Source organism: Mustelus asterias, chromosome 14 (genome assembly GCF_964213995.1).
Source record: "Mustelus asterias chromosome 14, sMusAst1.hap1.1, whole genome shotgun sequence".
NCBI lineage: Eukaryota > Metazoa > Chordata > Chondrichthyes > Carcharhiniformes > Triakidae > Mustelus > Mustelus asterias.
In genome coordinates this window covers 56,180,332-56,324,510 of record NC_135814.1, presented here as the reverse complement: position 1 = coordinate 56,324,510, position 144,179 = coordinate 56,180,332, and the positions used below count along the sequence as shown (strand labels likewise).

Sequence of the window (144,179 nt, the reverse complement as noted above, 5' to 3'; positions counted from 1 at the left end):
AAATACCTTGGTGGGTATGCAGCAGCTGTTTGAGGTTTTGTAATGCGATACGTGGAGTAATCTGTCTGTAATTCTTCCTGGATGCGTAGTTAAAAATATTCTAGCAATTGAAAATATACAACTATTAGAGAACTGTTACAGAAGCAGGGTTTACGCACGTGTGTTCGTTACTATAACTTCAATAGTTACATTGAAAACATATGCGATATTATCATATTAAAAGAAACGTATTATTATTAAGACATTTTAAATCTGGTACCTCTGTGTGGTCTGCGCGTATTTAAAATGTGAATATTGTTTAATGTAAGATTAAGTTTATATGGATGAATTTGACAGGGTTTAGGGTTAAATGTAATCAATGGCAAGTTAAAATAAATAGCATTAGAATGCGAAATAGGTGAACGATAGAATAACGTGTACTTGCTTTAAATAAATCTTATAAATATTAGAAAAGCCAATGTTTGGAGAAGTAATTTCCGAGACGTTCCTTCCAATTCCCGTTGGAAGTCCCACTGGCACTAAGTAAATAGTCCCTTGTACAATTTCTTTGGGGGTTCGGCTGATCTTCCGTTAAAGTTAGGGGAGACTGGGGGCATCAGTTATGGAAGGCTCAATTTGAATCTCAGCTACTAAATTACTGCAGTCAAATATGATAATCCTGGGGGATTCTGAGCAGTAGAATGTGATGGAGATTCATGATTCTCCAAGTGTGGGTTAGCTATTGGGGCAAATCCAGAATGAAGCCCCCCCAAGTGCAGTTTCCAGAGAAGGGGAGAAATTGAGAGATATCAGTGCGAAGTTTAAGATCAAGTCAACAAAGAATGGTGCCCCTTTTAAGTAAATTGAAAAAGGAATAAATAAGGTGCCGTAAAAGAGAACGTGGAGGAAGAAAATGGTGCAAATAGTAATCATTTACCATTTTAAGGGACCGCATTTTTACAAAAGATATTGTTAGGGCTGAAGCAAAGCTACAAAGATTCAATGATAGTAGATCGCTTGCAAAACATGTTTTTGACTCGTCTTTTCTCAGGGCTGGTGCTAGCTTCTGAACATGAGACTCGACTGGTGGCTCAGTTATTTCAAAACTATAACCAGGTGATTCGTCCAGTGGAGAGCCACGATCAATCGGTTAATATTACAGTGGGACTGCAGCTTATTCAACTCATCAATGTGGTATGAACAAAGCAAATTTCTCTATTTAAAGAAGAGTGATTCTCCATATATACCAGTTTCCCACCACCTCTGCAAAAAAAAACAATCCCCTTGCTGCAGCATTTAATTATATTACCAGTTTTATGCTAAAGTAAGCCACAAAGATAGTATTATGGATCTTAAATTAAATTACAATGATATCATGTTATATTGGATTTCAAAACTATATTTTACAAGCCATATGATTTGTTATAAGCTGTCAGCAGTTGGAATTTATGAGGCACTCAAAGGCCTTGAAATTCATTGGGAGGTTCCTGATCTTCTAGCATATCTTTATTGGAAAATGTGTGGAACTTCCAGAGAAACAGTCGAATATTTGTATAATAAAGGGTTTAAATCCCCAGGGAAATAAAAATCCCTCCTACACTTTGGCTGCGTGTCTCTCTTTGAGACTTCGGTGTTGGAAGTGCAGAATCATTGTTAGGATTCTTCTACCTTTTTAACGGTTGTTCTGTTTTCCTGGAAGCAGAGGAAGAGGCAGACAATAAGGAGAGCAGGAGAGACATAACTTCCTCCTCCAGACTATAGGATGATTGATGATCCAAGAGAGGTCAAATCACACATCAATTCCCTGGACATTCCTACCTCGTGCTGCTCTATCACAATTGATTTCAACACTTGCTTTTTAAATCTTGCCCTCCAGCTCATTCAGGGGGAACTAAATAATGCAAGGAAAGATGAGGTACTGGGAGATTTGCAGAGCATGACAGAGCTGAAGGAATAGGGAATTGAGGAGGATTTGCCACCTTCCCAGTAGAAACTGAATACAAGGCTGTCCATTGCTTCAGAACTATGGGGTCCCATAGCACAATAGTAGCCCAAACTGAAGGATATTTGAGGAATCATCACACATACATGCAGGCTCTAAGGTCAGTTACAAAGAGGTGTGACACCAAACAAGTTAATTTATATTCTACATCCTTCACTTGTGGCGATACAGGGAAAGGTTTCCTTCATTTCAGGTATCAATGGAGCATATGGCAACTTCACTCAAATCTGCAGTGCTCGAAGCAATGGTATTCTGATATTTTCCTCCATATACTTCCACTTACAAAGCAAATGGGATCCACCTCCTGAAGATTGTCCATATCCAGGGATTTTTACATGATTATCTTGTGCAGACCATAGCATGGTATAACTGTATGGGAAGCAAGAGCTATAGCACATTGCAGAGTCCCACACAGCCTTTAAGATTGGAATGTCCATCGCTTGTGTACTGTGGTAGAAACATGAGTTTCATCGCAACTCTATTCTCCTGCAATTTGTGCAACTCTTGGTGGGATCATTATTAATTGGATTGGGGATAGGCTTTGACACCCACTGGCCATCATTGATTTGATATTCCTCTTGAAGAACTTAGGGAAAACTGAATTCTGATGAACGAATGCATTGCAAAAATCTCCAGTAAATCTCATGTTGATGTACACAATCTTTTGTTTGCTGTCACACAGAATCTCTATGTTAAGGGTGTGGAAGATGTTCCAGTTGAGGTACTTGAAGCTGTTAATTGGAGAAGATCAAAAAAGCAACATGGGTGCCATCTATTATCCCCACACCACATAAAAATAAATGGCCCTAACTTGTTGCTTTGCTTTAATTGTTTTTGGGGCAGAAAATCACAATTTTCTGGCCAGTCAAGTGAATTGCATCAGTTGTAGTCCCAGAAATACAGAATGTTGTGTATGTATCTTAAATTTTACATAAAGGTTTCATCACATTCTGCAACTTGTTTACAATGATTGAGAAAATGGTGGACCATTAGAATCATAGAATCTCTACAGTGCAGAAAGACACCATTGGGCCCATTAAGCCTGCACAACAATCCCACCCAAGCCCTATCTTCGTATATTTACCCTATTAATTTCCCTGATACTTAAGGGGCAATTTAGCATGGCCAATTGATCTAACTCCCACATCTTTGGACTGTGGGAGGAAACCGGAGCACCTGGAGGAAACACACAGACACAGGGAGAACATAAAACTCCACACAGACAGTCACCCGAAGCTGGAATTGAACCCCGGTCCCTGGCACTGTGAGGCAGCAGTGCTAGCCACTGTGTAGGAATTACTTGTATCATTTTTTTAATGTTGGTGGTTATAGAATGGTACATGTATATAAAATTGACTTTAATCAATTCAATCCTTAACTTTCTGTGGGATTACTATTTAGAAGAGCACTAATTCATGAGTCTTTGCTAAAGTTTTACTATTGTTTTATTAGGATGAAGTAAATCAAATTGTGGAAACAAACGTGCGTCTGAAACAGGTAACAAGGAAAAACAATTATTTTAATTTGCTCAGGTCTGTGTTTTAGTACAAGTGAAACATTTCTCTTAAATGTTTAATTACATTTGTACTGTCTCTAAAATGTCATACTTTGTTAACCAGCTACATTTAAAGGTGATAGGGATTATTAGATTAACATTTGTGAAATGTTTCTTCTTTAGCAATGGATTGATGTGAGGCTTCGCTGGAAACCGTCTGATTATGGTGGAATTAAAAAGATCAGGGTGCCTTCTTCTGACATTTGGCTCCCAGATATTGTTCTGTACAATAAGTAAGTAAACACTTAGATTAGAGACATTGGCATCTTCTTCAAAATTTTACTTATCTTGATGACCTATTACTGGCATTCTTTTCACATTGTGACCAATTTTAACTTTATTTCCAACAGAGACAGAGTCCAAGATCCACCCAGTACAGAGGATTAATTGTCATTCCATTTGGCAAAGGTTGAGGGAAAGGAGATCACACAGCACAGGGAGGGCAGTGAGGGAATCTGAACTGTGAACTAAATGGGAGTGAGAGAGCTATTGGACTGCAATGGACATGGGGTTGAGAGAAATGACACTAAGACATACACAAGACTGTAAGGGAAGTGGGCTGAAACTGGCATAGGGTTAAAAGGAATGCAGGACTATGTGAGAGACGCAGGATTGTGAGGAACCAGGGAGCTGAGAGGAAGAGGGGACAATAAATGACTAAATGAAGGGCAACAATATAATTGCAGAATGGAAACAAGTCAACACTTCATTGGAGACGGACCCGACTAACAGTGAAGCCAGAAAGAGTTTAGCTGAAGTTAACACAAGTGGAAATGAAAGTTCCATTGTGAAATGTATGTGTCCAGTAAGAACATGGTGGATTCACCTCAGAATAAATGTAGGAATTAAAGAATTCAAAAACACAGGAACTATTGAACATAAAGAGGAATCAGCAAAAATAATTAAAGCTCCAGACAAGACATTGTAACAAGATGAAATGACTGACAGCAAACTTCAAAAAGTTGCAAAAATGTACAAAATAAAGTTAAGGAGAATTCAATGTGACAATGGAGAATAAGCTAAACTCCATGAAAAACAACCAACAAATAAGAACAAGTCCAGTGAAGAATTGAATCAGAGAATAAGAGCTTGACAATGAGAAATTAGCTGAAGAGGTAAAAACATTGAAATTGACAGCAGAATCAATCATTCAGACAGAGAAAGAAACTATGATTATGTGTCAGAACAAGATTGCTGAAATGGTCATGGGAATGGAAAAGCAGCAAGCCTGTATGGAAGAGTTCCATGCAAGACTATATTTGAAACTGTATATAGTTAAAACCTACCTATAAAAGTTTACATTTGGACACTCAAGCCTCAAGACCTCATCAATGAGTTGTCAATAATTAAATACCCATATTAAGTACGACATATGACATGATGTCATGACATGAAATTTTGGTAGCAGATCAAGTTAGACCCTTGGAATTATTGTCTCTGTGACCAGACTCCTGTTGTACTCAGTAGACATGGAGGGACGAATTGTATGTAAACTTGTGGATTGCTTGATGAGTAGAAAGATGCTCTAACAGTCAGTGTTTCCGTCAAGAAATGTTTTCGAACCTGTAAGCACCAAAGTACCTGATCGACCTGTTATAGACATTACTGATGTCTCTGTGGAAGCAAGGAGTGGAGTACCAGAAGAGGTACCCATTATTGCAGTTGTTGTTAATGTCGATCTGCTGGAACCATCTCAAACTACAGAATTACACAGTTCTATAAAAAAGAGAAAAATCCCTCAAAGGCCCGATTTATAATTGTCCAACACATGTGTAATGTTTAGTTAGAGTTTAGGACTGAGTAATTTAGTTATTGAAGATTATTTAAAGGGGGATTGTGGTGATTGTCCCTTTAAGGGCAACAAGGCAGAAGAGGATCACCTGGCTTGAGGGACCAATTGGGACTGAGTGGGTGATCACTCCAGAGGGTAGAGTCCACTCTTAGGCAGAAGGCATGTAGAGACTGGGACAACTGATGGATGTTCCAGGGCAGCTGGGGAACTGCCAGCCTCTGTACGCTTTTTACTAATTAATAAACACCTGTGTTCCTGATGAAGTCTGTGAACATGCATTATTACACTCCACACTCATCTGATCACATGCCAAAGATTTGGCTGCAGAGGGTTCTGCTGTCAAAGGCTAGCTTTTGTGATTTCTTCTTGTGTCTTGTATCATGGAGGTAGAGTAACACCAGGACCATCACAAGAAACAGAGACATCAGAGCCAGCACTGCCACACCTTACAAATGTACCGTCTACCTGCTCAAATACATTCTTAGAAAGTGTGGCACTGGGTGAACAGAATGCATTAATAAGCAAGAGGAGGGAAGTGAAGCAGAGACAGTTGTGGGCAGTCCCCCTCGGAGGATGGAGGACTGCTGCCATGTTCAGCTGGACACGCTGCAGAGCCTTAGAAGTCACAGTTGAACATCAGAATTAGGGGCTGGAGTCGGCCACTCAACACCTCGAGCCTGCTCCACCAATCAGTAAAATCATGGATGATCCGATTGTACCCTCAACCGCACATTCTTGCCTACCCCGGATAATCTTTCACTCCATTGCTAATCCAGAATCTATTTAGTTCTGCCTTAAAAACATTCAAAGATTTTGCAAGGATTCTGCAGGGAAACAGCTGGTGCTCCCCTCCAGTGATCCAGAAGGTGCCATACTTGGACTGAGGCAGTCACTGAGGAGGATGAGGGAGCTTCCACTAACATCATTTGCCTCCTTGCACCCCACTGGCACCACCACAAGGTTAGCCACTGCTACGTGCATCTCCGCTACAAGCAGACTGTCTCCACCTCATCCAAAGCAAGGGGGGCATCATGTAGAAGTGGCCAAGTGGAGACCAATATTTGGGCAGAGCACTGAATGGGTCATTTGTAAATGTGGACTTTGTAACTTTTTGACAACACTGTAAACATTGACACCAGACTCCATTCGAGAGCTTTCATTCTTTAGGGTGAAATTCAGAACCCGGGTGGTGAAGTGGTGAAAGGAAACAAAGATTTTTAAAGAATCAAATGGACTCGCCACATAAACGCAGTGGCTACAAGAGCAGGTCAGAGGCTAGGAATACTGCGGCGAGTAACTCAACTCCTGATTCTCCATAGTCTGTCCACTATCAAGAAGGCACAAGTCAGGAGTGTGATGGAATACTCCCCACTTGCCTGGATGGGTACAGCTCCAACAACACTCGGGAAGCTTGACACCATCCAGGACAAAGCAGCCCCCTTGATTGGCATCACATCCACTCCCTCCACCACCGACGCCCAGTAGTAGCAGTGTGTACTATCTGCAAGATGCACTGCAGCAATTCACCAAGATCCCTTAGACAGCACCTTCCAAACCCACAACCATTTCCATCTAGAAGAACAAAGGTAGCAGAAACATGGGAACACCGTCAGCTGCAAGTTCCCTTCCAAGCCACTCACCATCCTGACTTGGAAATATATCACAGTTCCTTTACAGTTACTGGGTCAAAATCCTGGAATTCCCTACCTAACGGCATTGTGGGTCAACCCACAGCACATGGACTGCAGTGATTCAAGAAGGCAGCTCACCACCACTTTCTCAAGGGCAACTAGGGATGGGCAATAAATGCTGGCCAGACAGCAATGCCCATGTCTCACGAATGAATACAAAAATGTACAATCAGTATGCTGACTACCCTTGCTAATTTTCACACCTGTCCACTTCCACACCTACCTTCATTGGGACATAAAAATCCTGCCCTACTTATCACCTTTGGCTTATATTTGGAACCTTCCAAATTCAAAGTCAACATGCAGTGTAGATTATGTTCTTTGTATCTATTTTTGAATAATTATAGGACTGTGATAACATGGAAATTTGCAAAAAGCTGAATCTTCTTTCCAGATTTCTAAAGCTCTCTAATGGGGCTGTTTTCATGACAGTGACGTTAACCTAAATATTGCTATTTGCCCGAAAAATGACAGTTGTTAATAATAATTGTTTTTTGTCTTACTGCAGTGCTGATGGTGATTTTGCCATTGTTCATATGACGAAGGTGCTTTTGGAATACACAGGAAAAATAATCTGGACACCTCCAGCAATTTATAAAAGCTATTGTGAAATTATTGTGACACATTTCCCATTTGACCAACAAAATTGCAGCATTAAGCTGGGAATCTGGACATATGATGGTACAAGAGTTGCCATATTCCCGGTATGTTTAAATCTTCACCTAAAATTTTAACTTTTACTGTAATATTTTGGAAAAATAAGATACCCACTTTGCACATTAAATTTAGTTCCTCTTCTGAAGGTACCAAATTACATTGAGATACAGACAAGTTGTCACTGGCAGCCCACCAAGACCTTGTCCAAGTGAATATTCTGTAAGCATCAGCCTAGTTTGAATTTCTCAAATTTGGACAATGCAAGCCTATCTGCACCCTATATCCAGAAAGATGCCCAGCGGGGGTCATTGGCGAATTGACTGGGTGCAATGAATATGGGGGAAGTCCATGTCTGCTGCAGAACCTGCCTAATTTTCTGTCCATGGATGTAAAAATCCAGCAGTTTCTATTTGGGGAATGCATTGCTCCCTGTCAGATTTTCTTGTAATTGTTGCACCTAAGTAACCTAATAGCTTCAGGCATAGGAATAGGAAAACCTACCACAATATATTTCACATAGTCACAGATTTTTCAACAGAGGAAATAGCCTCTGGGAGTATGAAAAGAGAGTTTAGGTTTAAGTACTCTACACAGGGGATAGTGAATAGATGTAATTGATTGCCAAGGGAAACATGAGAGATGATTATATCAGCAAATTCAGGAGAGAGTTGGATAAATACCTGGATAAAGTTTTGATAGAGTGTGAGCAGTATCATGAGTTCTTGTAATCCCCAGACACTAGATTGGCCATATTGATGGCGCTGATTTGTCCCAGCCCTTGCATTCATAACTTCTTATGTACTTAATCAACCTTGAGAGTCAGTGAAGGATAATCATGTTGCAGTTTATCTCAGCTACTTACATGTTTTAAACAATACTTTAAGTCACAACTAGAGGATCACATCTGGGGTTCAAAAATGTAACATTTATAATTAATCAGGGCCAATTTTCTTATATGCACTTGGGGGCTTCTCGAATCCCAAGCACAAAGGGAAGGTCTGTGATCCCTAATCTTTGATTTATTTATACTACCTATGGATTTCTGGGATATGGCTTGAAGTTGGAGGGGAAGTCATATCTGGCTCATCAGCTTATCTTCCTCGTTCAATGCCAGAAGTTTACAGATTTTAAGGGATACCCCCCAAAGTAAATGGGAAATGGAGTTTAAGCCTGGCACTCATCCCTATTCCAGGAAGACAGGAAGTACCCACAAGTCCAAAAATTGAAATCTTGCCTTTTTTTATGGGGAAAATAAAACCGGAATCACAGGTAGTGGCAGCATCATGGCTGTGGTTTTGGATTCAACCAGAAAGTTTCAAGGACAGTGACCAATACAACAGGTGTCATAAGCCTGCAAGAGTAGAGCATACTCGATGGACCGAATTGGCCTCCTCCTGCACTGTAGGGACCATATGAGGAATTCTATGATTTTTACTTTGTTTACAGGTGTAAGATAATTGGGTTTAATACTGTGGGTCAGAATGAATAAACCTGAATGCAAAAATGGACATTTTTCCAGATATTTTTAACGCTGCAATGAAGTTACTGTGAAAATCCCCTAGTTGCCACACTTGCCTGTTCAGGTACACTGAGGGAGAATTTGGCATGACCAATGCACCTAACCAGCATGTTTTTCAGACTGTGGGAGGAAACTTGAGCACCTGGAGTAAACCCATGCAGACATGGGGAGAATGCACAGACAGTGACCCAAGCCGGGAATTGAACCCGAGTCCCTGGCGCTGTGTGGCAGCAGGGCTAACATGAAAGGTTTCAATAAAAATAATTGACAGGGAAAATTGTACAATTCCAATTACATTGCACAACTTCAAGTAATGGTAAATATTGTGTTCTGGTTAAGAGGCTTGCTGATTGATATTGCCATAACGGTGACAGGGCCTCACACTAATTTTCACGATTATAGTTTCCTTCTGTCCATTGGAGGAAGCCAATTTCCATTTGTGCAGGATAGATGTCAATATATGAAACAAGGAACAAATTCTCCACTGGTCTCAGTTCTGGGATGTGACCTATTGAAGACCAGTGGAATATATTTATCTAAATCTGTGAAAACTGTCGGTGAAACCTGCTTTCTGGCACTAGAATTTATAAAGCTCATGGTGGACCTCTAGTGGCAATTGTTATTATAAAATATTACAAACTGGAAGCTGCATTTTTGCCCCACTGCCACCCTTGCCCTAGTTTTTTTCCCCAAGATTCCCTTTTAGAAATTAATTAAAGGGAAAAAGGCATGTTGTTTTGACAATACCAATAGACAATTAACTTTTCCATTACAGGACAGGCTCTGGCCTCTGCCCTTGCCCATTTAGACTCACCTTTGACTTCCCGTCTGATCTCCCCTCCCTTAAGCACTCTAACACTGGGGTTTCTGACAAGAGGGTGATATGCTTGCACATCCCTAATGGCCAGGGTCTACTTGATGGCGACGTCTGCCTTGGGGGCTAATGGATCCTGGTTGACAGAAGTTGGGGCCTGGTATATAGCAAGACTTGCGCCTCTTGATCCTGTGTAACTAAAAGCTAGGCCCTGAACCCTGAGTACTCATCCTATTTTTTGACTTTGAGACTCATAGAAACCCTACAGTGCAGAAAGAGGCCATTTGGCCCATTGAGTCTGCACCGACCACAATCCCACCCAGGCCCTACTCCCATATCCCTACACATTTACCCACTAACTACGCATCTCAGGACACTAAGTGGCAATTTTAGCATGGCCAATCAACCTAACCCACACATCTTTGGACTGGGAGGAAACCGGAGCACCCGGAGGAAACCCACGCAGACGCGAGGAGAATGTGCAAACTCCACACAGACAGTGACCCAAGCCGGGAATCGAACCCAGGTCCCTGGAGCTGTGAAGCAGCAGTGCTAACCACTGTGCTACCGTGCCGACTGTGGGCAGCTAACATTGTTAAGGGTTGCCTCTTGATGACCAATTAGTTTGACAAGCTTAAGTCTCAGGAATGTTACATGGCACAATTGCTTTATGCTTCATAGAATCATAGAATCCCTACAGTGCAGAAGGAGGCCATTCAGCCCACCGAGTCTGCACCAACCACAATCCCACCTAGGCCCTATATCTGTAACCCCACATTTACCCTTTAATCCCCCAGAGGCTAGGGTCAATTTAGCATGGTTAATCAACCCAGCCTGCACATCTTTGGGATAGGCAAAGCTAATAGGTATCTTTCTTACTGAAGCAGCATAATTCCAAAAGCTCATTGCTGTCATGCCTCAACGCTTAAGTCTCCTGGACAGCTACTCCAGAGTTTGTTTGTGCCCCCCACCCACCCTCCTCCTGCCCAAACACCACTCTCCCTTCCCGACTGGGCACCATGTTACCTTCTCTCTTTCGGAGTCTCATCCACCCAGCCCATTAGGCCCAGCTTCCTCATTCTCATCACACACCACCCCGCCATGTGCAGTGCAGACGGAGCTACCCCATGCCACAGAGAACAGGCTAACACCATCCTAAGGACACTTTTAAACAACAGACAGTGGACTTCAGGATCACCCATTCCAACTGCCACCCCTCATCCCAGAAATCCCCAACACTGACCCCCCCCCCCCCCCCAATATACCCTACAGTACCCCCCCCCCACCCTCTCTAGAGCTGAGCATTGGGATCTGACCACTTGGACTCCTTGGTGCTCAATGGAGACCTCCTTCCTCCCCGTCGGAGGTCATGGCACCCGGTTCCCGTTTTTATAAAGCAGTAGTGATTCATGCCAGCATGGCATCATGCCTGGTGATTAGCCCTGTTTTCCAGTGTTTCTGCTCCACAGCGACATGGCCCGAATTTGCATATAATCTTGTACCATCCCCAAACTTTCAGACCATTCCCTACATTATTTGAGAAGATAGATTCAAGGTTCTTGGTTCAAGTACCACTCAATGGCTTTGAGGACAAAAATCAAGGTTGACACTCCAGTGCAATATTGAGGGAGTGCTATTTTTCAGACTAGATACTCAACTGAGACCCCACTTGCCCTCTGGAGTGAATGTAAAAGATCCCTTGGTCCCTGATAACCCAAATAGACAATATGTACTGTGATGCCCTCATTCACTAACAGAGTAACTTCTTTTACTGGCAAATTAGTAAAACATACCTCATTTTCCAGAAGCTGTGCTGAGTGTCTCTTATGATTCCTTCTCTATCCAGGTGTAAGATTTTAGGGTTTCAAGGTATAAAACATTTCTATGTTGAAATTTTTTTATTTCTAACATTAAGGTCCTCAGTTGTGTATAAAGAACATCTCTTATGATCCTACAAGCACCTTACCTACAACTGACATCAGACTAATAGATTTAAATCTCCTTGGATCTGATTTTTCAACCTTTTTGAAAACTGGAACTTCAAAAACAAAGGAATAATGAGTTGTTAAAAATATGGACTTTAAAAGAAAGTACATGTCTCATCAGAGATAAAATTCAATTGTCGATTTAACATATATAATTACAATGCTATGGTTCCTATTCAGGAAAGTGACCGGCCAGATTTGAGTACCTTCATGGAGAGTGGAGAGTGGGTAATGAAAGATTATCGTGGATGGAAACACTGGGTGTATTATACCTGCTGTCCAGAAACTCCTTACCTGGATATCACCTATCACTTTGTCATGCAGCGCCTACCTCTTTATTTTGTTGTGAATGTCATCATCCCTTGTCTGCTCTTTTCATTTTTAACCGGATTGGTATTTTACTTACCAACTGATTCAGGTATGAAAATAATATTTGAATATATTTTGCAATTTGTCATTGCAGAAAAAAGTTCCTTCAGTTTTATGAAATATGAATGCAAAATTAAAGTATTGTTCCAACTGTACTATTTTATAGCAAAGTGCATTTCTAGTTAGTCATATTATTTCCCTTTGCATTCTATATTTTCTCTGCTCCTCAGTCAGGTTTGTTTCTCAGATGTTCAAATCTGTCTCTTAAACGCTTCCTCCATCAGTTTATGACACATTAGATTCTCTCCAGAACAGCCCCAAACCCTTGACATATACAAATACATATAATATTAGTTTACTTGGTATTCATTCGCAAACTCCCTATCAAACACCCTACTTATAGTCTCTGGTTTATTCACTCATACTTTTTTGTTCAAATATCATAATTACTCGATCTTCTTCATTTATGTTACCATTACTTCCTTTCTTGGTCTCATATGTACTTTGGATTCACCTCACATATATTCCATCTTTATCCACCTTACATTCACTTATATATGCTCTCTATCTATCTACCATATACTTATTCCCTCAGTGCACATTGTATTCATTTGTGAAACTTGACTATCCTATGCTATTCCTTGGTATTTTGCTGTGACAGAATACAATCATACTATCATATCAGCAATCAACTGTTGGCAACTTACCATGTTTTCAAATCATTAAATACTAAACATTAAAAGCAAGAACAAACTACAAATGCTAAAAATCTTAAAACTGAAAAATAAATGACCTTTTTCCAGATTCTTCTAATGTTCTGGAACACAACCAGTGTTGTCCACAATTGCTAATAAGCTACTACTCAATATTTCAGATGTGATTTTATTTTGTCCACCATCACAATTCATTTTCTCAGATTCCCCTTGATTTTTAACTTGTCAGCCATCTATTCTTCATGTGAGAAAAGGGTGCCAACAATAGAACATCATCTCTCATTCCAAGCGTAAATAATTCTTGATGATAAAACTAGTTCCTGGTTCATATAATGTTTACAGCATTAACTTCTGATTTCCTTGCAGGCGAGAAGATGACTTTGAGTATTTCGGTTTTACTGTCTCTGACTGTGTTCCTTCTGGTTATTGTTGAGCTGATCCCTTCAACTTCCAGTGCTGTGCCTTTAATTGGCAAATACATGCTCTTCACAATGATTTTTGTCATCAGTTCCATCATTATTACCGTTGTTGTAATTAATACCCATCATCGCTCTCCAAGTACACATACGATGCCACAATGGGTGCGAAAGGTGAGATATGCATCATTTGTTTCATTCTTTTTGAAAAATAATCAAAGTCAAAAGTAATGTTTAAGGTAAACAGAAAACCGGGTCAAATTGCTGATCGTACGTAGAATTTCTCAACAAGAAGCATGGATGTCCCAAACTGGAACATCACTAACTATAAAGCAAACAGATAAACAGCAGATGCAGCAAGAGTTTGCACCAGCTTTAAAAGTTATGACAGAGTTAAGGTCCATCTGGTTTCAAACATCACATTTCAATATTGTGGCTCCACTTCTGTGATCCTGCAAAATCAGTACTGTGAGCATTGTTTGGCTTCTGAGGCAACGAGACTAACCTCATTGTTTCTTGAAAGATTAACCCCAAGCTTATAATGTAATAAGGTCTCTACGTGTGTCCACCACAGGTCAGGAGAAAGGAACTTTCATATTGATCAAATATTTGTATTTGCTAAGACTGGAGAAAATGGGGGCCAGATTCCTTTCTTTTGATGATGCTTCAGGAATCCTGCTGTAGAAGGTTTCCTGCTGTAGGGGGTGCAGAGAGGGAGGCTGGCCAATCTTTGAACTGGAGGGTGATATTCTGTAAAAGTATAAGTGTGGTTGGAGTCTTCTGTGAGAATAAGTGCAGTATATATGGACAATGAATATGACCCAATGAACCTGGGAGGTGCATGCACAAGAGGCTTTCAAGTATCAAGAAGAGTGTCAAGTGTATAGACATTCGGATAGATTGTTCCTACAGGTGCATAGCTTACAAGGAATAAACAGAACTTTTAAGTTGGTGTTGTCTGGGCTGGAGGGGGTCTATCGATTTGAAGCCCCTCTAATATCTAAGAAGATCACACTGGCAACACTTGATATGAATTTGTGGGAGGAGTAAAAAAAATCCTTGGATTTGTCTTGTGCCTTTCACAATCTCAAGATATCATAAAACGCTATACAACCAATGAAACATAACAGCCAATTTGTGCACAGCAAGCTCCCACAAACAGCAACATCATAATGACTGCTTTTTGTGAATTTGATTGAGGGGTAAATATTGACTATAGATACCAGGGATAATTCCGACATTCATTTTCAAAATAGTGCCAAGGGATCTTTTATATTCATCTGAAAGGGATGGTGAGACCTTGGTTTCACTGGGCCGCACTTTCGGAATAAAAATTTGCTCGCGCCACACCAAATTTTTTATTGATAAGAAATACATTCAAAAACAAAAAAAAACAACTCCTGGCAGTGCTTGATTCATAACATAGAACACAACTACTTTATAATATGATCATGGGACATCCAGAAAGTATAAAACAATGCTTGTTTAAACCATGTTTAAATGTTTCTTTGATTGTCCTTGAATCTTCCCGCCACACTTGCCATCCCCTCTCGCCGCACCAGTGTGGCGCGCCACACCCTTTGGGAACCACTGGTTTAACATATCATCCAAATGACATTGCAGCACTCTCTCAGTATTGCAGTGCAGCTCTGCTTGGATTCCTGTGCTCAAAGTGTGGGATTTGGACTCTTCTCATGCAGAAATGTGCTACCAAATAAGCCATTGCTAAAACTTAGTAGGGGAGAAAACCTTTGGTGGTGAAATACCCTTTCTGTGTCACAATTTCTGAGTTATAGTCCATTAAAAGCTGCTGCCTGATTGGATTTTATACTCCCCAGCTAAATATAGGAGGTTTTCCTCTCTTCAAATCTGATCGCAAAATACTGCGCAATCATCCTCAGTAATGATCTATTTTGCCAGGATTGCTAAATTAGAGCTAATATGCCTGGAAGTTGTAAATGGTTAAAAACGTGTTTACATGCAGTTGAGAAAATCCTTGGGACTTCAAATGAAATTCACTTAATGAGAAAAATGTTTTGTTTTGAGGTGTGAGCAAGCTTCTCGTACCAGGTATTCCTGTGGTGCAGCCTAATCTTGGAATCTAGGCATCATTGTTACTGTGCCTAGAGTTCATGATTTATTTCACTTAAACTCAATAAAAGCTTGAAAAGGGCTAAGAAACTAAAATAATTTGTTGGGCGGATGTCAGGAGATTGTTTAGTGTACCAGTGAAAGTCAGGTACTGTACTGTTATTTTAATGGGTGGTGTCAACTTGGCTGTGTGTATATGATTTATAGTTTAGCATAAAATATATGTTTTGTCAGTGTGGTGTTTTTCTGACTATTGGAGAAATTAGGAATATATGGTACTAATCCCTAATTTGGGCTGTATTTTCAGGGCCCTTAAAAACAGGAATAGAGATGGGGAGCTCCAAATATATCAGTACCAGATGGGATGTCAATTTCAAGGCACTAATCCCAGCTTACTCCATCTGACGAAGGAGCAGCGCTCCGAAAGCTAATGGTATTTGCTACCAAATAAACCTGTTGGACTTTAACCTGGTGTTGTTAAAACTCTTACAATATTCACCTAGGCATGGAGGGCTCAGGACAACAATCCCGCTCTCCTCCCAATTAAAGTAAAGTTGATTTATTAGTCACAAGTAGGTTTACATTCACACTGCAGTGAAGTTACTGTGAAAATCCCCTAGTCACCACACTCCGGCACCTGTTTGGGTACACGGAGGGGCAATTTAGCATGGCCAATTCACCTAGCACATCTTTGGACTGTGGGAGGAAACCGGAGCACCCGGAGGAGACTCGCGCAGACACAGGGAGAATGTGCAAATTCCACACAGTGACCCAAGTCGGAAATCAAACCCAGGTCCCTGACACTGAGACGCAGCAGTGCTAACCACTGTACCGCCCTCTGGTTAATCTGGTTAAAATTAATCTGGTTAAAAAGCTCATTTAGAGCTTGTTGAAGGGTAGGCACAAGGTTTTAGAAATTGTCAGTTTCAGAACAACTAAGGGGAGATGGGTATACAGTAGGAATCGAGCAAGTGCTGCCCCAATCCCATAAGAGGGTCAGGAGGGCAAATGGGGACTTGGCATTTGGTAAGTAGGTGTCCTTGGCACTATGCATGTGGCAGGGAGAGTCTGCACTTGGGCATTGAGGGCATTCAACCCCTGGGTTGAATGGCAGGGGCAGAAGAGCATGGGGAGAGCATGCCAATCACAATAGAACAGTCACCTGTCTAAATGGAAGGTGACAGCTGGCAATGTGGGCACAACTGTCAGATGTTAGGTGCAGTGGTAATGAGGGGTAACGTTCCCTGCTGGAAAGGCGGAACACTGGCCGTCAGGAAGGCACAAGAGAGGAACGACAAAGAGGGAGAGGAAGGCACAGAGGTTATACCCTCAACACAAAATCTACTGCCAAAGTCGGAGCTATCTGGAGATGACTGAGACCCTGTGTCCTACAAAACTGCCACTCTCCAGGTCACTGACATCTGTACCTTTGTTGCTGATTACCTTGTTGCAGTGGTTGCCATGCCTTGCATGGTTGTCAAATTCATTGTGGTCTTGAATCTCAATGCTTCCGGCTCCTTCTGAGAGTCAGCTGTGGTGGCATCTTGCAAACAGCTGCATGTACTCTGTCATTAAATTTTGGTCCGGTAAGAAGTCTCACAACACCAGGTTAAAGTCCAACAGGTTTATTTGGTAGCAAATACCATAAGCTTTCGGAGCGCTGCCCCTTCGTCAGATGGAGTGGTTATCTGTTCTCAAACAGTGCAAACAGACACAGAAATCAAATTACAGAATACTGATTAGAATGCAAATCTCTACAGCCAATGCTATACACTAGATACATCGATGACATTTTCTTCCTTTGGAGTCATGGTGAGCAATCACTGAAACAACTATATGATGACATCAGCAAGCTCCATCCCACCATCAGACTCACCATGGACTACTCTCTGGAATCGGTTGCATTCTTGGACACACGCATCTCCATTAAGGACGGTCACCTCAGCACCTCACTGTACCGCAAGCCCACGGATAACCTCATGATGCTCCACTTCTCCAGCTTCCACCCTAAACACGTAAAAGAAGCCATCCCCTACGGACAAGCCCTCCGAATACACAGGATCTGCTCGGATGAGGAGGATCGCAACAGACACCTCCAGACGCTGAAAGATGCCCTCATAAGAACAGGATATGGCGCTCGACTCATCGATCAACAGTTCCGACGCGCCACAGCGAAAAACCGCACCGACCTCCTCAGAAGACAAACACGGGACACGGTGGACAGAGTACCCTTCGTCGTCCAGTACTTCCCCGGAGCGGAGAAGCTACGGCATCTCCTCCGGAGCCTTCAACATGTCATTGATGAAGACGAATATCTCGCCAAGGCCATCCCCACACCCCCACTTCTTGCCTTCAAACAACCACGCAACCTCAAACAGACCATTGTCCGCAGCAAACTACCCAGCCTTCAGGAGAATAGTGACCACGACACCACACAACCCTGCCACAGCAACCTCTGCAAGACATGCCGGATCATCGACACGGATGCCATCATCTCACGTGAGAACACCATCTACCAGGTACACGGTACCTACTCTTGCAACTCTGCCAACGTTGTCTACCTGATACGCTGCAAGAAAGGATGTCCTGAGGCATGGTACATTGGGGAAACCATGCAGACACTACGACAACGGATGAATGAACACTGCTCGACAATCACCAGGCAAGACTGTTCTCTTCCTGTGGGGGAGCACTTCAGCAGTCACGGGCATTCAGCCTTGGATCTTCAGGTAAGCGTTCTCCAAGGCGGCCTTCACGACACACGACAGCGCAGAGTCGCTGAGCAGAAACTGATAGCCAAGTTCCGCACACATGAGGACGGCCTAAACCGGGATGTTGGATTTATGTCACATTATCAGTAACCCCCACAGCTTGCCTCCTTGGCTTGCAGAATTTCACTGGCTGTTCTGTCTGGAGACAATACACATCTCTTTAACCTGTGTTGAATTCTCCCTCCAGCCACATTGTCTGTACATTTAAGACCTGGCTGGCTGTAGAGATTTGCATTCTAATCAGTATTCTGTAATTTGATTTCTGTGTCTGTTTGCACTGTTTGAGAACAGATAACCACTCCATCTGACGAAGGGGCAGCGCTCCGAAAGCTTATGGTATTTGCTACCAAATAAACCTGTTGGACTTTAACCTGGTGTTGTGAGACTTCTTACTGTGCTTACCCCAGTCCAACGCCGGCATTTCCACATCATTAAATTTTGGTCCCGTGCATTCAGCTATCTTAGCTGCTGTCCTCCATTTTCAGCTTCTTTATGAAGCTAAATCTCCCTCCAGACTCCCTGCTCGGTTCTGTAGCTTCTCTCCTACCTCTCCTCATTCACACTCTGACACTAATCTTGTCCGTGAATCCTACCCAATGCTCCCTTGATGATATTTTCACAGAACTGCTTGCCCAATATTCAATTTTGAACGAGTCTCAATGTTCTTCAGTTAAATATTGGAAGATTAAAGCCATCAACTTTGTTCCCCCACTACAAATTCTAAACACTTGCCACCAGGTTACTCCCCCTGTGATACCCCTCCCAGTTGGGCTTGTTGAATACGAGCTCCCTAGGGATTGGTGATTAGCCAACCAGGTGGCGCTCGTATACCAAGCCCTGTATAAAGCAAGACCCTGAGAGGGACATTAACCTTTTAGTCCCGGTTGGGACCTGTTGTGTTCACCACAGGCTTGTGGTTATTGTTTATTTTCATTTTGTGTAATAAAAGCAAAGTTCCTTCACAACCGACTCCTGGAGTTATTATGCTCCCTTCTTAGGCACTAATTTAACTTGAATCGGACTGTTTACAATCTCCGTTTCGTGTGTCCTATTCACATTGAACTTATAGTTCCAGATACTCTCCATCACAATAACCATCCACATGCACCTCCATTCCACTGCCTTGGTTTTATTAAGGTAAAGCTGTATAAATGCAAGTTATCATTGTCCTTGCTGCTTTACATTTGTTGTCGGTCCTCCAAATTTAAAATTCTCATCATTACCTTTAAATCCCCTTCCTTTGTAATCACCACCTGTCTACACCTTCCCTCAAAATTATCATTGCTCTGATGCTGATGTATGTGTATCTCTTTGTTTCACCCTACTGTTGGCAGCCATTCTTTCAGTCACTTGGGCCCAGACGTTGAAATTCTATCTCTAAGCTTCCAATCTCTACAAATTCCTCTCTTCCTTTGAGAATCTTCTTAAAACCTACTTTTTCAGTTAACCTTTTGGTCACTTCTCCTAATATATATTTTGTTGTTTGCTGTCACATTTCTTTAATCATACATCCAACAGTCCTTCAAAGATTTATTTTTTACAATTAATGGGTTATTTAATCTGAGTTGTGGTAGTAAAATTAGTTGTAACATAAACTTTCAAAGGGTGGTTACAAAAATTACATTATGTATTTTCTAGTATGTCATTTTGTTTTACAGGTTTTTATTGATACTATACCCAGCGTCATGTTTTTCTCAACGATGAAACGAATCACCAAAGAGAAGCCAGAGAAAAGGATATTTGCTGAGGACATTGATATCTCTGAGATTTCTGGAAAACAAACATCAGGAAACGTTGTTTTCCAAACTCCTCTAACGAAAAACCCAGATGTCAAAAGTGCTATTGAGGGAATCAAGTATATTGCAGAACACATGAAGTCTGATCAGGAATCAAGCAATGTAGGCATTTTACATTCTTTATTTCTACTTTAATTTATATTTATAGCTGAATAACCTTTATCCACTTCCAAAATTTTGCAATATGCTGAGAATGGTTCTGAACTTTTACTTTATTTTGCAAAGTATGTGAACTAATCAGATCCACTCCCCCCCCCCTCCCCCCACCCCCTGCCGCAGCATTGAAATGGCCCCAAAGAAGGTCACAAGTTAAATCCTATGTGAGTACAGTGAACTAGTCCTCATCCTTCTTGATCTGTCTGCAACCAATGACATGGTTGACTTCACCATCCTCCTCCTATGCTTCTCTTCCATTGTCCAGCTGAATGGACTGCCATTGCCTAATTTCATTTTTATCTTCCAGTCATAGCCATAGGGCAAGATCTCAAGCCCACTCTCGCTGTCCAGGAATGGCAGCAAAGGCTCAATCCGATGAAACCCAGAAATCGTGCATCTCGCTGGCGAGGTCACGATTTCTGATTTTTGTGGCCTTTCGCTGGTGAAGTAATCGGATGTGAACCTCAATTGAACACATTTTAACATATTTTAATATGATTAAGCACTCCCCTGCCAGATACTGACCCCTCACTGTAATTTCAAAGCTTGTCAGCGAAGATTACAACAGGTTCACCCAGACGTGAACTTGACATGGAGATCCCCCCAGTGACTATATCCCCCCGAGGGGAGAGACATGGCCAGGCAGTGCCCTGGCACAGTTTGGCATTGCCAGGTTGACCTGGCAGTGCCAACCTACATGCCAGAGAGCAGTGACAGGGGCGGACCTTTGCGGGAGCCTCATGAGAAAGGGAGGAAGGCTCATTTATTTGTGGTAATGGGGGGAGTGGACATGAGAGCTAGGAATACCGGTGATGGTTGTTTGGGTGGAAAGTTGGGGGGAAGATGTCTGATGCTGGCAATGTTCGAGGGCAAGGGGGTGTGGTATGCCAATATTAACAGTTTGGTGGGGGGAGAGGGGGTATGGAGCCCCTGAGACCCCTGTGGTGTGGTTGGGGGAGGTTTCTTTTAGTTTTAAAGGTCAGGGTGCCCTTTAGACACTGTGTCCCGATTTCAGTGCAGCCAAGCTTTGCCAACATGTTGAGGCCCCACTCCCAAACATGATAACATGAAACACAGTTTTTTTGTGTCAGAAACATGGAAAATAGGTGCAGGAGTAGGTCATTCGGCCCTTTGAGCCTGCATCATTTAATATGAATATGGCGGATCATGCACTTTCAGTATCCCACTCCCGCTTTCTCTCCATACTCCTTGATCTCTTTAGCCACAAGGGCCACGTATAGCTCCCTCTTGAACATATTTAATGAACTGGCCCCAACAGCTTTCTGTGGTAGAGAATTCCACAGGTTCACAACTCGGAGTGAAAAAGTTTTTCCTCATCTCAGTCCTGAATGGCTTACCCCTTATTCATGGACTTTGACCCCCTCTCATTCTGGACTTCCCCAACATTGGGAGCATTCTTCCCACATCTAGCCTGTCTAGTCCCATCAGGATTATATATGTTTCTGAGATCCCCACTCGTTCTTCTAAATTCCAGTGATCCAATCTCTCTTCATATGACAGTCCTGCCATTCCAGGAATTCGTCTGGTGAACCTTCACTGGACTCCCTCAATAGCAAGAATGTCCTTCCTCAGACTAGGAGACCAAAACTGCACACAATATTCAAGGTGTGGCCTTACCAAGCCCTGTATAACTGCAGCAATACATCTTTACTCCTATATTCAAATGCTCTTGCTATGAAGGTCAGATGCCATTAGCTTTCCTCACCGCCTGCTGTACCTGCATGCTAACCTTCAGCGACTGTTCCACCATGACATCCAGGTCACGTTGCACTTCCCCCTTTTCCTAAACTGCCACCATTCAGATAATAATCTTCCTTCCTGTTTTTGCCACCAAAGTGGATAAGCTCATATTTATCCACATTATATTGTATTTGCCCATTCCGTCGGCCCGCCCAAGTCACCCTGCGGCCTCTTAGCATCCTCCTCACAGCGCACACTGCCACCCAGCTTAGTGTCATCTGCAAATTTATTGTATTCAATTCCTTCATCCAAATCATTAATGTACATTGTGATTAGCTGGGGTCCCAGCACTGAACTCTGTGGTACCCCATTAGTCACTGCCTGCTACTCTGAAAAGGACCCGTTTATTCCCACTCACTGCTTTCTGCTTCCAGAAGATCTGGAGAGAAATCTGACCTGTTTCTCTGGAGAGAAACACTCAATTTTTCAAGTGCCAGAACTGACACTTTGCCAAATTCCGGGAAGATTGCCCCCATGGAATCTCCACTGATGGCTTCTCTTTTTGTTCCCAAACTTTACTTTTGGACTTTCCCAGGGATCTATGCTTAGACTTGTCCTATTTCTCATTTATATGCCACCCCTTGGCGACAGCATCGAAAACACCATGTCAATTTCCACGTGTACTCTAACAACACACAGCTCTACCTCACCATCATTTTTCTTAACCCCTCCAATACCTCTGTGCCGTCAGGCTGCGTATCCAATCCATACATTCCTATTCTATCCCCCTCTCTGACCATTGTCTTCAGCTGAACCAAAATGTTCACAACCTCAAAATCGCTTTGAAACTAAGCTAAGTTTCATCCCACATACCTTCATAACTAAAACCATCTACCTCACTCTGTAACATTGTCTTTCCCTTCCCCTGCCTCAGCCATCTACTGCTGACACCTTCATCCATGCTTTTGTTATCTCCAGGCTCAATCATTCCAATAGTCTCCTGGCCAGCCTCCTATCTTCACCCTCAAATTCTATTTCCTATATCCTAACTCACACAAAGTCCTACTCATCCATTATATGCATGTTTATAGCTTTCATTGACTGCCAGCCCCCAAGTACTTGCACTGAAAATTCTCATCCCTCTGTGACATTGCCTCTTCCTTTCTCTGTAATCTCTTCCAGTCCTACAGCACTGCGAGAAATCTGTGCTCCCAATTCTGGTTTCTTGTGCATCCTGACTTTCTTCGCCAAACTAGCCAAGCTCGAGACCTGCATAGACCCTAAGCTCTGGAATTCTCTCCCTAAACCTTTTCTAACATCTCCTCCCTTAGATCAGCGTCATTTAATTTGTTTGAATATACTTCTGCGAAAGGCCTTGGCATGTTTGATTATGTTAAGGGTGCTAAATAAATGTAAGTCATTGTTGTTTATGTCTTGTGCCTTTTTCAGCAGTGATCCCCAAGAAATAAAATGTAGCTTCATATTTTTCTTTTGTTCAATGGAGTTCAAAATTTCCAATTGCATTAAAAATGATAAACTGTGGAAAATAAATCAGCTCTTGAAATTCTCAATGTAGCTGCTGCTTGATAATAACATTTATTTACTTTTCATTTCAATACCAGGCTGCAGACGAATGGAAGTATGTTGCAATGGTGATTGATCACATTCTGTTGGGTGTCTTCATGCTGGTTTGTATTATTGGCACCCTTAGTGTCTTTGCTGGCCGTCTCATTGAACTCAATCAACAGGGCTGAATCATTTTAATGAACAGACAATACGTTACTGGAAATGGGCATTGCTCCACAGAAAAGATGAACAGCCTTACTGTTGTAATTGTAGTCTGTTGTACAAAATACATAATCTTATTGTATTACATGTAGGAATTAGAATATTTTTTAAAAATTAAATCATATTAGTAAACAGTATTGATGCAAAAGCACTGAAGCATGAAAATGGTAGACCATAATATAAGTCAAAACATTGTGAAGAATTACATTTGAAGTAATTTAATAGAGAAACATAATTATGTAGAAAATAAACAGTATAGTAAGATCTCATCCATGGTTTTATATCTAAGGCTGTATTACTATATATTTAGAAACATTGTTTTACAGTATACTTTTATGTTTAACAGTTTGTTAATAAATAGATAAATGGTGCTGGATTAAACAACATTTTGTATTTATTATTCAGTTTAATGCAGCTGAACTATTTGAAGATCAATTTCATTTAATCAAAGAACAGAGTGATTGCAAAAAGGAATTGAAAATAGATTTTTGATAGGTCATTGAGCATATGAACCTACCACAGCATTATCTTAAGATTTCCCTAGAAATCTTCACAACAGCATAACTCTTGTTTATTAAAATTTCCATTGATGTTGGGTCAGCTGTCATATAAACCAGAACAGTTGGTCAAATATATAAGTAAAGGGGTAAAGTATTGTGTTTAAAAAATGTTAAGTGAAGCCTTTATTGGTAGTACAAAATTTTAATATTGCTGAAAAGAGAGACATGTTTCCAAATCAGAGTCAACTTGCCAACCAATCAGTACCTTTTTCTCCTGTATTATAAATTATTGTGATCCTTTGAAATTTGGCATTCTAGTATTTGTCCTGTAAAATACAAGATGAAAAGTTTTGGCAACATGTCTCCCTTTTCAGCAATATTGAAGTAAAGCATTATTGTTGGCTGTTCCTTTTACATTAACCACAAAAATTTGGTAAAGCTGATTATTTTTAATGCAAGCTAACAGGATCAGATCCTACTACCAGTTTAATGACCCACCAATTTATTTGCCATTTGAATTAACGGGCAGCCTGATTCTGGGTGGAATAGGTAACAATAACTCCCTGGTCTTAAATTGAACTGGGTTGATTGCACCTACTGGATTTTAAAATACAGTAATATTATTATATCATAACTTTGACATCCAATAGTTGTTTAGCGCTTTCAAAAATAATTAAAGGTTAATTTAATTGTGAAGTCCAAGCTTCACTGTTGAAAGAGATGTGGGGATGAATTTTAACCTACCAGGGTGAGCAGGTATTGGTGTATTCAGGAGGCAAAAGAAGCAAAACATGCTGAAATGTCTGGAATCTGGCACGAACGCACACAAATTCCACATTTAACATGTATATGCTTGTTATTACACAAGAAACTCCTTTGAGACAGATAAGTCTGTGATTAATATATGTTAAATGATAATTAACTGCAGCTTTAATCTCTAGCTTTCACTGTCAGTGCTCTGTCTTCCCAAGCTGTCTGAAACTCTTTGGGTTGAACGTGACATGAGAACGGTGGGGGTTGATGGGGCTGAAAAATTGACAGGCTGGAAAGCCTTTAAATACAGAGATATGACAGCTCCTCCCTTGCCCAAATGAAAGGTTTTTGTCCACAATACATGTTCTGAGAGCATACTTTCATTGCTTTGGAACTGAGTTTTTAGATTTTTGGAGGTCGTAAGACAGTTTCCTTGGACTTCCTTGACTTTGGTCTCCACTTCCACTGCTGTTCCTGTCTCCAGCTCCTGCTCACTTGTGTCACATGCTTCACCATGTGACAGCCCACTACCTGACTTAGAAGCCCCACTGTGGCATCTACGTCTGAGCTGGTGGAAAGTATACAAATCATGTGACAGTGCTTCCTTGGAATGTGTGACCTGTACTGATGAATCTACATCCACCCCTGGAAGCAACTCCTGAGTGACCTTGAAAGACCTATAAGAGATAAAAGATATTAATTAGAACTGGCAAATTGAAAGAATTCAAAGCCAACATACTGCTGATCATCATATTTTAGTGACTGCTTACATCAAATCAACATGAGTGAGTGTTCTATGTGCTGGCTGTGTGATACCTAAGTCTACCATGAGGTATCTGGGAAACCACCATCTCTCCACCACCAAGATCATGTACTCCAAGATTTTGCTTGATTACAGTGTCTTCTCCTCTGCAATAGTCAGGGTGGCTACAACTGCAGGACTACCCTGGTTCTATCTGACTCTACTTCGAGTTCTACACTCTTTTTGACTGCAATGAGAGATAGAAGAAAGTTATGAGTGTGAGAAGTGGACTGTGTTGAGAGGATGGAATGGCAACATTTGTGGAAAGTGATTGTGAGGGGTGTGTGTGAGATGGCAATAAGATGAGGGTGATTGTCAGTGGTGGATGTTCAGATGGGAATGGAAGGATGTACCAAGAGAAAGGGATGGGTGGACTTGCAAACTGTGTTGGTCTGACAAGTGCTGTATAGGAGAAAGATGGGGAAGTCAGAGTGAAAGGGCTAACGCTGAATGTGCCATGTCGCTCACCTTCCCTGCCTTCACGACATAATTGAATCTCTTGCACCACTGTATCCATGAGCAAGCTACCACACTTGTGCTGCTCACTCCTTCATCGACTTCTAGCCTTGTCCCCTTGGTTTCAGAGACACCTTTCTTTCACCTATCTGTAGGAAACAAAATTTTTCTGTAGGCCCTGATAGCCTGTAGCATGATCTCCAAGGATGCCTCAAAGAATCAGAGGATAGACTCCATCAATCCAGTTGCTGTATCTCAGTTAGCAGTTGTGGACTCCTTCCATTTTGTCCCTTGCTGGGGTCCCTTTAAACATTGAGGCTTTAAGTCAAGTACAGATCAAGATCCTGCCAACCTGCCCCACTTGGTCAGGAAACCTGGAGGCAGGATGCTAATACCATAGTTCAGTTAAAGAGCCTCAAATAAACCGGCTCCATGAATTTTCTAATACCAACCTCACCCCCACATCCACCTCTCCATGCTGTGAGCAGATCCAAAAGTTAAAATCAGCCGCTAGACTGTGACTCGCAACTGTCTGTAATCATGTTTTGGGTCACTAGCATATTCATACACATGTCAGCCAGAAAGGGCACATTAGTGTTCCAGCCCAAATCTGCTGGCTGGAAGACAAATAATTCAGCTCCTCCAATAGAAGGCATAATTTTAGTAAGGCAACTGTTCCATTTCAGACTGATTGGCTGGAATTTTACCATCTCACCTGCCACAGGAATCAGAGCGGGCAAGGGGCGGACAATGGCAAGGTCCGTTGACATCAGGTGGGATTTTATGGTTTCAGGACAAGTGAGGCTGTAAAATCCCACCCATCTTTATTTGGACAACATCTGGGCCCTTTCTAGGTTATAAATAGATTCACAGCAGACTTCAGTTGGTATGAATTCTGTTGAGGTCTTTTACGGGCATAATGGGTGAACTTCCTCTGATGGGTTAGGAAAGTAGGAATGCGGGCAGAAATATCTGCCCATTTCCCACTCACTGCAATTGAAAAAAAACTCGACTTAAAAATTTGGGCAAAATTCAGGCATATTCTAGTTCTATCCTGTTTTCTAGCGTCTTGTACAAGGATTCATCGTATTTGTACCTTGATCAGAATTAAAAACTTTGGGCACTTAATCTACCCAAAGTTTACCAGGCAATAATTCTTCCTAAATGAAGCCACAAGAATATATTACAATGAAATTAAAGTCTATTGTCCTTGAAATTAATGACAATGATGACTTAAAAGGTTGTGTCACAGCTCTACAATTTATTTCAAACATTTGCGCTCAGTATTTGAGTCTTTTAAAACTACACAACTGAGACAATGTGAATATACTGATTTTTAAAAAAGAAATAAATATAAATTCAACACTGCAGGAATATGAATGAAACATAAAAATCCATTTGACTTTGCTCTTTTTTATGTTTAACTTACCACTATTTTGTTTAAGAACTGATATTGATGCCGTGACTGAGCTGAAAGGAATAACTGAACTTAACTATGAAGGAGCTTAAATAACAATACTAGAAATCAGTCATACGTTCAGGGATAATTCCACTTCAACTGGGTGTGATAATTCAATACTCTTACATTGTTGGGGATTAGTGATTCTTGTATCTCCAAATCCTCCAGTCCTGTTGTTTACAAGTTGAAATATTCAGAAGAAAAAATTCAGTTACCAATTTCGCACTTCTCTCGAGTCCTCCGTCTGCCTTCAAAACAACAGTGAACACAAGAAATAGAAGCAGGAGTAGGCCACCAGGCCCTTCAAGCCTGCTTCGCCATTCAATACAATCATGGCTGATCTATGGCGGCTCAGGACTTTTTCTGTGCCATTTCCCCATAGCCTTCTGTTCCTTGATCTATCAAATATTTATCCACCTCCACTTTAAATACTTCCAATGATCCAACCTCCATTACCCTTTGAGGCAGAGAATTCCAGAGATTCACCTGTGAGAAGAAATTTCTGTGCATCTCAGTTTTAAATGACCAACCCTGTAGCTATGTCTCCTGTTCGAGACTCTCCCATTAGTGAAAATATCTCACCATCTGCCCTGTCAAGCCCCCTTAGGATCTTGTATTTTTGAATCAGGTCTCCCCTCACTCTTCTAAATTCCAAGGAACATAGACCCAGACTATTTAGTTTCTTTTGATAGGACAAACTTTTCATCCCAGGAATTAGCCTGAAGAATCCCCCTTGGGACTGCCTCCAACATTACTATATCCTTTCTAAGGTAAGGGGACCAAAACTGTACACAGGCCTCACCAACACCCTGTACAATTGCAACAAAACCTCCCTATTTTTTAAATTCCAACTCCTTTGCCATAAAGGCCAAAATGCAGTTTGCTCTCTTAACTACATGTTGGACCTGCTTGCTAGCTTGTTGTGATTCATGCGCCAGATACCTAGGTCCCTCTGCACTTCACTCTCCTGCAGTCTCTCTCCATTTAGATAATAATCATCTGCCTTTTGATTCCTCCTACCAAACTGCATGACCTCACACTTTCCCACATTAAACTCCATTTGCCAGGTTTTCACCCAGTCACTCAATCTATCTATGTCCCATTGCAGAATCACAGTATCCTCATCACAACCTCCCCTTCCACCTATCTTTGTATCATTGGCAAATTTGGAAACCTTACATTCTGTTCCTTCCTCCAGGTCACTAATGTAAATAGTTAACAATTGAAGGCCAAGAACTGATACTTGTGGTACTCCATTAGTTACATCTTTCCACTCAGAAAAGGACCAATTTCTTCCAACTCTTTGTTTTCTATCTGACATGATGTGGAGATGCCGGCGTTGGACTGGGGTAAACACAGTAAGAAGTTTAACAACACCAGGTTAAAGTCCAACAGGTTTATTTGGTAGCAAAAGCCACACAAGCTTTCGAGGCTCTGAGCCCCTTCTTCAGGTGAGTCACCTGAAGAAGGGGCTCAGAGCCTCGAAAGCTTGTGTGGCTTTTGCTACCAAATAAACCTGTTGGACTTTAACCTGGTGTTGTTAAACTTCTTATTCTATCTGACAGCCAGTTTTCAATCCAAGCTAACACATTTTCTTTACTTTTACTTTATGCACCAGCCTCTTATGTGGCACTTTGTCAAATGCCTTTTGGAAATCTAAATACATTGCATCCACAGGTTCCCCTCTATCTATTCTCCCTATTATTTGTCCTCAAAGAATTCGAGGAAATTTGTCAAACGTGATTTACCTTTCATAAAACCATGTTGACTAAGTTTGATTATATCCAGCTTTCCGAAATGATTAGCTATTTCCTCTCTGATTATTGACTCCAACATCTTACCAATAGTAGATGTTAAACTAACTGGCCTGTAGTTGCCTGCCTTCTGCTTTTCTTGCTTTTTGAAGAGCCTCACATTGGCTGTTTTCCAATCTTCTGGTACCCTCCTGGAATTTAGTGAGTTACGATAAATTTCAACCACTGCAGCCACTTCTAGGAAAACTCTAGCATGAAGTTTATCGGGCCCTGGTGACTTATTTGTTTTTAGCCCGAGTTTTTCCAATACTCTTTCCTTTGTGATTGGGATTATTGTAAGTTTTATCATGTTATTTGAAATCAGCCCATCTGATAACTTAGGGATAGTTGCAATGTCTTCCATGGCGAAGACTGATGCAAAAAAATTATTTAGCGTAGCTACCATTCCTTTGTTTGCTATTATCAATTTACCCACTTCATTCAGTAGAGGTCACGCATTTACCTTAGCTGCATGCTTCCTATATATGTATCCATAGAAACTCTTACTGTTTGTTTTAATGCTGCATGCAAGTTTTCTCTCAAAATTAATTTTCTCTCTTCTTATAAGTGTTTTACTCTTTTGCTGCTGGATTCTAAAAACTTTCTAGTTCTCTGGTCTACCACTATCACTTGCTGCTTTGTGTTATCCTGCTTTTCAATTTAACATTATCCTTGCCCTCCTGTGTTAACCATGGATTTTGCCTCTTTCTCATGGGATCCCTCTTTTTGATTGGGATAAATTCCTCATAACTAGTTTCCCATCCCTTGCACAGCCTAGTGAATATATTCTGTACATTTGCTATAGCTTAAATGGTCTTCCTATAATGGGGCACTAAGAACGCCATAACGTACTCTGACTCAGGCCCTGTCTTCTCATGTCTTGTAGCAATGGTTTAGCATTTTTCAAAATGTTTTCTGACTGAGACTTCACTGTATTTTTCTATATCTCTTTCATACCATCAGAAACTATATTAAAATAATGTGCTTTATGTGTGGAAAGGATTTGATGGTTTCAAACTTTAATTTTCATAACATCAGTAATAAAGCGGGTCTTACAGAAAGAAGATTGAAAGAGTGTTTCTTTGTAAGTTGCTGTAATTAAGTTTGACTTAGAAACTGGTGTAATTTTGGAATTGTATCCTTTTTAGGAAATTCCATGTTAACCATTCACTTAACTACCCTCACCTGTTATTCCTTGTGCAAGTGTTACAAAAGAACTACGGTGCGTCAGGGATACATTCCAGCATCCGTCCACCCGTAACCCGTACATTTGCACAAATGTAAATCAGTCCCATTTTAAAATCATGTAATTTATCCTTATTTTAATTAGCAATTTCGTGATCCACATTTAGAATGTCATTTTGTCACGGTGTAATGAAACCATCCAGTCAGCAGCGGCGTCGAATAGCTCCGCTCGAAGGGAAAACATGAGCAGGGCAAATTTTAGCAAAACTGATAAAAGTAAGGCATGGGAATTTATATTAGAAAAGATTAACAGGAAGCAATGCATGATGTTAATCAGTGCCCACTGTAGTTCCTCAAGTTGCCGCCGTCACTAATGTTGGGTAAAGGCAGACAGTGCTGGTGCTCTGGAAATGTTAGTCTAAGATGAATGCTGCAGGTTGTGTGGACTGGGTGATCTTGTTGTGAGGGGATTTTTGTTGTTGTTCTCAGTGCTTGGCCCTTGCCTGTATTTGCCAGCTGCAGAGAGCAGACTTGTCCTCGCGCCCAGCATTCCTGTGGTGGCGACAGACTCGCGCCCCCACAGCACACGCTCCCTTCACCAGAGAGAAATAAAACATTACCCCCGCCCGCCGGTTTGCAAAATAAAAAGCTGCCCCGCTGGGGAAAGTGGCTGCGCGGTCACACTTTTAATCTCTTTATTTTTTTTTTGTTTTGCTCACAGTTTGAAGTTTTGGTGTTCCGAATTAGCCAGCTGCAAACATTACATCACTGACAGAGAGCCCAGGGACCCGGATCCACTCCCTTAAACTTTTCAGCAATGGGCTTGGCTCAAGTTTTAACAGGAAATGTCTGACCCTTCAGCTAGCCGGAAAGTGCGGAGCCACTGCCCGTGAGCAGTGACCGGGCTGGCGGGAGGCTGCTGCCGCTGACAGGACTCTGACTCTCCCCGCTTACACTCCGCCGCAGTCAGCCAACAACTTTCAGCCTCTGGTCAGACCCGTTCTAGGTGTGGCTTCTCAAAGAACGTCTGCGGAAGTCTTCCTCTTTCCAGATGTAGGCACGGCTCGGTGAATTTTCAACAGTTTATTTTCTCTGGCTGCGGGAAGGTGGAAAGATTTGTGAGTATTTGTGTTTGGGTGGGGGTTGGGGGGGTCGTATAATGGACTGGGGGGTGGGTGGGGGGAGGCACGGTTGTTCTCTGAGGCGTTAATTATATGACATGATATGTAGATTGCATCATTTAGTTACACTGATGCTGCTGTTGTCAAATTCAGCAAATGTGTGTTAGTTCAGTTTTTGAAGGGATCTCATTTTAGTTTTTCTTCATTGTTGTTTCGTTCAGCTCCGTTTGTCAGCAGAGATAAATATTTATTTTCATTTGAACGTTGCAGTTTGTAAATTTTGACTTTCAAATACAGGAGTGGGCGGTCCCTTTACCGGACTGCTGGAGAACTTTGGTACTTACCACTTGGGTACAACGTTTCTTGTTTTACCTTTCACACTAGGCTGTCCTGTCACCCTTCCCAGGGCTATCATTACCTTTAGGCTATAACCCAGTTCTCTATTACCAACCTCCTCCCCGCAAAATAACAAGTTTTAAATCCCTGCTTTTACTCACACGCCTCAGGTTCAACAGGAACCTTTGCCAGGTTACTTCTGCACAAACACATCTCATCCCATGCATATATGTGCACTGCTTAAAACTTTACAAAAGGTAAAAGTAATGTTGTTCTGCAAGTTGAAACGTTTTTGCCCTCTGCGTGACACTGCTTAAAGAGACACTTGGGATCTAATCCAAATTTTTGTTTCATTAGATATGAAATAGCTTAATCTTGAGACAGCTTACAGATTCATCAAATTTGCAGTCTTCCTGACGAGGCATTTCATTTACCTTCTGGCACTACGACACTAACACAACCTAACATTAGAGTAACAAGGTTAAACAAATTTGAGGAGTAGCCTTATTTACATTTTTTTTAAAACAAATTTTAAGTAAAACATTTTACTTGCCCAAATCTCCCCTCTTTTCCAGTGTAATCTAGTTTTGCTTCTGCTTAATTTGCCTCTATTTTGTAACTTAAAATACTTTACTATTGATGGTATCAGCTGTCTCACTCAGTTTTCAAGATGGGAGTCGCACATAAAGCTATCCTTCAGTTGATTGGGAGTTTTTTGTTGCCAAAGAAGGACGAGTCATTGAAGGAACATGTTTTTTGGTGTGATTTCCTGGCATCAACTATCTTATTCATTCAGCCACTTGTTAGACTGTGACCTGTCAAGGTAGCTTTTACATTTTGGGATTTGGTACTCCCACATATTATATTAGATGCACAATAAACTCCTTTTACTCTGTCTAATAATGCATCTTAGTGGCCTTGGGTTCAGTATTACAAGTAAGTTATCATTACCGTTTCTGACAGACTGGACTCTTAATACTGATCTAATAGACAGTTTTGTGCACTCAGTCTTTACTACCCTAGGATGGATTAAGATTGCACCAATTCAAGTTCTCTTGGGTCAATATTCTAGACTGGATTTGAACTCGTGGAAAAGGCCATCACTGAACCATTGAATTCTTCAATTCCATTAATAAATTGTGAATAGGTTTTTAGGCCCCTAATATAACGATATTTCCCAAAGTAACTATGTTCAATTGGAGCCCATTAAGTCCTTGTTGCCAGAAAAAAAGGAAGATTTTACTTAATTTAGTTTCTGGGTGCTGCTTGCAAGCTGGTTCACTTTCAAAACAAGTACTGACTTAAGTTGATCTACAGTTGTTTAAGAAGTGAACTATGGATTATATTTACAACCATGAGGTAAAATTGTGCCATTTTCTGTATCCTTGTCCTCTCTCCACACATCAGGATCACAATAATTTTGTCACCATTAAAAGTTTGTTGATGTGTATATGACAAAATTGGCAGATTCATGTTTGTCTTTTGCTAAGCCTGTTTTCAATGTTACTTTAATGTTCTCCCTGAACCTTTTTGCTGCAAACACGGTTCAAACACTATCTCCTTGGGATTCACAAATGTCATCTATCTTTCAATCTCATTCTGGTCCCGGAATCTTCTCAAACATAGCCACAGCTCCACAGAATCCTGGGATTATTAGGCAGATGATAACTAGAAACAAAAAGATTAAATCCCAAAAGACAAAGCAACAATGATCCATGACCCTCTTAGAGTTTTTCCTCCTCCCTGTTTATTTTCACAAAATGTGAAGATAAAGAGCCAGCAATCCAATTAATAATGAAATAAGGCCTTTAGTACTACCAGAGACTTAAAAACTTGGAAGTTTTACATGTGCCTCAATTATTGTGTGCATCAACATAAAAGGTAAGCATTTCATATTAATGTATAGAGATGAGACCAAGATTTCTCTTGTTTGTTGAAGTATGCTGGATGTCAACATAAATAGGTTCAAGATAACTGGATAAGGCTGTACAATTATTTAATATATCTAAAAGTGGTATCCAGAGAACTGCCTGTTGTACTGTTGTGTGAAAGAAGCCATACACTCAGACATGTCTCCAAAGGCAGTGTTCCACTCTAAATTCTAGCCTTCTAACCTATAAAAAAACATGTAGCTGCACCTTTTATCCTCCATGGTAATCATATTTATGCTCTTAAAAATCATTCTGTAACAACCATGGATTTTGTGACATACTTGTGTGTTATTTGAAAGGTTACATGAAATTAAAATGTGAAAGACTTACAGAGCTGATATTGTTTTCAGAAGTGGGGGCAGAAGCTGGCAGAATGAGAACTAATCTGAAACAACCTTACAAGCATACAAAAATGACAGACAGAAAAAGAACATGTCTAATAGTCTGACTCCTTCACTCAAGTTGCAAATAAGCCATGTGGCCCTCCATTCTCCTGACCTACTAGAAGCCATGTAATATCCTGGGACCACCAAAAACATTTTAAAAATAAAAATCTAGGTCAATTTAGGGCCAAAATAATCCTAAGAGTTTTGGAAGGAAGAATGAGGAGTTGTGATGTAAACCATTCCTAGGGGGAGATGATGGCATAGTGGTAACATCACTGGACTAGTAATCCAGAGGCCCAGGTTAATGCTCTGGGGACACGGATTCCCACTATGGCAACTGATGGAATTTGAATTCAATTTTTTTTTAAATCTGGAATTGAAAACTGGTCTCAACAATGGTACCTATAAAACTATCATCGCTTGTTGTTTAAAAACCCATCTAGTTCATTAATGTCATTTAGGGAAGGTATCTACTCTCCTTATTTGGTCTCATCTACATGCGACTCCAGATAATGTGGTTGACTCTTAAATATCCTCTGAAATGGTCCAGCAAGTCAATTAATTCAAGAGCAATTAGCGATGGGTAACGAATGCTGCCCTTACCAGTGATGCCCTCTTCCCATGAAAGAATAAAAAAAGTGGTAGAATTTTAAAGGGGTGTATAATAAAAGACCTTGATGCTTACATATACAAATCCTATGAAGGTGACAGGGTAAGTTGTAAGGCTCCTTCCTTTTTATAAAAGAAGAAGCATCACTAAGGAAATTGGACAAAATCCTTAAATGGATAGAATGGCAGATGAAAGTTAACTTTAATGTAAATTAATGGACAACATGTATACCTCAATGAATACTGTATAAGTAGCTAAAGTTGATGTTGGAAACACTTGTATTCGACTCTGAACTTAACATTTCTAGTTGGTGCAGAACAATGTTAATTAAAGCATACAGAATGCTGAATAATATTGCTAAATCAGTGAAATAAAAATTGGTGGATATAATGCTGAAAATGTATACTGCTCTGATGAAACTGCATCTTGTACGGTTTATCCAGTTATAGTCACCCAAGCGTGCACAAATTCTCTGTAGGGATGCAAATAAGTCAATTGAGATAGAACCTGAGCGGACCCTTTTTGGATCAGATTGGACCTGAATAAAATTTATATGGTAATAAATGTTAAAGCAAAACCTTGAGCCAGAGCACTATATGATAGTAGGACAATGGGACCTAGGTTCACACAAACGAAAGGCAAATTTAAGTCATGTGAGAATTTCTTCATAGAACAGGCATTTAATGCTTAGAGTGGACTTTAGGGTAATGTTATAGAAGTGAAAACCTTAGTTTTTCAGAAGGCATATATCAATGATTAGGACTTAAATTTGGGAGACATTATTAAGAAGTTTCCAGTACAAAAAATGTTTGTGTGGTTAATTGTGAGGAAGAAAGCTGCAGACTTCAGAAAGCTATCAATGGACTGGTAAAGTGGGCAGAAAAGTGGCAAATGCAATTCTGTCTGGAGAAGTGTAAGCTAAGGCATTTGGGGAGGGAAAACAAGGCAATGGAATACACCATAAATGATTGGATACTGAAATGTTGAAGGACAATGCATGTCAACAGATCCCTGAAGGTAACAGGACAATTTGATAAGGTTTATCTACCTGAACATATGGCTTGGGGTATATTTTGCCTTTCTTAACAGAAGCATTGAATGTTATCTGGTAACTATATACAAACACTAGTTAGGCCACAGCTAGAGTACTGTATTGAGGTCTGATCCCCACAATACAGGAAATATGTGATCACACCCAAGAAGGTATAGAGGCGATTTACAAAAATGTTGCCAGGACTGAAAATTTGAAAGCCAGATTTTAAATAATTAGCAGAAGGATTAGAGGAGAAATATTTTCACCTCAAGGGTGGTGGGGATATGGAACTTGCTGCTTGAAAAGGTAAAAACCCTCATTCCATTCTCTGTATTTAGGAAATACATAGATATACACTTGAAGTCCTGCAACTTACAAGACCAAAATCTGGAAAATTTGATTAGGCTGGATAGCTCCTCTTCATCCTGCTCAAATATGATATGAATGGCCTTCTGTGCTGTAAATATCTGATTCTATTTCTATCCGAGAAAGTTAGTGCTGGGCTGAAGTTTCTTTCTATGGATTGATGAGCTAAATAAATATTTTGATTTGTGTTTATCTTACACTGTCTTTATTGCTTTGCTACTTGGATTTTCTGTACTCATTATTTCCTCAAATAATCTCTACAACAGGCTAAATACCTTTGGTCAAGAACGAAGTCTACGTTGCTCTTAAATTGGGCATATAAATGACATGGTAATCATTAGTTCTCCCCTTTGCACTTGAGCTCTGGAAATCCCTGTATGTGAAAAATTAAAATCAGCAACAATGAGTAGAAACTGTTGTCAGTTTGGCAAAGTTCTTCGCATTCTGTTTTCTGAATTAGATCATGATTCAAGTCCCACTTGAGGACTTAAGCACGTGATGTAAGTTTATATTCTCGTGCAGTGCTAATAAGAATAAAGCATTGTAAATAGTACTTGTTACAATTTTTGGCTTCCATATATTTCTCATTCTAAACACAAAAGGCCACTCTAATAAATAATCCTTCGCTGCCAATGAATTTGGCCTTGCACCCACAATATCTGATAAATTAGCATTGAACCAAACACCCTTGTTGCTGCTTTTCTTTACTACTCTTTAGTTTTGTCTTTAAAATCATACTGCTCGAAATGATTTGTGAATTATATTTAATAAAGTAATAAATTACATCCTTATTGGCTCAAGCCAAGGTGTGCACGTAAAATAATGCTTTATTAAATCAATCTTTAATAACATGGATGCAGTGAATATCCTCTGATTCCAATATCTCCAGAATACCAACTAAATAAAATACCAACTAAACAAAATACCAAATAAACCAAAGTGGAGATTCTGAAGTTGGATTTTGTGGTCCAACCATGTGCAACCATACCTACTGCCCCAGGATTGATCAATACCATATAATTAGCTATATCAAGCGAATTCGTTTTTGGCTTTTAATGATTTCCACTTAGGAGCTTTTATTAAAATAATTTTGAATAACCAGGGCAAATTATAAAACATTCATTTGGTAAAATCTGTATTAAATGCTTTTCTATAATTTTGGACATGAGATAAGAAAGAAAACTAATATTGGACTGTTTACATGTACCTGTTGTTTTCTGTTTCATAAGCTAAAGAAAGTGGGTTGAGTTGTGAGCGTGTGAAGACCCTTGTCCTTTTGGGGGGGTGGGGGGGAACCTGTATTTTGTTCTGGGAAGGTCCCTATAATTCCAAAGTGAAAAGGATGTAATTGGGTTACCTAACAAACATTATTATTTCCAAAAAAATCCAATGTGACCTGAGGTTGCTCTGAAGGTGAAAGCTAAAAGGCAGAGGGTAAATAGAAAACTAATCCCATATATTACAACGGGTCTGAGCAGACACAGTTCAGAACACATCCTGGTGAAAAAGCAAGAAGAAGACTGAGAATAGAGCAGGGACTGTGTTACTGTGCGAGTGTACAGTTGGAAAGGACAGCAAGCAGAAGACAGGGAAAGCAGAGATTGTGGATTGGACAAGAAAGACCCCTACCGTTTATTTGCCAGAGCCATCCAGATCATTTAAAGGGATCACTGGGAATTCTGTGCCATCAAGACTGTTGTGAGACTAGCTGGAGAGCTGAAAGTGATTCAAGGGCCAAATCCATAAAGTAAGAAGTAATGTATTGGAGGATGGGTTAGAAAAGCTGAGATTACATGTGGTGCCACATTTATTTGGGAAGTGATGTGAATGTTTGTAACTACATTATGTATGTCTTTGTATCAATTATTTAAAGTCAGATTTAACTTTTTACTTCAAGTATCAGTTAGTTGCATGTTAATGTTTGAATTATGTTGTTTTTAGTTGATACAGTAAAATCTTTTAATAGGAAAATTTTGTCCATTGATTTTTATTTTCTTTCTGTTGGGGTCATGAGGATTCTTTTCTTTTAGGAAGTTATCTGACTCTACAGGAATCATAACAGAGAAAGAAAGAAAAGCATCTTTCTTCATGTTAGTTTGATCAAAGTTACAAGAGTCTCAAGCCAGCCAATTATTTAACCTGTTTTGTAAACGGAAAATGTAATAGAGAGAATACAGACCCAATCTCCTCAACCTTTCCTTATTGGACAATCCTGCCATCCTTGGGATTAGTCCAATGAACCTTCATTGCATAGTCTCTATGGCCAGTGTATCCTTCCTTAGGTAGGGAATCAAAACTGTGCACATTGTTCACATTTTTCCACATTATATTCCAACTGCCATGTTCTTGCCCACTCGCATAGTCTGTCTAAATCTCCTTGAAGCCTTTTTCCATCTTCCTTACAACTCACATTTTCAGCAAGTTTTGTGTCATCACAAAACTTGTAAATATTACATTTGGTGCCCACATTCAAACCATTGATATGGACTGTGAATGGCTGGGACCTAAGCACTGATCTTTGTGGTACCCCACTAATCACAACCTGTCAACCTGAGAATGATTCTTTTATCCTTACCCTCTGTTTTCTGTTCATTAACCAATCCTCAAACCATGTCAGTATATTCCCCCAATCCCACAAGCTCTAATTTTGCTTATTAACTTCCAGTGTTGGACCTTATCAAAAACATCTGAAAATCCAAATACACCACATCCACTAGCTCTCCCACTAGTCCTCCCTTATCTATTTTGCTAGTAACATAATCAAAAGACAGGTTTGTCAAACATGATATCCCTTCATAAATCCATGTTGACGCTGCCTAATCTTGTCACTATTTTCTAAATGCATAGTTGTCACATCCTTTCGAATAGAATCTAGCATTTTCCCTACTATTGATGTCAGGTGGTCTGGAGCTTTTTCTTCTCTCTCCCTTCCTTAAATAGTGGAGTCACATTTGCTATCTACCGACACCATTCCAGAATCTGTAACATTTTGAAATATGACCATCAACTTGATGGCCAACTCTACAGCCACCTTTTAACATTGAGATGTAGATCATCAGAGATTTGTCAACTTTCAGCACCATTAATTTCTCCAGCACTACCTTTTTACTAATACTAATTTATTTCACATCCTTAATCTCACTAGGCTTTTGACGCCAACATTTCAGGGAGGTTTTTTTGTATCTTCTGCTGTGAAGGCAAACACGAAGTATATGTTTAGTTTCTCTGCCATATCCTTATTACCCATTATCCATTCTCCATTCTCTGTCTGTAATGGGCCCACAGTTGTCTTTACTAACCTTTTCCTTATTACATAACTATAGAAATTTTTGCAGTCTGTTTTTATGTTCCTCACTAGTTTAATTCAATATTCTATTTTATATTTATCAATTTCTTGGTTCTCTTTTTTTGGTAACATTATATGACTTTTCCTTTGATCTGATAAAGTCTTGAATTGGTGGCATGGTGGCACAGAGGTTATCTCAGCACCAGAGACCCAGGTTCGTTTCCCAGCTTGGATCGCTGTGCGGAGTCTGCTCGGTCTCCCCACGTTTGCATGGGTTTCCTCCGGGTGCTCCGGTTTCCTTCCACAGTCCAACAGACATGCTGGTTAGGTGCATTGGCCATGCTAAATTCTCCCTCTGTGTACCTGAACAGGCGCCAGAGTGTGGTGATTTTCACAGTAACTTCATTGCAGTGTTAATGTAAGCCTACTTGTGACACTAATAAATAAGCTTAAACTCCTCTTGTTAGTCATGGTTGGGTCACTTTTCCTACTGTCTTTTGTACCTTAAAGGAATATAAGTTTGTTGCAAGCCATATATTGATTCTTTAAATATTAGCCATTTGCCCGTATACCATCATACCTTTCAATATAGTTTCCCAATCTACCTCAGCCAACTTGTCCCTCGTACCTTCATAGTTCTCTCTGTTTAGATTAACGACCCTAGTTTTGGGTTGAACTACATCATTTTCAAACTTCATGTAAAATTCCATGATATATGGTCACTCTTCCATAAAGGTTCCTGTACAATGAGATTAATTAGCCCTTTCTTATTGCACAATACTAGGTCTAAAATAGCCTGTTCTCTAGTCAGTTCTACAGCATACTGTTCTAGAAAACCATTGTGTTTCTATACACTGCCTGGACAATATGTCGCCACCGGCCACAAAAGTACCATTGACCACCTAACTTTGCATTGAATGCTCACTTCATCATGCTGGTGCCTTAATGGCCTCAAAATATTGGGATGATACAAATCAGGGTTCAACTTCAATCGTTTCATTTAATTGGGATATAATCATGATGTATGTTGCCAAAGTGCACCACAAAGTGAAGCTCCAATTTGGCACCTTTCACTCGTGGCCACTCCTAGAGTGATTCCCTCTGCGATTGAAGCAGAAGTGGAGGCTGGCTGCTCTTTTCTGTTTACATCTACTGGAGATGCCACTGGGGCACCTGTATTTGTCACAGTGTTAGTGGGGCACCATCACAGGCTAATCTATATGTGATGATGCAGGAGTAGACTCAGTCATGGGGGCCTGCTATATAGATGGTGCCTCAATCAAAGGAGACAAGGGAAGAGACCCCTTAAAATCATCCTGCCTACCCCAGGCCCTTTATAGCATGCATTCACCTCCGAGTGAACCAGCATCCGCAGGGGCTTCTAGTAACCAGTCCACACTGATTTGTGCAATCAGTGCCACTGACTGGTCAATGTTACAGAATGTGGCATGCATTCTGAGCATGGTGATGTGATGTTCCCATATCCACTCATCAGGATATTGTGCATGGGCTGTCAACATTGGCAATTCTTTCAGTGGATGAGCTCATGCATTCATATGCCTAAGACATTGTGGAATGAATAGACTCCTCCATTCTCTGCCCAGAACTTTGCACTGCCATAAAGAACTCCAACATTTGCGCACACATCCATTGCTGCTCCAAAGGTACCTGCTTGGTGAGTAATTCCCAAGGCTCTGCATCTCTGTCCAGCTGAGCATGACTGGAGCTCCATCCTCCCAAGTGTGGGCTGGTGGAAGCTACCTCTACATCCTCATCACCTCCTGTTCACATGTGAAGTGTTGGTCACCTTGTACTAGCTGTTTTAAATTTTGCATAAAACCCTACCGAGGTGAGTATTTCTGTGCACTGTCAGGATATATTTAACTAATGTGGCATTTCAGGCTCAGATACATTCCCCCCCCCCGCCCCCCCCCCCCCCCCCCAAACTTGCTGGTATGTCACAATGGTATTCCAAGACCCTCCCTCCATAACTGGTCTGGCAGGAGAGCTAAGTCTTAGGTCAGAAAATCTCTCCTCTGTTGATAGCTGCTTTTGCAGAGCTGCAGCAGCCCAGATCAGCTTGGGCATTGACAAGGTCTTAGCAAATAAGAATGGAGCTCCATCCTCATCACATGGAAATGTGATGACGTGCTGTCATCTTTTCACACACGGACACCCATTTCATCCGCACGACTTCCTGCAAAGCTGCCATCATAGCAATTTCAAATCACCTTCCATGGATGTTAACATGGCAAGAAGTACCATTCCACTAGCGGACTGACCCCTTCCCCTCACATTGTACGCTCTTTTCATCCTGCAAGGTCAAGAGTGAGAGAGTTAAGATCATGTTGATCTCCCTCATCACATCCCTGTGGTTCACTCACATGTGATGTCCGTGGCTTGATAGTCACCCCGTCCAAGAGTTCATATGGGCTTACGTATCCACACTGTTCCTGAGCACACTGTGCCTTCAGGCTACTCTATGCATTGTTGTACTGGTGACTCCAGAACTAGTGACCTGTCTAGGTGTAACATTGCACTCACTTTGCCACGCTGCAGAAGAACTTTGAAGCACTTCCTGCATTGTCCACACATATCGCTGACCACCATGCAGCTGCTCACCTCTGGATCCACTATCCCTGCTGGGTCTGATTGGCTGCCTGCCTCCTGCCACTGTCTGGAAGTAGAACACTCTGGGCTGACACTGTCTCTAAAGCACCTACAAGGAAGTATTAGTAAATCATGGGGCTGCCCTTCCAAGGGTGATACCATACTCCTGCTCTGCTGTGTTCTGGCCAAAGCCATCCACAGAATGCCAGCATCCACTATCAATGGCTGCTGGGTGCTCTTTAAATTGGACTCTCCACATCTACATCACACATCCTCAAGGTGTTCACCACCCTTAATTGAACAGTGAACCCAACATTGGTCTGCCACTAAATGGCCATCTCCTTCAGAATGTGTGCATGCATAGAGATGGAAGCCGGAAGCCTGGATACTGATTACAGTGATTTATGGGGGAGGAGAGCAGTGTGACTTTGGTGTGGGGAAGGAGGGTTGCAAGGAAAATAAGAATGAGTTTGAGTGTGTGAAGTGTTACAAGTTGTATTGAGGGGAAAGAATGCCATATGAACGGGGTAATTGACGGTGGATTGGGTACAGTATTTTTGTGAACTAGGCCAAGGGGGTTGTTGGAGCATGAAAGTGATGGTTGAGATAAGTTTTGAGGAAATAATGGTCCAGTTGGCCAGCTGAAAATTCAAAGCAAGATTAAATTACTTGGATTTTAAGTATAGAAGTGCAGAATACATCACTTTAAAGATAATTTCCTGTGGAACACACCCAGCAATCTCGATAGAAAGGCACCAACAATTTTATCTCCAAAAACTTTGATTTCCTCCTTTGCTTTAGTGTACTTGTGTTTTTTTTAGCCACCAGTATAAGTTAATTAATATTTGGAAAACCAGCTTCTCTTACAAAATGTGCATAAGTGCTAGTTTCCACAGGCTTCTAATCAAGTAATTTTGTAGTTGTTGGTCAGCATTTGCTGGTTTTCCAGACTGGCATGCATGAATATATTATTTTACCCACATATTTGCAGTATTGAGGAAGGGAAAAATAATGCAGTTCAACAGAACTGAGTGTGACCCTAAAGTTTAGTAACACATGATTCTGAGATCTGTTTGTACAAGAGAATTTGGAGTTTAGATAGAGCTAGTGGTGGAGATTGTGGAATGTGGGGTTTGAATTACTCTTTATTTCTGGCTTCTGTCAACAGTGAAGGGGAAAGAGAGTAAATGTCTGATAGCACTGGAGGGGGAACCTGGGTGCTGTAGCACTAATTTCTCAGTAGAAAATAGAGCTGGAAAAAACAGATGCCTGGCCAATTGTTCAAATTGCTTTTGTTGATATAGTTGCCAGATGACCTTTTTTGTGAATGCTTGGCTGAGCACCAAGAATAGACTCAGCTCTGTAGGTAATGTTTACATAGCTCATGGCAGAGTGATAGCTTTGTTTGATATTTTTATTACCTTGTAAAAACGTGATCTTTCTTTGAGTTTCTTCAATGCCTATGTGTTTATTTGCACAAGGTTAAGAGGGTGAAGTAAATTAAAGCTTTTTGTCATTGATACTTTAGCTGTGTGTGATTGACACTCATGAGCTTGTAAAATGAGCAGTTTTTTTCCTCAAAGGGGATCTTCAAAACATGTTTGCTTATGTTGTCACTTTCACAGGACATCGAATTTCAGAAGAGGGGAGGCCATTTGGCCCTTTAAGCCTGCTCCACCATATAGTATCATGGCTGATCTGATTGTAGTCTCAACCCCACTTTCCTATTTTCCCTCCATAACCCTCAACTCTCTTGTCTATCAAAAATCTATCAAACTCTGTCTTGAAAAAGTTCAATGACATGGTCTCCACTGATTTCTGGGGAAATAGTTTCACAGAATAATGACCCTCAGGAGGAAAAGTTTCTTCTCATCTCCATTTTTAAAAAGGAGACTTTTAATTCTTAAACTCTGTCCCTAGTTCTAGTCTCCCCCACATGTGGAAACATCCCCCTGGCAGCTACCCTTTCAAGTTCCATTAGGGTTTTGTATATTTTAATAACATCTCTTCTCATTTTTCTAAATGGCTATAGGCCAAACCTGTTGTAACCTTTTTCAAAAGACAAGCCCCTCATTTCAAAATTGAATTGAGTGAACCTCCTCTGAACTGCTAATGCATTCCAGTTAATTAGAGTTTAATTTAAGGTTTCAGGAACATTTCAAAGATTTGCCAAACTTGATAACCTATTGGTTCTCTGCATAGTGAATACAGAAAGAGTGCGTATGTAGGATGCAGAGGGCATGGGGGTAATGGAAAGGGTATGGAGAAAGAATGGGGAAGGTGGGTGAGGGCTGGAGAGCCTAACATTCACGAGTACAACTGGGCCAACGTCCAGTAAATGGTGACAGGTCTGCTAGCCTTGTTATCCATCTGCCTTCATTGCCATCTTGGGCCTGCTGTCTCAGAAATCAAGCCTATCTCCACCCCTGACAGGTGGGCTCATAGAATCCCTACGGTACAGAAGGAGGCCATTCGGCCCATCGAGTCTGTACCAACCCAGGCCCTATGCCCATAACCCCACATATCTATTTTGTTACTCCCCCTGAAGCCAATTTAGCATGGTCAATCAACACAACCCACATCTTTCGCTCCTCCAAGATGGAGACGGGATGCGGTGTTGGAAAAATTCCTGACTCCTGGTACCCATCTCCTTAACAAAAATCCAGCCCAGCAATACTGCCTACCTCTGGGCAATTGACAACAGTCTTCTGAGAAGTGACGCTATATGAACAAATTTCTCCCAAAAGGTATTTAACCCATGAATTAAATCAGATTGTGCAAAACTCTGATTTAAAAAAATATACCATATGTTTGCTTGTTGAGTAACTAACTATTGTTCATGTCAGAGAAGCATTTGTTGCATTATATTTTTGCAATTGTTACTATTTTGGTTGCATTTTAGTGCTAAGACTTGGCAGTAAACTCTTAATAAGTTGCATAAGTGTGTGGATGACTTTACTTCTGTAGAAGTTCAGATTAAATTAATAAATGTACCCAAATCAGATTGAGATCATCTTTACTGGCTTTGTGTCAGTGGTTAGCACTGCAGCTTCAGAGCACCAGGGACCCAGGTTAGATTCCCAGCTTGAGTCGCTGTCTGTGTGAAATCTGCTGGTTCTCCCCACGTCTGCGTGGGTTTCCTCCCACAGTCCGAAAGACATGCTGGTTAGATGCATTGGCCATGCTAAATTTTCCCTCAGTGTACCCGAATAGGTGCTGGAATGTGGCAACTAGGGGATTTTCACAGTAACTTCATTGCAATGTTAATGTAAGCCTACTTGTGACACCAATAAAATAAAACTCAGAAGAAATCTGGGCACAACTTTCCATGCAGCATGGAAAAGAGTGGAACCGTGCTTTTTCTAAATGTAGAAAACTACTGCCACGAATGAGCATTAAATTAGAATCACTACTGCCAACTTATTTACATGCAAAGCTTTAATTAAGTGAACAGCATTTAAGTCTTGATTGAAGCTTGCAGTACCCATCTGGTAGATTGTTGAGCAAACATAGTCAATAATCAGGGACAGAAGGTCTATTTAAAACATGCAGAATTTACATTCTTCTGTTAACTGTATACCCAATGCATGATTGCAACACTGCAGATCAAGCCTTTAACTGTAGTTGCAACCTGAAAACTGACTGGGGTGATAGGAATGGAAGAAAAATGATGTAAATCAGAGAGAGCCTGTAATATCTGAGTGATTGGCGACCACTCGATTTGAGCAACAACAATAACTATTCATTAGAAGAACTATATACAGAGTGCAAGGATGTGCTACTGCTTTCTACAGCTCTAGGATCGGTTCTGCCCAGGAATGTCTCCACTCAGCCCTGGGATTCGCGCTCTTTGGCCTGAATGGCCAATCGGGTCACATGACTTGCTACTACCGTGCCTAATCATCTAAATGCTCAGCAGTTTACTGTGTAGCAATGCGTTATGGCACAAGAGGGAAAGTTACATATATTTAAAATTGTATCTTCTATGTAGGTAAATAACATCATTACCAGTATGTTTTAGTCTATATTTTGCCACAGAAACCTGTAGCACTTGCAGTAAAAGAAACAGATAAATATTTGGAATACATGAGGCCATAAATTTATAAAGCACCTTTAACATAGAAACAAATTTCCCAATATGCTTCACAAAGGCATACTCAGACCAAAATCAGCACTGAGCCAAAGGAAATATTAGGCAGGATGACAATATTCTTATTCAGACTGGGTAATAGGGAGTGGAGAGAGATGGAGCAGTTTAAGGAAGGAATTCTAGAGTTTAATGTCTGGAAAACTGAAGATGTGGCTGTAAGTGATGGGGCAAATGGGTTAGAGAGGGCCCAAAAGACAACATCTGGGATAAAACTGATCTCCTCCTGGAGCAGGGTTTCACAAACCATTGGAGCCATGAAATCCCTCGTGACTTCCCAAGAACATCCGGGAAACACAAGCATTCTCATAATGTCAATGCCCTTTTTTAACCAAGAAATAGGTGCAAACACAGAAATCAAATGTAAACAAGTCATTTCTAGCTATATCTATGCATTTATTTGGAATTAGGAAGAGGCTCACAGTAACAAATACATTTGGCAGCTGCATGGCCCCTCACAACATCAGGCCAAGCCACCTTCCCATAGCTCCTTAACATTAACCACGAGAAGTTTGTCATTTTTAATGGGGGGAATGATGCTGAAAAGCTGATTCTCATATTGGGGACACACACACACATCTGTGTCTCTCGCATGCACATAGACACACTCTTGCCCCTCCCCCTCTTGCCCACGGTCGCCCTCCCCTTCAAGTCATACAGAGTTGAAATGTTAACTCTGTTTCGCCCTCCATAGATGCCTCCAGACCTGCTGAGTTGGGTGGCATGGTAACACAGTGGTTAGCACTGCTGCTTCACAGCTCCAGGGACCTGGGTTCGATTCCCAGCTTGGGTCACTGTGTGTGTGGAATTTGCACATTCTCCTCGTGTCTGTGTAGGTTTCCTCCAGGGACTCCAGTTTCCTCCCACAGCCCAAAGATGTGCGGGTTAGGTCGATTGGCCATGCTAAAATTGCCCCTTAGTGTCCTGAGATGCGTAGGTTAGAGGGATTAGCGGGTAAATATGTAGGGATATGGGGGTAGGGCCTGGGTGGGATTGTGGTTAGTGCAGACTCGATGGGCCCAATGGCCTCTTTCTGCACTGTAGGGTTTCTATGATTCTGAGTCTTTTCAGCATTTTCAGATTTCCAGCATCCACAGTATTTTGCTTTTATTTCAGATATTATAATGTGCTGTTTGAATGCTTGCAGGATTGACCTATATTTGACCCTGATTCCTTAATTCTTGGAAAGATAGTTACCAGACTTAAGATGGATCAAAATCAGTGGCATAAGTTGTGTTCAATGTACCTTTTCGATTTCATTATTGTTTTGAGAGGAGCTTAGAATGGAGGCTAAAATATTGCGGGCAGTCCCAGAACATTGATATGCCAAGGAACTAAACCACAGTACCACCTCAGGGTAGTTTTAATATTCTAAATATGATAGAAATAGAAATACAAGTGACCAGTTTCTCGCTAGTGCTTTAGAAACAACAGTTTCAGAACTTTAGGATACGGAACCGGGGCAGATGGATGGAATAAAACTACAAATTAACAATGACCTGATTGAAGGGCAAACAGACTCTAGGCTGAGTGGCCAATTCTTGTTCCCATGTTCGTAGACCAGCAAAACTGAGCAATTTTAGCTTAGAAAGAAGGCAGGTAAAACAATGCCATAATAGAAGATACTAAATGACATTTTTTAAAAAATCTACAGCTGTCCTTCAAGGTCATCGATAATAGTAGGGAGTAGGCACAGGTTCAAATTGGTGAACTTGGAGGTAAGTTAATGGAAAAAACCTTAGGAATTGAACAGCCAGTTATATACTCAACAGCGAAGTTTGGGGGAAAGGTGGAATTGTGGTTTTGCTTTCTGGACTGATGAACGAAGATGGGTAGAATTGCTTTCCTTATCAGTATTTATCTTGTGATCAGTGTGATGACATACAAAACAGGAAGAAGTGGCTGACAAGAAACTTAAAATGGTAGGATGAGAGGAACATAAGGCGTCCTAGTCACCACAAGAACTCGACTTCCATATCCTGCAAGAACACTAGAAATGGCTCAAGCTGAATTTCTATATTTGTTTATGTACGCGGTTCATGTTGCTTCACATCTGATGGCCCTTAATTCCATTTCAGAATTTTTATTGAAGTATTTGCAGATTCACAGCTGCATGTCAAAGAAAGATAAAATGTGAATAATCTATGAAGATCAACAAGGTACTTCAAATGGAAATTAGATTGTCCCTATTAACTTGCATTTAATATATTCTATCCATAGCCAAACTTAGTTTAATGATTCACCAAATCCTGCTTCTCGAATGAAATATTTTCACATGTCCTATTTTTGGATGTATTACTGAATTGTCTGCATTTCTGTCACACTGCCTGGAACAGTTATCTGCCATTCAGCACTACATTGAAACTTAATCGGTCTTCTCAACCCTTGATTGCATAATTCATTGACCTTTCCCTTCTGTGATTGGGAAGCACTAGTGCATGATCCCAATGCAATATGTATCCTGTCTTGTCAGAAAACAGTCTGGTAGATCTTTTACAACTCTTTCATTGCATATGTGAACAAAGAAAATTACAGCACAGGAACAGGCCCTTCAGCCCTCCAAGCCTGCACCAACCATGCTGCCTGACTTAACTAAAACCCCCTACCAAAGAACAAAGAAAATTAAAAATACTGTGGTGCAGTTTTGGTAAAACTTTTACTTTTTTAATTGGCCTCATAGCCCAACTGTTTAAACTGAGGCCATTTTTTATATCTAAATAAATTAATATTCAAATGGGCTACTGTTGCTGAATGAAGGAAAAGTTAGCTCAAATTTGCCATTGAAGACCTTGATATCGTATAGTTAATCTCATGACTCAATTGACTGCACAGAATCATACAATACTAAAGCACAAAAGGAGTCCGTTCAGCTCAATGAACCCACACTGGCGCTTTTGGGAGTGATCCAGTTAGTTCCACTTCAATGCCCTTTCCCCATTATGCTATTCTTTTCAAGAATTTATCCAATTCCCTTATGTAGACTACTGTTGAATCTATTTTCACCATCCTATTAGACAGTGCCTTCCAAATTCTAAGCACTTGATGCAAAAAAAATCTATCAATTTATTTTTTCTGACAGTAGGGAACTTGTGTAGCAAACTCTGGCCCAAAACACTGGACATTCATTAATTTCTTTAAAAGTAATCTCTCAGTTTTATACAAATTGATAACTAGCTGCTGTTGATCTTTTGCAGGCCTCTTGGAAGAGGCACAGCCATTAAAACATTGAGTGAAAAATGTTAGTGATGCAGAGTTTGCAAACTAAGAGCAACGCTGAAGCTCTTAAGTTCCAGATGCAGCTGTTTTTCCACCCCTGATTGTGACCAAAATATTTCATGGAATTAGAATGATGCAGCACAGAAGAAAGCCATTTGGCCTGTTGTGCCTGTGTCAGCTCTTTGAAAGAGCAATCCAAATAATCTCATTGTCCTGCTCTTTCCCCCATAGCCATCCAGACTTTACTTCTTTAAAAACTGTAATTATCCAATACCCTTTTTGTAAGTCATTATGGACTCTGCTGCCACTGCCCTTTCATTCCAGGTCATTGTAACTTGCTATGTAAAGAAATTTATATTAATTTTGCCTCAGGTTGTTTTAAGGTAATTTTGCTTATTACCTTAAATCTCTATCTGCTAGTTACTGATCATTCTGCCAATGGAAACAGTTTCTTCTTGTTTGCCCCATCAAAATCATTCATCCTTTTGAACTTCTCTTTTAAATCTTTCCTTAGCCTTCTGTGCTCTAAGAAGGAAACGTCAACTTCTTTAGTTTCTGTATTTAACTGAAGTTCCACACTCCTGATACATTTCCACTAAATCTCCTCTACACCATTTTTAAGACCTTGACATCCTTCTTAAAGTATAGGATGATTGGAATTGAAAAGATCAAGCATAGTTTGCAAATCTTGCGCAGAATGGGCAATGACACTGCAGTCATCCACAAACTGCAGATGTCCATAATGATCAGTTTAGTTTTGGTGCAGAGATAATTGAGGTTAAAGTGTTGTCCATCTAGGTGATATTTAATTCTCGCACCAGAGGGCAGTTAATTTTTGATGAAGTGAATAGCTGCTGTTCAGTTGATTGTAAATAGTATGGCTATCACACAGCCTTGCTTGACTACTCTCATGATTTTGAAGGCATCCATTTTAGATCTCTCACTCAAGATGGTTTCGGTCATATCATCATGAAACAGTTGCAGGATTATGAAGAGGATTTTTGGACATCAAAATATCTGAAGCACAATCCACAGAGCCTCGCAATATACTCTGTCAAATGCTTTTGTCAGGTTAATTGATGAATTGAAGAATTACTCTTGATGTTTTTAACGTTTTTCTTGGATTTTTCTGGCAATAAAGACCATGTGAGTCGTTCCGCTGGAAGGCCACACTCTATCTGGGAAGGTTTCCTCAGCGACAGGAAATACGTGATTCAAGAGAACGCAAGCCAGGATTTTCCCAGCTATTGACAATTTAGGGAATAGCTTGATAATTTCCACAGTATGATTTATCTCCCTTCTTGAAGATAGTTATGATTACTACATTCCTGAAATTGGGGGCTGGTGTTCTTTATCCTTCCAAATCCATAGGATGTATGCATGGAGTCTTGTGGTGAGCAAAAGTCCATCAGCTCGGAAGACCTTGGCTAAAATACCATTGGGTCACAAGCCCAATTGTTTTTCATCCATCTGATTGGTTTTTGAAGCTCTCTCATCCATGGTGGTTCACCCATTGATTCTACCACAAGAAATTGAGGGATAGTGTGGGGTATAGCCTGGAGAGTATCAGCTACCACTGTGGATTTTTCAGTAGAGCCATTGTTGGAAATACTCTTTCCAGCATGGCATTATCATCATTAAGAAGAGAGATACTGTCCGGAGAATGAAGGGGAGTTTGTCCATTTGACTTTGGTTTATAGGTGGCCCTACTGTTTTCAAAAAAATGTTGCATGTCAAGCCAGTCAACATATTGTTGGATTTGTCAGGTTTTCTCTTCCTACTACTTATCCTTTATCTTCTGAATTTGTCTTCGAGTGTCAGGCTTGAGCTATTGGAATGTTGCCGCCTTGACTTGTGATCTTGAATTGTTCTGCCAGGCAATGAAGGCTGCTCGACTTTGTTCTAGGAGGTTAGTTATTTCTACAGCATATTAGTTGATTCAGTTCCACTGACAATGCTCAAACCCAATGGTCTGACACCGGGTCTAGTACTTTGTTTAATCCCATTATTGTCCAAAATTGAGTTGGATGTCTGAAGATTTTACAGATTGGTTATGAGTTGCACTTGAAATTCTTTTCTTTGGCTGGTCTGCTTTAGGCAGAGACATTAATCTTCTTTGTCTTAAGCATTTATTTCTTGTGATGTCTTGGTGCTAGGTGGATCTTCATCATTGATCAAACAAGTGGATGATCTGCCCAGCAGGCATCAGTCCTATTGAATTCTGCAGACAAGAAATTCAGCCTTTCCTTGAATGTTGCCAGAACAAAACTCGTATGTTAACACAGACCTGGTCGGTCAAATATTCTTCTCCCATATATGTTGAAGGAAAGATTTGGGAATATGTTGAAGACTCCCAACCATCTCTCTTGAAATGAAGAGATCCAACAAAGAGTGAGCTGTGCCAACTCGGCCTTCTGCAAACTATGACAGAGTGTTTGACAACAAAGACCTCTGCAAGTCAACAAAATTCCTAGTGTACAGAGCAGTGTCATCACCATGTTCCCATATTGCAGTGAGACTGGACTGTATATCAGTGAGTGTAACAGAGCATATTACACCAGCAATGCCTCCACTGCCTCCTCCGGATTTAATGGAAAGACTGCCAAACAAATCACGGTGTCCTTCTTGAGCCAGTTCCACAAGCATTCAGGCAAAACTTCTTCTAAATCAACTTCAGTGGACTGAACACTGTGTCCGGATGGCCAAAAAGCATCTCCCCTGCCAGGTCCTGTTTTCTCAACTCTTGAATGGCCAGTGTCCCAGCTGAGACAAAAAAACAAACATCAAAGACACTCTGAAGTTCTCCTTGAAACATGGCAGCATTGACATTAACAACTGGGAGGGACTTATTACAAATTGTTCAAAACAACAACTTATCTATCAGTCTGCATCATGAGTCCAAATACAGAGTGGCAGAAGGGAAGGAAAGAAAAGGAAGCAAATCCTACATTCCGGTTTCCAATAGCATGTGGGACATTCCTGCCCCATATGGCCAAATTACCTTGGTTCAAGAAATGGCCAGTTGTTTCATTTGATGACACATTAGCTCAGAATCGAGTAAACATCCTTGAATCAAGGGCTGGCCAACAATGATGATGCTGAGTGCCCAGAATTGGGCAGAATACAATCTGGCTGTATATTGTGGAAAACCAACATGGTCACTAAATCTTTTGGAACAGTTGCACAAACTCTCTCCACCTTTCCATAGTAGGGATAGATCTTTGTGTAAAATCATCTGAAACTCTTGGACCTTCCAATTGTATGTCAAAGTTTTTTTTATAAATAGCTGGGTATTTTGAACTGAACTATTTTCATTATGCATTTTTCTAGATTTTGTTTTGACTTGATTTAACTTAATTTGATATTTTATGTTGAAAACCAGTCATAAGTTATATCTGGTTTTATTTTTCACTTTGCATTGTGGTTGTGAAGCACTTGTTGAAACAAAGTTACATTCATAGCAATGCAATATAATGTGCAAGCTTTTGGTCATCCCGCTAGTTTAAATGAATACTTTTTGGCAAGATGCCGTCATTATAATTATTCTACAACTCAGCAGTTTATGAGCAACATCTACAAGTGAAATTAGTGAAAAGAAATCTCTCAAAACTCTAGAAAACAAGTGGACTTTGAGTTTTCTGAAAGGTAGCTGGATTCACAAATGTTTAGAGACCATTGTCAACAAGCTAACAGAGGAATTTCAATTGTGCACATTTCGCTGACTGTGATGTGCCCAAATACAGGTTGTTTCTTCACGCTGCCCAGTTATTTGTTGAATTTTCCTGTAGTGCACACATCATTTATTTATGGATTTCTTCTACGCCTGCAAGATGAGTCAAGAAATCATTTATTTACTATATTTCTGTTCCAAGAAACAAATTTCTGCTAGAGATCAGCTGCAGAGTATAAAGCTATTATATATTGATACTAGTTTGGAAAGACTCTGCACTGCCAGTGATCATGTTGAAGTATAGCTGGGATATATAAACACATGCATCCAAATCGTGCTTCATGGCAAAGGAAATTGACCAGAATCAATATCATTGTACTATGCTAATTTCATTTGTTGGGTATAAGACTGAATTTCACATTCTTCAGGTGAGCTCTGCCTTTCTTCCCTGCCTGGTACTCATTGTACCCATAAATGAATGGGGGTGTGCCTAGTCCACCGGCTTGCTGAATTTGGATAATATAATCAAGTTTCTCTAGCAGAGGTTCACATCACCATTTTTAATGAAGCAATTATAAGTATTAAATTGCATTTTATCCCCTACATTGGTTTTTATTCATGTGAAGGGCACCATTTCTGCATGAGAATGTTTTCTTCACTAAGCTTTCCTCCATTATTATTTATTGGATTTCAACTTGAAACTGTGGCAAAGTGCTGGGGATGGAATTTTCTTTTGGAATTCCCAACTGTGCTCCAAAATTGAGATGAGGAAATTGGCCTGAGGGGCACCAAATTCAAGTGCACTACCTGATATTTTGTCCATGCTTGATAGCAGCCCAGGACACGGATGTTGCTAATCACATACAAGTATTCAAATATGTTTAAAAAGAAAGTTGTAACTAGTTGGTGGAACTATAGTCTAATTAGCTTGTCAGCGATAGTAAAGTTAATGCAGAAAATATAATAAAGTCAGCATGGGTTTGAAAACACAAGTTATGCTCGACCAACTTTTAAAAATTATTTGAGGAAGTAACTAAGGGTAATGCCATAAACTTCATATATTTGGATTTTTGGAAGGCTGGCCAAATCATAGCAGATTCATGATTGGGGTGAGAATGCGGAGTCAATTGCAAGTGGCAGAATGGCTTAAAACCTGGCGTCAAGCAGAGAACAGAGTAGTGACTAAAGGTAGGTACTTGGACTGGCAAATGGCCCACAGTATTGGTGCTGGGACCATTGATGTTCATTATTTACACAAACAATTTAGATTCGGAAATTGGGAGTACAGCTTAAATTTGCAAAACCCAACTTGGGGCAGTGCAATTAAAGTAGAGGACTGCAATGAAAAATTGAAGACATTAATAAACATCAGAATGCACGAATAATTGGCAAATAAACTTCAATATGGATAAATGTGTGTGGTGCATTTTGGTAGGAAGAGTAAAAAGGCTACATGCACCTTAGAAAGCAAATGCCTAAATGGGATTTTAAAAAAGCAGAGGGATCTTGGGAACAGATACACAGATTGCTGAAAGTGGCTATCTGGGTTGATAAGGTAATTAAAAAAGCAAAGCACGTCATAGAAATCATAGAAACCCTACAGTGCAGAAAGAGTCCATTCAGCCCATCGAGTCTGCACCGACCACAATCCCACCCAGGCCCTACCCCTTTATCCCTACGTATGTTCATTTTTAGAGGAATGGGTTGAGAGTTGGCGAGGCGAGATTAAACTTGTGTTGAACCTTGGACCACAGTTGTGTTCTATTACAATCAAGTGAGGAGGGGTTGAATGATTCCCTCTCTTCCCATTCCTTGTTTGACTACAACATTCTTTTAAGAAGTGTGCTTGCCAATTCAATGAATGTTTAACTGTTTATATTCTGTAACTATAAAAGGCACAAATGGACAGGTTTTCTAGAATGTTTTTTAAAAAAAGGAATCATATTTATTGTACTTGATCCATTCCAAATAAAATGATAATGCTCTAGCTTTCACACACAACCAAATTACAGAGTGGGAGACTACATTAAGCAATTTAAAGTTTGGTAGATTTAAAGGGTATACAACTCTTGAAGTTTGGTTGAGGCTTGAACAATAGATTGTGTAGAGATACTGGGTGGAATTTTACCACCCCAACCGCTACGGGAATCGTAGTGGGCGGAACACGGACCATGCAAAGCTCCAGTGACCTCATGCAGGATTTTCTGCTTTTAGGGTGAGCGTGGCTGGAAAATCCCACCCACTGTAGTGCAGTTTCAGAATCAACCTGATATGAAGGCAAGAAGCACTGAATGATGATTATCCACCTCATAGAGCCTTTCCAGACTGCAGGCATGCTGCCATGAGTGCTCTTAGGATTGCAATGCTGCTCCTGCCTCTTGAAGGCTGCTGCAGGAATGTTGGCAAGATGCTTGAAGAAACTATACCATCTCAACTCTGCTTACAAAACATATTGTTGTGGTTATTATTCCATAACAAGCAACATACTCCCGAGGCTGCCTCACGTTCCAAGAATGAGGGCATTGTGATGTAACCACTCATTCAGATTGATGCGCTTCATTGAAATGATGCGGGTCTCCATGATGGTGTTAAGGTGGACCCAGCATGGAGGGCACTGGTGAAAGAGGCTCTTATGAGTTCATTTTTAATTCTTCTGGAACCTTGTGGCTGTGAATATCTCGTGTGCACACCTGCCCTTTGGCTTCTTCCTGTTGAGCCTCTGATTCCTTGTGCTTATTGGGCTCAGCCCTCTTGATGTCCTCATCATTGGAGGAGATGTGCAGCTCCTCTATCTCTTGTTCTGCCAAGTCTTTCCCCCACTTTGGAGCACCAGGTTGTGTAGAGTGCAGCAAGTCACAATGAGGCAGGAGACTCGAGGGAGAGTACTGGTGAGCATCGCCTGATCTGTCCGTCATTGAAAACACATATTCAAGATGTCAATGGTCTGCTCAATCATTGAGCATCTTGTAGAATGAGCAGTTTTATACTTCTCTGAGGCACTTTTGCGGCTGCTGAAGTGGGGGCATCAGCCGCATCTATTGCTGGCCGCCATTGTCACCAAGGAGCCAATCCTGGGTGTGCTGAGGGCCCTCAATAATCTGTGGCACCTTTTGAGTGATTTGTGATTTCCAAGTCGTGGGAGCTTCCAGGCTATCTCACTCATACCTGCATTATCTGCCACTGGTGGTTGCAGACCAGCTGCATATTGAGTGGAGACTTTTCCTGTTGATGAATTGTAGTGGCTGCTACCAGGAAGCTCTTAAAGCCACATGAGTTGAGTCGATGGCACCCTGCACCTGTGAGAATCCGAGGATCATTGCAAATTCCACTGCTGTGGAAACCTAACTGGCTTCATCTGGATGTGATTGTGCACCTCGATTTAAATAGGGTGTCCTCAAGCTCTCAAATGCACTTGTTCTTGAGAAATTCCACTGAGGTCCCCAGTGATGCGCTGGAATGAGCCACTTGTGAAGAAGTTCAGAGTGGCCGTCACTTTTGGAGCCACTGGCCTCCCTGTCCCAATGGCATCAACTCCTCCCAGAGAATGTGGCAGATGTGAACCACTTTGTAGCTCATCTGGAGGTATGAGAAATATCTGTTCACTTGTCCTTGACAGATGCCTCCAGTCAGTGGCTCTGTCATCCTCAGCTTCTAGGTCTTGAGAGTGCCTGGTTGGCGCTTGTTCATTTAGGGTGAGGCTCTTCCCTTAGCCACCTGACAATGACCGTCTCCGTCTCCGTCGACTGATTGCCAGGTTGAATGCAACACTGCATGCTCCACCCATGAGGCACTCACTCATTTCTGTGGAAACATTGAACAGAAGGATGAATGAACAGAAGCCTATGATGATCACCTTCCATTTGTGAACCTGGAAGTCAGTGTGAAGTCCATGGGCTGTGTTAATTCCAACCATTACATCCAGTACTGCTTTCTGAATCAATGGTAGGATACCTACTGCTACCACCGCACCCCCTTGCCTCAGTCCTAAAAGGTTCACCCCTTATCCTCAAACTATGACTCCTAATTCTGGACTTCCCCCATCATCGGAAACATTCTTTTTGAATCTACCCTGTCTAATCCTGTTAAAATTTTATAAGTTTTTGTGAGATCCCCTCTCACTCTTCTAAACTCCAATGTATATAATCCTAACCAACTTGATTCCTTTTCATATGACTGACCTGCCATCCCAGGAATCAGCCTGGTAAACCTTCGCTGTACTCCCTCTATAGCAAGGACGTCCTTCCGCAGATAAGGACATGAAAACTGCACACAATACTCCAGGTGCGGCCTCACCAATTTCCTATACAATTGCAGTAAAACATCTCTATTCCTATAATACTCAAATCCTCTCCCTATGAAGGCCAACATACCATTTGCCACCTTTACTGCCTGCTCTGTGCTTACTTTCAGCTGGAGCCCCAGTGAAAATTAGCCATGAGGAGTGGTTGGAGAAACTTGGTTTGTTCTCACTGGAACGACTGAGGTTGAGGGGTGATCTGATAGAAGTCTACAAGATTATGAGGGGCATGGACAGAGTGGATAGTCAGAAGCTTTTTCCCAGGATGGAAGAGTCAATTACTAGGAGGCATAGATTTAAGGTGCGAGGGGCAAGGTTTAAAGGAGAGGTACAAGGCAAGTTTTTTTTTACAGAGGATGGTGGGTGCCTGGAACTTGCTGCCGGGGGAGGTAGTGGAAGCAGATACAATAGTGACTTTTAAGGGGCATCTGGACAAATACACGAATAGGATGGGAATGGAGGGATATGGTCCCTGGAAGAGTAGGGGGGTTTAGTTCAGTCGGGCAGCATGGTCGGTGCAGACTTGGTGGGCTGAAGGGCCTGCTTCTGTGCTATAATTTTCTTTGTTCTTTGTTGGAGCCTCAGTTTTTAAATTCTGATTCTTGTTTACAAATCCCTTCATGGTGTCAACCCTCCTTCTCTGTGTAATCTCCTCCAACTCCAGCCCCACAACTCTCCATAGAACATAGAACAGTACAGCACAGAACAGGCCCTTCGGCCCACGATGTTGTGCCGACCTTCATCTGAAACCAAGATCAAGCTATCCCACTCCCTACCATCCTGGTGTGCTCCATGTGCCTATCCAATAACCGCTTAAATGATCCTAAAGTGTCTGACTCCACTATCACTGCAGGCAGTCCATTCCACACCCCAACCACTCTCTGCGTGAAGAACCTACCTCTGATATCCTTCCTATATCTCCCACCATGAACCCTTTAGTTACGCCCCCTTGTAATAGCTCCATCCACCCGAGGAAATAGTCTTTGAACGTTCACTCGATCTATCCCCTTCATCATTTTATAAACCTCTATTAAGTCTCCCCTCAATCTCCTCCGCTCCAGAGAGAACAGCCCCAGCTCCCTCAACCTTTCCTCATAAGACCGACACTCCAAACCAGGCAGCATCCTGGTAAATCTCCTCTGCACTCTTTCCAGCGCTTCCACATCCTTCTTATAGTGAGGTGACCAGAACTGCACGCAATATTCCAAATGCGGTCTCACCAAGGTCCTGTACAGTTGCAGCAGAACCCCACGGCTCTTAAACTCCAACCCCCTGTTAATAAAAGCTAACACACTACATGCCTTCTTCACGGCTCTATCCACTTGAGTGGCAACCTTTAGAGATCTGTGGATATGGACCCCAAGATCTCTCTGTTCCTCCACAGTCTTCAGAACCCTACCTTTGACCCTGTAATCCACATTTAAATTTGTCCTACCAAAATGAATCACCTCACATTTATCAGGGTTAAACTCCATTTGCCATTTTTCAGCCCAGCTTTGCATCCTATCTATGTCTCTTTGCAGCCTACAACAGCCCTCCACCTCATCCACTACTCCACCAATCTTGGTGTCATCAGCAAATTTACTGATCCACCCTTCAGCCCCCTCCTCTAAGTCATTAATAAAAATCACAAAGAGCAGAGGACCAAGCACCGATCCCTGCGGCACTCCGCTAGCAACCTGCCTCCAGTCCGAAAATTTTCCATCCACCACCACCCTCTGTCTTCGATCAGATAGCCAGTTACCTATCCAATCGGCCAACTTTCCCTCTATCCCACACCTCCTTACTTTCATCATAAGCCGACCATGGGGGACCTTATCAAACGCCTTACTAAAATCCATGTATATGACATCAACCGCCCTACCTTCATCAACACACCTAGTTACCTCCTCAAAAAATTCTATCAAATTTGTGAGGCACGATTTGCCCTTCACAAATCCGTGCTGACTATCCCGGATTAATCCGCATCTTTCTAAATGGTCGTAAATCCCATCCCTAAGGACCTTTTCCATCAATTTACCAACCACCGAAGTCAGACTAACCGGTCTATAATTACCAGGGTCATTTCTATTCCCTTTCTTAAACAGAGGAACAACATTTGCCACTCTCCAGTCCTCTGGCACCATCCCCGTGGACAGTGAGGACCCAAAGATCAAAGCCAAAGGCTCTGCAATCTCATCCCTCGCCTCCCAAAGAATCCTAGGATACATTTCATCAGGCCCAGGGGACTTATCGACCTTCAGTTTATTCAAAACTGCCAGTACATCCTCCCTCCGAACATCTATTTCCTCCAGCCTATTAGCCTGTAACACCTTCTCTTCCTCAAAAACATTGCCCCTCTCCTTGGTGAACACTGAAGAAAAGTATTCATTCATCACCTCGCCTATCTCTACTGATTCCATACACAAGTTCCCACCACTGTCCTTGACCGGCCCTAACCTCACCCTGGTCATTCTTTTATTCCTCACATAAGAGTAAAAAGCCTTGGGGTTTTCCTTGATCCGACCCGCCAAGGACTTCTCATGTCCCCTCCTAGCTCTCCTCAGCCCCTTTTTCAGCTCATTCCTTGCTAACTTGTAACCCTCAATCGAGCCATCTGAACCTTGTTTCCTCATCCCTACATAAGCTTCCCTCTTCCTTTTCACAAGACATTCCACCTCTTTTGTGAACCACGGTTCCCTCACTCGGCCATTTCCTCCCTGCCTGACAGGGACATACCTATCAAGGACACCCAGTATTTGTTCCTTGAAAAAGTTCCACTTTTCATCAGTGCCTTTCCCTGACAGTTTCTGTTCCCATTTTATGCCCCCTAATTCTTGCCTAATCGCATCATAATTACCTCTCCCCCAATTGTAAGCCTTGCCCTGCCGTCCGGCCCTATCCCTCTCCATTGCAATAACAAAAGACACCGAATTGTGGTCACTATCTCCAAAGTTCTCTCCCACAACCAAATCTAACACTTGGCCCGGTTAATTTCCCAGTACCAAATCCAATATGGCCTCACCCCTTGTCGGCCTATCCACATATTGTGTCAGGAAACCCTCCTGCACACACTGCACAAAAAGTGCCCCATCCAAACTATTTGACCTACAAAGGTTCCAATCAATATTTGGAAAGTTAAAGTCCCCCATGACAACTACCCTGTGACCCCCACACGTATCCATAATCTGCTTAGCAATTTCTTCCTCCACATCTCTATTACTATTTGGGGGCCTATAGTTATCTCCTAACAACGTGACCGCTCCTTTCCTGTTTCTAACTGCAGCCCATATTACCTCAGTGTGCATATCCCCCTCAAAGTGCTTTTCCGCAGCCGTTAAACTATCCTTGATTAACAATGCTACTCCTCCACCTCTTTTACCAGCTTCCCTACACTTAGTGAAACATCTATACCCCGGAATGCATGATATCTGCATGATATATCCATGATATCTGCATTCCTCTAATCCTGGCGTCTTGATTTTAGTTGTTCCACTATAATTGGCCTTCAGATGCATAGACCCTAAGCTCTGGAATTCCCTCTCGAAATCTCTCCACTTCTCTCTATCTGTCTTTCATCCTCTGTGTTCCTTAAAACCTACCGCTTTTGGCCACCTGCCCAGTATTGCATTATCTGTCTGTCATATTTTGCTGCGTAAACATCTTGGGATGTTTTATTGTATTGAATCTACTACATAAGTACATGTTGCTGTCATTGTTAGAGTGTGGATCCTGCCACCCCAGGGAGTAGTTGAGAAGACTAGCATAGATATATTTAAGGGGAATCTGGATAAACACGGGACAAAGGAATAGAAATATATTTATGAGAAGAAAGGTGAAAACAAACTTGTAGAGTATAAGCACCAACCTTAATGCATCTGCCCCAATTCACAATCCTATGCAGGACCAAATTGGCATCCTGAGACTGTTTCCTGATTACTGGTGTAATCTCTGTCAATGAGGCCCCCATTTTGGTGCCCATCTCTAGATCCCACCTTGGCCTATCTCCAATTCACCTGACTCCTGTACCTCATGCAAGTATATCACAGCTTTATCATTTTCAGCCCTCCTTTTAACAATAACAACTTGTTCTTATTTCATGTCTTCAACATGTAAACTTTGTCAAGGTGCTTCAGAACCGGAGCATTATCAAATAAAATTTGACACAAAACTACCTAAGTAAATATATTAACTCTGAGGATGAGTCATACGGACTTGAAACGTTAACTCTATTTTCTCTCTTCACAGATGCTTCCAGACCTGCTGAGTTTTTCCAGCATTTTCTGATTCTGTAAGTAAGTGTTTGGTCAAAGATATATACTTTAAACAGCGTCTTAAAGAAGGGGAGAGAGAGAGGTTCAAAGGTATAGGGTGGGAATTCCAGATCCTCCAGCCTGGATAGTTGCCATGGTAAGATCCTTTTCTGACAAGCTAATTAGGAGAGGGTTCTTCTGTTTTTTAATTGGGTTTAGTGGTCTTTGAAGTATGCATTGCCTTCAGATCTAACCTAAGACTTGAATCCAATAAAACGTGACTAATAGACTCCTCGGTTTGAATCTATACATAGGTGATCCTGTGAAATACTGCTTCCTACTGGGGTTGTTGACGGACAGGTTGAATGAGTTATGTGCTCTAATCACTGACAAATTATAATACGGTGTCATGTGGACAGAAGTCGTACATTAGACTAGAAATTCCTTACTTAGTTTGAATTTTAAATTTTATTGTGCAAATCATTACATGATCCTCAATGCAAGTTTGGGTGCTAGAGAAAGTAATTGAAAGTTACTTATATTTGGCAAGTGGATCTCCCTTTCTCATTAAAACACACCAAGTGACCAAAAACTATCACAAATCAACACAAATGAATAAGAAATCATAGAAACAATCATAGAAACCTACAGTGCAGAAAGGGTACTGTAGGGTCTGCTTATCGTTTAAGGTCAGACTGTTGACCAGAAGCAAAATTTTGCTTTATTCTGGAAAAACTCAACTGGTCCGGCAGAATCTGTGGGGAAGGAAATAAGTCAGGCAGCCAATATTTCTGGTTTTAAGACATTTCTTCAGGACTGGAAGATATTATAAATAAATAGCATTTGAAAAGAAACCAAACAAGTTCATAAGATATATGAGCAGAATTAGGCCATTCGGCCCATCGAGTCTGCTTGCCATTCGATCATGGCTGATATGCTCCTCATCCCCATTTTCCTGCCTTCTCCTCATAACCCTTTAACCCATTACCAATTAAAAATCTGTCTAACTCCTCAAATTTACTCATTGTCCCAGCATCCACTGCACTTTGGGGTAGCGAATTCTATTGATTCACAACTCTTTGACAGGAGTAGTTTCTCCTCCACTCCTATTTTAAATTTGGGACCCCTTATCCTAAGACTATGCCCTCTCATCCGAGAATGCCCCACAAGAAGAAGCATCAGCTCCACGTCTACTTTATCCATACCTTTTATCATGTTGTATACCTCAATTTGATTTCCCCTCATTCTTCTAAATTCCAGACAGTATAGGTCTAAACCGTTCAATCTCTCATCATATGACAAACCCCTCATCTCTGGAATCAATCTGGTGAACCTCCTCTGAACTGCCTCCAATACCACTACATCTTTCCTCAAATAAGAGAACCAAAACTGTGCACAAGGGGAAGAGAACAAATTACACAGAAAAAAGAAATGAAAAACCGCTAAAGTGCTTGGGTGGAGAATAAGAGATGCTCAAGTGGCACAAGGGATATTACTAAAAGACAAAATAATCAATAATGAGACTGATTTTGATCAAAGACCCAGCATATGTTCAAAGGCCAGGATTTTATGCACCAACCCCCAGGGCTGGGTTGGCAGGTGGAGTTGAAGCCGATCCAGGGAAAGTGCCTCCTGTACAGGCACCCAATGTCCATCAGAAGCCCATCCCAAGGTATTTCTCCACAGACTACTCCCTCCACCTCCCCCATTCACTGAGTTCTGCCCGCCTGGCCCTGCTGTGACCACAGATGTATTTGATGATCCGGGACTTGTGATTCCACTTCTTTGGGACTGCCTGTAGTTCCAGCAGTGACCTCCCTCCTGGTGATGCTGCTGAGACAAGGGAACTGTCAGTCATTCAATTAGCCACCAGAGGGGAGATTTACTCCCCAGTGGAGGCAGAAGACTGGCCTCAAGCCAATTGAAGATCCAGTGACCATTATCTGGCTGCAAGGTGAGCTGGCAGTGGGGGAGGGGAGTGGGGTGGGGAGTTGAGGATAGGGAAGTAAAACATGACAAAGCCACTGCCCACCTCAGAAAACTCAGTCCAAAAAATGTGAGTAGCTAAAGGATAATTAAGAGGGCCTCTTATTTTCTCTTTATAGGAATTTAGGCATAGGTTTAAGGTGAGAGGGGAGAGATACGAAAGTGTCCAGAGGGGCAATTTTTTCACAGAGGGTGGTGAGTGTGGTAAACCACTGTTAGCTTATTGCCTGTGTGTGTGACATGCCTGGACACGTCCCTGCTCTCTCTCTCTCTCTCTCTCTCTCTCTCCCCCCCCCCCCCCCCCCCCCCGGGTCCAGGTATAAAGGCGACTGCTCCCCACCCCCCTGCCTCAGTCTGGACCAGTTCAAAGAACAAAGAACAGTACAGCACAGGAAACAGGCCCTTCAGCCCTCCAAGCCTGTGCCGCTCCTTGGTCCAACTAGACCAATCGTTTGTATCCCTCCATTCCCAGGCTGCTCATGTGACTATCCAGGTAAGTCTTAAACGATGTCAGCGTGCCTGCCTCCACCACCCTACTTGGCAGCGCATTCCAGGCCCCCACCACCCTCTGTGTAAAAAACATCCCCCTAATATCTCATTGGCATGGGTGTGCTCCAAGTCTTTTGCTAACAAAAGCCTATTTGTTCTTGCATACAAACTAGTCTTTGCTTGATTGATGGTGCATCAATTTTATTAGCAAAAGTTTTGGGATGGAGCAGATACTGAAACCCAACAAACTCGAATTGGACCCTCAAGCTGTAGGAGCCTCTAACAGCTTCGATCACTGGCTGCGCTGTTTCGAAACTTTCCTCTCCTCCTCCTCCGTCATCCGGACCGAAACCGACAAGCTACACGTGCTCCACGCCCGGGTAGGTGATCAAGTATTCTCGATGATTAGAGACGTTGAAACTTACAAGGATGCGATTGAACTTTTAAAAGGCCAGTACAACAAACAGTCTAATGAAATCTACGCCAGACATCTTCTGGCTACTCGCAGACAACAGCCAGGAGAATCGGGTGATGAATTCCTGCGTGCGTTGCGAGCACTTGGCAGGACCTGCAACTGCAAGACCATAACAGCCACCCAAAACACTGAGGACTTAATCAGAGACGCCTATGTCACGGGTATCAGGTCAAACTATATCCGACAACGACTGCTGGAACAGGGTGGGCTGGACCTACAAAAGACTGTGGCTTGCCAACTCGTTAAAGGTGGCCTTCCATAATCTCGAGGCCTACACCCCCGACCACAGGGGCGCATCGTGGACACCGTGGCCGTCGCCACCTCTGTACTCGGGAGGGCCGCAGGTCTACGCCACGCCACATCCCACCAATGATCCGACTGCTGCAGCAGTCTCCGGAGGCCCGAAGTGCTACTTCTGCGGCCTAGGGAAGCACCCCCGACAACGCTGCCCGGCGAAGGATGCGATCTGCTCCAGGTGTGGAAAGAAGGGCCATTACATGAAGGCATGCAGAGCAAAATTGACCTCCAAGCCCAGTAGTGCTGCGTGCGACTACTCGCAAAATCCACCGGTGGCTTCGATTACGCTGGACCAATCCAGGCCTCACCAACTTGCCAGGTCCATGATGGACATCAAGGTAAACGGTCGCATTACAAACTGTTTATTTGACTGTGGGAGTATGGAGAGCTTTATTCACCCTAACACAGTGAGTTGCTACGCCCTTTCAGTACTGCCAGTGAAGCAAACTATCTCCATGGCTTCAAAGTCCCACTCGGTGGATGTCCTCGGGTACTGCGTGGCGACCCTGACTGTACGGGGCACAGTGTACAAAAATTTCAGGCTCCTCGTGTTAGCACAACTCTGTGCTGCTGTACTCCTGGGGCTAGATTTCCTGAGTCACCTTAAGAGCGTCACCATGGAGTATAATGGGCCTTTTTCCCCCGCTCTCCGTTTGCAATCACCAGTTCTTGGATCGCCCACCGTGGACCACCTGCAGCCTCTCGACCCTCAAAGTCGCCTCACACCACCCCCCCACCCCCCTCACTGTTTGAAAATCTCACCCCCGATTGCAAGCCATTGCCACCAAGAGCAGACGGTATAGTGTTGGAGATAGAGCTTTTATCAGGTCCAAAGTGCAATGGCTCCTAGGGGAGGGGATCATTGAGGCCAGTACTAGCCCCTGGAGAGCCCAAGTGGTAGTTGTTAAAACTGGGGAGAAACATCGCATGGTCATTGACTACAGTCAGACCATTAACCGATACACGCAACTGGATGCGTATCCCCTTCCCCGCATCTCTGACATGGTTAATCAGATTGCGCAATATCGGGTGTTCTCCACCATCGACTTAAAGTCTGCATACCGCCAGCTCCCGATCTGCCCGGAGGACTGCCAGTATACTGCCTTCAAGGCGGATGGCCGCCTCTATCACTTCCTTAGGGTCCCCTTCGGCGTCACCAACGGGGTCTCTGTTTTCCACCATGAGATGGACCGAATGGTAGACCAGAACGGTCTGCAGGCCACCTTCCCGTACCTGGATAACGTCACCATCTGCGGCCATGATCAGCAGGACCACGACGCCAACCTCCACAAATTCCTCCACACCGTCACACTCCTAAATCTGACCTATAATAAGGAGAATTGCGTATTCCACACACACCGCCTCGCCATCCTTGGTTGTGTTGTGGAAAGTGGGGTCATTGATCCCGATCCCGACCGCATGCGTCCCCTCCTGCAACTCCCCCTCCTGCAACTCCCCCTCCCTACCAGCCTCAAAGCACTGAGGAGATGCCTGGGCTGCTTCTCGTATTACGCCCAGTGGGTCCCCAAATTTGCGGATAAAGCTCGTCCGCTCATCAAATCCACCTCTTTTCCCCTGACAGCAGAGACCTGCCTGGCCTTCGACCGCATCAAAACAGACATCGCGAAGGCCACGATGCACGTTGTAGATGAATCCATCCCGTTTCAGGTGGAGAGCGATGCATCTGACTTCGCCCTAGCCGCCACCCTTAACCAGGTGAGCAGACCCGTGGCCGCCTTCTCACGAACCCTCCAAGGCCCTGAAATTCGACACTCCTCTGTCGAAAAGGAGGCCCAAGCCATAGTGGAAGCTGCACGGCACTGGCGCCACTACTTAGCTGGTAAACGATTCACCCTACTCACGGACCAACGGTCAGTTGCATTCATGTTTAATAACACGCAGCGGGGCAAGATCAAAAACGATAAAATATTGAAGTGGAGAATCGAGCTCTTCACCTACAGTTACGACATCTTATACCGGCCCGGGAAGCTCAATGAGCCTCCAGACGCCCTGTCCCGGGGAATATGTGCCAGTGCACAAATAGACAAATTGCAGACTCTCCACAATGGCCTCTGCCACCCGGGGGTCACCAGGTTTTTTCACTTCATTAAAGCCCGTAACCTGCCCTACTCCATTGAGGAAGTCAGGTCTATAACCAGACACTGCCAGGTCTGCGCAGAGTGCACGCCGCACTTCTATCGGCCAGACAGAGCACACCTCATAAAAGCCACCCACCCTTTCGAACGCCTAAGCGTCGACTTCAAAGGCCCCCTCCCCTCTTCTGACCGCAACATATACTTTCTCAACGTCATTGACGAATATTCACATTTCCCCTTCGCTATTCCCTGCCCGGATATGACCTTGGCCACTGTCGTCAGGGCCCTGCACAGCCTCTTCATCCTGTTCGGTTTCCCTAGCTATATCCATAGCGACCGGGGATCCTCCTTTGATTGATGAGCTGCGACAATACCTGCTCTCCAAAGGTATAGCCTCGAGTAGGACCACCAGCTACAACCCCAGGGGGAACGGACAGGTAGAGAGGGAGAATGCGACAGTCTGGAAGGCCGTTTTACTAGCTCTGAGATCTAACGGTCTTCCAGTCACCCGCTGACAAGAGGTCCTCCCTGATGCACTACACTCGATTAGATCACTCCTTTGCACATCTACCAATGCTACCCCTCATGAAAGAATGTTTGTTTTCCCTAGGAAGTCCTCCTCGGGGACCTCACTACCCTCATAGCTGACGTCCCCAGGCCCTGTCCTGCTCCGGAAGCACGTGAGGACCGATAAGTCGGACCCCCTGGTCAAAAGGGTCCAACTCCTCCACGCCAACCCCCAATATGCCTATGTGGCGTACCCCGATGGGCGGGAGGACACGGTCTCTATTCGAGACCTGGCACCCGCAGGTGCCCCAGGGACCACTACGACCCACAACCCCGCACCCCCAACGTTGTCCATATAGCACCAGGGCCACAGCACGCTCCCCCAGCCCCCGTATACAGCACGCCTGAGCCCCAGGAGCCGCCACCACGCACCCGACAATCTGAAGGGACTACAGACGACTCGAGCGACTCCGACCTGGCGCCTGATCCAACACTGCGGCCACCTGAACCGACACCACAACCGGCACTACGGCGGTCGCAGCGGCAGATCAAGCCCCCTGAGAGACTAAATTTGTAATTCTGTAAATATCATTCCACCCACCTCACCCCCGCCGGACTCTTTTTTTTAAAAATAGGAGGTGAATGTGGTAAACCACTGTTAGCTTATTGCCTGTGTGTGACATGCCTGGACACGTCCCTGCCGGCCCTGCCCGGGACGACTCCTCCCCCTGGTCCAGGTAGAAAGGTGACTGCTCCCCACCCCCCTGCCTCAGCCTGGACCAGTTCATCGGCATGGGTGTGCTCCAAGTCTTTGCTAATAAAAGCCAATTTGTTCTTGCATACAAACTAGTCTTTGCTTGATTGATGGTGCATCAGTGAGTGTCTGGAACAAGCTGCCAGAGGTAGTAGTAGAGGCGGGTACAATGTTGTCTTTTAAAAAGCATTTAGGTAGTTACATGGGTAAGATGGGTATAGAGGGATATGGGCCAAATGCAGGCAATTGGGATTAGCTTAGGCGTATATGGGCCTGTTTCCATGCTGTAAACCTGTATGACTCTATGTTTCACTATTTTAATATTTCATATTCAAAAAGAATGGAAGATTGTAGAATGAAGTGTATGCTGGAGAAGCTGCAAGAATCTTGTTTAATTTCCTGATTATTCTGTGATTAAAGTAATTCCTTTAAAGACTATTACATCTGCGTAGTTTTATTTTGTTTATTATCATACAATCCTTACAATGCAGAAAGAGGTCGAAAGAGCATCCCACCCAGGCCCTTCCCTATGCCTGTAACGCTGCGCATTTACCATGGCCAATCCCCCCTAACCTACACATCTTTGGACATCAAGGGACAACTTTGCATGGCCAATCCACCTAACCAGCATATCTTTGGACTGTGGGAGGCACCCGGAGGACACGGGGTTAATATGCAAATTCCACACAGTCACCTAAGGCCGGAATTGAACCCAGGTCCCTGGTGCTGTGAGGCAGCAGTGTTAACAACTGTGCCATCCTCTTGCATTCCTACATCCTACAAATCTGGTTATATTAAGATTAAATAGCATAGAGCAATTAAGCTATCATTTAGTATTTTGATATTTGGATTCAAATGCTGATTAATGCATTGTATTTATGGGATTTAGAGGCCTTTGAGAAATGGTCAACGTTGTTGTCAGAATGGTTTTGGAAGAACTTCAGTTCCAGAAAAGTTAAGTGGCAATCAGCAGGGAGTGGGGGCAATAGAACAGATAAGAGTGGCAGTGAACCCACAACAAAGGAGTCCACATTCTTTGAAATTTTCTCAAGGCCATTCATGTATAACTTAGCCTGACTGTGCACATGTTTATAGTGAAGAGGTTATATACACAACTACCTATGTAGTTATTAGAATGTACTTAATATTTAAGTATTCACCTGAATATTTATAGACACTCTTTTATGTGAGTGACTTGCAACTCAATTTACTTTGATTTGTTCAGATATATAAACTTTGCAGATGACAAAACCCTAAAAAAAACTGAAGAGGAAATTGAACAGCTTTCTGCTGTGTAGTAAGCTGTCAAAAGGATGTTGGCTGCTTCCTTTGTGGATCAAGTAACTTAGCAAATGTAAGAAACTTGAACTTCAAAAAATACTCTTGCAAAAATATAGGAAATATAAGTGAGAGCTCGCTCAGCAAAATGTGTATGGGGAAAAATGATTCTGGCTAAATATATTTTATGTGTTGATGTGAAAATAAAAGACGACTCTGTTTTGGTTCAGCTATAAATACTGCAGTCACAAGCACTGCTGTTTCTACTGTAAGTTGCGGTTCTAGAAAACTAGTTAATCCTAGCAAGGTTATTGTTTTTAAAATGCAAATCTGGAGGTCAGTGAAGATGGTAAAATATAAAAATAATTATCAGGTATATTAAAGAAAAACAAATAATATTTTAGGATGCTACTTATCTGCATGTAAATGCATACTGACATTACAACAGCGGTTGTACCTCAAAAGTATTTCATTGGTTGTAAGTTGCTTTGGGATATCCTGAGAGGTCATGAAAGACAGTATATAAATGCAAATTCATTTTAAATGAGCAGTATAGGTTATACAGCAGAAGTTGTCAATGTATTTCTTTGACAAGTGTTGTAAAGGCTTTTATTTTTAGGTCACTGTTACATTTACTGTATGTAATGTTGAAAGATGGAAACAGGCCAATAGTGTTGTTCCACCATGAGCTTTAACCACTCTTGTGAGAGCATTGATCGCAAATGAGGTGCGGTGAGGAAGTCTGACGTTTAACATGCAGCTAACAGGAAGCAAGCAGAAAGAATTTCAGGGAACTGTACAAATTTAAAGCTTTTGAAATAGACTGAAACATTCTAAAGGTAAGCAAATTCAATTTAAACATAAAACAGTGCTAAATAGTCCCTTTGGTATTTCCAATGCCTCAGTGATTGGTTTTTGTAGCCAATCTACATTTTGAACAGTCAAAAGGTCTGCAACAGATGAAGCTGTAGAGGACAGAGTACTCTAGTTAAAACCACAATTTAGAGGAACTGAAATATGAATGCAGCATTGAAGTTTGCAAAAGCTAGCAGCCGTGCTCAAAATAGAGGCTGCGTTTTAGAAATTCTTTTGAAACAAAATACTAAACAAACATGGAACAAATATCTTCACCATGTTTGGAAGAATTTATCAGAAACATTAATTTGGACTCAAATGTTCTGATTCGTACAAGACTTTGAGTAACATTTGAGATGGATCAATACAGAAGACACAAATCCAATATTGCACTGTGACTTTCTTCAGCAGGAACTTACTCTACAATATACTTTTATGGATTTGAAGTACAAATATTAGAATCCTTTAAAGCATTTCTTTAAAATGCTGATATGGCAAATAATGTATTTTGTTATACTGTAAGCTGTTTATAACCATACTTTCAGAACAAAACATTTGGATCAATAACATCAAAACCATGTTAACAATATTTTTTTTAAATTACAAGTTGCTGGAGCACAAATTCAATTTGACGAAGTGTATTTCTGGTCCATTTAAATAAACTCTTTCCACAGGAGAATACTCTTCAACCCTTTTGAATAGGGAAAGATTTTTGCAGGTTTTTAGTGTTTAACTTTCAAAGTGCTAAAACCAATCTCTTTCAGCTGCTATTTTTCCATCAATGGTGTTGAAAAACACAACACTCCATTCTTCTTATAGGTTTTTGTTTTAGCAAGTTCAATTTAAACAATTGGTGTATGCACATCAGTGGGACAATCAGTTGAAAATTGGTGAAACACAACTTGGCTATAAAAGGAGGGGGTGTGTGCTGAGAATTCTAACCCTTTTAAATATCTTAATTGTAATAGCAGCAAATGTCTTAAATTCTTGTCAGCCACTGAGTCTATGTTGAATTTACTTCATTACATAAAGGGACATCAAGCTGGTACTTAACATTGTTAAAATTATTGACCATCCATTGAGTATTTTTATTTGGTCTGAAATTTCAGTGTCGGGGTTGTTGAGGTTCCGCACAGTGTATGGAGTTTATTTAAAACAAAACTTCAGACAGCAATATGTAGCTTCAATGTGCTCAGCTTGAAAATACTATTTTTAATGAAGTAAGTTATTTTCATTGGTGTCATGGGTGAAGGCAGTAGAATTTAAAGGGGTACAATTTTTGTATGTTAGCGTGATAATGACATCCACATCTGTACTAATATATCTTAGCAATTTTTAAAGAATTGACAGAGATCTGGAGATTTATCTTTTACATGAAGCAAAAAGTAGGGGAATTGGAATGTGTGTGGGTTTTTCAGCAAAGTGCTAACGTAAGCAGAAGTTCAGTGTTTTTCCCAAATACTAGCTGATTTAGCAACTGTGTTAAAACCTGCTCGATGCCTTGTATTAAACAGGAAATATGAAAAAATGTAACTTTTGAAGCCTGAAGGTTTTGAAGACTTTGCTGATGGACTAGAAATGCTAACCTGTAGAGAGAATTATTTTCTCACATCTGTTTAAAAAATAAACATATAAACATGATTGGCATTTAAAGTTTTACAGTTGCACTTGTCTATCCATTTCACCAGAAGTAAAGATTTGTAGATTTACAGATTCAGACTACTTTCTGGGTGTACTTTGTGCTCTGTTAGTCAAGCAAAGCAGTGACATTGTGAAGGAATGTAGGGGTTGAGAGTACACAACGGAAGTGTCTGAATGGAAATAGAGTACTTCCATTTTGTCTTTCATAATTGCTGAGACATGAATATTGTTTTTACTAGCAACAATTGCATTGAAATGTAACACTGAGTTTCTAAATTGTATTTAATTATGTTATCAAAATTTAGTTATTTTAATACAGAAAATCTCTTTCAGAAATTATATAAGAATAGGGATTATAAAAGTCAATACATTATTAGTTCTGTGGTTTGGCTGATAAATCATCATCATCTTATCATAATCCTTGAAGGTATTTGGGTAAGAATTTGACTGGTTCCTAAAATCAAAGTTGTCCTGAAAGGACCTGCTCTCTCAATATCTAAAACACTAGTTCTTGTAACACTGGGTTTGCTATAAAAGTCTCATTGTTCATTGTCAACATATTTCCAAGAGATATTTATGGAAAACAGGGCTCTGGTTTCTGACAGTTGTGGAAATGTATCATTTTATTCAACCAGTTTTTCATTTTGGAGATCAGCCCTTCCACAAACATTCTGAATGTTTGACTCCATTTTAAACAAAATAGCATGTGGGCAGTTAATCATTTTTGATAGAAGGTTGTAAATACCTTGGTGTATCACTGGATGTAAAATTCAGTATTTCAAGGAAATAATTCTGTTCACCAGCCTATAATGTGCTGCTTATGAATACTTTGTCATACATTTAATTGTCCTTTCAAGTATTATTATTTGTCAACGCAAGTAATCATGGGGCCAAGATTTTTAAAAAAGGAAACTACATCAGGTGGAATTTAATTTTTAAGCAATATAATAAAATATTTACAAAGCATTCTCTGAGTGAGTTAATGCTGGGCGACTATTGTGGCACCGATGCACCTTTTCGCATGCATGTTGTTTCCTCAGAGTATTAAAATATTTTGCCCCAGTTTTATTTTTCCTCCCCTCTTATTTTTCTATCAGCTGTCAACAGTTGTAATATATTTTCAGTCTAGTAATAAAATGTCTGACGCTGATCACTTCTTTGTACAAGAAATCTTCAAGATTCATTTGATTTTGTTTTTGTAAAGAGAACTCAAAATAGGAAAAATTTGCCTTTTATTTCCTTTAACAGGCGAATAATATTTACCTTGACCGTGGCCTATAAAGGAACATTGCATTACCATTGCATTCAAGCCATGCATTCATTGTATATTACGTGGTACAATGGTTCTGTCCTTTTTAAAAGCACATTTATCCAATTCAAAATTCTAATTGTGACCAGGAAAGATGATCTATCAATTTGAAAAATACCAAATTATCCAATATATTTGATTAACATTTTTTATTAAATAAGGACGGCAAGGTGGCACAATGGTTAGCACTGCTGCCCCACAGCATCGGGGGCTGGGTTCAATTCCAGCCTTGGGTGACTGTGTGGAGTTTGCACGTTCTCCCCGTGCCCGCATGGGTTTCCTCTGGGTGCTCCGGTTTCCTGCCACAGTCCAAAGATGTGCAGGTTAGATGGATTGACCATTCTAAATTGCCCCTTAGTGTCCAAGATGTGTAGGTTAGGGGGATCAATGGGGCTACGTGGATAGAGCCTGGGTAAGATGCTCTTTCGGAGAGTTGGTGCAGAGGATTGTTCCCTGAAGTTCCTGGTCTCTCTAGGAAAGGAGAGAAATGGGCAAGTGAAGAGAGAGAAACATACAAAGGAGCCAGGGAAGTTAGGTGTGAGAGGCAGGCAAAGAAAATGAGAGACAAGTGGAAAGAATGTGAGATTTGGAGGAAGAAAGAACAATGCAGTCAGTTAGAAACAATGATGAACAAAATTGAAACACAAATAGAGACAGAAGGTTTAGGGAGTGGAAGGCAAAAACACATGAGAACTGGAGAGTGTGGTCAGTGAGTAAACACTAGCAAAAATGATGCTGCTTGTTGCCATTTTGTCTGACCAGCACTGCAGAAATATTAATACTACTTCAATCTGATGAAATTCTTGTTCACTCCCCCAATGATGTGGAGGTGAAAATGCCACATTAAAAAAAATATATGGATAAATTATTCAAAGTAACACTTGGTTCCATAGAAAACCTAACGATAAATAAAAGTAAATCAACAGATTGCATGAATATTTCTTCCTCATTAAACAAATTGACTATGATATCAAATGCAGTCTAAGAATTACAATCATGTATTTTGTGCTTTACTTTGGGAACCCTATCCTAACAATTTAATAAACAGGACATCCAGTTCAATTACCAAACATGATATCCTCAGTGAAGACTGTGTTACTTTTAGTTTTGCCAGATTTTCTTATTTCTGTGTATGTGTATTTATTATAAAAGGGCTCTGTAAGAAGTCTCTCAACACCAGGTTAAAATCATAGAATCATCATAGAAACCCTACAGTGCAGAGAGGCCATTTGGCCCATCGAGCCTGCACCGACCACAATCCCACCCAGGCCCTACCCCCATATCCCTACATATTTACCCGCTAATCCATCTAACCTACGCATCTCGGGACTCTAAGGGGCAATTTAGCATGGCCAATCAACCTAACCCGCACATCTTTGGACTGTGGGAGGAAACCGGAGAACCCGGAGGAAACCCATGCAGACACGAGGAGAATGTGCAAACTCCACACAGACAGTGACCCAAGCCGGGAATCGAACCCAGGTCCCTGGAGCTGTGAAGCAGCAGTGCTAACCACTGTGCTACCGTGCCGCCCATCCAACAGGTTTATTTGGAATCACGAGCTTTTGGAGCACTGCTCCATCATCAGGTGAGTGGATGTAGGTTCGCCACCTCACTATTACTAAAGGAACGTTGATATGTTTAATATCCAGGATTAATATTGATGACGGCTGTATTTATTTTAATAAACAAGTTGCTTTGACAGAAAAAAATCATAATATGAACAGGTAGAGGAAGATCAGGAGTCAAAAGGCTGATGGAATGCTGACTTGTATATCTGGGAAGATTTGAATTCAGTGGAGTAGAAGTCCTGCTTCAGCTAAACAAAACCTTGCTTAGTCCTTACTTGAAATACTATGAACAGCTCTGGACACCAGAACTTAGAAAGGATATATTGGCCTTGGAGGGAATGCAGAATGTTACCTATGGGAGTTACATTTTGAGGAGAAATTATGCAAGCTAGGGTTACCTTCTCAAACTTGGTTTAAGTGGTGACTTGATTGAAGTTTCCACGATATTGAGTGGGACGAATAGGACAGATAGAAACTATTTTTAAAAGTAAGGGCATCCTGAAGCTGGATTTTCCATCTCCCAGTGGAAATGTGAATTGGGTCATGAAATGCTGAACTTTATTTCTTGTTTTTCTGGAAAAATAACCTGCCTGGCTAACCCCACATCATATTGATGTGGTTATTTCACCAATTGCGATGGCCTTGGGCGCAAAATGCACACTAATTTCTTCCAAGGTCAGTGTCCTCATTGTGAGGGCCACAGGAAAATTGTATTTCCTCCTTCACACAGTTTTTGTGTGCTAATGTGGAATTTGGAAGCCTAAATATAAAGCACCTCCTTGGAGAGTTTATGATCATCAAGGCAAGGCTGAAGAAGAGTGGGGAGCATTCTGAAAGGCACACCTTCAAATGTCAATATTAGATGCTGTATTCTATACTTTTTAATGCAGTAATTCACCATTTGGATCTGTCTTGCAAAGTTAATTTGATCTTTACATTGACCACCATTGTTTTAAGTGTCACCATGCTTTGCAGTACTTTTTACATTGGAGGAAGAGCCATAGTGCATTAAAAATGTTATATAAAAAGGCCATGTTAGCATCTGCTGTCATGTCTTGTGCCATGAATTAAATCAGCTGACAGCTCTAGCTGTTTAAACCCTGCTTGTGAAAAATTCAATCTGCACCCGCTCTGCTCCATTAATTGACAGGCAGGCTACTCTGAAATGTTTTGTCAGTTTCAGGAAACCTTACTGGAAGCTTCTGTCATGACAGTTGTTGCCATTTTGAATGCTTGGCTGGATTTCAGAAGCTGTAAGCTTGATAGGTAGTCTATTGATCCAAGAATAATTAAAACTTTTAAGAGGTTGTAACACAGAATATGCCTTTGATATGGTTTCTTGCTGGTTGGAAACTAAATAGGCACTTAAAGATTACTTTTATTTCCACTGCAGTATTTTTTCTTTCCAGGTTCAATTATATTGTATTTGAATTCAGGTTTTGGTTAAATTGTTAGAGGTTTAATTTTATTTAATAGTTCTAAAAATAATCCCCATTACTTTTCCATGGCTTCAGGGGACTGCACATAGTGTATACATTGGGGCATGTAGATGGTGAGATTTAGGGATGTTGGGAACTCGGCTGTTGTGTTCGAGAATCAAGGTCAGCCTTCTAACTGGTCTTTCCCTGCACCCACACTCCTTATGAATTCCACTGTGGCTCGCAAAATACATTGCTGGTCTGACCTCTATGAAAAGACAAAAATCCCAGGCAAAGTCACACTTAGATTGGGTATGCATTTTGAAAGATGCAGCATTGTGCAGGTTGAGTTTTCACAAGCCCATGGGAGATTTCAGCCCTAAGTCAATAGCTATAGTCTAAAGATTAGAGGCAGACTTTTAGAAGTGAGATTAGGAAAGAATTCTACACCCAAAAGGGTGAAAAAAGTTTGGAACTCTTCTGTAAATGATAATTGATGCTAGATCAGTTTGTAATTTTAAATCTCATATCAATGGATTTTGGTATCCAAAGATATTAAGAGTTATGGGGCAAAGGTAAGTGTATGGACTTCAGTCGCAGATTAGCCATGATCTCAAAGAATAATGAAACGGACTCGAGACTAAAAGGCAGCTCTGTTTGTATGTTCCTGTGGTGCTGTAAAATCAGTTATTTAACATATAGAGGCTTGAGGAACCTCACTTGTTGAAAGCTTCAGAAAATAGCAAATTATATAGTAATTTTGGGGTAAATTATTGTGTGGGATTTAAAGACTTATGTGATATTGTAATGGCTGAAGCTACTTCCTGAGCACAATGGTTTTTCTGAGCTAAGAAACTGTCTGCCACAACAATGGCAGTGAAGTTGTGACTTTAGGCATGACAAGAAATGTTGGTATTACAGAATTGTAGTTTTTTGATTTGTAGCATTGTCTCTTTCAAGATTTCTTTGAAATTGCTCTTCAGATGAAATGGATTCTACTTTTACCTTCCGTTTAACCCGCGCTCTCTCACTGCCCTCCCCTCTTCTCCCCCCCCCCCCCCCCCCCGGATGTTCTTGAACCTAATTTTAAATTAAAACTCACCTACCTATACAATTTTTTAAATGTGACAATTTTGCAAACCATTGTCATTTTCGTAGTGATAGTAACATTATGATAAAAACATTGTTTTGGTGCTTAATTAATATATTTACAGACACGAAGCAACCCTTCTTTCCAAGTCCATCATTTTCAAAACAGTAGTATGAAAGCATGTCCTGAGATGTGACTTGAACTAAAGTACTTTTATAAACAGTCAACAGCCGGGTTCGATTCCCGGCTTGGGTCACTGTCTGTATGGAGTTTACACGTTCTCCCCATGTCTGCATGGGTTTCCTCCAGGTGCGCTGGTTTCCTCCCACAGTCTGAAAGATGTGCTGGTTAGGTGGATTGGCCATGCTAAATTCTCTTTCGGTGTACCTGAACAGGCGCCGGGGTGTGATGACTAGGGGATTTTCACAGTAACTTCATCGCAGTGTTAATGTAAGCCTACTTGTGACTAATTAATAAATAAAATATAACATTTGTGTTGGGGTAAACACGACTATGTTTTGTTATTTCCAAACTGATTGTAACCTGTAGTTTTTTTGCCCTTTGGTGTCTGAATTTCCAAATTGAAATAAATCTTTAATCTTATTAACATCCAATTATCTAAATAAACAGGTCATCAATACTACTGTAACGAAATGGAAAGCATATTTTACAGAAAAAAATCAATTCATAAGGCTGGCATTTGTAAAGCCGCATATTGTATTTGATCTCTAATTTACAAACTATTTTGTTTCAATTATTTCCGAATCTACTTCAATCTACCTAGTTCAAATAAAATGATTGACATAACATAGTTTATCAGTTGAATAAATATATAAGCTAAGTTGTATTTCGCATCTGAATGAAAGGTTATAAGTTTGATATCCTCAAGTGACTGGCATTTCTTGTCTCCGACCGGGAGTTTTATCAGTGCGGTGCCCACTCATTGACACATTATATGGTGTTGCATCTGATGACACTTGGCTGTGTTTGGGAGATGGATGTTTTCTGACTAAAAATGCAGAACAGTATGAGGAACGGTTAAGAAAGTTGACTTTGTTCACATTGGAAAAATGAAGCTTTGAGTCATTTCATGCCTTTATTAAACTTTTTACTTGAAGGCTTCAGTATCATCCAAAAACAACAGAGTTTGCATGTCATTATTCAATCCAGGGCTGTGACATAAGCCAAGTTTAGATTGCAAAGTCTTTAAACATGCAGAGCCTACTTAATTTCCCAGGATTAATTTTTTTTCAGTCAGCTGTACTAGAATATTTTTCTTCATGTTCTGGCAATTTAAACAAATTCGTTTTTCAAAATTTTCCCAGAAATAGCTAGACACCAAGTTGCAAACGAGAAATTCAGCTAAAGGTTACATTGAACCATTGAGGGAAAAAAAGTGTGTTTCAGAGCGGAAATAATGAGAAAGTATGATGGTGTTCTGATTTTGCAGCTTTACTTTTTAGTTTAGTTTGATAAACTTGAAGTTTAAATTGACTAGGGCTAAAGTATTGATTCAGCCCAATATTTTATTTTGGTGCATAAACAAGTTTTTAATTAGCCTGTTTTCTTTTAGAGTTTAAATAACTGTAATCCCATTAGTCTTTACATATTGGAGACATGATGTAAAAACTCTCCTGAAAATAAATTGTTTTTGATGTTTATGTCATATTATGGAATTCAGTGGAACAGTAGTAATTTCATTGCTGTGCCTTAACCACATTTTTTGCCTATAGGTACACTAGAGGTTGTGATCAGGGCAGTGGAACTCCAAGGATGCAATCTTACCAAAACAATTCTAAGTGCTGAACAAGTGAACTGGGAGACCTCCTACCAGCAAGAAAACCCCCCCTCCCCCACCCAATCATTGGCAGTGTAACCCCCCCCCCCCCCCCCACATAGCAAAACAGGTCCCCAACATAGGGGCATCAGGACCCTGCAGATGAGTCCCCCATCATGACCCCCTCCATGGCCCACCCTGCAACTCCCACCCCCACCGATCACCCTCCTCCCCCATCTGCAGGGCTCCCCCTTGTCTCCAACCCCCTGCAGAGTTCCCCACTGTGGAGCTCCTCCCTTGCTAGTGGAGACCAGCTGTGATTCTTGCCGATACGTGAACTGACTGGTGAGGGGTTAGGTGCATTGACCCGAACAGGCACCAAAGCATGGGGACTAGGGGATTTTCACGGTAACTTCATTGCAGTGTTAATGTAAGCCTTACTTGTGACTAATAAATAAACTTTAAAAACGTAGTCTTCTGAGGTTGATGTATAAAATTTTACAGTCATGGCATCTATTGACAAAAAGCGAGAAATGTAGCGAAAATCTATACAATGGTCCAAGATGATTCTTACATGTTGGATAGTTTGGAGATTCTTTTGTGTTAGTTCACAAAATGTGAGCATCACTGGCTAGGCCAACATTTATTGCCCATCCCTAATTGCCTTCAAGAATGTAGTAGCGAGCTGCCTTCCTGAACTGCTACAGTTGATGTGTTGTAGGAACACCCACTGTGCTATTAGGAAGTCAGTTCCAGAATTTTGACCCAGTTGCAGTGAAATAACGGTACAATTCCAATTCAGGATGGCATGTGACTTGGAGGTAAACTTCCAAGTGGTGTTTACCCCTGCATCTGCTGTCCTTACCATGTGGTAGAGGTCATGGGTTTGGAAGCTGCTGTTAAAGGAGCCTTGCTACAGTGTATCTTCTAGATGGTAAACACCGCTGCCAGTTGCGTTGATGGTGGATGGGATGCCAATCAAGTGAGCTGCTTTGGCCTGGATGATGTTGAGCTTCCTGAGTGTTGAAAGAGCTGCACTTATCCAGGCAAATGCAGAGTAAAGTCGCCATAGTCCCAGATGATCATTGGCTGCTCTCCCCTTTTGAAGGGAAGAGCTGACTGGTGGTGATTTAACCTGAGGATCCCCACACCTTGGACGGGGAGCAAGGTTGAAAAGGCAGGTCTTTGTGAAAAACCTCAGTCGGTACGGGAATTGAACCTGCGTAGTTGCTGTCGCTCTGCGTCACAAACCAGCTGACCAGCCAACTGAGCTAAACGACAACCCAGAGAATACTCCATCACACTCCTAACAGGCTTTGGGGAGTCTGGAGATGAGTTGCTTTCCGCAGAATTCCCAGCCTCTAGCTTGCTCCCATAGCCACTGTATTTATATGGCTGGTCCAGTTCCGTATCTGGTGAGTAGTAACGTCCAGGATATTGATAGTGGGGGACTTGGCAATGGTAATGCCATTTAATGTTAACGGGAGGTGGTTAAATTCTCTCCTTGAAGATGGTCATTGTCTGGCACTTGTGTGGTACAAATGTTACTTGCTACTTATTAGCCCAAGCCTGAATGTTGTCCAGGTCTAGCTGCATATGAACATAGACTGCTTCATTAAATAATCTTAAAGGAACAAGCTGCATTTACAATTGTGAAGAATACGAAACTTGGGTTGTGGCTCATGTGAGATTATAAAGCATTTTGAATCTTAGGAAAAATCACGTGCATTGTTTTGTATGATCTTTGATCTGTGCTTCATGCAGAAGTCATAAAATCTCTACAAGACATAACCAAATCTAGATTTTACCTAGAATGTGTACAGTAGTGCCAAAATCTGTCAGGAAAATGGGAAACACCGAGTTTAACTCCTTTGAAAGCAAAGTATCTGCCAGCACTTATTGTCAATACTTTGTTTAAAAGCATTATCAGGGATAACCAGTGAATCTGTTCTGGATATCTCAACAAAGTATCTTTGAGCTATTGATTTAAAAGATACATGACCCATCTGTCCCAGCTAATTTGTATCAACGGCGGAATGTCCTAATGGATTCCAACTTCAGCTTGAGCACAATCTGTGCTCCGAGGTGGCAAAACACACTGTTTCTCAGTGATAATCTTGTTGTGGTGTGTGGGGATGAAAACAAGTTTAGAGCTGAATTTTTGCAGCAGTACTGATGTAAGCTTTTACCAGTTGTCTCTTATTCTGTGACGCAGGCAGAAAGGAGATGATGGCAGAAACTTTAGAAGCAACTGGGGTCTCATCTGTTGACTAGAGAGCCAGCAAGTCCCCAGGTCATCTCATTTCAGGAAGGCCCAACACATCTTGTGCCACTCAGATGCTTGACAGGCCAGTGGCGTGCCTTCCCCTGGAAACAAGGAGCCCAGGTCGTAGGTCTCGCCTACTGAGACCTGTCAGCCAATCAGAAGCCAGCAGCTCTTCTGTACTCAGCTGAGCCACCAGGGAGGCAAAGGTTGCATCCAGTACTACACCCAGTCAAGGCCTGCGATTGAGGAGGGTCCCATGCACAGGTGAGCGATTACAATAAGGAGTTGCGGAGGAGATAGATTTGTCAGCAAAGGCAGGGGAATAAATTTCAGAGGGCTTCTTCTTCCTGATGCCGGGTCCCTCAATCAGGCAATGAGTGCCTTTGAACTACTACCCACACACACACACACACACACACACCACCTCCCCAAGAACCTGGTGAACTGTAATTGAAAACACCAGGGTTTGCTTCTCATTTGGCCAGCTGTGGCAGTGTGTCTACTTATGGGTATCAGTTGGCAGCAGGGAGGAAGGTCTTCCACTGGCCTTGCTGCCACAGATTAATCAGGGTAGAGGCAGAATCGTGACGGGATCACCACCCACCATCCTCCCACCAGATTAAATGCTCCCACCCCAACAAACCCTGCATGGAGGAACGCACACAATTCCTCCTAATGGTAAAATTGTGAGCAGGACTTTTCAGATGGTGGGGTGTCTTGCCCCACCACCCAAAGAGCTGGAGTTGAATGTGTCCCCATTGATCACACCAGCCCCACAGCCATTTAGTGGTAAAAGGAACATTAAGGAGACAGGATTTCAGTCCTTCACTCGGGCAGAAGTCCCTCCTTGGTGAGTCCACAGAGTTGGGAGCATCTGCTGGGGTTGGGGGGGCGGTATTTGTGCACACAACTTGGATGATGTGTGCCAATGTGAAAAGGGGGCCCCTGTGGGATGTGCCCTCTCCCTTCCCAGCTAAGGCCTAAGCAGGGTGATCTTCCAGCCTCACCAACCCTGCTGCCTCAAACTCCTTCCAACAAGCCTTAGCATTGTTGGGGTGGGTGGGCAGCTAGAAGAGAACCCAGGAATGTTATGGTCGCTCCTTCCACCTGCAAATCCACTGGCGGGGGACCATAAAACTCTGCCCTGAATGAGCTTCAACACTTTTTTTTCCCCCAAGTGATTTAGAGTCCTTTTAAATTGTCTATAAATTACAAGCGTGCTAACACTATTGGCTGCCTGATTCCTTCCTGGATTTTGTTCTTCAACCCAAAAGGGGAGAAACATTCCACAGAAAAAAGGCCTCATAAGGTGAAGCCAGGACTCTCCATGCCAGCAATTGGAACTAACAACAGGGAATAGTGCCATTGATTTGACTTTGGGATGTATTGCTATGTTAAACGGGCTATATAAATGCAAGTTGTTGTTGTCAACTGAAGCAACCACGACATAAGTCGTGACTGTTGGGATTTGAAACCAGACCATTTGGCAATACCTATGAAGGCATTTTTGTTTCCAGTTTTTGAACAGCCAGCCCCACCCCTCGCCCCCAAAGAATTATATAGTACTGGATGTATGGTAACACTCGTTACTCGGGGAGGTGATGGCCTAGTGGTATTATCACTGGACTATTAATCCAGAAACTCGGCTAATGATCTGGGGACCCAGGTTTGAATCCCGCCACGCAGATGATAGAATTTGAATTCAATAAAAAATATCTGGAATTATGAATCTACTGATGACCATGAAATCATTGTCAATTGTCGGAAAAACCATCTGGTTCACTAATCTCATTTAGGGAAAGAAATCTGCCGTCCTTACCTGGTCTGGCTCACGTGACTCCAGAGCCACAGCAATGTGGTTGACTCTCAATTGGGCAATTGGGGATGGGCAATAAATGCTGGCCAGCCAGCAACACCCATATCCCACGAATGGGGAAAAAAAAATTAAAAACTCGTGTGACCATTCTTCATATAGAATGATCAGTACTCAAAGATCAATAAGGAGAACTTGGCTTAAAATTAGCAGAGGTTCAACAAACACATTTTGCATTTGAAGGCGAACAGGGCTGAAGCCACTGTGGGGTATCATGGAGACACAGCTTATAGTATGGGATTTTGGTCTATAATTATAAATTGTAAATGAAAAACAGTTGAGGAACAGGAGCCATAAGAATTATAGAAGATTTACTCGAATTGTTTACTAACAAAGACAAATAGAAATAGTGCTTTCGTTGTCCCAGTATCTCTCGGAGCACAGATGAATTTTGGACCAATACAATGAGAATTTGCAGGATTGTGAGAATTCTTTTTAAGGAATGAGGACTAACTAGCAAGGCAAACTATCGAAGACCAGAATAATCCCTTTCTTGAAATTTACTCTTTCGGTTATGGTATCTTGTTTCAGTTGCTCAAAAGAAAAGGAAGCTTATGATGGGTTGAAATCAAATACTGAGTCAGAGGACTGTTCATCAAGTAATTGCCAGGTCTTTGTGAAATCGGTGCAGAAATAGCGACAAGGGGGGGCAGTGAAGAAGTGGCAGACCATGGTGATGATTGGTGTTACAATTGTGAGTTTGCATATAGACAGCCTGGACCCTGATTACTTAAGTGTTGAATATTTGAGCCAGCAGCATCATTATTTAAAGTGCATACACAGCGAAGGGACTAGAAAAGTTGCCCTAAAACATTGCTAGCGTCCTGACAGCTGGATCAACAAAGCAGAGCATTATAAAACGGGCAACAAGAAAATCAGAACGAACATTAGCTTCATTAAACATCAGATCTCATGACAGAAAAGATACAGATAGACCATGATGGAAAAATGTGTTGACGAATGACAGCTAGCTTGGCAAGATATCAGTATTGCTGCTGTGAATGAAATGAGGCTGCCTGGAGAGGACTTCCATCTTCATCGTCTGTGAATGGATCTGAACACAAGTAATTTGTACCAAGCTATCGCCCCTTCCCTGCCGCTCAATACAATTAATGTTACTAGGGAGGCAATACATCCCAGGGTACTGAAAGAAATGTCGGAGGTAATAGCGGATGCGTTAGTGGTTATTTATCAAAATTCCTTTGGATTCTGGGGTAGTGCCGGCAGATTGGAAAACGGCTAATGTTACGTCGCTGTTTAAAAAAGGAAATAGACAAAAGGCGGGTAACTACAGGCCGGTTAGCTTAACGTCTGTAGTTGGGAAAATGCTGGAATCCATCATTAAAGAAGAAATAGCAGGCCATCTGGATAAGAATGGTTCGATTAAGCAGACGCAGCATGGATTCATGAGGGGAAAATCGTGCTTGACGAACTTGTTGGATTTTTATGAAGATGTGACTATTGTGGCTGACAGAGGGGAACCGGTGGATGCGGTGTTTTTGGATTACCAAAAGGCGTTTGATAAGGTGCCTCACAAAAGGTTGCTGAAGAAGATTGGGTCACACGGAGTTTGGGGGTAGGGTGTTAGCGTGGATTGGGGATTGGCTATCCGACAGGAAGCAGAGAGTCGGAATAAATGGGTGCTTTTCTGGTTGGCGGATGGTAACTAGTGTCGTGCCGCAGGGATCAGTACTGGGGCCTCAACTATTTACCATTTATATAGACGATCTGGAGGAGGGGACTGAGTGTAGGGTAACAAAGTTTGCAGACGACACAAAGATAAGTGGAAAAGTGAATCGTGTGGAGGGCGTAGAAGGTCTGCAGGAGAGATTTGGACAGGCTGAGTGAGTGGGCGAGGATCTGGCAGATGGAGTATAACGTTGACAAATGCGAGGTTATTCACTTTGGAGGAAATAATAGGAAATTGGATTATTATCTAAATGGAAAAAAATTACAACATGCTACTGTGCAAAGGGACCTGGGGGTCCTTGTGCATGAGACGCAAAAACCCAGTCTGCAGGTGCAACAGGTGATAAAGAAGGCAAATGGGATGTTGGCCTATATCGCAAGGGGGATAGAATATAAAAGCAGAGATGTCTTGCTGCATCTGTACAGGGCATTGGTGAGGCCGCAGCTGGAATACTGTGTGCAGTACTGGTCCCTTTATTTGCGGAAGGATATATTGGCCTTGGAGGGAGTGCAGAGAAGGTTCATCAGGTTGATACCAGAGATGAGGGGTGTTGATTATGAGGAGAGACTGAGCAGATTGGGTTTGTATTCGTTGGAATTTAGAAGGCTGAGGGGGGATCTTATAGAGACCTATAAGATAATGAAGGGGCTGGATAGGGTAGAGGTGGAGAGATTCTTTCCACTTAGAAAGGAAACTAGAACGAGAGGGCACAGCCTCAAAATAAAGGGGGGTCAGTTTAGAACAGAGTTGAGGAGGAACTTCTTCTCTCAGAGGGTGGTGAATCTCTGGAATTCTCTGCCCACTGAAGTGGTGGAGGCTACCTCGTTGGAATATGTTTAAATCATGGATAGATGGATTCCTGATCGGTAAGGGAATTAGGGGTTATGGGGATTAGGCGGGTAAGTGGAACTGATCCACTTCAGATCAGCCATGATCTTATTGAATGGCGGGGCAGGCTCGAGGGGCTAGATGGCCTACTCCTGCTCCTATTTCTTATGTTCTTATGTTCTCTCCAATGTACAAAAATGTGCAGTCTATGAGGAAAACACTTTGCAATCTTAACTTTATGGTACTGCATTGGCCACTGCTGTGGCCCTGGTGCACAGTTTGTTATACCTATAACCTCTACATAAAAAATAGAGCAAGAGTAGGACATTTGGCCAACCGAGCCCACTCTGTCATTCTATCTCGACACCATAATCCAACTTTCTCTCCATACCCCTATACCTTTAGTGTCTAGAGATCTAAGTTTTTTTTAAAAATGCATTCTGTGACTTGGACTTCACAGCCTTGTACGGTAGAGAATTCCATGTTCACCACAGAGCGAAAAGAATTCTCATCTCAGACCTAAATATCTTGAGGCCATCACCCCTTCTTCTACAACCCCCCACTCCCCCAAAATCCAGGGCAAACATCATCCCTGCATCCAGTCTGTCAGTCCTGTCAGAATTTTGTGTTTAAATGAGGTCCCCTCTCATTGTTCTAAACTCCAGTGATTACGGGACTAGTACATCAATCCTACTATCCCAGCAATCAATATGGTGAGCCTTCGCTGCACTCTCTATGGCGAATATATTTTTTCCTTGGGTAAGGAGACCAAAATTGCACATAATACTCTAGGTATTGCCGCACTCGGGCCCTCTATAGCTGAAGTAAGACATTTTTGCTCCTGTACTCAAATCTTCTTTCCTTTTCATTTGCCTTCCTAACTGCTTGCTGCAACTGCATGATTGCTTTCAATGACTGGTGTACAAGGACACCCATCCCTTTGTACATCAATATTTCCTAATCTGTCACTATTTAAATATCACTCTGCCATTTTGTTTTGCCTAACGAAGTGGATAACTTCACACTTAGTTATGTTATACTGCATCTGCCATGTATTTTCCCACTCACTCTGCATTAGATCCAATGGGATGGTTAAGGTGTACTTGCATGATTGACAGATCTCTAACGATTGGCCTCCTCAATAGAGACATGTAAATTACTACAACGTGATCGAGGGTAGGTTGAGTGGAGGCTGGACAGCTGGAACAAAGAACAATACAGCACAGTAACAGGCCCTTCGGCCCTCCAAGCCTGCGCCACTCATGTGCCCAACTAGACCATTCGTTTGTATCCCTCTATTCCCAGTCTGTTCATGTGGCTATCTAGATAAGTCTTAAACAATCCCAGCGTGTCCGCCCCAATCACCTTGCTTGGCAGTGCATTCCAGGCCCCCACCACCCTCTGTGTAAAAAAAACATCTCCCTGACATCTGTGTTGAACCTTGCCCCCCTCACCTTGAACCCGTGATCCCTTGTGTTCGTCACCTCCGACCTGGGAAAAAGCTTCCCACTGTTCACCCTATCTATGCCCTTCATAATTTTATACACCTCTATTAGGTCGCCCCTCATCCTCCGTCTTTCCAGGGAGAACATCCCCAGTTTACCCAATCCCCCCTCATACCTAAACCCTCCATACCAGGCAACATCCTGGTAAACCTTTTCTGTACTCTCTCCAAAGCCGCCACGTCCTTCTGGTGGTGTGGTGACCAGAACTGGACGCAGTATTCCAAATGTGGCCTAACCAACGTTCTATACAGCCGCAACATCATATGCCAACTTTTATATTCTGTGCCCCGTCCAATAAAGGCAAGCATGCTATATGCCTTCTTCACCACCCTCTCCACCTGTGCTGCCATCTTTAAGGATCTGTGGACTTGTACACCCAGGTCCCTCTGTGTGTCTATACTCCTGATGGTTCTGCCATTTATTGTATAGCTCCCCCTTGCATTAGATCTACCGAAATGCATCACTTCGCATTTATCTGGATTAAATTCCATCTGCCATTTCTCTGCCCAATGTTCCAGCCTATCAATATCCTGCTGTATTCTCTGACAATGTTCATCACTATCCGCAACTCCAGCAATCTTTGTGTCGTCCGCAAACTTACTGATCACACCAGCTACATCTTCCTCCAAATCATATATCACAAACAGCAGAGGTTCCAGTACAGAGCCCTGCGGAACTCCACTAGTCACAGACCTCCAACCGGAAAAAGACCCCTCCACTGTTACCCTCTGTCTTCTATGGCTAACACAGTGAGAGTTTTAACAACACCGGGTTAAAGTCCAACAGGTATAAGATATCGTAATATCACGACTATCAACTGTCGTATGGCTAAGCCAGTTCTCCACCCATCTAGCTAGCTCACTTTTTATCCCGTGGGATTTAACCTTTTGCACCAGCCTGCTATAAAGGGACCTTGTCAAACACTTTACTAAAATCCATATAGACGACATCCACGGCCTTCCCTCGTCAATCGTTTTTGTCACCTCCTCAAAAAACTCAACCAAATTTGTGAGACATGACCTCCCTCATACAAAACCATGCTGTCTATCGCTAATGAGATTATTCAATTCTAAATGCGCATATATCCTATCTCTAAGAATCTTCTCCAACAATTTCCCTACCACGGACGCCAAGCTCACCGGCCTATAATTACCTGGGTTATCCTTCTTAAATAACGGGATCACATTTGCTATCCTTCAATCCTCTGGGACCTCACCTGTGTCCAGTGAAGAAACAAAGATTTCTGTTAGAGGCCCAGCAATTTCATCTCTTGCCTCCCTGAGGGGTCTAGAATAGATGCCATCCGGCCCTGGGGATTTGTCTGTCTTAATGTTTCCTAAAAAACCTAACACTTCCTCCCTTGTAATTGAGATTTTTTCTAACGGGTCAACACATCTCTCTGAGACACTACCAGTCAACATGTACCTCTCCTTTGTGACTACTGATGCAAAGTATTCGTTTAGGATCTCACCTACTTCCTTTGGTTCTAAGCATAGTTCGCCTCCTTTGTCCCTGAGAGGTCCGATTCTTTCCCTAACAACCCTCTTGTTCCTAACGTATGTATAAAATGCCTTAGGATTCTCCTTAATCCTGTCTGCCAAGGACATTTTGTGACCCCTTTTTGCCCTTCTAACTCCCTCTTTGAGTTATTTTCTACTTTCTCTGTATTCCTCCAGTGCTCCATCTGTTTTTAGCTGCCTGGACCTCATGTATGCCTCTTTTTTTTTCTTTTTGATTAGATCCACAATTTCGTTGGTTATCCACGGCTCTCGAATCCTACCTTTCCTATCCTTCCTGCAGTCCTGTCAACTGTTCCTTAAAAGACTCCCACATGCCAGATGTGGATTTACCCTTGAACAGCCTCTCCCAATCAACAGCCACCAAATCCTGCCTAATCCGGCTGTAGTTAGCCTTCCCCCAATTCAGCACCTTGCCCATAGGACAACACTCCTCTTTTTCCATTACTATCCTAAAGTTTACAGAATTGTGGTCACAATTTGCCACATGTTCCCCCACTGAAACTTTGATGACCTGACTGGGCTCATTCCCCAGTACTAGGTCCAGTATAGCCCCCTCTCTACTTGGACTGTCAACATATTGTTCCAAAGAACCTTCCTGAACGCATTTTATAAATTCTTCCCCGTCCAGGCTCCCAGCCCTAAGCGATTTCCAGTCTATGCGAGGGAAATTAAAGTCTCCCACTACAACAACCCTATTTTTTTCTGCACCTGTCCAGAATCTCCTTACATATCCGTTCCTCAACTTCCTATGGGCTGTTGGGAGGCCTGTAGTATACCCCCAGCATAGTGACTGCGCCCTTCCTGTTTATGAGCTCCACCCACAGTGACTCGTTACCTGACCCTTCCAAATTGTCCACCCTCTGTACCACTGTAATATGCTCCCTAACCAGCATTGCTACTCCCCCACCTTTCCTAGCCCCTCCTCTGTCTCGCCTAAAACACTTATACCCCGGAATATTCAGCTGCCAGTCCTGTCCTTTTAACCAAGTCTCCATCACTGCAACCACATCCAAGTTCCGCGCAAGCATTAAGGCTCTAAGCCCATCTGTCTTGCCCGTGACGCTCCTTGCATTGAAGCAGATGCACTCCAGACCCACTGAGATCGTCCTCCCCCAGAATGCTCTTCCTCTTAGATAGCCTTGTCTTGGCCCCAACCTCGTCCCCAGCCTCTATGCTTATTGACCTATTGTTCTGATCCCCACTCCCCTGCCACATTAGTTTAAACCCACCCGAACTGCAATAGCAAAACTCCCAGCTAGGATATTCGTGCCCCTCCAGTTTAGGTGTAACCCGTCCTCCTTGTACAGGTGCCATCCTCTCTTGAAGACTTCCCAGTGATCCACGAATTTGAAACCCTCCCTCCTGCACCAGTCCTTTAGCCACGTGTTCAGCTGTACAATCTCCCTGTTCCTCGCCTCACTAGCTTGTGGCACTGGGAGTAGTCCAGAGATCACTACCCTAGAGGCCCTGCTTTTTAGCTTACTACCCAACTCCCTGAATTGCTGTCTCAGGACCTCCCTGCTCTTTCTGCCTACGTCATTTGCACCAATGTGGACAATGACGTCTGTCTGGTTACCCGCCCCTTTTAGGATGCTTCCTACCAGCTCACAGACATCCAGGACCCCGGCACCAGGGAGGCAGACTACCATCCTGGAGTCTCGTTCGCGCCCACAGAACCTCCTGTCTGTGCCTCTAACTGTTGCATCCCCCACTACTATTGCTCTCATAGTTCTCATAGTCCCCCTCTTTCCCTTCTGAGCCACAGAGCCTGACTCCGTGCAGATGTAGAGAAATGAGTTTTAATTTGGTAGTCAGTTCTGCTTTTCTATCAAACAGCTGACAACGATCTCCTTCATTTTAGTCATATTCTTCGTTTTAGTCATGCCATTAGCATTTTAATCAAGTGTAGGGGGGAAAAAAAGACTAAAACTAAATAGATGATCTCTCTCTCACTGAAAGTACCAGCTTATGATCCAGAATAAACTACATTTAGCTCTTTTATGCTTAAATAATTATTTTAATATACATTTGTATTGCTGTGTGCTTTTTGGTGCCTTTCCTTGTTTGAAGTGTTCATTAATATGATCAGCTTCTCTCTCGAGCATTTCTGGCTGAAACATAGTACAGGCTCTATGTAAACTAAAACATCATAATTCATTTCCCACCTATTCTTTTGGAGAGTAGTTATTAGTTTAACACTAAATTATGCATAGATTTGTACTTTGCTTGTGTCCACTAGGAATTGGACTGAAATTGTCCACACTCATTTCTTTTATAGCCAATTGGAACCCTGCTCCCAGAGAGGTGAGAGAATATAAGTGAATCTTCTACACTACTCAATTCTCCTATTTAACTGGTAACAATAAATACTTGCATACTTTTGACCGTAGAATCAAGACCATAATTTTTTTTAAATATTAATAGCCTGGACGAGGTGTGGAGGGAGACTATCCGTATTTCTACAGATATACTGGATTTTAATTACAAATCAACGCTTCATATTTCCCGGTACATACATAAAGGTACTAATGATGGGAGAAAACTGGTTTATAGTAGAATACTTCAATGTTAGTATTCATAGTTTTTAAATTCTAAAATAACCACACACAAAAATCTTAAAGGAGCACCCATTAGCTCTAAGCAATTTGTTTTCTTTTGATTTCCCAAAGTTGGTGACTCATAATGGAGTACACACCTGCAACCCTCTGGTACTCATCCATGCGATTACTCATACTGGTTTAGACTCAGTGCCAGTTAAAAGTCACATTCTAAAGTCCTTGGTCTCATTTTTGCTGTAAGAAGTTTAACAACAACACGTTTATTTGGTAGCAAAAGCCACACCATTTCATTTTTGCTATCAGAGATGCCACTGGAAAATAATGGTCCAGTGTATCATCACAGCTGCCAGTGAGATCTAAACTGCATATTTTCCCCATAGGATAGATCACAATTTATAGCATCATCATATTTCTGCATTGGAACTTGAATAGATGGTTGTTTTATATATATTATAATGCAGAACACCCAGTAACCTAAGGGCCTGTATAAAGAGAAAAGAAAGAAGAAAAGGTGCATCTATTATTCAAGAGCATTTAAAGTACTTCCAAAGATGTGCGCGTTAGGTTGATTGGCCATGCTAAATTGCCCGTGTCAGGAGGATTAGCAGGATAAATATATGGGGTTACAGGGATAGGGCCTGGGTGGGATTGTCGTCGATGCAGACTCGATGGGCCAAATGGTGGCCTCCTGCACTGGAGGGATTATTTGATTCTATGATACTTCACAGCCAAGAAAATACTTGCTTCAAAGAGCAGCTATTGTTTTTTGAAGGAAAATGTGACAACTAATTTGCACAGAAAAGTTCCACAAACAGCAATGAGAAATATATTTCTAGTAATATTGACAGAGGTTCAATTGGCTAGCAGGATTCCAATTGGCTATAAAAGAAATGAGTGTGGACAATTTCAGTCCAATTCCTAGTGGACACAACCAAAGTACAAATCTATGCATAATTTAGTGTTAAACTAATAACTGCTCGCCAAAAGAATAGGTGGAAAAGGAATTATGATGTTTTAGTCTACATAGAGCCTGTACTATGATTCAGCCAGAAATGCTTAAGAGAGAAGCTGAAATGGAGATGAAAAGTTTTGTTGCATTGACTTCCATAGTGCTTTTACTCTAGACTCTGCTGTGTAAACAGTGTTAGAAGTATTGCCACTTTGTTGTTTCGTTTTCAAAGAAGTTCTGAACACTTCTAAGGTCAACGACCATATAGTTATGACTGGAAATTTACTACGGGATTTGAATACGAGGTCAGCTGTAGTATAAAGCAATCTTACACAGACTGGTCTGAATAAATGTAGACCTCAGTTACTGTTTATGATCCACAAACAGTAGTAGTTAAAACGCAATACTATCTGTCCAAACAGAATTGCACAGATAGTTGCTGTATATGTATTATGTACAACTAAAGTAACTGGTACTAGGAGCCAAATAACAGAATTAATATTGAGACCTGTGAGATATGATTTGTATCCACAATTGGGTTAATCTGATGACAATCAGCAAACAAATTATAGTCTGCGCATTTAACATTTCATTTGAAGGTTGTTAAGATGTATTCTGTTTACATCATATGCTTAAAAAGTGACAAGATAAAATTGATGTCCAATATGTTGCATGTTGGTTCAAGTACTGATTAAGATTGTATATGTACTTAGATTGGGCGGCACGGTAGCACAGTGGTTAGCACTGCTGCTTCATAGCTCCAGGGTCCCAGGTTCGATTCCCGGCTCAGGTCACTGTCTGTGTGGAGTTTGCACATTCTCCTCGTGTCTGCGTGGGTTTCCTCCGGGTGCTCCGGTTTCCTCCCACATCCAAAGATGTGCTGGTTAGGTTGATTGGCCAGGTTAAAAATTGCCCCTTAGAATCCTGGGATGCGTAGGTTAGAGGGATTAGTGGGTAAATATGTGGGGGTAGGGCCTGGGTGGGATTGTGGTCGGTGCAGACTCGATGGGCCGAATGGCCTCCTTCTGCACTGTAGGGTTTCTATGATTTCTATGAATCCTGAGGATTGTGTTTTTCTGAAAACAATGTGGAATCTCTGTTACACTTGAGAAATGATTGATCACACTCCAGCAAAGAAAATTAGTGATTGGAAAAACATAAATGACTGTGCAGACAATGTAACTAAACAAAAAGCCTACACATTCCATTATTGGAGCTTACATTTATGTGACCTGAAAAGTATTAACTCTCCTCTGACTGCAATTTTGTAGCACTACGGTGGCAGCAGGTCAGGAGACATGAGCAGAGGCCGTTTCGCGGGCTCCCCGCCGGGCTCCCCGCCGGGCTCCATGGCCTTCACGTGTCTCCGGCTGCTGGATTTTCAGCATCGTCAGGTCCGCGCCGGAAAAAGGCACGGAACTGCTTAAAATATGCTAATCGCGATTTGAATCTGATTAGCGGGCCCGGGACTGTAGTCTCTGTAAATTGTAGCCTCCCTCCCCCCGCCGGGAATGGTTCACTGCAGCGGGGTTTACAACAGCTGGCCACTAATTGGGAGCTGGCAGCCTGAACCTGTTGGAGTGAAGGGGGGCTATGGAGGCCACCCAGGAGGTCATGAGGGGGGAGTTCTCCCTGGGCATTGCCAGTCTGGCAGTCCTAGCCCCCTGGCACTGTCCAAGGGGCATCTTGGCACTTCCCACCAGGCAGTGCCAAGGGGGTGGGGCCTCATGGGGTGAGGCCTCTGGGGGAGAACAGCAGGGGTAGGGAGTCCCACTGCCACTCTGCAGTCAAGATCACAAGCAGAGGGTGGGAAAGAGCTGATCAGGGCTAGCCATTGGGGTGGGTGTGGGGGATCGGCCTGCCAGGAGGGTATCAGGGCTGCGGTCAGGATTGCCGGTGTGGGGGTCGGGCAGATCGAGGCTGGCCCAGAGACGTCAGGGAGCCCAGCGACTGGGGGGGTGGGGGGCTTTGCAAACCAGCGTTGCGGGGTCGTGGGACGGGCCAGCGATCGAGCTGGCCGGCGATCAGAAGGTCGGCAGTGCGGGGCTACCACGTTTGCGCCGATCTCCGCTCTGACATATCAGTGTATGTATAGTGACCTGCTTAGCGCTATGCTGCCAGCCCCTCCAGCAGGAATAAGGTCCGTCCCTGATTTTTGGTGTGATTCAGGCTGGAGCACTCTGCAATGTGGGAGATTTGAAAATCCCACTTTAAAAAACCAGGGGGATTTACTCCAGTTTTTATGCGAATTTGGTACTTAAAATTTTTTGGGAGAATCCAGGCCTACGTTCCTATTTCTCTTCCCTATGTTCCACATAGATGCATCATTGACTGGATTTTGTTATTTGCCCATCATTATTCTCCTGCCATTCTTTCTCTGACGATTACTGCTCTCTTTGATGCGCGTGAGTGACTGGAAATGGATGAGTAACTTTCCACCCTAAGAGGTTTAGCAAATCCAACAAACATCATTACCACATGTGGCAATAGTTTGAATATTTGTCATGACGAGATTTGGAGATTAATATGCACAATCAAATGCAGGTTAAGAAAATGAACATTTTGCCTTTCAGAGTACAAAATAATTCATTGCTTGTCCTGAAGTAGTTTCCATTTGCAACAATCTGTACCTTGAGTGATTTGAGGCAATCTTTCATGATTTACTTCTTACTCAGTTATTGAAATGAAGAGAATATTGGGGAAACATAAATGAATGACTCCTGATGCACAGAAGCCTGAAAAATATCTAGGAGTAGGAAGGGAAAGCTCAGCAAGTGCTGGAATGGAACAAAACTCAAGTTTCTGATCCAGAGATCTGTTTTTCTGTGGCATAGATTACTGGATGGTTTTCCAACAGATCTTGGACAATATTATGCATGAATAACTTGATCAATACCTTTGAAAGAATGTTATGTAGATTACTGGTTTGTGATTAGTAGCTTTTCTAATCATTTGGAAATCTATTTGAGTTGCAAAATTTTCAAACATTTAGTGATGGTGGCACAGTGATTTTTTTTTGTGGTACAAGGGGAGAGAGTATTGGATTTTATTTCTGTTTGATTGAATCAGCATTTGTGAGACAAGACAATAGTATTTTCCAAACACCTCCGTATAATCAGAAGTATGATTAAACTATTCTAAGAACTGATGGTTAACCAGCTCAGTGCTTTCTGTGATGCAGTATCCCTGAAACATTAAAAATTTGATTTTTTTGATTTATTGTCACGTATTATTAACATAGTGAAAAGTTTTGTTTCTTGCGCGCTATACAGACAAAGCATACCGTTCATAGAGAAGGAAATAAGAGTGCAGAATGTAGTGTTACAGTCATAGCTAGGGTGTAGAGAAAGATCAACTTAATGCAAGGTCAGTAAACTAATTTTTCATCAAAATTATAGAACAGATTCTGGTCTTATCTATTGTATCGTTTTAGCCAGACAAGAAAATTGAATAAATAACTAAACTGAGGATATCTTTTTGTTCAGGGTGCTTTTTTATACAATGTGAATTTCCAGTAACAGGATTTTTCTAAACGTTTAATCTAATGCTTTTCAGATAACTGATTTTACTATTACAACTGATTTAACTGAAAACAAAATTTTTAATTCGCTTGTAGTCATACTTGCATTTTTATTGAATTAATTTTAAATTAAGACACTATAAAACAGAACAAAAATGATTGTGAAATGTAACAATAGTTACAAAATCTGTGGCATTTTCGTATAACTAACTGCATGGTGGAATGGAGACTTTAGTTTGTAGACTGCTGGGTTTTGTCTTGTGCATTTAGCATGTCCATCGCTTCCCTTTCCATTATAAAAGCTGTTGCACCATGTGCAGTAACTGAATTCATAACTGTACTATTTTGGTATTTTGTGCGATTCTATGACTCATGGTGGAGTGATCAGAATTTATCCATCACAGTATTTCAGGTGTTGCTCGTTAGTATTTCACAAGCTAAAGTAGTTTAATGGTTTGATCAAAAGATTGGTTGACTTAAATAAAGAAGGGATTTATGAAAGTAAACTATCACTAAATATAAAGATAGACATTGGGCTTCTACAAATATATAAAATGGAAGTGAATGACTAAGTCTTTGTCATTTGGAGGATAAAACTGGGGAATAAACAATAGGAAACAAGGAAGTGTTAGAGACTTTGGACAAATACTTTGTCTCTTTCTTTCTGGTAGAAAATTTTAAAACCGCCTCAATAATAGAAAATCAGAGGTGAGAGGAAGCTAAAGCAATAATTATCACTAGAGAAAATGAATGAGGCAAACTACAGGGGCCGACAAGTCCCCTGGGGCTTAACAGAAATGGCTGCAGAGAAAGCCAATGCATTGGTTTGTAATCTTCCAAAATTCCCCAGATTCTGAAAAGGTCCCACCAGATTAGTAAGCTGCAAATTTATCACCCTATTGAAGAAAGGAGGGAGAAAGAAAACAGGAAATTCTGGGCGGAATTTTCTGTAAAATCCAGCCCAAGGTCAATGTCCATGGTCCGCACCTCGCCTGCTACAAGTCCTGTGGTGGGCGGGACAGGAAAACTCCCCCTATATGTCAATTATCCTAACATCTGTCTTTAGGAAAATGCTGGAATCAATTGTTAAAATGTAGTAAGGGGGTGTTCACAAAATCGTATTGCTGTCAAGCAGCATCAACATGGTTTTGTGAAAGGGAAATAATGTTTGACAGAGTTCTTCAAGGATGTAACGCACCGGCCAGATAAAAGGAAACCAGAAGATGTGGTGTATTTGGATTTCCAAAAGGCATTCATTCAATAAGGTAGCGCACACAAGATTACTGAACAAAAGAAGAGTTTGTGGTTTTGGGGTTAATATATTATCATAGATGGACGATTGTTTAATGAACTGAAACTACCAAGGTGGGTAGTTTGAGTTGGGAAATTTCCCAACGTGCTGGACCTGCTTCAGTAAAAGTGCCCTGAATTTTGTGATTTTCGCTTGGTGAGGCGGGGTTGGGGGGTCATGGGAGGAGCTGCGGACAAGGGATGGAGTCAGGTGCACCAACTGCAGAAGCAAAGTATAAGCAGCCACAGAGGTATGTGAGTGCTAAGGTGTTGTGGTTGGAAGGCCAACCTAGGTTCACTAGGACTCCATCCCAGTTGTTTTAGGAGTTGTTCAGTCTTCTAATCCTCACTCCTCAACTGCACTCGCCCCTCAGCACCCACTCACACCTCATACCATGTTTGGCAATTCATGTCTCCAACCCACCTTCCATGATCCTCATAACCTCCATATCACCTTCATAGCTACTCACCCCAGAAAATAAACTTTTAGCCATCTAACACAGCGCTCACTCTTACACACTTCTCTAGTTTAAAAAAAATCACAACTCATTAAAAGCTTTTAAATCTCAAATAATTAATCCCTTATTTAAAAAAACAAACTTCTATTCGGTCCCTTCATAAAAGACAGCTAGTCCTTTAATAGCCTTTTTGAACTATCAAACTGTGTCTATCAAACTGTGAACTCAGCAAACCATTCTAGGTAATTGTAGCTTTTGAAACTCAGCTAAGCATTCATAATGGCATGATATCAAGCCATGGGAAATTGTCAACAAAGATGCTTTATTTTTCCTAAGCTGCAACAGATGGCTTGACGATCAAAGCATTCCAGCAGAGTTCTTTTCTTTCATTTCTGAGTGATTGTAGCAGCCATTTTTAAGTTTAAAGGGCAGGGGGCTTAATTAAGCTTATATGCCAACGTTATCCATCTTCCAAAAGTGCTTATGTCTATTCCATCAATTCAACCAATGAAGGCAGCACGGTAGCACAGTGGTCAGCCTCACAGCACCAGGGATCTGATTCAATTCCTGGATTGAGTCACTGTCTGCGTGGAGTTTGCATGCTCTCCTTGTGTCTGCGTGAGTTTCCTCCTGGTGCTCTGGTTTCCTCCCACAGTCTGAAAGAAATGCTGGTTCGGTGCATTGGCCATGCTAAATTCTCCCTCGGTGTACCCAAACAGGCACTGGAGTGTGGCGACTAGGAGATTTTCACAATAACCTCATTGCAGTGTTAATGTAAGCCTACTTGTGACACCAATAAATAAACTTTAAAACTTTGATGCGTGACCACCGCACTGCTGGCTAAGCTCCTTGCAAAAGCCGAAGTGGGACATTCAAATGTTCTGCTGAGTTCAGCTTTCCCTCCCGCTTGAATCATGTGGTGCTCCTTTTTCCCTTCTGGCAAAATTGGATTTGTTGGAAATTGGAAGTGACTTTGACATCCGGGTCCCACTTGCCATTTTTATTAATTATCCTGCCTCTCTGAAAATCTAGTCCAGAGTTAAGATAAATGGGTCATTTTCAGATTGGCAAGCTGGAATTGGTGGATGTCTCTGGATTCCGTGTTGGAACCTCAACTATTTTAAGTTTATATTCATGACTTGGACGAAGGGACCAAGTTTATTTAAACTAAATTGCTAATGATACAAAGGTAGGTGGGAACGCAAGTCATAAGGAGGACACAAGTCTGAATAAGGTTACAGATGGATTAAGTGAGTGGATTGGAAGGTGGGGTACAATGTGGAAAAATGTGATGTTATCTACTTCAATAGGAAGAATAGAAAAACAAAATATTTAAATGGAGAGAGACTATACAAGGCTGTGGGGATCTGGGTATCCTGGTAGACAAAACACAAAAATCGAGCATGCAGATACAGCCAGTAATTAGGAAGGCGATTGGAATGTTCCCCTTTATTGAAAGGGGAATGATGAATAAAAATAGCGAAGTCTTGCCACAACCGTACAAAGCTTTGGTGAGACCACACCTGGATTACTGCACTTATAAACAGAAGTAGGCCATTTAGACCCTTGCCCCCTTCTCTGCTATTCAGTAAGATCATGGTTGATTTGTTTATGTTTCTAATTCCACATTCCCATCAACCCTGTCTACTTGAGGGTATTTAATGATCCTGCCTCCATGTCATCTAAAACAGCGAAAACTAAAGCCACACAACCCTCAGAAAAAGTTCCTCCTCATCTCTGTCTGAATTTTAAAGCAGTGCCCCCTAGTTCTGGACTCCCTCACACGAGGAAGCATCCTTTCCATGTTCAGCTTGTCAAGACCCTTCAGGATCTTGTATACTTAATTTAGTCACCCCTCACTCTCCTAAGTTTAAGTGGAAACAAGCCCAGCCTGTCCAACGTATCCTCATAAAACAACCCACTCATTCTAGGTATCAATCCAGTAAACTTCCCCTGAACCGCCTCCAATGCATTTGCATCCTTCCTTAAATAAGGAAATCAAAATGATACACCGTATTCAAGATGTCATCTCATCAGTGCCCTATTTAACTGAAGCACAGCATCCTTACTTTTATGTTCAATTCCTCTCATAATAAAATAGTGTTCTATTAACCTTAATTACTTGTATTTGCTCACTAACTTTAAATAACTTGCTAACTTTACTGCACTTAAATAATACTTTTTTAATTCTTCCTGCTAAAGTGAACAAATTCACATTTTCCTATATTATACTCCATCTGCCAGATTTTTGCCCATTCACCCAACTTATCTATATCTGTCTGCAATCTCCTTATGTCCACTTCACAACATACCTTCCAACCTGTCTTTGCATCATCTGCAAATTTAGCTACCGTGCCTTTGTTCCCTCATTTAAATCAATAATATAAATTGTAAAAGGTTGAGGCCCCAGCACCCTGCAGGACACCACTCGTTACATCTGCCAATCAGAAAATGACCGATTTGCGCACACTGTTTTCTGCCAATAAGCCAATCTTCTATCCAGGATAAAATGTTTACCCCCTCTTCCCCCCAAACACCCATGAGCTCTTATTTTACACAATAAACTTTGATGTGGCACCTTATCAAATGCATTCTGGAAATCCAAGTCCAGTATGTCTGCAGGCTCCTTTTTATCCATAGCGCAAGTGTCTCAAAGAGCTCCAATAAATTGGTTAAACATGATTTCCCTTTCACAAAACCATGCTGACTCTTCCCAAAAGGGCACAGCTATAACCTTCTTAAAGGTCAATACCAGCACCTTTCCCATGACGGATGTCAGGCTAACTGGCCTATAGTTTCTTGTTTTCTATCCCTCTCCCTATGATAGAGGGGTTACATTTGCTACTTTCCAGTCTGATGCTACCTTTCCAGAATCTAGTGAATTTTAGAAAGTTAACACCAACACATCTACTACCTCATTACCTCTTTTAAGACTCTAGGATGAAGTCCATCAGGACCCAGAGACTTGTCAGCTCATAGCTCTATCAGTTTGCTCAATAAAGCTTCCCGAGTGATTATAATATAGTCTTATTTAAGGAGGGATATGCTGTCTTTGTTTTGGAGACACTTCAGAGAAGGCCACTGGCTTAATTCCTGGGATTAAGGAGTTTACTTATAAGGAAGGGTTGGGCAAATACACAATGGAGTTTAGAAGAATAAGTGGTGATCTGATTGAAACATGCAAGGCTGAGGGGGCCCATCAAAGTTGAGTTGAAAGGATGTTTTCCTCTCTCATGGGGTAACCTAGAGCCAGGGATCATCAATTCAGAATTCAAGTTTGAGATGAGGACGAATGATGAGGTAAGGATGGCATGTTTTCTTCCCCAAAACCACATTAGTGAACTAGATTGGGTTTTATGATAGTCGATGACGGTTTCATGGTTACTAAGACTGACTTTCAACTGCAGAATTGCCAATTTAATTCAAATTCCTCCAGTTGCAAAGTTTAAAGTTTATTTATTATTGTCATAAGTAGGCTTACATTAACACTGCAATGAAGTTACAGTGAAAATCCCCTAGTCACCACACTCCGGTGCCTGTTCGACTACTCTGAGGGAGAATTTAACATGGCCAATTCACCTAACCAGCACGTCTTTCGGACTGTTTCCTCCAAGGAAACCATGTGGGGGAGGAAGCAGAACTTCATGAGTTGGGGGGAGGGGGGTTCCCCATCTACATAGGGGGGTGTTTCCTGTGAGCATTAAGGGAGGATCTTAGGATGGAAAATTCTACCCATTGTCTTGAAATATACTTGCACTGTTTTTTTTCCCACAGATTTCCGTGATCCCTCTACCTTTGGAATGTTGTTCTTTTTCATGTCATCATCTCCACTGTCTATTATTTTAATCGTTTAAAAGGCTGAGAACGTTGAGGGTTGTACTTCCCATAGTTTTATTTTAACATGTATTGCAATAAGCACTTGCAGTGGAAGTTATAAGTGGGCCATCCTAAAGCGGAGTCAATAATTTGTATTCACCAAGTAGAAAGAAGTTGGCTACCACACCACCTGCTTAGTAATTATCGTGCTTTTTTACCTTTAAATCTTGTAGTAAACCACGGGTGACTCAATTTTTAGCAAACATTGTACAAAAGTTTTTTTTGCAATTATTTTTCTAAGTTTTTAATTTATTTTTGCTTTCAACTGTGACTTGCCATTTAAATTTGGCATAGAATACTGCAAAGAGTCAGCAGTAACTGCTAATTGATACCACACAAATGACAGCATGGTTGTGGTAATTCAGAAGCATTGTTTTTCCTGTTGACCACATTAACAGGAAACCAGAGGCTTCGTAAGACTTGCATATCAGTCATTTTAAATCTTAAAAAATAGGAGATAAACATTGGGATTAATGCTCAGGATGTAAATTTGTGATCCATTTGTATATAATCTTAAAAATATACAATAACTTGAGATTTTATTTTGAACCTTGCCTGCGAATGCAATTTGTCACTAAGAGTTGATGCACAGATAACATCTTTGTGCTTGGAGGTGTGCAGTATGCAACTGCCTTTTGTTGTGTGAACCACAGAACAAACCATCAAAAGTTAGGAAGGTTGTGTTAATTTAAATTGTAATGAAATGGATTCTATGTGCTGTTTTACCTTTATGACTGAATGTAGTTTTTTTTGCAAAAATATACTTTATTCATAATTTCTGAAAGAAACATTATAAAACATTTCAGATTGTCATAACAGTAAAGTGTAATGGTATTTGCATTTTCGGCAAAAATCAAAATGCACTTTTGAGGTGCTTCAACACAGTAATGAGAACATTACAAATATTTCAATATTTTTGTTAAAGTACAATGATCAAATTAGGCCATGTTACTCGCTGAGGTGCTTCAACACAGTTGCATTTACTATGCACAGTCAAGAACAAGCTTACAGTCCGAGAGGTTCTACAGCGCCTCGCTTAAAAGGGCTTAAACACTGGATTTAAGTATTTGTAATTTGAGGACTCAAACATTTTTGTGGACCGCAACAGTTAGGCTTTAGCTTTACCACACTTTTGGTCAGTGTGCCCTTCAAAAACCACTTTACATCGATGCAAATTGAGGACTGGAAGAATGTCCACTGCTGGCACTGAATTTCAATTTTCACATTTCTATATTAGCTGCACTCAAGTGAACCAATTCAGATTAGTTTGTCAGTTATGCAGGCTGTCAAAATTGAGTCCATTGTGTTTCTTTGCTTTAGTGAGCAGTGGTGATTCCTCGAATATTTTAGGACAAGATTTATTTTATGTTTGAAAATGCCCTTTTGAGAATTGGCTTTAAAGAAAAAGAAACTTGCACTCAAGTTCACATCTCAGCAACTTCTTAAAATGTTTCATCGTTGAATTGCTTTGAAGGTGCAGTAACTTATTTGGACAAATTCAGCAGCAGTAAAATTAGCTCATGAGATTTAGCCAAATGGTCAGAATAAAGTATTTTTACACGTGCACTGTTGTTGAAATGTTCATTTTTTGCGGTGTAATTTAATTAATATGTTAACTTGTTTATATTTAGTTGAGATTGAAAGCAACTAGTGAAGTGATTATTTGTATTTTCTGTCTTTAACATTTTAAATATTTTTATGCATCCTCACTTGTTGCAGACATACTAATCTTTACCATAATTCGTGGTTAAGGGTTTAGATGAATAAACTTCCATATGTTTAGGAAATTTATTTGAATTTGTACTTATATTTACTTTGACACTTCTGTTTTCATGTTCATGGAAAATTTTTAGCTTCCCTTAAATGCTTAAATTTTACAGTAGTGTGAAGTACAGAAGGTTATATGTTAAAAATGTGAATTTCATCATTTCACAGCACAGTCTAGTTGAACATGAATGATGATCCCTGATAAAGCAACTTGCTCTTTTCTTTAATTCAGTTTCTCTCTTTAATTTCTGAAACCTTTTCTTGGCTGCTGCTTATTTCATTGAATTGAACAATGCGCTCGCTTGTTTAAACCATTTGGGCTTCGATCAATCTGTTCTTTTACAAACATAGGAACTAGATTAGGATATTCAACCCCTCCAGCTGCTTCTGCCATTTAACCAGATCATGGCTACTTGGTGTCTCAACTTTATATGTTCACTCACTGACCTATATGTCTTCACACTGTTACCTAACAAAAATCTATCACTTAGTCTTGAGTATTGGAACTGTACAGCTGTCACAACTATTTTGAGGTAAGTTCCAGATTTCCAATATCTTCTGGGTGAAAAAGGTGCTACCTGATTTCGCCGCTGTAGCTAGCTGTGATATTCTTCTGAATTCCCCCAGCAGAGGAAATAGTTTTGCTGTATTTATGTTAGCAAATCCATTTATCTCCTCAAAACACCTCATTTAGATCACACAACAAGATTTCAATTTTTAAGACTTTTATTGTAATAAACAATCTAAAAGCAATATTAGGCAACATTATGTTGTTCCTTAAGTAGACAACTACAAAAGGTCGTGAATGAAGCCCGGTCCATCACGCAAACCAGCCTCCCATCCATTGACTCTGTCTACACATCCCGCTGCCTCGGCAAAGCAGCCAGCATAATTAAGGACCCCATGCACCACAGACATTCTCTCACTATCTTCCGTCGGGAAAAAGATACAAAAGTCTGAGGTCACATACCAACCGACTCGAGAACAGCTGCTTCCCTGCTGCTGTCAGACCTTTGAATGGACTTACCTTGCATTAAGTTGATCTTTCTCTACACCCTAGCTATGACTGTAACATTGCATTCTGCACTCTTTCGTTTCCTTCTCTATGAACGGTATGTTTTGTCTGTATAGCACGCAAGAAACAATACCTTTCACTGTATACTAATACATATGACAATAAATCAAATCAAAAACTCATTCTGCTGGAACCAGTCCAAATCTGTTTCCCTTTTACTATTCTCAGCAGGTTAGCTTCTAATCCCAGAAGGTTAGCATACCCAAGATATGCTAACCTTCCAGCCTTCTTTAAATCGTCATGAATTTAGTCTCTTTAATCTGAGCACATGACCCCATCCATATTCTGCATAGCGAATGATAAGATCAACATTTTCTCTGCTTTAAAACAGGGGTAGCTACCTCCATCAGTTGCTCTCTACCTCTCAGCTCAGTGATATTTTAGGAACCCTGTAACCTGATACTACAGTCAGAATTTTACCGTCCTGCCCGCCATGGGAATCTGAGCAGGCGAGGGGCGGAGCATGGAAAGGATTTTACAGTTTCAGGGCGAGTGAGGCTGTAAAATCCCGCTCTATTTCTTTCTATGGATATTTCCCTGTTCAAAGCTCATCTCCATGGTAACGTGAGTCACATGGGCCCTGTATCCAGGTAGAAGAGCTAATTAAACTAACTTATAGACCCCAACTCCATTCTACCTTGAACTTAAACAGTCTAAAAATATAACCATTTGTAAAACCTGACATTCCTCATACCTGCCTGTGAGTCATGGCCAGATTTTGTGGAACTGAGTGGACCATTAAAAATGGTGGACCAGACGCAGGTTCTAAAGTCCCATACCATTTGTGACCAAAGCCAATTTCACCATTAGGGAAAAGAATGTGGGGCATGACTCTACAAGCCTTAATCACAAATCTGGTGGTCCATTTAAAATCAATTGAAAGTTGCAACAGACTCCATTTTGGCTGTTGCGAGGGCCTTAACCTGCAGTGTGGGAGTCTCAAATTGATACAGTAGGCATAAATATTCTTGGAGGGCAGAGAATGTCTATATAATTGTTATGATCTGAAGTTTTTTTTAAAGTCCTCACGTTTTAAACTTTAAAAAATGTCTGTAGATGTCAATGAGAATTTTTTAAAAACTATTGGATTCCTTTGATTGACAGGCATAGGTTAGAAAAAATATTAGCATCTCTTTGAGCAGTTTCAATAAAGCTTTTGATTGACATTTACCCAAAGACTATTTGTATCATTATAAATGCTTGTCTGAGTTTCTAAAACTACAATTACTTTAGCAGTGGTTTCTGAGTTCACAGTTTGATTCACAACTTAGAGGCTATTATTCATTCACTGCCTTTGATGTTGTTGGGTAAATAAATGTTTGTTTTTATAAGAGATTGACCACTTGAGATTTGACCACTTTGGGTGTTATGAATAAGAGTCTTTTCATTAGCAGGTGTGTTGGACAGAGCTGTATTAGATTGTTAGAAGCTTATTTCTTTTTCAATTCCACGTGAGGTCCATCTATGGTGGATACTGGGGGAGTGACTATGGAGGTTATTTGGGGACATGCATTGGCATGAGTGGTGAAAGGATGAGAGAGGCAAGGGCTAGAGCACCTAACAATTTCTGAAGCAACTGGGACAAAGTTCTAGTGAACAAAGGCTTCTAACCAGCCTGTCTCCATCCTACACCACACCCCTGAAGCAAAGTTCTCACCTATTGAGGTATTTTTTGCCAAGGTGGGTCCAACGAATTGGGAAATTCCCAACTTGAGCTACCCGCCTTGTTAGCCAAGATCCACCCTTAACAGTCCAGCCACACCGTACAACTGCTCTTACCATTGCCCAGAGGTGTGAACATTTTGAACTTTTCTCTCCTTTAACCATCAGGCCCCCAGTCTTATTGTCTGATAGATCTCAGAGCAGGTCACATGATCCCCCCCTTCATTCCTCCATTTTCCCTAAAATTAGAGTTCAAAACATAATCTTCTAACCTTTGTATTTTGTATTTTTATATATTGACCTTGCTGTAAGAACAGTTCTAAAGCACTCATTTAAGAAATTTACCATTTCTTTTTAGACTGCTCATATCACCTTTATCTGTCTTTAATTAGCCCATGTTCTTTCATCTATAAATTTATTGTTAAATTTATACATTAGCTTTGATGTCCTTGCAAGTGTTCTTCATATTCCATTTTTTTATTCCTTTCTTGCTTTTTATAGCTCCCCCAATCTGCAGTTTTCCACTTTTCTCCTTTTCTTCTCTATACTTCGTATCCTATGTTTCTTTTTGCTTAATACTGCCTCATTTGTTGACCTTGGTTGCTAAGCTACATAAATAGAGCATTTCCTCTTTTTAGTATGTAGTGGTTTTGTATTGTACCAAATGCTTCCCACTGGTTGTCCCTAGGTTAATAGTTTAGTTTGGTTTACTGTGGTCAGCATACTTTTCATTTATTCAAAGTTTGCCTTGCTTAAACCTAAAACCTTGGTTTGTGGCTCTTTTTTTCTCCCTTTTGAACCACTTATGGTCATTATTTGCTAGATGTCCCCTTATAGTTGATAGCTAATTCGATTTTATTACTCATGATTAAATCTAACATGCTCTGTTCCTCGTTTCTGCCCAAAAAAACATTGTTCAAAAAAGCTGTCACAAATGCCTTCTTGAAATCTGTTGACTTTACTTCCTGGGCTAGACGGCTTCTCCATTCTGTGAAATTTCCTAAGATCATATTATTTCTGCTATGTACATCCCTGCTGTCCATATTTACCCATATTCCCCACTCATCACAGTTGTCTGTAGAAATATCCCAGCAGAACCTTGCTGTCCCACAGTTGTACTCACATTGTTTGTTTTATTGCCCGATTAGCCTTGCTGAAATCATTTTGCTACAAAACAGACTTGGAGTTTCTGGATGTAAATCATTTCCCTTATTAAATCATTCTGAAGCAATGGAACAGATGCCATAGGTGGGGAGGTAATGGCGCTACTTCATTTACCCATATTTCTTGTGCTAAACTTTATGACAATTCAAAAGAAAAAAGATAGTCAGATGAAACCTTGCTGCACTTGACCATAGAGAAAAGTAATATTTTGAAAGAAAACATATTTTAAACATGCTGGAAACTTATTGCAAAAGATTGCAGACATGAACCTTACTCTCTGTGGGACAACACATTGAAACTTCATTCTGTGGTATACAAGAGCACTTTAACTTGTTTAAGCACTGCCAATATGTACATGTGGGTATAGACACATGGCTGTTATGTGTTGATAGATTAAATTGATAGATGGCATTGTTTTGATTCTTTTAAAATATATGACATATATCATATATTGTATATAATTAAAACAATGTCAGCTATCAATTTAATCAATCAACATATAACAACCATATACTGTCTGCTGCATTCAGACACATCACCACTATGAATAGAAAAAATATTCACAATTCACATTTGTTATACAGTACGTTTATGATATCCTTGTGTAACTTTAATCTTTGGACATACACGTGATAGAACCAACCAGGAATGGCAAATGAAAGCATAATTTGCAATGATTTTTTAATGAAAATGCTGTGCTAATGTTGAATTGATTGAAAATAGCGAGAGCAGAAGGAAAGGTAAACTGTTGGAAAATCAGGTTGAGCAATGTAGCTGAAAGGGTCATTAATATGATGAAACCTAAAAGTCTGAACTATATTGTGTTAAAATTGTATGAATTGTGTTTTCATATCCCATTTACAGTTTTCTTCCATTGTGTATGTCCAAAATTATTAAAATTTAAGGATACACCAGGACTTTATAAACGTTGTATAAATAAGGTAAAGTTAGTTCAATCCTACATACTGCCTTTTGCAATAGGAAAGCGTTTAAATGACAGTTTGCAAATCGTCAATAGATTGAAGTATTATCTTAGAATTTATTTTTGTTTTTCAAACAATTCAGTTAAGAGTTTTCCATTACACAAACTTATTCTGACTCAAGAACCTCTTCTTCTCTGCTGCTGTCACACTTTTGAATGGACTTACCTTGCATTAAGTTGATCTTTCTCTACACCCTAGCTATGACTGTAACACTACATTCTGCACTCTCTTGTTTCCTTCTCTATGAATGGTATGTTTTGTCTGTATAGCGTGCAAGAAACAATATTTTTCACTGTATGTTAATACATGTGACAATAATAAATCAAATCAAATTATTTTCCGATCAGTTGAAGAATCAACAGGTAAAGGAGGCATTGCTAATTTTGGCCAATTTTTGCAAATTCAGAATTTATTTACTAAGGGAGGGAAGATTTAAGGTGGTGTTCTCTGGTAGGCATATCAGAGGAAGATTGAAGGAATCCCAAGATCACCTTAAGCAACAGTTACCCTACTTAACAGCAACAATTCCAAAGATGTCATATTAGACCCAAAATGTTAACTCTGTTTCCCTCTCCACAGATGCTGCCTGATCTGCCGAGTTTTTCCAGCACTTCCTATTGGGTTTTTTTATTGTACCAAGTGCAGGTTTCCCACAATATCTTATGTTGATTCAAATGCAGAAATATCACATACAGGAGCAGACTGCTACAAGCTAAAATCATTACAGTATTTGTTTACACTTAAATCATATGTACATTTTTTTTACAAATTAGGTATTACTGTACAAAAACTTAAATCTTTTATTGATATAAGACAGGAACATAGCAAAAAATCCCATAATACTTTGAACTTGGGATTTAGATTGAACAGAAAAAGAAGGTAACTAATTAAGAGGTGGCTGAATACGATTACTTTAAGGAAACTCTTGGAGACTTTGAGAGATGTTGCAGATAGAAGGTATGTAGATATAGATAGGTTAAGTGACTGTGCAAATGGGGTATAATGTGAGAAAATGTAATCCACCTTGGCAGGAAGAATAGAAAAGCAGTATATTATTAAAATAGAGAGAGACTACAGAACTCTGCAATACGGAGAGATCAGGGTGTCCTGGTACATGAATCTCAGAAGTTATTATGCAGGTACAGCAAGTGATTAAGATAGCAAATAAAATATTGGTGTTTATTGCAAGAGGAATCATATGTAAATACAGGGGAGCACAATTGTTGAGAAGACCACATCTGGAGCACGGTATAAAGTTCTGGTCTCCTTTCTTAAGAAAAGACACCATTAGTTCAGAGAAGATTCATTCACCTGAATCCTGGGATGAAGGGGTTATCTTCCGAGGAAATGTTTGGACAGGTTGGAACTGTATCCAATAAGGTTTAGAAGAATGAGAATTTTATTGAAACATATAAAATCCTGAGGGGATTTGACAAGGCGAATATTGAGAGGATGTTTCCCCTTATCGTGGGAGACTAGAATTAGGGGCCACAGTATAAAAATAAGAAGTCTCCCATTTGAAAAGGAAATGAGGAGAAAACTTTTCCCTCTGAGAGTTAGTCATTAGTCTGTAGAATTCTCTTTCTCAAAGAGCAAAGGAGGTTGGATCATTGAATATTTTTAATGACGAGATAAATTTTTGATTAACCAGAAAATCGATGATTTATAGGGCTAGTCAGGAAAGTAGAGAGTGAATCATGTCCAAGACAGTACAACATTAATATTCTATTTCATGAAAGGTACTAAACATGGATCAGATTTCTCACATGAGGAAAAAAAACTAAATAAAGCCAGTAATCTTTAACTTGTTTTTCATTTACCTTTTGGTACTTATAAAGTCTATATATGTCTGTGTAACATATGTTGGAACGTATTTGTCAAAAATAAATTATTGTATGAAAACCATGTAATGTAAGTGAATGATTGTAGAATAAGGGATATAAGAATATGTGGCATCATTTAACACCATATACCTCCAGTACCTACAAATTCTAGCATCTGGTTACTGACAAAAGTATTTGTATTTTATGTTACACTTGAATTGGAATATGTAAATATGATAACATTAGGAAGAAGGGAGCAGTGGCATCAGTAAATAACCTACTAACCCCTTTGTTCTGGCTATCAATGCTGTTATGACAAGAGATATTACAAGCTTGAAACTCCAGCCTTCACACTTGCATAGTTATAGTGCCAAAGTTCTGCTCCCATATTCTAACTGTACTGAGCTCCATTTACCCATCACCCATGTGATTGCTGACTTACAACTGCTCCTCCATCACTTGTTTTAAACTTCTCAGCCATGTGTTCAGATCCCATCATGGCCTTATCTCTCCCTACTTCCGTAACCTTCTGCAAACCTCCAAGAAAATTGTAATCCTCTAGCTCAAGTGAGTCTCTTCCTTTGCTAACCATTAGTGACTTCACTAAGCTCTGGAATTCCCTCCCTAAATTCTCCAATTCTCTCTCCTCCCTGAAGATGTTCCTTAAATCTCACCATTTAGACCAAGCATTTGGTCATGTGTTCTAATGTTGTCTCCTCCCATGGTGTAGTGGGGGATTTCTTTTTAAAAAGGTGGCCAATGTCTAAAAACTTTAGACTCTATTCAAAAAAACTCACAAAAGACAAAATTTATTTAAAACACAAAAATCAAACAAGACAAACAATACATTAACGTACAGCCGTTTGGAGGTCTCCAAAGGGTCAAACAGCTCAGGTTCAAGGCTGAAACCTCTGCAATGATCTGAGGCACTCGACCAAAATATAGAACGATTATACCTTTTGTTACCTAAGATACATCTCTTCATTAGCTTAAAATCAATTTCATTTAGTGTTCACATGTCAGTCCAGTTTTTGACAAAGTGCAGCCAATCCTTAACACAGTTGTATATCTGAGTGGCAAGTTGAAAAGTACACCTCTATGTGAATCTGTTCATTTATTACAGGAAATGGCAGCTCATTAATTGACTTGTTTATTTGTTTTGTACATTTATATTCTTTTGTTTGAGGCGTATTAAAGTGGATCTCTGAAATGTATTTTTTTCATCCTGTAGGATTTTGAAAGGTTATCCAGCACCCTCACTGAATACGGAAGATGCCTCCTCCTCCTCCTCCTCCTCCACCACCTCCCTGTCCTGCTCCTCCAACACTTGCATTGGTAAGGATGATTGAATGTTGTCAGTTTTTGTTTAATGATACAAATCCCTTATTCTTTGTATCAAAAGATACAGCCCATCAAAAACCATTATACTGCTAAAAGTGCTGCTATAATATACAGCTAAGCAGCCTAACTGCATTTACTTTAAATGTCCCAGACATTTACTAATGGCTTATGCAGTTGGTCTTCCTATGTAGCAGCAGCACTAAGAGCTTTTTTTTCCAAAAAAAACGTTTACAAATTTTATAAATAAAGTGCGTTATTTAAACTGACACTAAATAAAGTGCAGTAGAATTCAATTTCTTTCAGAGCACTCTGATGTACCTCACCAACTTTTATAGTTACAGGTTATATTTGTATGCTTTGCAATGTCTTGATGGCTGCAATCCTTTGAACAAAGCACATCGGTGCAGTTTACTAATAGAGTTGAGATGCACTGCCATTAAATATATTAGCACAGGAACGGGGTGTTTACTGGTTCAAAGTGGACTAGTGGCAGATGAGTTTATCTAGTGAAAAAACTGTAAAAGCAGCATGAAAGGTTTTATAATCTAGAGTATTTTCTTTGCTTCAATTTGCACAGTCTCGAAGGTTACTGCACTGACAACCTTCATCTTTGCCAATATGGCTCAATTTATTTCAAGTTAAATGCACTCCAGTTGTGCCACCCCACATAATGAAAAGCGTCTGTATTATAGAGTTCAGACTTTGCCTTCATAGAGACTGTTTGATGGTCACTCCCACCAATGCAAATGGGGGCATTGCTGAGGATGGGGACAAGGGCAAATAGATTATCCCCAAAGACCTCTCCCCTTCACCACCTTATGCAGGTCCCAGTCTGGCAGAATTTGGGCTTCTGAATATTGAAGTTTGTTCTGTGCTCTTTTTGGCCTTTGTGCTTCCCCCAAGTGTGTTCAATATGGAGAAGTATTAATTCAGCAGTTGAGGGAGGTGGTAAATGGTGATCAGCAGATTTCTTTGACCTGAAGTCCAGAATCATTATTTCACCTGACAGTATGCCACATGCCCCCTCCTCTCCTGCTCCTATCTAGGCAATGGGACGTAGGAATCTGAGATGCTGGCTGATAGATAAAATTCTGAATACAATTATGTCTGACTGCAACTCTTTGCTATTTTGAGAAATTAGTGAAGAAGACTTTGCATTGCTGGCTGGGCTGAGATTGTCTGACCAGATATTGGGCGGACTATTCTCAAAAAAAAAAATTCAAAATGGAAAATGGGTGAGAAAACAGGAAGTTTTCACGCCGTTTTTTTCAGCGAGGTAAGCAATGATAATTTACGGCACTCTGTGCAATACAGAGGTCATAATGTGAATCTCACCTGGGCGGGGATTGGGCGTGGGTGGTGACTCAGTGCACCCATGAGGCCAGCTGCTGAGCTCTTTGGGGCACCTGAGCAATGGCACCCCATCTCCCAGTATACTGTGTACACGCTGGACACAGTATTTTTGGGAGATCTGTCACCCCCTGCCCCAAGGATATCCCCCTCCCCCTCTCCCCCCACCCGATTGGCGCTTAGCCAGTCAACCGTGCCCATCCCCCTGCAGAGCTCCCCCACCCTGCCTTCCCTGTCCCCATACATGCCTGGTGGGCAGTGCCAGGGTGCCAGGCTGGCATTGCTCTATGGGAATTGCCCAGCCTTGCCCTGACCACCTGGGCTTCAATGGCCTCCGGTCCCGTCAGCGAGGCCATCACATCTGGATCTGGTCCCCATTGGTGCAGACCATCTGTGATTCTTGTCAGTAAGGACCTTGACTAGCAATAGGACTATGGTAAGTGAGCCCAGAAGATTGCACCCCAGGCTCATTAATGACATCATTAATATTTAAAACAGCCTCGTGCTCTGATTTCGCATCAGAATTCCCAATTTCCTACCCTTACCTTTGAGGGCATCGCCAATTTAAATAAACAAACTTTCATATGTTTAAATAAAGAGGATTGTGTTTGTTCACATATTCACCCTGAAAGTTTAACACACTGTTGCTTAATCAAACATGGAATAATATACTCAAAGAGAATAGTGCACTTAAACAAGTCATAAACAAAAGAATAGTTTGTAATTCAAATGTTTAGCTTATCTCAGGAAAATGCATGCATTGCAGACCCAGTGAAGAAAGTGTTTTCACTCCTGAAGGGTAGTCTGGGTGGTTTCTAGTTTTAATCAGGATTGTATCAGGACTACTGCAAGATTCCTTAAAGAGAGAGATTTTCAGCAGGTTATGAAATTAATTACCTGTAGTCTTCTTCCCAAGAAATCAAGTTTCTGTACTGGTAGATTTTGAAAAGGAACCGGCTGAGAGACCTTAAAATGTTGCAGTCTCCAGTTTTAAGGCAAAGATGTTGATACCTTTGTTGCTGCTGTTTCTTGCCACGTGGTTTACAGACTGATAGGTTCCCCCTTGGTTCTTGGGGAATGATATTTGTGTGCACCGTCTACAAAACCCACTGCAGCAAGTTGTCAATCCTCCTTCGACAGCACATTCCAAAATCCATGACCTTTGCTGCCTGGAAGTATAAGGGAAATTGGCATAGGCAACAAATGCTGATTTTCTTACCAATGCTCAAATCCCAAGAAAGAATTTTAAAAATTGTTCATATTGCAGCCTATGTCTTAACTTGCAACAAGTACCATTCTACTATCACCTCTGCATTGGCTTGAGGTCAAGCAATAACTTTATTTTAAAATTTTTGTTCTTGTTTTCAAATCATTCCATGGCAAGACCATCCCTATCTCTATATAATCTCTTCTAACCCCACGACCCTCCAAAATATCTGCGCTCCTCTAATTTTGGCCTCATATACTTTCTCAATTATAATTGCCTTCATTTGTCTTGGCCCAAAGCTCTGGAATTCCCTCCCGGAACTTCTCCACCTCTCTGACTTTCCTCCTTTAAGACACTACTTAAAACGTATCTTTGACTAAGCTATTGATCATCTGACCTACTATTTCCTTTGTTACTTGGTGCCATACCTTGTTTTATAATGTTCCTATGAAGCACTTTGTGTGCATATGTTCAAGGTGCAATAGGAACATAAGTTTTTGCTTTTGTTGTTATAGTGGCAGTGGTGGCCATCGGACTGTCAATTAAATGGGTTTGTCCTGGACGGTGTCCAACTTCTTGAACTTTTCTGCAACTGTGCACTCATTCAGCAAACTGAACAAAATTCCATCACACTCCTGACTTGTGCCTTGTGGATGTCTCATAATAGGTGAACAGGCTTTGGGGAGTCAGGAGAAAGTTTACTCGCTAAATTCCTAACTTCGGACCTACTCTTATAGTCACAGTATTTATATTGTTGGTGTAGTTAAGTTTCTGGTCAGTGGTGGCTCTCAGGATGATATGGTGGAGGGTTCAGCAATAGTAATGCCTTTGAATGTTCTGGAGAGATATTTAGATTCTCATGTTGAAGATGGCCATTGCCTGGCACTAATGTAGTGCAAATGTTACTTGAGATTTATCAGCCCAAGCCTGAATATTGTTCAGTTCCTGCTGCACATGGAAATAGACTGCTTCAGTATCTAACTCACTAATGGTACTGGAACTGGGTGCAATCATCAGGAAACATCCTCACATCTGACTTTATGATGAAGGGAAAATCGTTGATGAAGCAGCTGAAGGTGGTTGAGCCTAAGACACTATCTTGAGAAACCTCTGCAGCGATGCCCTGTGGCTGAAATGATTCACCTTCAGAAATGATCAGCATCTTCCTTTGTGTTAACTATGATTGCAATCAGTGGAGTGCTTTCCCCAGATTCCCATTTACTTCAATTTTGCTGGAGCTCCTTGATGCTATATTCTGTCACATGCTGCCTTGATATCAAGGATAGTCATTTTCACCTCATCCCTTTAATTCAGCTCCTTTGTCTATGTTTGGACCAAAGCCTTAATGAGAGTTGTAGCCAAGTGGGCAGAACCCAAACTGAGCATCCGTGAGCAGGTTGGTACTACTTGATAACACTGTCAATTACATTTTTCATCACTTTGCTCGTGATTTAGAGTAGACAAGCGGGGTGGTAATTTGTTGGGTTTGTCCTATTTGTGCACTGGAACTGGGCAATCTTCTATAGTAAATGTCAATGATGTAGCTGTTCTGATACAGCCTGGCTAGTTGTTGTTCTGGAACACAAATCCTCTGTACTACAGTCAAAATATGGGTTCTTGCTCCCAGTACATTCAGCCATTTCTTGATATCACATGCAGTGAATCGAATGGCTGAAGGTTGGCATCTGTGGTGCTAGGAACCACAGGAAGAGGCCAAATGGATCATTCACTTTGTATTTCTGGATGAAGGTGATTGAAAATATGTTGTGGCCTTGTCGTTTGCACTGATGTGCTGGGCTCCCCCCTCATCAAGGAATCATAGAATCCCTATATTGCAGGAGGAGGCTATTCGACCCATCAAGCCTGCACTGACAACAACAATCTCATTCAGGCCCTATCCCCATAACCACACATTTACCATGCTAATCCCCTTGACACTAGGGTCAATTTATCATGGCCAATCAACCTAACCCACACATCTTTGGACTGCGAGGAAACCGGAGCACCCAGAGGAAACCCACACAGACGTTGGGAGAATGTGTAAACTCCGCACAGACAGTGACCCAAGGCCGGAATTGAACCCGGGTCCCTGACGCTGTGACACAGCAGTTCTTGCCACTGTGCGTCCCAGAATGGGGATATTTGTGGAAAATTCTTCCTCAGATCGTTGTTTGATTGTCCACCACCATTCATGATATAATTATAATAATAATATCACTTATTAAGGAGGTTAAAGCAGGTTACTTAGAAAATCAGAATGTGATCAGGCAGAGTGAACATGGCTTTGTGAAAGGGAAATCAGAGTTTTTTGAGGAAGTAACAAGCAAGGTGGATAAAAGGGAATATGTACATGTGGTTTACTTGGATTTCCAGAAGGCATTTGATGAGTTGCCACATCAAATACACAAAGGATAGTACATAAGATAAGAGAACATGGTGTAGGGGGTAACATATTAACATGTGTAAAGGATTGGTTAGCTAGCAGGGAGTAGGGATAGATGGGTCATTTTCTGGTTGGCAAGCTGTGGAATGCCACAGGAATCAGTTTTGCAGCCTCAACTATTTACAATCTACATAAATTACCTTGGATGAAGGGACCAAATGTGTAGTAGCTAAATTGCTGATGATACCCAAGATAGGTAGGAAAGTAAGTTGTCAAGAGGTGAATAGGGAAAAAAATTGGCAGATGGAGTATAACGTGGGAAAATATGAACTTGCTCACTTTTGACAGGAAGAATAGAAAAGCTATATATTTTTAAAATTAAGTTAGAGTTTAGTTTGTTTTATTTATTAATGTCACAAGTAGACTTACATTAACACTGCAATGAAGTTACTGTGAAAATCCCCCAGTCGCCACAATCTGGCACCTGTTCAGGTACACTGAGGGAGAATTTAGCATGGCCAATGCACCTAATGAAGAGAGATTGCAAAACTCGGTGGTACAGAGGGGTTGCATGTCCTGGTACATGAATCTCACAAAGTTAGTATGCAGGTACAGCAAGTGATTAGGAAGGCAAATGGTATGTTGACGTGTAGTTTTACTGAAGCTGTACAGGGCCTTCGTGAGACCACATCTGGAACACAGTGTACAATTTTGGCCTCCTTATTTGAAAAAAAGATCTAATTCTGAAAGAAGCAGTTCCGAGAAGGTTCACTTCATTTATTCCTGGGATCAGGGGTTTAGCTTAGGAAGAAAGATTGAACAAGCTGGGCCTATACCCTTTGGAGTGCAGAAAAATGAGAGCTGATCTTGCTGAAACACACAAGATCCTGAGGGGGCTTAATATAGTGGATATCAGAAGGTTGTTTCCACTTGTCGGGGAAGTTAGAAGTAGGGTCACAGGAGAACAAGGAGAGGTCACCCTGTTAAGATGAGCAGAATATTTTTTTCTCAAAGGGTTGTTAGTATGCGCCCAGTGCCGGATTTAGGCATAAGCTAAACAAGCTACAGCTTAGGGCCTCACAATCCGCAGGGGCTTCACAAAATTTCAGAAGGTTTACAATGAAGAGAACATTTAAGAGCGGATACCAGAAAAGAAAAAGAAAGGACCAGCTTGAAGAGCAACTCAAAAAATTACCAAAATCTATGAGAGATCAAGCCAGCCAAATGATAAATATGTAATCAGTAAATGCATTCATTTGAAAATAATTTGTATTTTTCACTTTAAATACCTTGCTATTAAATAATTAAAAGGCATAATTATGTTTTAAATTTTTTTGTGGCGACCCAAGGTCCTGTTTTGTTACGCACCTTTGTGAGGCCTTTTGGTGTAACTTTTTAACAAGGGGCCTCCAAGCTTTATGTAGCTTAGGGCCTCACCAAGTCTAAATCCAGCACTGTAGGCACCATTCTCTTCTCCAGAAAGCATAGGAGGCTGGGTCCTTGGCATGTTTGTCTGTAGATCTCTGAAGATGGAAGGGCATGTTAGGGTGGTGAAGAAGGCATATAGGACACTTGTCTTTATCAATCGAGGCATAGATTACAAAAGTAGAAAAGTCATGTTGGAGTTGTATAGAACTTTGGTGAGGCCACAACTAGAGTACTATGTGCAGTTTTGATTGCCACATTATAGGAAGGATGTGATTGCAGTAGGAGGGGGTGCAGAGGAGATTCACCAGGATGCTGCCTGGGACAGAACATTTAAGTTATGAAGAGAGGTTGGATAGGCTTGGGTTGTTTTCATTGGAGCAGAGAAGACTGAAGGGCAACCTGATTGAGGTGTACAAGATTATAAAGGGCATGATTGGAGTGGATAGGGAGCAGCTATTCTCCTTAGTTGAAGGGTCAGTCACAAGCGGACATGGGTTCAAAGTGACGGGCAGGAGGTTTAGGGGGGATGTGAGGAAAAACTTTTTTACCCAGAGGATGGTGACAGTCTGGAATGCGTTGCCTGAGAGGGTGTTAGAGGCAGGTTGCCTCTCATACTCTTTAAAAAGTACTTGGATGAGCACTTGGCATGTTATAATATTCAAGGCTATGGGTCAAGTATTGGTGAATGGGATTAGGTGGGAGGTCAGGTGTTTCTTGCGCGTTGGTGCAGACCTGATGGGCCGAAGGGCCTCTTCTGCACTGTATGATTCTATGATTTATTCAAGGCCAAATTAGACAGATTTTAAAACACAACCCAGATCAGCTATGATCTTATTGCATGGTAGGGCAGGCTCGAAGGGCTGAATGGGCTATCCCTGCTCCTATAAATGCTATGTTCCTAATAGATCATGGCAGAACTATGCAGAGTTTTGATCCAACCCATTGTTTGTGGGATCGATTTGCTCTCTCTCTTGTGCCTCTTCCACATGTGCTGTAGCTTCACCAGGTTGGTATTTTTAGGTATGCCTCGTGCAGCTCCTGGGTGCCCTCCTGCACTCCTCATTTAAACTAGGGTTAGTTCCCCCAGCTTGGATGGTGAGTGTGGGGTATGCTGGGCCATGAGGTTACAGATTGTGATTGAATATAATTCAGCACCTCATGGATGCACAGTTTTAAGCTGCTGGATCTGTTCTGAAAGTATCCCATTTACCACAATTCGGGTTCTTCCCACCAATTTTCTCTCATGCTGTCCTGAAGATATAAACTCTCTGCTGGGGGAAGATTTCACAGACACAAGACACCCTCTGCTACTGCACCCAAGTGGCCCTTATTCGTGTATAAGGCTAAACACTGATCCTGGGAACATTGACTAAGGTTCCTTAGACAACATCTTCCAAACCCACAATCACTACCATCTAGAAGAACAAGAGCAGCAGATCCTTCGGAACACCACCACCTGGAGGTCCCCCTCCAAGTCAGTCACCATCCTGAATTGAAACAATATTGCCGCTTCTTCACTGTCGCTGGGTCAAAATCCTGAAACTCCCTCCCTAACTGCACTATGAGTGTATCTGCACCTCCGGGACTGCAACAGTTCAAGAAGGCAACTCATTGCCACCTTCTGAAGGGCAACTCGGCAATAAATGCTGATCCAGCCAGCGACGCCCACATTCCATAAATAAAAATAAATTGTTCCCCACCTGTCATCTCACTCACTGAAAACTGCTGAAACCTATTCTAGTTTTGCCTCGGCATTCCAGCTGCAATCAACTAATGTGCATTGTGACTTTCCTTGTCTTTATGTCTCAGCTAATTGTTGGATATACTCATCTCGGACAGTGGAATGCTCACAGGTTTTTAAGGAAAGTTAGATATTTTGTTTTAGGTTTCTCATCTCCACTCCATGCCAGACAATTGCATTTTTATATTTGTTGACAGGATATGGGCATCACTGGCATTTATTGCCCATCCCTAATTTCCCTTGAGCAGGTACCCTTGAAAAAGAACCTTTTAATTGTGACAGTCCTGGAAATGTTTTCCTTATCTCAGAGATGTATTGTAGTTGTTTATAGCTGTGTCACCTTGCTGCAAACTGAGAATTTGGCCAGATAGAATGGAAACTCCTTTGAATCTGACCTGAACACTACTTGTTTAAGAAGCTATAAAAATGGTAACACTATTTCAAATAGACAACATCTTCAAGATAGGAAAGATAGAAGTTGGTTTTTCTTTTCTCCTATTTTCTCCAACTTGTCTTCTAAAATAATTGCTACCTACCAGGTGACCATTCTGCATGCATCATCAGTCTGGTTGGTCCCTATCGACAATGATCCTGTCCTCAATGAGAGTGTGCATGGGCAATTGTCTAGGAAGCACTTCACAAACATTGGCAACTTTTTTTTTTCCATTCTCAGCCCAGGTGCGCTCTATGATTGTAAACTGCAACTGAGATGAGCGAATCCTTCTCAAACTGGGACATCGCTGGTGTATATTGCTCAGCTACATTATTTTAACAATTGAGCCATTGCTCGAGCTGCGCTTTACACTTTAATGAATGCACTGACCACTCTAGCATATATACCTGTAATTGCTGCCACCTTCAATGGCAAAGCAATTTGTGAAAGAGGGAAATGCAATAAGTATTAAGAATGTAGAAAATATTCAACTTTCAGAAGTATGTATTGTATAGCTACATTTTTTTGAGCCCAGAAGTGATTTCTTACAATTAAGCAAATTAATGGCGACACTGTTGTCATTTGTTGATGGCTTCTCATTCGCTGCATAAAACAGGTTATTAGTTTTACAAGCCTGTTGGCATTATGACTGATCACTAGCCTGGAGCAATGTCAGTGGAGTAAATGGAGAATACACCATGAAGACCTATAAAATAGGTCATTCCTCATGTTACAAGTGATGCATATCCAATAACTCTTGAATATGTCTACTTAATGTCACGCCTGGTCAAGTTTGACAACATATTTCAAGAATATAGAGAGCATATGTCGGTCGAGGATGTGCCTCCATCTTGGAGATGTCAGTTCAGTTCTGTTGCTGGGTTAAATATATTTGGTTTAATTAGGTGAATCTAGTTAGAATTGAACTGAATATGTGAACCAAACCCAGTTTGTCCATCTAACTGAAACAGTGATTAGTTTACATAATGGTTTTAACAATTTGCTTTCCTGATGTGTTTATTTGCTGCCTTAATTGGATGTTTGTAGTTTGAAGTAATTATGAGAAGCATTGGATTTGAATACTTTTGAGAGTTATTATCTGCCAAAAGGATTTGTGGAGTTCCTTGATTTGTGGTTTTGGTATTTGGCATATACATTATCATAAAGCTTACTGTATGAGCAAGGATAGTTTCTGTTTGAAAATAATTTCTGGAAGGTAAAATAATATTGGAAGGAAGTAATATTTTCAAAACTATGAATAAATATTTTGGATGGTCAGTTTCCTAAAAAGATCGCAATAAACAGTCTTCCTTAATTATGTGGATGCTTTTAATGCTAACTACATTAATATCCATTACAAAGAAAACAAAATGAGAAGTGAAAAAAACAGAGACTTTTTAACCTACAAAAATAAACGGTGTCCTCCCCTTTCTTTTGTGTGGCTGATTTTATTTTCTACAACCAGGAAAGGACCCATGTCTAGTTCTCGACTGCAGATCTTGTTTTGTTTGATTATCATACTGCAAATATCAACAGAAATAACAAAGTCTCAGTCAGATTATCGATTGTGAGAAAGAGATTTTGAGCTAATTAAAAAGACACTACGGTTTGATTAACCAGCTATAGTTTAACATCAAAGTATTGAATGTAATCCAAAGCAAGTGGCAATCCCTAGTCCATGGAAAGTTGGGACAAAAAGGCTCAGATATGTACCCTGTCTTTTTCTGTTAATATCTTGAAGACTTCAATCAGATCATTCCTCAACCTTCTAAATTCTAAACAAAACAGGACAAATTTGTATAATAACTTAACCCCTGAAATCCAGATATCATTTCTTGTAAGCCTACATTGTACTCCCTCCAAGGCCAATATTATCCTTCCTAAAGTATGGTGCCCAGATCTGCTCTCAGTACTCCAAGTGGAGTCTAACCAGGGTCTTGTATAGCTGCAGCATAACTTCTGCGTCCTTACACTCCAGTAATCTAGATATAAAGGCCAGCATTCCATTAGCTGCCTTGATTATCTTCTGCACCTGTTTGTGGCAATCTATGCACCTGAACTCCCAAGTTTCTTTGGGCAGCCACTATATTTAACTTTATACCATCTAGAAAGTACTCTGATTTATCCTTTTTCGGCCCAAAATGGATAACCTGGCACTTGCTTACATTGAAATCCATCCATCACAGTTTTGCCCATTCACCTAGTCTATCAAAATCCTTTTGTTATTTTGTACTACCATCATCACTGGCTCCAATGCTGCCTAACTGTGTCATCAGCAAATTTGGATATATGACTTTCTATGCCATTATCCAAGTTGTTAATAAATGTGAATAATTTAGGCCCCAATACAGATTCTTGTGGGACGCCATTAGTCACATCCTGCCAATTTGAGTACCTGCCCATTATCCCTATTTTCTGTTGCCTGCCACTCAACCAATTTCCCAGTCATGTCAATAATTTGCCCTTATTTTCATGGACTTCTATCTTGTTTAACAGTCTCTTATGCGGGACTTTATCAAATGTCTTCTGGAAGTTTTATGTTAGGTACGACCTACCTGTTATGAATTCATGCTGGCTCTTCCTGATTAACTGAAAGTTTTCCGAGATGTTCAGATACCCTATCGTTGTTTGTAGACTCTTAATAATTTCCCCACCACAGAGTTAGGCTAACTGGTCTGTAATTCCCTCATTTTCCTCTTTCATCCTTAAACAACAAAGTGACATGAGCAATTTTCCAATGCTGAGGGACAACTCCTGAATCAAGGGAACTCTGAAAGATTATAGCACATTTATAATGTGCTCCCCTACGTCATTTAATACCCTCAGATGGAAACCATCAGATCCTGGGGATTTGTCACTCTTTAATTTCCACATTATTGATGTTTTACATACCTAAATTTTATTGAGACCCTGTCCCCAATCCACTATTAATTTCCTCTGGACTTCCAATAAGCTATCCTCCTTTTCTACTGTAAATACTAAAGCAAAATAACCATTTAACATATCTGCCATTTCCCCAGTCATTCAGTCTTTAGTGGGTCAATATTGCTCCTGACCACCCGCTTTCCCCTTGCACAACATTTTCTCTTATTGATTTTGATGTCTCTTGCAAGTTTCCTTTCATAATCCCTTTTTGGTAGCTTTTATAAGCTGCGTTGTGGCCCTTTTCTGGTCTTTGTACCTTTCCCATTTGGCAGGACCTGTGCTGTTTTTTGCATTTTTGTATGCCCTTTCTTTCAGTTTTATGCTGTCCCTTATCTCTTTAGTTGTCCATGGCTGTTTTTTTTCTGTGAAGTTGTGCTTTTCCTTCTCTGGGGTATAAACTGGTTCTGTATTGCGTTAAATGTTTACTTAAACATCCTCCATTGTTTTTCAGTTGGGTTACCCATTAGCAGATTTTCCCAGTTTAGTGTGGACAGTCTCAGCCTCATCTCATTAAAGTGGGCCTTACCTAAATCTAAAATTCTAGTCGCTGATTTGTGCTTTCACTTTCAAATGCGACATTGAACTCGATCATGTTATGTTCACTGTTTGATAAATGTTCACGCACAATTAGGTTACTAATTAAATCCAGTTCATTAATAATCTGTAAAATTAATTAATAATCCAATATTGCTTGTCCTCTTGTTGCATCCAGGACATATTGGTGTAGGAAACTGTCCTGGACACATTCCAGAAATTCACTATCCTTCTGAAGCATCTATGTGAAAGTTAAAATTCTCCATTAATCCTACTTTGTTTTTGCTACACATTTGCCTATTTCTGCATTTATACAATCTAGCACTTCAGAGCTGGTACCGGGGGCGTATACACAACACCTATTACAGTTTTAGATCCTTTACTGTTCCTCAGTTCCACCCATAAGGCCTCCACTGGATGCTTTCCCCTCATTATATCCATGTTTGGACCAAGACTGCAATGAGGTCAGGAGCTGAACAGCCCTGGCAGAACCCAAACTGAGCGTCAGTGTGCAAGTAATTGCTGAATAAGTGCCGTTTGATAGCACTGTTGATGACACTTTCCATCACATTGCTGATGATCAAAAGTAGACTCATGAGGTGGTAATTGCCTGGACAATTTTCTGCATTGCTGGGTAGAAGCCAGTGTTGTAGCTGTACTGGAACAGCTTGGCTAGGGTTGGTGTTAACCGGCAGGAGGTTTCCTTGCCAATGTTTGACCTGACGACATGAGACTTCATGGGGTCCAAAGTCAATGTTGAGAACGCCCAGGGAAACACTCTCTTGATTGTATACCACTGTGCTGCCAACTCTGGTGGGTCAGTCATGCCCAGGAATGATGATGATGTGTCTGGGACATTGTAAGATATGCTTCATTGTGTATGACTATGTCAGGCTGTTGCTTGACTAGTTTCTGAGACAGCTCCTCAATTTTGGCACAAGCCCTAGATATTAGTAAGGAGGACTTTGCAAGGTCGGCAGGGTGTGCCACTGTCATTTCTGGTGCCTAGATCGATGCCAGGTGGTCCATCCGGTTTCATTCCTTTGTAGCGGTTTGATACAATTAAGTGGCTTTCTAGGCCATTTAAGAATCAGCCACATTGCTGTGGGATTGGAGTCCAATGTAGGTCAGACCAGGTAAGGATGGTCTTCCTTCCTAAATGACATTTGTGAACCAGACGGGTTTTTATAATAATTGACAATGGTTTTGTTTCATCATTCAGCCAGCTTTTAATTCCAGATTTATTAATTGAATTTAAATTCCACCAGCTGCCGTGGTGTGATTTGAACGTGTCCTCAGAGCTAATTAGCCTGGAAATCTGGATTACTAGTCCAGTGACATTACCACTAAATCACTACCATCCCCTGCAGGCATTATTGATGATGTTGTAGGATCTACTTCTGGCTTCACATAAGAGTATGTTTGTTCTATTGCAAATTGATGGCCAAAGTAAAGAATGTGAGATGCCCATTACCAATTCAATGTATTACATATCTACCATGGTGCTGTGTGGTGAAATGTTAAAAATTATTTTTCAATTTATTAACCTCTTCCAGTTATACATCTGTAAATCACAGAGTTGCATTGAATTTTACAGCACAGAAATTAGTCTATGCCAACGGTTATGCTACCTACAGGGTTCCTCCCCCCTTCATCTCAATCCATCAACATTTCTTTCTATTTCTTTTTTCCTCATCTCTCCTTATAAACGTCTCTATATTCCCCTCAACCACTTCATGTGGTAGCAAGTTCCACATTCTGAATTTTACATTCAAAATCTGCATGAAGGAAATGTAGTTTTCGTGATCGTGGTGAATTTGAGTCATATGAAGAAATATTCCAGTTGAACACAGCTCTGGGCGAGGGAAGGAAGGTGAATGATCACTTATGGATCCACAACATACTTTGATTAATTATAGATTTCTCCCAATTTGAAATGTTTCTAACAATTAACTACATCTGATGCAACAACCAAACTGCATTTATTGTTTTTGTAACAATATTCGGTGATTGATGCTGTCGTTTTGTTCCTGTTTTTACCACTTCCTGTTGCAGAACTGTGGCACAAATCTTTTAATGGTAATTGTTCATTATACAGAATAATTCTACAATTACAAGTATAAATTGCAATAACTTCACATGTGGATTTCAACTTGGACTCTATTAATGAAACCAGTTACAGGGGTTTTATTGGTTCATCTTCTCTTGGTGCATATGGCTTTTCCAATTTATATAGTTTCATTTCCTATTTCTTTATTCGGAAACAACAAAAGCTTATGGTGAGGCACTTGCTAATTCACCAGTGGCACAGGGCAACTGAATTCAACGTAATTAGCTTGTGAAAATATCTATGCTTTACAACTCTTTCCCTTCTATTTCCTGTTCCCAATCACAGTAATTCGTTTATCCTACAGGGTTTAATATTTAGAACAGTGAGCATTATGATACCAGAGAACTCTTCATAACTCATTCTGATAGCCTCAAATATTGTGTGCATATATAAAATGTGGTTCATTTGGGAGGAAGTTGTGTTTGTGTCGGTCTAGCAGTGGATATGTCATGAGACAGGAAGTCGGTGGAGGGCTTGCTACACAATTTGTTTTAAATGGAGGTGGATTATATCGGTGCAGGCTTGATTGGCTGAGTGCCACCGGATTCTAGGATAGTGGGTATGAGAGGCCATGGAGAGTAGGTGAGGGAACTGTGTTGGCATATGTTGACATGGATGGAGCATGAGTGGGTGAGGACTGGATAGCCTTTTTTTTTGTTTTAATTTTTTTTTACTGATTTCAACAAAGTGCTAGTGCACAGAGGCAGGCCTTTCACCCAACCCCTCTCCACCCCCAGCAGCCTCCACACTCATTCTGGGTAACAGTGGACCTGACTAATCCAGCCCTCCTCTTCCTCAGAATGAAAATAGGAACTGTGAGCCACCATTTTCACAGGGTCGATTCACTCAGCTGGGATTTCTCCCATCTCTGTGCAGACAATGAAGACGGCTCACCATTGGCCACCGGCATGATCTCCTGGTACCACCATGGCTCACTCGTATTGCCATTGGGGAACCCATCATAGGGGGTTGCTTTTGGCAGGATTAAAAGATCCTGCTGGCAGGAAGAGCTGGAAAATACCACCCGTAGTGTCTGAAGGATGTCCTTGCTGTAGAGTACAGTGAAGGTTTACCAGGCTGATTCCTGGGATGGCAGGTCTGTCGTATAAGGAGAGACTAAATCGGTTAGGATTATATTCACTGGAATTTAGAAGAGTGAGAGGGAATCTCATAGAAACATATAAAATTCTAACAGGGTTAGACAGGGTAGATTCAGAAAGAATGTTCCTAATGGTGGGGGAGTCCAGAACCAGGGGTCATAGTTTGAGGATAAGGGATAAACCTTTTAGAACTGAGGTGAGGAGAAATTTCTTCACCCGGAGGGTGGTAAATGTGTGGAATTCACTACCACCAAATGTAGTTGGCGCCAAAACTTTGTCTGATTTCAAGAAGAAATTAGATATAGCTCTTGGGGCTAAAGGGATATGGGAGAAAGGGGGGATCAGGATATTAAATTCAGTGATCAGCCATGATCAAGATGAATGGCGGAACAGGCTCGAAAGGCCAAATGGCCTACTCCTGCTTCTAGTTTCTGTATTTTTATAAATGCCCTCAAAAGCTGCTCTGACTTTGACTGCCTCAATGACTCCTCACGTTCCAATAGTTCAATATATTCCCCTAAGACTGCGTCCCAGGGGCAAAGCTGCACTCTTGCCACTTACTACCGGAAAATTCCATCTCTTTGCAGACTACTAGCTTCACTAAGCTGGCACTGCCCCTCGGTCTCCCAGCTGCACTAACCTATAAATAGCTCCCAGGACTTCTCTGAGCCCAAATTGCCTTGAGCATGTAAATGGCTCCCAGTGCTACTGTGAGTGGGAAAGCACATGAGAATCCAAACTTCACCCAACCACCTCTTCCAACAAACACAGATAAACTAAAACCAGAGAACCTTCTTAAGCTCCACCCATCTCCATGACAACGTAGCCTTTCGGTGTTCACTGAAATTTTTTAAACTAATTTAGCTCTGATTCCTAAAACAAAACATCTCTGGATTGCACATCTCTGCGAGAAGTGTAGACATCATCTCTTCAGCTCTCCAAGTCCACCTGCTGTAATTTTCTCCTGGGTGTTCTGGCGGTCTCTATAGCCCAGGATTTTAGTTACCTTTCCTTCACAACAATAATATTTCCAGAACTAAACATTACGTCTCAAAGTATTAACATGAACCAAGAAGTAGATAGTCATCACATAGTGCAGCGATTAGAGGCATTACAGAGCAATGAAAGTGCACAGTTAAGATGAGACCAAAGGACATTGTGGATGTTGAATTTTATCCTGTTTCGATTACTTTTTTCTCCTTTTCTTGTCAGTTTTTTCTTTCTTTGTTCTTCTGGCTATCCCTTTTTCACTTTGCTTTCAGATGAAGACAGCACATTGCATGATGTTATGGGAAGAATGCCACTGAGGGTTGGATATCACATTTTCTGATGGTGTGCGTGGAGAAAATGCAATCTGCAGCTCACGTTGTGAATCCTTTCCCTCCTTGATTTCCTTCCCTCTGTTACCTTTCCAAGGCTAGTATACTGATACCTTTTCTCCAACTGTAGTGTTTTCAGAAAATAGAAACCTCCAATGGAAACATTTCCAATGTCCACACTTGTGTTTTACTTGTAATGCTAGCTTTGCTTCACCATCAGTTTGAATTGGAATTGTAATGGGTATCCCCACCAGGTGGAGCTGTGGAGCTTGCTGGGTCACAGCCCAGCTTCTTTTCCATTGCTGAAGTCTTTGTTTCTTCTTATAAAGATATCCATGGTGACTGGATTGGGTTCTTCTGCCCAGCCACTTTCTTCAGGCCCTGCTTTGCCCAACCAACTTTTCTACCCATTTTTTAAAAAATCCTCCCCTTTTAAGGAGCGTCTGGACAAATACATGTATAGAATGGGAATAGAGGGATATGGTCCCCGAAAGGATAGAGGGTTTTAGTTCAGATGGGCAGCATGGTCGGTGCAGGCTTGGACGGCCGAAGGGCCTGTTCCTGTGCTGTAATTTTCTTTTTTCTTTGTTCTAGCTTCAGGGAAATCCCATGGGTACTTGCACTCTAGACAGGCGACACTCTTGAGCTGTAAGAATACAGAGAAATGCAAAGAGTAGACGATGGGCACGGTGAGATCTTCCAGTCCCACCGCTGTCAATGGCTTTTCCCATTGCTTGCACCTTCTGTCATCGCCGGGGAACCCACAGCGGGAACAGAAGATCCCGCCGGCGGGAAGGGCCTGAAAACTTTGGCCAATATGTGGAAATTCAAAGACACAGAACAACAGAGGGATGGAACAGATAGCCCAATGTTATTTATCCAGATCCCATTTACTTAATAGTACATTACTATCTGTTGCACATTACCTGAAAGCAATTCAAATGATAGAACTGCTATTCAATTTATGACATAAATTTAATTAATCTGCTTCCACCAAAGGGTTCCGTTTTTGAGGATCCCCACCGCTGTCCAACTTAGTGACTGGTTTTAATAGCCACAGATAAATGAAGTAAATTAGAACAGATGAAATCTAGCTTCGAACGCAACAGGTCAGCGGTAATAAAATGATAAAACATATTCTGAATACATTGGAAAGTCCTCATTACACCTATACTCAGTAACATTCCCCAACTTACTGCTTCCTCTGCAATTGTTCATTTTTCCAACTCAGTTTTGATTATTGCACACATTTTGCCTTGGCTACTGTTGCATTTTTGGAATGTTTTGGACATTTTGGTGCATTTTTGGAATGTTTAGAAGATTTATCTTGAACGGCAAATTTTTATTTTAAATGATGGGATTTTAAAGCATGTATTCAGACAAACTTTTGAAATGTCTGCAATGGCAGGTAATTGAGATAATCAGCTAGCATCTTGAGATCAATTTCAAAAAAACTCAGAACAATCTATTGGAAAAGTTTTAATCTTGTTTTTGGCTGTGGATAGAGAAATATGAGAGTCTGAGCAGAGAAACATTTTGAAACAGGATATTATTCTAATAGTCATTTCTTTTGAGAGAAATCTGAGAACTTCCACAGAGATCAGTCAATCAGAAATGGAGAAAGATTCATTTTGTGTAAGCCAAGCAACATGAACCATTTGATGCGAGGAAGCATGGCTTGTTCTTTATTTTGTATCATTATACAGATAAATTGTAATATTTGATCTAAATGAGTCTTATTTATATTTCAGTTCCATGTGCCTACCTTACTGTGAAATAGAGCAGCCTCATAACACCAGATATTTGTTTGGGTTTCTTTTGGAAATACTGAAGCAGTAAACTACATAAACTATATGACAAATATCCAGTTTCAGATCACGGGATTACTAATATTACACCCCTACAATTCCGCTATCATTCTAATGAGCTAACTCCTGCATACAGAGAGATGGAAGCAACTGTAACTAAGGAATTATCTGCAGTTGCTGTCTTATGCAGTTCCTCAGATCAAGGATGACTTACTTCCACTCCAGTTTGATGGTTTCTGAAATGGCTGATAAGTCCAATATGCAGTCTGTAGACTTAGCCACATGTGGGCCAAGTGGTGCTTGAAGGGTTGGGTAGACTGGTTGTTTTGAGGTTTGTGTACTCCCTGACATCTTGGCTTCGCCTCTGAGTGTTCCTGATGAAACCTCTCTCTTGGTTAGGTACCTTTCCGAATGAGCCTTCTCCATTTTGCCCAGTCACAAGCCAGGCACTGCCATGAGTCAGTGAAGATGTTTGACGACTTCTTGAATTGTTTGAGGATATCCCTAAATCCTTATCCCTGGGGGTCTCCTGTCGTGGCCAACTTCAGAATAGAACAGTTACTTCAGGAATCTGGTGTTAGGTTTATGAATGAATGACACGTCCTGCCCAGCAGAGCTGATTTTGAGTGATTAGTGCCTTAATATTGGGCATGTTGATTTGGGAAAGGATACTGCTGTTGGACTGCCTTTCTTGCCACTGAATACAGTAAACCTGAGTTGGTAACAATTATTTACTTATCTTCCCAATTTCTTTCTGCTCTACCAACTATTTTCTACTGCCACTTGCCACTCTTAATTCAACCACTCTTTCCCAACCCCCATCAACTCAATATTATCATGCTTCCCCATGCAAAAGCTAAATACTATGGATGCTGGAAAACTGAAATAAAAATAGAAAATTCTAGAAATACTTAAATTTAAGTTTATTTATTAGTGTCACAAGTAGGTTTACATTAACACTGCAATGAAGTTACTCTGAAAATCTCCTATTCGCCACAGTCCGGTGCCTGTTCGGATACACGGGGAATTTATCATGGTCAATGCACCTAACCAGCACATCTTTGGAGCGTGGGAGGAAACTGGAGCACCCAGGGGAAACCCACGCAGACATGGGAACAACATGCAAACTCCGCACAGACAGTGACACAAGTCAGGAATTGAACCCGGGTCCCTGGCGTTCGACATGCCAGGCAGCGTTTGTGGATAGAGAAACAGAATTCACATTTCAGATCTTTGATGTTCGTCAGAACTGGGAAAAATCATCACTCTTTCCGCTGCCAAATGTTCGTTACCTTCTCCAAACTACCCAGCACTCACCTCCCTGATCCCTGAACTACTCGTGCACCATCTTCTGAATAGTTACATAACTAATGTCCTTCACTGATTCCACATCCTCTCACCACCATTTCCAACACTACAGCATCTCCATCTTCAACGAACACACTGTTTGCTCCAGTTTCCCATCACCAACAGAATAAGACTGGGCGATTAGAATGGAAGTACTTAAAGTCCACGTGAATTGAACATGGAAATTGTTTCTTGCGTGGTATGTTACAAAATAAGATTTTTTTATAGTGATCAGCAAACCTGTCTAGATCTGCAGTTCCAGTTGCTTTGGTGAACCACAGATAGTTACAATTCCTTCAGGTAACATTTTAAAATGCTACAGTAAGATGCTCATCAAGTGAGTAACAGTTGTACTTTTTCTTCCCTAACCTTGCAAAAATTAGGCAAATACAGAAAAGCCTTCACTAAATAAATCTGAGCAGGTGGGAAGAAATGCTCTTCTTTCAGAAATATGCAAACAAAAGAAGTTGAAGAAGGCAGTTACCAATGACAGGAGTGCACCAGTCATGAATGGTAAGTTTGAAAAATTAAGAAGCTTATTGCTCTAATTTAACCAATTATGTAAAAGGTCTTGATGCTTTGCTATATTATAAAATTGTACACTCCTGGATATGCTGTTCAAAGTCTGTACCCCCTGTATGAATTTACACACAATATATAATTAATTTACACACTGTTGAAATGCTTTCAACAACACAATTTGCATTTTGTAACCAAGTGCTGTTTAAAATTTGAATTAAATCAGTTCACTTTTTTTTTTAAACCCACCCACCGGGATTCATACAAATATATGAACAAGGAGCAGGCGTACGGCCCCTCAACTTCTCCACCAACTTAATAAGTTCATGGCTGATCTGATAGTAACATGAAACCTGCATCCCACCACCCACCGATAACCTATCGCCCCTTGCTATGCAAGAATCTATCCACCTTTATCTTAAAAGTGTTCAAACACTCTGCTTCCACTGCTTTTTCAGAAAGAGATTTCCTAAGACTCATTCCCTCTTGAGAAAAAAAAAATTTCCCCTCACCTTTTTAAATAGGCAACCCCTTACTTTAAACAGTGACCCCTAGTTCTAAATTCTCCCACAATCATTCTCTCGACATTCACCCTGTCAAGACCCCTCAGGATCTTATATGTTTCAATCAAGTCACCTTTTTACTCTTCTAAACTTCAGCAGATACAAGCCTAACCTGTCCAACCTTTCCTCATAAGACAACCCACCCATTTTGTGTATTAGTCTGTTAAACCTTCTCTGAACTGCTTCCAATGCATTTACATCCTTCCTTAAATAAAGTGATCAATAATGTACACAGTATTCCAAATGTGATCCCACCAATGCCCTGTATAACTGAAGCATAACCTCCCTAAAGGTAAGGTCACCATTGTCCCAGATGACCATTGACTGGTGGTGATATAACCTGAGAATCACCACACCTCAGATGAGGGGCAAGGTTGAGAAGGCGGGGCCTTCATGAATTACCTCAGCCAGTATGGGAATTGAACGTGTGCTGTTGGCATCGCTCTGCTTCACAAACCAGCCGTCCAGCCAACTGAGCTAAACTGACCCCCATAACCTTGCTGGTTTTATATGCAAAAGAATCTTTTTGTTGTTTCATGACCAAAGTTATTTCTTGTCTAAGTTGTCTCAAGGAAAAAACCCATTTTAACTTGCACAAAAGTATTTTTCTTTGGAACAGAAATTCAAGTCTGGCATTCTGACACAAGAGTACATTATTTGAGGCTAAATTTTCCAACTTTAAATGAGCAGATCAGGAATCGCAAACCATTGGCTTCCATTTCAAATTCGTCAGACAAACCTCTTGGCAAATGAGACTCTCTGCTACAACTCTTAATGTATATCCTGTATTATAGAGATGGTTTATCAATCCTTCACAAACAATAAAATATCGATTGTATCTCTTTTTAAACAGCACCTAAAGGACCTGGAGGAGGTGGCGGTGGCGGCGGCGGTGGCGGCGGGGGAGGAGGTGGTGGAGGTGGATCTGCTGGGGGTTTAGGTGGATTGTTTGCAGGAGGAATGCCAAAGCTTAGGTCTGCAGGAAACCGAGAGAGTCCAGGTAAGTTTTAATTAATTTCAATCTTGTCGAATATTTTCCAATCATGCTTTTTATTACTTGCTTCTCACTTTCTATTTCCATACAGTGCAGTATCCTTAATGGAGTTACTCTTCTGATTATGTTGACTAATATGGTTGAAAACCTCTATGTACTTATAATTAATTTTAATAGAACCAACCCTGACCCCAACCTCCACCAGACTTTACATATTTATTACAACGTCAGGCACCCCTTCTTGGTTGTGAAGGCACTGGCTAATCGCATGATAATTAAGAGGCCTCCACAAATTCCATTGCCTTTGTTGGGGCAGTGCTTGAGATCTTAAACGAGGATACACCCTCAACCCTCCTGCTGCATATTAAAAGGACCACTCATGGGTGGTGATTAGAAATGCAAATAGTGAGTGTGTTCAGATTATGTATGCCAAGCGGTAACGGGACGATTGTTCACTTTTAATGCAGCAAAACATATTTTTTTTCAGAACATTCATTAGAGGTTAGTTCTACTCTCTCCTTCCATCAGTTTTAATTTAAAATTGCTGTTCTTAGCACAAATGGGTGATTATTTCTCCCCCAATGTAATTTAAAACCCTAGTTGTATTCCTGGAGCCCCACATCATGTTACTTTGTGGGTTTCAAGTACCTTGAGGAGAAAAATGAGAGATGTAAAAGGAGTAGATGAGTCTGTAGGAGGTAACAACTCTATTAATCTGTCCACAATTCAGACAAGTTAATTGCTGCAGAACCAGACAGAAAAGTCAATGTTGCTGTTCTACAATGTGTAATTGTTTGCAACTAAACTGCGTATTCCCTGCACATCACACACTTATTATATTTCTATCCACAGATGCTGGTGGAAGCAGACCTCCAATTTTGCCTCCTGGTGGAAGATCATCTGGTCCCAGACCATTTGCAGCGAACAATGTTCCACCAAGGATGCCTGGGGCGTCTTCTTTTCCAAGGAATAATAACCCTGAACTCCCAAGAAATAAGTTTCAGCCACCAAACCAACCAAAATTTTCAAGGCCAGATGTAGGTTCAAAGCCTGATGCAGGTTCAAAGCCTGATGCAGGACCACCACCTTTACCAAATGCACCACGACCATCAGCATCAAGCATGCAGAACAGGGGTCCTCCACCTCTACCAGGAAATCGAACGCCAAACACAGGACCGTCTCTACCAAATCGCAATCAAGGGTCTTCTCGTCAGTTCTCTCCTACTCTTCCACACAGCAATGCAAATAGATCTTTTCTGCCTCCCACCCCAAGCAGAGTTGCTGAAGACAAGCCTTCACCACCAGCTCCTCCAATTCCCAATATGAACAGACCTCCACTGCCTCCTACTCCTGTTAGGATGACGGATGATAGGCCTCCACCACCACCTATGACAAGTAGGCCCTCATCCAACAGGGATGGCCCTCCACTTCCACCACCACAACATCAGAAGCCACCTGTCCCTCAAACACCTAGGCCAACTCCCTCTTTCCAAGCTCCACCCCCACCACCACCTAATCGACCAGGACCACCTTCCACTCATCCAAGTACTGCTCCAGATGTTGAAATTCCAAGGCTCCCTCAACGAAATTTGTCTCTCCACGGCACTACTACTTCAACATCACCTGGGCCAATTCGAAGTGGTCCCCTTCCTCCCATCGAAAGGCCTCCACCACCTGTAAGAGATCCTCCCAGCAGATCAGGTAAGTTCAATGAGTGTTTCAACATTTTCTGTTTGTTGCCCACAAGTCCTCCTTCCCATAGTTTTAAACCAAGATTAAAAGCAAAGGCTCCCGCTGTTTAGTAACACAGGCAGCATCTCGCTGCTACGTTAGAGCTTTGTATCTGTTTGTTATTCTTTCAGCACTACTACTGATTTCTTATTTTCCACAGTTCTCATGGCAGAACCTGTTACCTCCTTCTCCTTATGTTGCAGTAGTTGCACCAACACATGTTCTGTGCTGCTGAAGTAACCATGGGGCCTATTCCTTTTTCCTTCCTGCAACCTCCCCCTTTGGCAGTATGAATACCTCAGCTGGGAGATATGACAGTGGTGTAGTGTCGTAAATCAAATAACAAAGAGGGAATGGGAGGAGGCAATGGGAATGAAATGAGGATAGAGTGAAGGTCAAGGTATACGAGGAATGAGGACGGTAAGTAGCGGAAGGAATGTAAAGAAGGACAAAGAAAGATGACTGATTTCTGTTTCCCTTTTAATTCCCCAAATAGTTGAAATTTGTGAATAATTCAGATCTTTGTGCTTTTCCTCCTTCCATTTTTTTAGGCTGAATCAGAAATTGATATTGAGTTTCAAAATTACAGAAGAACATTCCATTGCTCTGATTTGGCAAACCTTAAATTACAAAAATCTAATTGGAAAATATGAATTGAGACAGGAATTTAGCTATGATAATCGTCTCTTCCTTGTGTTTGAGAAATCAATAACGTGACAGGAAACTTCTTACGTTATCTCTAAGCCAGAAAGTTGTAGGTCCAAAACCAACTCCTGTAATTTGAATATATAATCTAGGATGACATTGTGGTACGGTATTTAGCGAGTGTTGAATGGGCAGACATGCCACGTTTCTGATGAAATAAAGGTCTCCTTGCCTGTCTAGATGGGGGTAAAAGATCCTATAGCAGTATTCAATGAAGAATTCTTCTTGTATCCAATGTAGCAGCTTGCCCTCAATCAACATCTTAACTGTTTCAACAGCAGGTTAATTGATCATTTTTCTCATTACTGATTGTGCAACCCTGCTGTGCACCATTTAGCGATACATTTGCTTGCATAACAACAATAATTACAAAGTAAGTAATTAACTCTGAACACTTGGGGGGTGTCTGGGGATTTAAAAGATGATTCATCAATGAAAGTTATTTATTTATCTCAATTTTAGTTTGGGACTTTTAGGGTGCATAAGTGTAGATTTTTTTCAATAATAACACTTATGGTATAATATGGAAAACATTGTGAATGGAGCTAAGGGCACTATACATTGGGGAACTGGTAAAACAAAGAAGTAGGGAAAAGGTAAAATGTTATAAACTCCACAGTGGCATGCTTCCAATCAAACTAAATCTAATTTGATGTACCCTAACATTGAAAATAAATCTTGAATGGGGGAAAAAGATGCTGACGCTTCAGAAATAAAACAAGAAACCCCAACTTAAAGAATATTGAGACCACAAATATGAATAATTTCCTGATGATCAAAATAGAATGTTGATTTGAATTCCATTACTATTGTTAAAAAGCTCTTTGCACACTGCTTTCATTTTCTAGAGGAAACGGACTTCTTGGAAATTACTTTATAGGACTGCATACTAATTACTTTCTCAACATCTTAAAACAGGACCACTTCCGCCACCACCTCCTGCTAGCAGAAACGGTAGTACCCTGAAAGCACCACCTGTCCCACAGCCCCCGAGTAGAATGGGTTCAGACGCAAGGGGTGGCTTCAGACCCCCACTCCCTCCTGATCGAGGAAGTCCTGTTGCCCCACCGCCCCCACCAACGTCAATGAGGAATGGCTTTCAGGAGTCCTCGCAGTCATTGTGTGAAGGTAAATATTACACCTGTTTTCATCCACACACTATTCATCCTCCCCAAAGTGTTTTGAGAATACATACCCAAAATTATCAAGAAATAACAAGTGTAAAGTTTGTTTAAATTAGTGGCAGCAGTCAGACGATGGAGTTGTGAGGAAAACTTAATTGATTTTATTTATAACCATCTTTCATGTTCCAAACTCTTATTTCTGTGTTGTCTCTCCTTATGGCAGCTAAATATAGAGAACTCCTATACCTTCTAGGACGTCTCTGAGCAGTTGCAGGACATTCTTAAGGGGAAGGGTGAGCAGCCAGAAGTTGTTGTACATACTGGTACCAACGACATAGGTAGGAAAAGGGATGAGGCCCTGAAGTGTGAATATAGAGAGTTAGGCAGAAGGCTAAAGTGCAGGACTTCAAAGGTAGTAATTTCTGGACAACTACCAGTGCCACGTGCTAGTGAGAGTAGGAATAGGAAGATTAGGCAGATGAATGCATGGCTTGAGAGCTAGTGCAGGGGGCAGGGATTTAGATTCTTGGTTTATTGGGATCTCTTCCGGGGAAGGGCTGGCCTGTTCAAGAGGGACGGGTTACACCTGAACTCGAGGGGGACTAACATCCTGACGGGGAGATTTGCTAGAGCCATTCGAGAGGGTTTAACTGGTTTGGCAGGGGGATGGGACCCAAAGCAGAAGGGCGACGGAAGAGAAAGTTGAGGTCAGCACAGAAGTTAAAGAGAGCACATTAAATAGTAAAGGCAGTGTCAGTAATCCTAGTACCAGACAGATCAGGCAAAAGCAAGACAGAGACCAGGGGAAGTCCAGATTAAACTGCATTTATTTCAATGCGAGAGGCCTGACGGGCAAGGCAGATAAACTCAGGGCATGGATGGGTACATGGGACTGGGATATTATAGCAATTACTGAAACATGGCTAAGGGAAGGACAGGACTGGCAGCTCAATGTTCCAGAGTACAGATGCTATAGGAAAGATGGAACAGGAGGTAAGAGAGGAGAGGAAGTTGCACTTTTGATTAAGGAAAACATCACGGCAGTACTGAGAGGGGATATATCCGCAGGTTCACCCACTGAGTCTATATGGGTTGAACTGAGAAATAAGAAGGGGGAAATCACTTTGATAGGGTTGTACTCTAGGCCCCAAATAGTCTGCGGGAAATTGAGGAGTAAATATGTAAGGAGATTACAGATAGCTCTAAGAAAAATAGGGTGGTAATAGTAGGGGATTTTAACTTTCCCAACATTAACTGGGACAGCCATAGCATTAGAGGCTTGGATGGAGAGAAATTTCTCATTCAGTATGTGGATGGCCCAACTAGAGAGGGGGCAAAACTTGACGACCTCTTGGGAAATAAGGAAGGGCAGGTGACAGAAGTGTTAGTGAGGGATCACTTTGGGACCAGTGACCATAACTCCATTAGTTTTAAGATGGCTATGGAGAATGATAGGTCTGGCCCGAAAGTTAAAATTCTAAATTGGGGCAAGGCCAATTTTGATGGAATCAGGCAGGAACTTTCAACAGTTAATTGGGGAGTCTGTGGGAAGGCAAAGGGACTTCTGGTGAGTGGCAGGCTTTCAAAAGTGTGTTTAACCAGGGTTCAGGATAAGCACATTCTTCTTGGAGTGAAGGGCAAGGTTGGTAGAAGTAGAGAACCCTGGATGACTCAGGATATTGAGGCCCTGGTCTTGAAGAAGAAGGGGGCACATGACATGCATAGGCAACTGGGATCATGTGGATCCCTTGAGTATAGAGGGTGTAGGAGTGAGTTAAGAGAGAAATCAGGAGGGCAAAAAGGGGACACGAGATTGTTTTGGCAGATAAGGCAAAGGAGAATCAAAAGAGCTTCTACAAATACATAAAGGGCAAAAGAGTAACAAGGGAGAGAGTAGGAGCTCTTGAGGATCAATCATCTATGTGCGGATCCACAAGAGATGGGTGAGATCCTAAATGAATATTTCTCATCGGTATTTACTGTTGAGAAAGGCATGGATGTTAGGGAACTTGGGGAAATAAATAGTGATGTCTTGAGGAGTGTACATATAACAGAGAAGGAGGTGCTGGAAGTCTTAAAGCGCATCAAGGTAGCTAAATCCCTGGGACCTGATGAAGTGTTTCCCTGGACACTGTGGGAGGCTAGGGAAGAAATTGCAGGTCCCCTAGCAGAGATATTTGAGTCATCGATAGTCACAGGTGAGGTGCCTGAAGATTGCAGGGTGGCAAATGTTGTGCCTTTGTTTAAAAAGGACTGCAGGGAAAAGCCTGGGAACTACAGGCCGGTGACCTCACATCTGTAGTGGGTAAGTTGTTAGAAGGTATTTTGAGAGACAGGATCTAGAGGCATTTAGAGACGCAAGGACTGATTAGGAACAGTCAGTATGGCTTTGTGAGTGGAAAATCATGTCTCACAAACTTGATTGAGTGTTTTGAAGGGGTAACCAAGAAGGTAGATGAGGGCAGTGCAGTTGATGTTGTCTATATGGACTTTAGCAAGGCCTTTGACAAGGTACCACATGGTAGGTTTTTGCATAAGATTAAATCTCACGGGATCCAGGGTGAGGTAGCCAGATGGATACAGAATTGGCTTGATGACAGAAGACAGAGCGTGGTGGTAGAGGGTTGTTTTTCAAACTGGAGGCCTGTGACTAGTGGTGTGCTTCAGAGATCGATGCTGGGTCCACTGTTATTTGTCATTTATATTAATGATTTGGATGAGAATTTAGTAGGCATGGTTAGTAAGTTTGCAGATGGCACCAAGATTGGTGGCATAGTGGACAGTGAAGAAGGTTATCTAGGATTGCAAAGGAATCTTGATCAATTGGGCCAGTGGGCTGACGAATGGCAGATGGAGTTTAATTTATATAAATGCAAGATGATGCATTTTTGTGGATCGAACTAGGGCAGTTACTCAGTTAAGAGTAGGGTGTTGGGGAGAGTTACAGAACAAAGAGATCTAGGGGTACATCTTCATAGCTCCTTGAAAGTGGAGTCACAGGAGGACAGAGTGGTGAAGAAGGCATTCGGCATGCTTGGTTTCATTGGTCAGAACATTGAATACAGGAGTTGAGACGTCTTGTTGAAGTTGTACAAGACATTGGTAAGGTCGCATTTGGAATACTGTGTACAGTTCTGGGCACTCTATTATAGAAAGGATATTATTAAACTAGAAAGAGTGCAGAAAAGATTTATTAGGATGCTACCGGGACTTGATAATTTGAGTTATAAGGAGAGGCTGGATAGACTGGGACTTTTTTATCTGGAGAGTGTAGGAGGCCGAGAGGTGATCTTATAGAGGTCTATAAAATAATGGGGGGGATAGACAAGGTAGATAGTCAATATCTTTTCCCAAAGGTAGGGGAGTCTAAAACTAGAGGGCATAGGTTTAAGATGAGAGGCGAGAGATACAAAAGGGTCCAGAGGGGCAATTTTTTCACAGAGGGTGGTGAGTATCTGGAACAAGCTGCCAGAGGTAGTAGTAGAGGCGGGTACAATTTTGTCTTTTAAAAAGTGTTTCGACAGTCACATGGGTATAGAGGGATATGGGCCAAATGCAGGCAATTGGGACTTGCTTAGGGGTTAAAAAAGGGGCAGCATGGACAAGTTGGGCTGAAGAGCCTGTTTCCATGCTGTAAACCTCTATGACTCTATAACTTGCTGTATAGAATACTGCATCCAAGAGCCCAGACCATACCACTCTGCTATACCACATGGCAATGCTGGAAACATTTCATGAAGTCCAGCATCAAATAATGGATTCAACATTATATATTAATTTATGTAATTTTCCAGAAATAAGTTGCGACCATTGCAATATTTTATATTGAAATGTTAAAATTTAACACCTATATAAATATAGATACGCTGATGTTCATGTACTGTAAAATTAATAATTATTTTCTCTCGCTGCAGATGAGTGGGAAGGCAGATTTTCTTTCCATTCCATCTCTGAGTTTCCACCACCAGAGCCATATGTAAACTTTCCAAAAACGTATCCTAGTAAACAGAACAAGGCAGAGAGCAGAGGTGAGTTGCAGTGGAACTTGCCAAACCCTAGTTATGGAGTTTGGAGCAATAAGAACAGAAAAATCTCCTCCTTTCATTTTAAAAAGTTTATTATTTTTACATTTGTACATGTATATTAGCCAGGAATTGTACTATATATTGCATCTTCCTTGACCTATGGGGATTTATAGAACAATTCAAAAGTTTAAATAATTAGAAATTGTGTTTATCCAATTAATAGCTGAGCCTTACTACTTGGTTTAATTTTCTGAGGACAGAATTGGCTCACTGGTGATTACTACCGGGGAAAAGTAGCATGCAAGCATTCAGTCACACATGAATAATTGCTACATGGGTGAAGAACCAGAACATACGCTGCATTTCTGAAACCAGGAGCCACTTTCAGAAGCAGAGGGCAGAACATTGACACAAGTTTTTTTTTAAATATGCAAATACATTCAATATAAATGTACTTCAGAATTTATAATATTGCATAAATTTAGAGTAACGTTTGTGTTTTTTAAAAAAAACTGAATTGTGTAATTGTTGAGGGAGAGAGAGAAATTGAAGGGACTTCCACTCGTATCACTTAAGGGTTCATTACTTAAACTTTCATATCTCGGGAAGAGGAAAGATTATTGGGACAGAGAAGAGTTTAAATTTTATTCAACTAGTTTACTATTTCTCTTTCCGTTACAGAAAACAATTAATATCTATTAAAATACCACTTACGGAAAATGCTGTGTGAGTTTCCTCCAGTTGCTCCAGTTTCCTCCCACAGTCCAAAGATGTGCAAGTTAGGGAGATTGGGCATGGTGAAATGTGCAGGGTTACTGGAATAGGGTGGGGAGAGGGCCAGCGCAAGATGCTGAGTCAGTGCAGACTCAGCCCACCTTCTGCATTGTAGGGATTCTATGGCAATGTTACTTTATAATTTTAGAGATTGTGCATTAATTTTAATCTTTTACTGTAACAGATACAAGCCGGAGAGAGCGAGGTGCTCCACCCCTTCCACCAATTCCATCTATACCAAGGTGAAAACAGATCTGGCCGTTGAAAGCTCATGGAAAGCCATTCTACTCTTAGACCACCTTGCATGCTTTAACTGCAGACTTGCTACAAGGATGTTGAATTTGCCTCTTATCAGCGTCAGTCATGTTCAGCTGTTGAAATGCTGGCTGTCTGGCATTTTGTCAATGTGATGCTTACAGCATCTAGAAATTAAAAAAATAATTTCTCCTTTGCATTTTTTGACTGCTTTAATGTAAAACATGCTAACTTGTTTACAATATTATGGACCAGAATAAATACATGTATTTTGCAAGAATATTTCTTTAACCTATTTCATTTTATACAGTAGCAGTATCGGCTGGGTGCTCAATGTATAATTGATGTCTTCTAATAAAAATAGGCACTTTGGCTTTAATATTGAATATTCAAGGTTATGTTATCAAATTGAATTTAAATAAAGAGCAGAATTGCATTTTTTTCAAGCTATCTGTTGTAAATTGTAAACCGGAAAGACCCGAAAAACTGAAAACTAGCTTCTGTTAATTATTGGGTTGCCTGTTGTACTCATTAACTTTGGTAGTTACACATACTCGGCAATGAAAAATACCAAATAATGAGTCTCAATACCTGCATGAAGCTGCACCAATGGGGTTGACTTGAGGTTATCAAATTAGAATGTTCAGTCTGAATAAAAGCTGCACAGAACTAGTCCATTTGAGGAATATACTATACCAGTTCATATCTTTTTAAAAAGTTATATATTTACTTTAAAGGTATAAAATTAGCAATAACTTATCATTATTTAAAATATTAGAAATAACCTGGTAAGGTGCCGAAGCATCAAGAAGATGGAAGAGACAATTACTTTGATGGAATTTAAAACTAGCTGGCGTATAACTCTAGTTGTACATTTTCTGTTGCCCTTTGAGTGACTGTCTTCAACCAATTTAGCCATCATAATGTTTTTAATCTTTCTATCAAGTTTCTAATAGGGATAATAATGATGTAAATGATCTAGTCAGAAACAGGCATTTTCGTTATGATTAATTACACGGATTATACTGTGCAGAAATAAGCCATAGTCTTTGCTGGTGTTTGGGCTTCACATTCTATGTAACTCAGCATTTCTTACTATCATTTTTTTTTCTCTCATACTTGTCTTGTTTCCTTTTAAAAGCATCTAAACTCTAGTTGCTTCAGTCATTTCCTTAGCAGTGAATTCCACATTCTAACCACTCTGGATGAAGAAATTTCTCCTCATTCCCATCCTGGATTTATCAGTAGCTGTCTGGTATTTATGTCCCCTTGTCCTGGATTCTCCACCAGTGTAAACATTCTCTCCATGTTTACCCAATCTGACTTTCAAAATGTTAAGGTCACCTCTCAGAACATGAAAAGCATTAGGGAAGCCTTTTAACCAATCAGATTGATGAATTCTCACAGAAATTCAGACAGCAATTATTATGTGAGGAATAAAAGAATGACCAGGGTGAGGTTAGGGCCGGTCAAGGACAGTAGTGGGAACTTGTGTATGGAGTTAGTAGAGATAGGCGAGGTGATGAATGAATACTTTTCTTCAGTGTTCACCAAGGAGAGAGGCCATGTTTTTGAGGAAGAGAAGGTGTTACAGGCTAATAGGCTGGAGGAAATAGATGTTCGGAGGGAGGATGTCCTGGCAGTTTTGAATAAACTGAAGGTCGATAAGTCCCCTGGGCCTGATGAAATATATCCTAGGATTCTTTGGGAGGCAAGGGATGAGATTGCAGAGCCTTTGGCTTTGATCTTTGGGTACTCGCTGTCCACGGGGATAGTGCCAGAGGACTGGAGAATGGCGAATGTTGTTCCTCTGTTATAGAAATGACCATGGTAATTATAGACCGGTTAGTCTTACTTCGGTGGTTGGTAAATTGATGGAAAAGGTCCTTGGGGATGGGATTTACGACCATTTAGAAAGATGCGGATTAATCTGGGATAGTCAGCACGGATTTGTGAAGGGCAAGTGGTGCCTCACAAATTTGATAGAATTTTTTGAGGAGGTAACTAAGTGTGTTGATGAAGGTAGGGCAGTTGATGTCATATACATGGATTTTAGTAAGGTGTTTGATAAGGTCCCCCATGGTCGGCTTATGATGAAAGTGAGGAGGTGTGGGATAGAGGGAAAGTTG

At 41.2% G+C, this 144,179-nt stretch overlaps 2 protein-coding genes across 4 annotated transcripts in view; both read left to right on the top strand.

The window, feature by feature from the left end:
* Nucleotides 1-24,190, top strand: part of chrna1 (cholinergic receptor, nicotinic, alpha 1 (muscle)) — a 25,255-nt gene extending 1,065 nt beyond the window's left edge. The window contains exons 2-9 of the mRNA XM_078228429.1: nt 1,031-1,173; nt 3,434-3,478; nt 3,660-3,769; nt 7,528-7,723; nt 12,175-12,412; nt 13,443-13,666; nt 20,013-20,252; nt 23,630-24,190. Coding sequence (XP_078084555.1) covers nt 1,031-1,173; nt 3,434-3,478; nt 3,660-3,769; nt 7,528-7,723; nt 12,175-12,412; nt 13,443-13,666; nt 20,013-20,252; nt 23,630-23,761 — 1,328 coding nt within the window. The 3' untranslated portion in view covers nt 23,762-24,190. The remainder of the gene's footprint in view (nt 1-1,030; nt 1,174-3,433; nt 3,479-3,659; nt 3,770-7,527; nt 7,724-12,174; nt 12,413-13,442; nt 13,667-20,012; nt 20,253-23,629) is intronic.
* A 7,372-nt stretch (nt 24,191-31,562) lies between these two features.
* Nucleotides 31,563-142,494, top strand: wipf1b (WAS/WASL interacting protein family, member 1b). 3 transcript variants are annotated; one of them, XM_078228428.1, is made up of 9 exons: nt 31,623-31,861; nt 61,980-62,022; nt 111,566-111,669; nt 131,744-131,873; nt 133,296-133,442; nt 134,289-135,137; nt 136,791-137,000; nt 140,911-141,024; nt 141,980-142,494. In XM_078228428.1, the coding sequence occupies exons 3-9, from the start codon at nt 111,607-111,609 to the stop codon at nt 142,039-142,041; spliced, it is 1,575 nt and encodes a 524-aa protein (XP_078084554.1). In that variant the 5' UTR covers nt 31,623-31,861; nt 61,980-62,022; nt 111,566-111,606; the 3' UTR covers nt 142,042-142,494. The 3 variants fall into 3 exon arrangements, with proteins under 3 accessions (XP_078084552.1, XP_078084554.1, XP_078084553.1); XM_078228426.1 differs by lacking the exon at nt 61,980-62,022 and having other exon boundaries at nt 31,563-31,861; XM_078228427.1 differs by lacking the exons at nt 31,623-31,861; nt 61,980-62,022 and adding an exon at nt 70,596-70,705.
* Nucleotides 142,495-144,179: the final 1,685 nt, after the last annotated feature.

What these genes read in the sequence shown, in the direction of transcription:
- wipf1b (XM_078228426.1), top strand. Translation starts at nt 111,607, where the DNA reads ATGCCTCCTCCTCCTCCTCCTCCTCCACCACCTCCCTGTCCTGCTCCT. An exon ending in GAGTGCACCAGTCATGAATG is followed by an intron (nt 131,874 to 133,295) that starts GTAAGTTTGAAA and finishes CTTTTTAAACAG; the next exon opens with CACCTAAAGGACCTGGAGGA. An exon ending in AGGAAACCGAGAGAGTCCAG is followed by an intron (nt 133,443 to 134,288) that starts GTAAGTTTTAAT and finishes TTCTATCCACAG; the next exon opens with ATGCTGGTGGAAGCAGACCT.